Here is a 133,202-nt window from a genome sequence, read left to right as displayed (position 1 = left end):
GGCTAAACTTGAGTCGCTACACCCGTCGCCTCGATCATAAGAACCTTCCGAGAGAAAAACAGGTACAGTAGATCAGACTGCTCTCTACTGTAACCTTTGAGTGCAGTACACTGTGCTGTTACAACACATACATGTACTGTAGCTGTTGCACTATACTACTGTAATACAGTTTTTCTCGATTGTTTACACACATTTTCTGAAAGCATGCCTCATATTCTCAGAACTCTACACACAAATCCAAAAACACACACACAATGGGCAAAACCCCTCAATTCTCCTGCAAAATGAAACTTTACATTCAAAACAATGTTATTTCTTCTCAAAACGGTATTTTGTTTTCAAATGACACACACAAACCATCATATGAATAGACATTTATAAGAACCAGTTGAACACTGATGTGCTCAATGTAAAACACTATGATGAATGCAAAACACTTCTTCTCCATTCATCATAATGATTTAGGCCTTTTTTTTTGTTCAGTGTTACACTTTCTACAGACAGTACATACATAAGTGTGTTGTAAAATATCTGAGAATATTGCTTTTATACTCAGAACACACAAATACACGGTAACGAATATATTTTATTTTTCCCACAAAAACAATGTACACAGTGTACATCCCAACCATCACAAAGTACATACAGTGGTCTACATACAAAACAACAGAAGAATTTACTGTATACAGTTACAGTAATAAAAAAAAAAAAAAAATTTGGCATCCATTGCCCCATTGAAGAGCTCACCTGTTGCCCTTTTATGCTAAAGCTCTGATTGCTAATTGTAAAACTGTGTGACGGGTGTTTGCCCATGTGAAGAGTCAGTGTGCATATTTGAATGGCAGTGTGTTGCTTGTGAAAACAAGAGATTTTCTGCATGAAAATTGTGCCAAAAGCAGAGAATTGTGTGTAGTGTTTTGAAAAAAGTGTGTTTTAGAACTGCAATTTGAGTGTAAAGCAGGAATTGTGCTTGTAGTTTAGCAGAATTGGCTCAGGGGGTTGGTGAATGAGTTACATGTTGTGGTCATTGTGTCTCAAGTACCAGAAAATGTGTGTAAACAATCGAGAAAAACTGTAAAAAGAAATGCATCAAATTGCCTCACATACAGATAGAGTTTTCTGAATGCCAGATATAGAGTTTTCTGAATGCTTCCATTTTGTAAAAAGGATGTGTTATAGTTACAGTAATCAGTACTTCTATTTTTCTAGGACACAGAGACGATGAAATGGAAGAAGCCTGCCAGATATTTCAGTTGATGCGTGCCAGCGGGGAACAGGTCAGCAAGGGGATTTTTCCCCTTTCTGCAGAAAACAGTGATGTCATCGTCCAGCTCAGTTCAGTTCTCATACAACAGCGTCAGTTCAGGCAGATCAATGACATGTTGAATATTAAGTGTTCTCAACTAAGCAAGCCAGAGGCGACAGGAACCCAAACTCCATCAGGACAGAATGGAGAAAAACCCTTGGGAGAAACCAGGCTCAGTCGGGCCAGTTCTCCTCTGGGTATGTGTATATATATACTCATCTTCCCTTGCTGCGACATCTCTTCTGTGAGGCCGGGACAACCTGTCACTCACAAATCTATTGGTGGTAGACATGGTCCAGTTTTTAATTATATGCTTCTTCCTCGTGTAAACAATGCATTTTACATTAATAAAAGTTGCACTATACTGTTGCACTATACTATATATAAAACTATATAAAACTGCACTTTTTATACTGTAAAAAGAAATGCATCAAATTGCCTCACATACAGATAGAGTTTTCTGAATGCTTCCATTTTGTAAAAAGGATGTGTTTTACTTACAGTAATCAGATTCCCCAGACCAAAGACGGTAAAAAGACGGTAAAAACCTAAGAAAGTAAAGGGTAATATAAGGTTTAGGGTTAGTAGTTATTACCCAGTTATTGTATTTACTATAATAGATACATATGTACATGGTGAACTGGACTGTACAATAAAGTTCTACCATTTTTTTATTTAGTTTTTCAGGCTGTGCATTACAATGATCTTACCATGCTTCAAGAAAGAGCCAATAATATGGTTTGTTGATTGTGATTTTCTTTCCTGGACTTCCAGGAAAACACTTTAGAAATAGGAAGATACATTTCTATATTTCAATGGTCCACTTTAGACCTTCTACTAACTATAAGTAACTTTGCAAGTACATGTCAACTCTCATTAGAGTATTAGTAGTATCTAAGGTAGCAGGTCTGCTAACATTTTATTTTGATACTCCTCTACAGATATGATTACCTAACAGTCTACTAATACTCTAAATGAGGGTTAGTTGACAAGTTACTTATTGTTAGTAGAATGTCTAAAAAGTCATTGCTGTATATAAAATTACATTTTGGTCACCACTGAATCGGGTAATACATTGACTTAGGCTGTAGACATAGTCAACATTGAAATAAATATAGATAAGTTTAGTAATTTGTGTGTGGTTTTATATTGTCTTGTAGAAACGCAATGTCATACAGTATTTGCTGATGTGTTTTTTGTGGGTATGTGCTACCTTTCCACATTAGTCTGGTCTTGTGCTGACATCTTTTGGCCGACGACAGAACTACAGGACAGAACAACATTTACACCAAGGACTTGTTTTAACCAGCACATCCAGAGGCCAGTTGCGTAAGAACTAGTAATCAGTCTAACTTTTCGGTATCAGATTAGACCAATCTAAGTTTTTATGTAACTGACTTAAAAAAGTTATGAACAGTCTTATGAAGGAAAAAAAAATGATGACTAACTTGTAAGACTAGTCTTAGTAACGGCCCCTGCTGGTTTCAGTTACTGAGACAATGAGATAGTATGCATCAAGTGTAGTATGCATCAAGTCTAACTAGTAAACTGATTCATCAAACTGGACGAGTCTCTTATGTGGACTTAATTACCGAATACAGAATACAGACTGCTGATTCATGAACCAATTATTTATTACAAAAATGCAAGACAGAACTCTTAAACTATAATCTAATGGCAAACACAATACAAAAACATACATCTTTTATATAAGATGTAGGTCTGCTGCATTGAGAGATGAAATAGCTACAGCAATTGAAAACAAAGAAAATGACAAACATAAATCAAACCGTGAGGAGTGTGGACAGGAGAGCGGATGAAACCTTATATTATTGGAAAGAATTGAAAACAAATGGCAAGAACAAAGGAAATATATTAAAACTACCAACAACTACAGAGAGTACCAAGAGCGTTTTCTTTTTCTTTCTTTTTTTTTGATAACATCATTCCGGGTGCAACAGTGTCATCGTCTGTGCTTCACACGCGCATCTCAAAGTCTCATTTTTCAACACCATAAATGGGTTAGTAATTGCTAATCAATTTCAATTCAGACAGTAAATGGTGAGTGAAAGTCCAGACGCGTATGATCATCGAACAGGAGACCGATAAAACTTTGATGAGCTGAACCGCACGTCTTCTGTTGTGCATCGGAGAGCTTTGGTCTTACAAAGAGTAGCTGAGGGCACTTGATCGATTTTTTAAAAATGCATGGAAGATATTTCCGTGCCTCGCTCATTTAAGGTCTTGACCGGGAGATCCAAAGTCGCGTTCCAATTTCCTAAATATGTAGTGCTTCTGTCTATAAATACAATAGTGCAATGCTTGTTAAAATATGAAATCCCTTGGCTATTCCATAACTTATGAAGATACAGAAAAATAAATCAGATAGAACATCTTTTTTTTTTTTTTTTTGCAACTGCAACTTTTTACACATATACAGCAGAAGTAAAAAGCACACACTTTTGCGAGTATATTCTTTTCTCGTATTCATCAAGTGCACACAAATCTATATGAACAACATTTTAAGTGCATCTGTACATGTCCATGTCCAATAAGCATAAAATGCACCCTCTCCATGGACACAATGGATTTCATATTTTGACAAATGAACATCGAACAAGGAAAGAAGTACCAAAGACAACATGTTGAGGAAGCTAGTCAAATCCAAGAGAGTCAAACCTAGAACAATCCAACCACCCCAAAACACTCCCGTTTGCTCTCATCCTGCAGTTTTGAATTAAACTGTATACACGTCTAATAATATCCCATAAAACCAAACAGCAAAACCTGTTTTTGTGTGTCCAGACTTCAAGTGAGAAAATTTGTTGGTCTAAGAAATTAGGTCTCATAAATATAATTACAGGGGACATAATTGATTCAAACCGCACACTTAGTGGAACAACGTTCAAGTAAATTGCATATAAAATTTACTTCTTGCATACAAAACTTGCCTTTGCGCCTTCTACTCCAACGCGCACCTCAATAAGTACTTTATTTTGGGTTCACAGGTTCAGTGCAAGCACGAAAAATAAATAACACCTGCATTGCCAATGCCATCTGCTTTTCTCTGTTGTTTCTCTTGTGGACGCCTAAAAAAAGGGGACATAAATTAATTACACAATTTGGCTTGCAAAGAATTACCTTCCCAGTAAACTGAACGAACAAAAGAAAAGGGAATGTCAATCTAAACAAACAAAAATAAAATGTCATTAACAAAAATTGCTACTATATCCCCAATAATGTGGCCGAAAAGGGCAATGATAATTACAAGACTATTAGAAAGAAGCCACACAGGCAGGGATGCCGTGAAATAAGAATGAGGGGTAAACCAAAAAAAAAAAAAAAACAGCAAAAACACAACAACACTTCCCCCCCCACCCATCTGTGGAGCCTCAACAGTTCCAGAACATCTCAATCCTTCTCAGTCCGACTCGTATTCCAGCGGGGCCACCTCGTCGATGACCAGCTCCTCTTCGCACTTAATGTCTTCCAGTGTCGGCGACAGCTTCATTCCCGCGTGGACCTTCTTATGGCGCGAGAAGCTGGAGGAGTGAACGAAAGTTTTCCCACACTGCGGGCATTCGTAGAGCTTTCCCGACGCGTGCGTTTGCTGGTGCTGCTTGAGGTTGGACAGGCGGATGAAGGTCTTCTTGCACACGTTGCAGGTGTAGCACTTGTCGCTGGCGTGCGTGTGCTCGTGTCGGGACAGGCTGGTGGTGTGGCTGAAGCGCTTGTCGCACATGCGGCAGGGGTACGGCCGCTCTTCGTTCGGCAGGCACAACCTCTTCTTGCCTCCTTTACTGTGCTTGTTCTTCTTGCACAGGGTGTAGTAGTTGGGCTTGTCGCGGGAGCACAGCTTCAGGCGGATCTTGAGGTCCGAGGACTTGTCGAGCGAGTCTTTGCCGTGCGTGTACGAGTTGAGGAGCTGGCGCACGTGAGCCACCTGGTGTTTGGAGAGGCCGGCGGAGTGGCTGAAGACCCTGTCGCACTGAGCGCACTGGTATTGCTTCTCTCGCTCGCCCGACGAGACCGGCATTCGTTTATTCGTGCCGTGGTTGGATTGGAAACTGTGCTGGGTCATGATGGGCGCCGGGGTCGGCGCTGGGTACAACGGCCTAACGGTTTTATCCAAGCCTTTTTTGTGGATTAACCGATGCCGCGACAGACTGGAGCTGTGATTGAACGTTTTGCCACAGGTGTTGCACGTGTGCAGTCTCTTGGTTTTGTGGCATTTCTTGTGAATGGCCAAAAGCCGCTTGCCGTTGCACCTGACCCCGCACAGATTGCACTGGAGAGACTTTTTGCTGTCGCCTAACTTGCTGAACCCCTTCGAGGAAGCGAGGGCCGATCTATCCGAGTGAACGTGCAGATGGCGAGCAAGACTGGAGGAATGGCTGTAGATCTTGCCACAGAAGTGGCACTTATAGGTTCTAGTGGGAGACACCTCCTTCTCCCAGGAAATATCAGAAACGTCCTCGGCTTCGCACAGCTGGCTATTCTCCGGTTCCGTGTTGTCGTCCGAGTCGGATTCGCTTCCCACCTCCTCCTCGTGCGTCGGGATCAAATTCGGATCTACTTCCTCGCATTCTGGGTACACCGATTCGTAAGGGACGAAGAACGTCTCATCCGGCTCCACTTTCACTATCTGATCGGAGGTGAAGCAACCAGCCTCGTCCAAATCCTTTTTGACGCAGGCTATAGTGAATTTTGAGCCCACCTCGGCCCACTTGACCACGTATTCGATGGGTTGGGTGTCGAGCTCGACCGTGATGAAGTCTGCTCCTAAAGCGTCCTGCTCGGAGCAGGTCAGCTCTGTTTCTATCTCTTCCATTAGGGCTGATTTTCACGGCCCTTCTGTCGCTTTCTCACTGGGGAGCAGTGCCTATTCCAGCCTTAATTTACACCTCAGCAAACCCTAGTAGGAAACAGAAACAAAAAGCGTTTGAGTTCGATTAAACAGTACGAGCAATAATAACATACATCAACCAATATTTGGCTATTTTGGGATTATTGGCTGATAATTTGTCAGCCTGACAGATTATTATCCCCTCCCTCTTGTGTAAATTCTAACAGCTTTGTCAATATGTTTATTGTACAATGAAACTATTTCTGTAGTAGTTAATTTTGAGTTGATATTGACAACCCTCTACAATGCGAGTAAATCACAAGCATATGTGATCAAATTTCACGCTGAGCGACTAAAAAATGACTTTAATTAGCCAATGGCTAGTAAATTGTACGATCTCAGTCGACTGTGATTGAGTTAGAGGAAGAAAGTTTGGCGCTGAGCTTTACACACCGTCACTTGGCTCTCACACATGAGAGAAAGAGAGGCTTACACAGGCCACGTAAAGAGAATTGATGCTGTCGCGATCAGGCCAGTGCTACATCGTCATTAAAGTTTATCATTTGCATGTGTTTTTAAGCCTTGCCAATTTAAACATTGAAGTAGTGTTGACAAAAGTAAAATTTGGTCGCATATGCGAGTGATTTACTTGCATTGTAGAGGGTAGAGTTGTCATAAAGTACCGACTTCGGTACTGAAATTTTAAAAACGTGAAGATTTGAGCGCTGTTGAGCGGAATCGTAAATACCTCTGATTGGCCATTGTGTTCACGCGCTCATCGGATATGTCTGTGATTGGCTACAATTCAGCACAACAGCGCTCAAAGTTTCACATTTTAAAAATTTCAAATTACATAACTTTTTGACAACACTACATTGAAGCGGAAGAAGATGTGAAAATAACTCGCACATCCGAAGCACATGCCAAGAAAGAGTACGTAACAGTACGAACGTAAACAGTCGAGAAAGAAAACGCATGTGTAACAGTATCAGTATATTGGATCCTTGCATTCGGTCTTAAAGTGACAGCAGCCTAATATTCCTGCTGCGGTCTGTTTTTAACATTAATCAAACAAAAGACTCACTGCTTTCGACTCAATAATTGTATAACTTTAATAAGGATTCATCTATATTTAATTTATACAGTAAAGACTATTCAGTGTTGTTTTACATTTGATTATTCAATTTCTGTACCTAATCTGTATAACTACTGTTAGATTTACCTGAAAGGCACTGTTTATTTTATTTGTATCTTTCTTCTATTTTGATTATTTGTGCTTTTGCTTGTAGTCTGATTATTTGTGCTTATTTTATTACAGACTGTTTACACTGGTCTTTAATAATGTTTGAAATTTATATTTTGTTTTATATTTATGTAGATTTTTCTTTTTAAATTTGCATTGTTCATATACAAAGTCTCTCAAGTAAGCCAATGGCAACTCGAGCTTCAGTGAGTCTGTAGAAGGTTGAGTAAAATACAGTAGTCAGCATTTGAAATGGATCAAAAAAGTTCATCAAAGTTGTCCTGAGACAAGAACAGGTATTGGTCAAAATCCATGTATAACTTTGATGAAAGGTTTTGATCCACTTCAAATGTTGACTACTGTAGATGTTTTTTTTTTTTATGGTCATGATATAACATTACACTACATGTATATCAGCATTATATCACTCTTAGCCACTGAAGAACCATGCAAGTCGACTGCTAGAGAAAAAAAGAAAAAAAGTATAGGCTGCATGGAGACTCCTGATCTATGCAAGATATTGTACTTCCTCTTAGATGGTTTTTAAGGTCTGCACCATTAACAACAGCCAAGCAGACTATTCCTCGACTGTCATTTGAGAGATCCAGAACGATAACGTACATTCGGAGAAAGTTCTACACTGACATTTTACAGCATGTTCTGAAGAATCATTCTGACATTTACAGAACACTCTAAAGAATCACTCTGACATTTAAAATAACGTAATTCTGATATTTAAGAGAACATTCCATGGAATCATTCTGACATTTAAAGAACGTTTAGAACCATGATTTTGACAGAACGTTCTGGAGAATCATTCTGACATTTAGAATCGCTCTGATGTCCTGGAGAATCGTTCTGCAGTTCGTGCGAAACCTGTCAAATCCGTCGGAACGCGTTAACATGTCGATGATCTGTAAAATGAAAGCGGAGGTTCGCGCCAGGGTATTTCCTCATCAGCGGGATGCCGCGAAGCCGCCGCCGATCTCGCGTTTTCGCGTGTTTACGCGAGGCTTATTTATTTATAAACTCACCTTCTCTGATCAGTCGTGGTAAAAGACATGCAAAACAATGTCTTTAAACCAGCGACAAAAAAAAAGAAAAGCAGGCAAACAAAAGCGTTACAACGGTAAACAGGAAACACAACTGTGCATCGACACGGTGCATTGTGGGAAGGGATTAAATGGGGCTGCAACCGAGTGTCCAACTATATTTTTTATTTTAAGAGCATTTTAATGTCGCACGGGTCGTGTTCAAGTTGTACACGTCAAGAACGTTTTAAGGTCTCGACACTAAAATGTAGACAAGAACTGTGCCATGATTCACTCTGACCTTGTAATGGCACGGAAGAGGCGTTCGGCAAAGCCTTACTGTACACATATTATAATAATGCCAGGATTCATTCGGCCCGCCATAAAATCGCACATATATTCAGCATTACAGACAGACGATGTAAGCGTATATCTCACACCGAGGCCCAGATACACACTGAAACTGAATACGATGTGTACAAGCTGTACTTTCTGTACTACTGCCAGCTTGTGCTGAAATAACTCGCACTTACGGTTGATCAAGAATAAATATTATAATCACTGACCATTACGATCTTCACATGAGAGAACACAGATAATCCGTGAGCCCATTCGGTGCTTAAAATACGTTTTGATCGGCTATTCGTAAGAAACGGAAGCTTCAATAAGAGAAATAACAATACAACACGCTTCAGAAAGAGCCAAAGGTATTATAAAGACTCGGAGAATAGTGACATATGGCCGGTGTGACTGTATGATCTGTTGTATTTAAATTCCTCAATACAGTCACTAAGAACCACTGTAATATTATCACAGCGCGTCTTCCTGTCCCCATGACTGCACTTCATTGTGATTAAATAACCAGAAGCATCCACTGCTCAAACATTTTGCAATCAGCTAAGTCAGTTAAAAATGTATTTTTAAAGTAATTACCAAGCATTTAATGTGCAGTTTGGTCGATGGAAATCGGTTCGGTTCTGCCGCACCTCTGTCAGATCATCCCGATGTCGTCACGGATGTCATCTTTTTTCTCTCAGCCTCGACGCGTCACCGCTGATGTATAAAACACGTGGATCGACTTCCGCATTCCACTGTGAACATCATATACAGCATTAAATACACAGAGATTGTGATATGCTCCAAATAATTAAAAGGGACTGCCTGGAAATGACTGAAATTGTTTTTTTTATTACGGAATAATATTTCCCTAGTAACAGAAAAAACTGGAGGGAACATTTTTATGTATATTTAATGAATCACTGTAAAATGTATGTATAAGCCTACTTTTTTGTGTACAATGACAATTGTATCATCACTACATCACTTCCCAAAGCTGTAAAATTATATTTACTTTCCTCTTTATGACTATTTATAAATGCTAGGGATATTTACCAAGCAAAATAAATGAAAAGGCATTCCTTGAATTACTAACTACTATCACGAATAATAGGCAATTTAAGGTAATGATCCAATAACGTGTTCATATTCACACAGAGAGAGAGAGAAAGAGAGCATTGTTTTATATTAAATTTTATCATTTTAGTTATTAATATACAATTTATCAGCTGTTCCAAATCGCTTTAGTTTCAGTTGTTGATCTGGCCAGAAATCGTTTGCTGTCGCAAAAACCGTCGTGAGTGTGCTTCGATAAGCTTTGCAAGTATCCATTTCATTTCCACAGTTTATCCCCATCACCACACCAACTGTGCTTTTTTATATTATTACATAGTAAAAATGTTTATCGTATGTGTTTGAAGGATGCGAACTGTTTGTTATGGTAGTTAAATGACCGTCCACAGTTTACTTTACGGCAAACAAGGGGAGCGTCAGGTTGAACATTCGCATGCAGTTGAGGCACGAGTTACTGAACACTGGATAATTGAACTATTTGATTGTGTTCTGGGGGTAAAAATGACCGATTGCAAATGTAACTTGTCCAAATGAATGTAAGTTAGACTGAGTCCTTCTCTGACCTTATTACTGCCTTCTAAGTTAAAGCTCATCAAGGACCAGATTACATTGGCTAACAGTAGTTGCGCAAAGCTATTTCTATAAATTAAGTTGTTGTTCATATGTTTAGTTGAGGTGTACGAACCTCTTAACCTAAAGATGGATAAGGATGCATCAGGATCATCTAGCACTGGCTCCAGAAGTCCAGGAGGCTTCGGGCTGTTTGGATCTGGTGGCCCGCAGTATTCAAACACAGAGCTCTCTGGAGTCCCATGTAAGTCTTGCATAACTATTAATAATCCATATTCAGCATTTTACTAAAGGTTGATTCTCTGAACAGTGACAGGCATGAGTCCAATCTCTCCATACCTGAACGTGGACCCCAAGTATCTCTTACAGGTGAGATCTGGCCATAAGCTGCCTTTGTGTTTACATGTAATATATGAGATGTAATGAATGGCTGTCATTGTCATGTTCCCACACAGGACACGGATGAGTTCATTTTACCCACTGGAGCGAATAAAACCAGAGGACGCTTCGAGCTGGCCTTTTTTACTATAGGAGGATGCTGTATCACAGGTATCTTCATCTCTCCTTCCTCACATGTCAGTTCTTCTGCATGATAATACAGTCATATAGAGACACTTCTGAGTTCACTAGTCAAAATGCTTCCGTTTATGTTGTCTGATATAATAAAACATGTTTCATTACAAATTAAATTACCAGAATAAACTGAAAAATATGACAGGATGTCTTGGTATTTGCTTTTGATAAGTATTGGTTATTATTTTCGATTCATATTTTTTAAATGATTTGCATTACGATGTGTGTATTGGGATACAGGTGCAGTGTTTGGGGCTGTGAATGGTCTGAGAATGGGCCTGTCTGACACCAGAAACCTGGCTTGGTCCAAACCTCGCAATGTACAGTGAGTACTGCAGCAACACCGTACGTACACAGGGACATGTCAGTCAGTTCAGTTTACAACAAAAAAAGTATATGCGGTAAAAGACTGCATCTTAATAAGTAAATCATAATTATGATGTAAAAAGTCAAAGTCAGCTTTTTATCTCCATAATTCTGATTTAATACCAATTTCAACCTTTTGGCTTTGGTTTAGTATTTCATCATTTTGATTAAGTCAATTATTAGTTAACTTAATTATGAGATCAAAGCGGACAAACTTCAACTTTTTGTCATAATTTCTTCCTATATCAATTTCGACCTTTTGATGGCTATTATAGCATTTCATAATTTTGACATTGATATTTTATTAGTTAATAATTAATTATGAGAAAAAAGTTTCGAATTATGAGATACAAAGTCAGAGTCTAATTTCTCATAATTATGACTTTATCTCACTAATTATGACTTAGTGTGTCATAATTGTAACTTTTTATCTCTTAATTACGATTTACTATCAGTTTCGTCTCGACCTTGTCCATAATTTGAAATCAATTATTAGTGAAATAAATTTTGAGATTCAAATTCTTCAACTTTTTGTTATAAATAAAAATATTCCTTTTTTTTGTCATATTGACTTTTGATCTCAAAATTATGATTTACCATCCATTTTGACCTTTTGTCTCATGATTAACAGTCAATTATTAGTTTATAATTATTAATTATAAGATAAAAGGTCGAAATTATGAGATACAAAGTAATACGATGAATTTCTATATCAGTTTTGATGTATCTCATAATTATGACTTACCCCCAGTTTCACAGACTGGGCTTAGATTAAGCCAGGATTAGGTCTTAGTTTAAGTAGCTTTTATAAACATGACTTATAAAGAAAAAAACACATTACTGATGTGCATCTTGGGACAAAACAAAGGCACTGGCGTATTTTAACATATATCAGTGCAAGTTGCTTTCAGTTAAAACCGCTTAAACATGCATTTTAGTCTGGGACTAGACTTAAACCTTGTCTGTGAAACTGTGCAAGTGTGTCATAATTTTTTATAATCTCTGAGTTTTGATTTAGTTTCTCATATAAATTGTTGTGTCAAATTATGATTTACTAAAGATTTGTGTGGTGGAAAATGGCTTCCATAGCATTTTAAAGACTCTTAAGGATAGGTTAAACAGGACATCTGCAGCATTAATAGTTTGCATTGCTTGAATTCAGTCTATCAGCACAATAGCCAGCAGAGGGCAGTGTTATCCACAGTATTCACTGGTTATACGAACCCAATGGCAGAAGTGTATTTCCTGGTAAAGGTTCAAACGAAGTGACTAAGATCCTTTGTGAAAAATGTTTCATATCCCCAGTCAAATCTTTATGAAATTAAGAGGTGTCAATCTTTTCCTTAGATGTGATTATGACCTTAAAAAACTTCCTGTTAAGTTATCAGTGTTTCATCAACAGGTTTTACTTTACTGGAAAATGATTCATAATGAAGCATAATTTCAGTCCTCACGACATCCCTTTCTGGAATTGTAGATATGTGGTATTTAGGAATAATTCTTTATTTTACGAAAATTGGTGTGAGAAAGGAATATGGTCTGTGATGCATATATTAGAGTCATTATGTCTTTTGAGACTTTCTGTTCAATATTGAACTTATTCGACAGAAAACAGTATGATAACATTATCAAAGCAATCCCACAATCTATCATTCAGATGTATTTTAACTTATCTCAAAGTAATGTTATCCCTGTCTTCCTAAGCTTTTGGGGAATGGAGTTTCTCTCACTAACCTCAGTTTAGCCAACAATTCGGAAATCCTTTAAGGAATTTTATCCTTTTTCTTCAAATAAAAATTCAATCTTTCAGTATTTTTGCAGTGTTGAAGTTAACATTTTAAGAACAAAACATCTTAAATGTCCGGTTTCACCAAAAGCAAAGGAAGTTAATGGAGTGTAATCCATCCATCCAATCCAGTAATCCATTTGCATTACTGGTTATTTCCTAAATGTGAAGATTTACCTGTATTAACAAAGGAAAATGGAATATTTGGTATGTTTATGAAAGATGAAACACATAACTTTGCAGTTAACACATTTATTATTCATGGGAAATAAATTTTACACAAGAATAGATTTCCTGAAAACACTTCCACACGTGTACGTTTTTCATAAGGAACTGTGTCATCACTTCTGACAAAAAACGAATGCCTTAATCTTATTTAATTATTCTTTTCTTGTTATTCTTTACATTAATGTATTTTTGTTTTACTTTTTTAAATTTATATCTTCTTTATCTTATGCTACGATGCTTGTCTGTTGTCTGATTAAGACATTACATGTTTTGTGCCAGGCCATTTATGGTTGTTTAAGTTCTTGAAAAAAGATTTCCTGGTAAAGGTGAGGTCAGGTGTTCATGATGTCAGAGGAGCACATGATCAACCACACTGAGCTCTGCAGTGTCGAGTTTCCTTCGGTCTGCGGTGATGCACTGCATTCCACTATAACCACTATAACCAGAGTCACGTGCACTTTTCCTTTCAATTAAACTTGTGGTGCGGGAAGTTGGGGAGATTCATAGACACGCTGGGTGTGATGTCACATAATGGAAAAGAAAACCAATAACAATACGCCCCAGAGAAATCTTCTGATTTATAAAAACAGCTTTTCTTCTATAGCAAATCCAACTGAAAAAATGAAGACGGCGGATTGAGGCGCACGTTTAATCCTGATATTACAACAGTCTGCGTATACACTACCAGTCAAACGGTTTTCATCACTAAGATGCTTTATGTTTTTAATAGAAGTCTCTTCTGCTCACCAAGGCTGTTTATTTGATAAAAAACATTTCTCATTATCAATATTATCAATGTTGAAAACAGTTATTTACATTTTTATTTCAGGATTCTTTGATGAATAGAAAGCATTTATCTGAAATCTAAAGCTTTTGTAACATTAAACACTACCGTTCAGAAGTTTGGGGTCAGTACGAATTTTTATATCGATTTTTTTTTGGGGGGGAAATAAATAAAATAAATCAATACTTTTATTCATCAAGGATTAATTAAATTGATCAAAAGTTACAGTAAAGACATTTATAATGTTACAAAAGATTCTATTTCAAATAAATGCTTTTGAACTTTTTATTCATCAAATAATCCTGACATTTTTTCAACATTGATAATAATAATGAATGTTTTTTTGAGCAGCAAATCAGCATATTAGAATGATTTCTGAAGGATCATGTGACACTGAAGACTGCAGTAATGATGCTAAAAATTCAGCTTTGATCACAGGAATAAATTACATTTTTAAATTAAAATAGTAATATTGTTAAATATTATGACAATTTAAAATATATATATATATATTTTTTTTTATCAAATAAATGCAGCCATGGTGAGCAGAAGAGACGTTTAAAAAAAAAAAAAACATTATAAATCTTACTGATCCAAAACTTTTGACTGGTAGTGTATGTTTGTGTTTTTGCCGCTGTTATCAGGCCTGGATAAATTAATTACATTTAAAAAAGATTTTTCTTTCAAAGTACTAAATGCAATCATACAGTGATGCGCTGCTAGACATTGACTTTTTTAAATACGTTATCAATAACGGCGGCTACACAGCTGTTTTAAATCAATGTGTGTACACAGCTGTGCGGCCCAGAGCATCATGTGGTCAAACGCTGTTCACATGCAGATCTGTGCAGGGCGTTCAAGAACAGCGGCTCAAAGTCTGTTACGTGCGAGACTTCACCCCTGTCAGCAGATTCACCCGAACATCATGTATTCTCTTAAAGACTCACACAGGTCAAGGAAGTTGTTAGTGAGCAATTCAACCTGAATCACCAGTTACTGATTCATGTGTAATGGACCAAAAATATGTTTATTTGTAGAGGGAAAAGCTATAGAAAGAACAGCCTTTTTGTTCATATGATATTTTGGAGACTCTGAAGCCGTTTCCCAAGACCTACTTATTTTAATTGTGTTGTGCACAGTCGATCTTCTGTGTATGGCAATGGTGTTTTAGAACCAAAGTCACTCTTAATCTCTATCCTTCTCTCCGACTCAGAATCCTGAATATGGTGACCCGCCAAGGTGCCACATGGGCGAACACTTTGGGTTCAGTGGGTGAGTGACCCGATTTCAGCCTCCTTCACCCTCAGAACCTTTGTAGTCGACTCATTTCAAACAGAAATAACTTCAATTTTCACTTAGAAGTCATATATTAATGCTGTGTTGCTTACATGATGTATATATGTATGTATGTATGTGTTTAGCTCTGCTGTACAGTGCATTTGGGGTGATCATAGAGAAAGCCAGAGGGGCAGAGGACGACCTCAACACCATTGTTGCGGGGACCATGACTGGTGTCCTCTATAAATCTCCAGGTAGATCACATTTAGGGCTTTTCTCACTGCGCTCAGTCCTGGGTTATCGTCATTCTAAACTCCGACTTTAACCCCGGGTAAAGGAACGGTTCACAAAACGTGTCTATTGGAGAGAAGAAGAGTCCATTCAGGATAAACTTGATAGTACATTTGCCGGCAATATATAATTGTGAGGATGTCCAGTGTTAGAGCCTTAATAGGACTTTTCATACTTGAAATACACTGCCCGGCCTAAGAAAAAAAGTTGCTGTTCGGATTCAAATGTGCAAATTGACTGAAAGTGTTTGGGATGTGCTGGAGGAGACTTTACAGAGTGCTGGACTCTTGCATTGACAATACAAGATCCTGACCAAACATTGATGCACCTCTTGATGGAAATAAAGGTTGTGATGTAATTTCCATCAAGAGGTGCATCAGTGTTTGCACAGTCCAGCACTCTGTAAAGCCTCCTCCAGCACATCCCAAACACTTTCAGTCAATTTAAGCTCTGGACTCAGAGGAGAAAATTATTCTTCTTGCTCCTCACAACCGTTCTCTCACAGTTTAAACCCGATGACCATCAGATGTCATCCTGGAATATGGCCATGATGTTTCTTCATACATGAATGTTTAAGAAATTAAAAGCTACACAATCCATCAATTAGGGTTAGAAGAACTGTTGCCAAACATATAACATGCTAGAAACATAATAATCACTGCAATAATGATCCAATCATAGACTCTTAAGCAATTGCACATTTAAATTCAAACAGATTTTTTTTTTTTTTTTGGGCCAGGCCATGTATTATTCACTGTTATACACTGGCTCATTCCTAACCCTGGGTTATCTTGCTTCACGTGTCACACTGCTCATAATTTAGCCTGGGTTAACAGTCAATCCTGGGTAATCATACGCAGATGTTTCACACTGTACCTTCCTAAACCCTGGGTTAACGTCCTTATGTGCATATTTGTGTTGTCGGGATCGTTGATTGGACGAACACCGGGTGCTATAGTGTGATTACATAAAGGCATTGCAGGGTTAGTTGAAGTGTGAAAGCCCTATAGTGTTGTCTTCAAGAAGCAGAAAAGAAACCGTTTCATCAGCGGACTGAAGAGGAAGGCAACGCAAGGTTGTGTACTTCCTGTTCTGTGGAAGAGTTGTTTGTGGAGAAAAGGGAAATTTGTCTGATGACAACAAAGTCATTGTAGGCTAAGATCATTACCTTTTATAAAACTCATTAATAACAGTTACAGATGTCACTGCATTATATAATCACAACAATCACATTATATATAACAGATTAGCTGATGTAAACTCACATTACAGCTTGAAGTTTTGATTCATATATTTTCACATGCACCGCCCCCAAACGTATTTGGACACTTAAACCATTAAGGATTTTACTCGACGGTGTAGTTTCATGTTTATGAAAGGGGGAACGGGATGGAAAAGTGCCACGAGTGAACCAAACCGACCAACTCCCGTATGGATCAAAAACATTGGAATCTGATTTGAAGCACAAAAAATACATAATTCAGAAAAAAAGGGCAAGTTCGTGTTCTTCAGCATCTTTGATGAGAGAATGAACTACAATACCATAAAGCACTGAGAATTACATATTTATAAACACTGCAGAATATGTAAATATTGCTTATGTTTTATATGAATTTATTATTATTTATATATAAGACATGATTTGTAGAACTGAACTATAAACACAATAATTGTCAAATGTGTTGCATAATATTCACATAGATTCAAATACACTTTCTAAAATTTGAATAATTTCATTTATCAAGGATACATAAAATTCATCAAAAGTGACAGTAAAGACATTTATAATGTAAGATTTCTATTTCAAATAAATGCAAATCTATTCATCAAATACATGAAAAACATTAAGCAGGACAACTGTTTTCAACACAATATAATAATAATAATGATCACGTGACACTGAAGACTGGAGTAATGATGCTGAAAATTCAGATTTGATAAATGACATGTATAAATGACAGGAATAAATGTCATTTTAAAACATATTCAGCTGTTTTGGAAGACTCTTATTTAGGTCATTGAAGGCCATTCGGTGGTTGTAAACACAAAAAGTCATTGTTTCCAAAAGGAAGTACCTTGCCGAATTACCCTTCAGGTGTTTTCCTAAAGCTGTGACTGAGAATAAAGAAGATTTGTTGTAAAGACAATAGGGGAAAATGCTCGGCTAGAATGCCACACAATAATTCCCCATCATGCTTTGCTGCAGTTGACGCAGCACATTTCCTCCTCGGCTGAAAAGGCAGGGTTTAGTGTTGGCCGTGAATGCAGTTTGTGTTCAGTGTGTCCCAAGCCTTTCAGACCGTCGCAACTTTTGTCATCTCACATTTCACAGTCATGTGTCACACAGGATATATTCAAACATATTTTCTTTTTAAGTGCACAGGAAGTGTTGATGGATCATAATGCTGCTGTAAAATCATTTAGTTACAGTATTTTTTTTTACTGCCATGTTTTGGCATTGTGTGTAGTTCTGCATATCTGTGGCATTTCTGTGTAATATTAACAGAAAACAGGATTGCAGACGTGTGGCAGTTGTGGGTGGGCTCTCGTCCGCTAGTTCACTCAGCGGTTATCAAGCCTGGACTCGTGGTGGGTGTGGATCCTCACACTCCTCAAAGCTTTATCGCTCTTCTCCATGTCCTCCAATGATGAAGCTCAGTGACTTGATCTGGCCGTATAATGTGGGATTAAAAAGCTTTCGTATTTGAGCCAAAAATGTTGTTATAATTTGCTAGAGTGAAAGTCATTACACTTAGTTCGGCCTCTACTATATCCATCATATATAGCCGTTTTCTATGAACATGCTAAACTATTTGCGCTACAAACCAGTGTTTTATAATTACGACAATACATGAAATAATATGGTAAGCAGCATAACAAGCCAGCTGAAAATAACGAAGCGAATGACGCTGGAAGCCAGACACGTTCAATTTACAAATGGCTGTGCCGCTCTTATGTTGAACATGAGCAGGATAGGACTGTAATGTTTGGATGCTAGTAGTTTTAGTAGAAGCTGCTTGAAAAAACATTGACCGTTATTGTGCAATTTAGTGAACTTACAGAGGAGAAGTGGAGCAAGTTCATCTAGAGAGGCATTTAGATGAAGCACTGCTGATTCTTGTCTTTCAGTTGTGTGTGTGTGTGTGTGTGTGTTGCAGGAGGTTTGCGGGGGGCAGCGCGGGGTGGCCTGGTTGGGCTGACGCTCTCTGGACTCTATGCTCTCTACAGTAACTGGGACCGTCTGAAGGGAAGCTCTCCTACACGCTACTGAGGCTTCTGTGTACATACTCTACAAATCAGCCCAAAAATCAGCAATCTTTCAAAATACCAAGAATTGGTATTGCTTTCTTTGCAAATGCAACTTTCCAGCTAAGATGAGGTGGTCAAGAAACCACACTCGGAGGCTTCAAATTCATGACAATCTCCTAAAGTTTCATAATTTATGATTCGAGGAATGTTTGCAGCTAGTTGTTAAAAAATGATTCAGACATTATTTCATTGTTTAATGAAGCAAAAGCTAAACTATTGTCTATAAAAGAGAGTGTGTGTATAAATATATCATTCCAGAAAAGCCAAAGTTAAATAAGTCGCTTGTTTTCAATGTTTGTTTGCGATACATTCAGCAGTCTAACACTGGACCAACTGTTATTAATTTTTCAAAACATATGACAATGTTAAGAACAAAATTAAACATTGCACTAGAACTGGATAATGAGTGTTTACTAAAAAAATCAGTAACATTTGGTAATTATGAATGTATGTTATTACATGAAGTGATATTTGGGCACATTGCCATATTCCATTAGCACTGTTAACGGACACCTGAATGTATTCGTGTAACGAGGTAAATGTCGCTAAAAGACTTCACGTTTGTGTGTTTCGCTGAACTGTAGAGATGCTGTTGAAATGAGGTTTGTTTGGCCTCAGATGAGTCTCATGTACTAATATTCTTGACATTAAAGAATAGCATTCACATCTCTCTCGTGGTTGTTGTATTATCAGCAGATTCTTATGAGGGATGTAATGAAGCCCATATGAAGAATAAACTTAGAAAACAGTTTAGTTTCCTTTCTGTTAGCGTGACCTGGAGTTTTCTGTGTCAGGAAACAGAAACATGAAATGAGTCACGGTACAACAGGAAACGTTTGTCTTTTTATTTATTCAGTTGACAAGGGATCAAAGCATAAGAGATTATGTAAGCAATATTTAGATAAATCTACATATAAGTGTACATGTGTAATTCTGTAGCCCAAACACTGGCACATGCCGGTTTTTTAGCATTGTTAAGTGTATGTACCAAGTCCTTGGTCCATCACTGAATGATAGATTGGTACATGGGATGAAATTAAACTTAATTCTTGCACCAGCTTTAAATTCACCTGTAGTCTTTGCTCCGTATGTGCAAAGCGTAATTCGTGCTTTACATGTCGACAGTGTTTCACAGCATAGACGAAGCATTATCAGTGGTTATTTTATGATGGATTCAATTTAAAAAGAGCTATAGTTATTCTATGGTAAATATTCACCACAGGTTGAGCTTGAAGACCACAGAACAAACGCTGGCGGCTGCACAGACGGCAAACTACAATGAGATGGACAGCACTGCTACACATTCGATGTCAGGCACAAGTTATCAGAGTTGTTTTGAGGTTACAATAACGGAAATCTTGCTATGTTCATCTGGCATACGAGTTTTGTGTGCCACAGAGGTGTATAATATAATCATGACAAATAAAAAAGTAATATGAACAGCAAGGGGATGCTCATTCCATACTTGAGAAAAATAGTAAAATTCTTTATAAATATATATTCAAAAGAAGTGATGAAGGAAATCATTCTGGCTTTCCTCCAAATGTGCTGAGATTTAAAACAAGAATTAAAAAAAGCTGTAACTAAATGATTAAAATTAATATGGATTTATTTTGTACTTCAGCTCTTCCCAAGACCCCCCCCCCCCCCCCCCCCCCTCCCCCTCCCACTATACCCTAATGGGGGAAAAATAAAAAAAATGTATTTGTTTGTATGCACCAATCTGGTCCATTTCCTCGTGATTTTTAAATCACATTACTGATTTATAATAAACACATTGGTCTCAACTAGATCTCTGGAATTTACCTGTATTAAGCCAATTTAAAATAAAAAAGGCCAAAATGCAGTAATTCCCCAGCATAAACACTCCCTCAAGTGATGGTGAACCAAAATCTTTCCGTCTCTAGAAGATATGAGAGAGCGCGAATCCCTAAAGAGCATGGAAGAAAAATATTGTGCAATAATCAGCGGTTAAATGGTGCTAGAGAGTAAATCTCAAAAAGCCACTGGATGTTGCCTTCATATCTGAAAAAGAGAAAAGAAAATGGTTTTACTTCCTCTGAAAAGCTTTACTTTAAAAAAATAAATAAAAGCGCTCATATTTACATCATCATTTCTCACCTGTGTAGCGGTGTGCTGAAGCCACTTTTCTTTGTCCCCACTGAGCTTCATACAGGAAAACAGGTCACATACTATGGGCAGGCCAAGCCGTTCCTGGACAAACACAGGGAAACATGGTAAGGAATGAATGCATGAATATCACCAAATTTTAGAGTGACATTCTCAAAGCCTGATACTATGGATGGAAATTGTAAGATGGTTCTTTAAAGAGATAGTACACGCAAAAATTTTAAATTCTGTCATCAATTCATGTTGTTCCAAACCAAGCGTGCCGCACAAGCCCTCAAAAGTGAAGCCAAAACGTCTCGATCGCCCCCCGGTGACTGGTCCTAGTATAGGTTATAAGTCCCGCCTCCCCGTGTTATTCAACGGGACGTGAGACCAACTAAACAATTAAATTACACTTCAAATATCTTTTTTCCAAAGGTGGTTTATTTCATTTGCTGTCATTTTTATCACGCTGATGTAAGTTCAAGTGTCCGTTTCAAAAATAAGTTGGCTTTTAGTTAGTTACGTGATGCGGTGGTGTAACGTCATGATTGACAGCTGTGATTGACAGGTCCTCTGAGCGAAGTAGTCACTGAAGCACCAACGGACATTTTTTCGGAGAGGAGATTGTATTTACTATATTTTAACAAGCCTCTTGTCTAACTGCAATCAATTTGTAAAAAAGTGTGCAGAATCCACTCTCCCTGCGTGCGTTCTTCGAGAGTGAGGGCGGAGCGTTGATCTCGCGGCTTTACTTCCTGCTCACTACTGCGCAGGTCTGGTCCCGAGATCGCTACTGCGCAGACTCAAGTTCCAATATGTCAGCGCCATATCAGGACTCTGGCGGCTTCAGTTCTCATCAATGGAAGAGAGCGAAGGGGCGTCGTCCATATTTTTTTACAGTCTATGTTCCAAACCTGTAATACTTTCGTTCATCTTTAATGAAACCCGAGTGTTTTCTGTCCCTCCATTGAAAGCTTATTCCACCAAAACTTTGACTCTTCAAACAGTTCATAGACGATAATCCAATCACACGTCAAGCAACTGCGGTTGAGCTTTCATTCACCGTATCTGACGTGCTCTTTTTGTATGCGTTAATGCTTATGTGCGAATAAAATCCTAAATTAAATCTGTTTATCAAATTAAGTGATCGTGTCTCTTCAGAAGACTTGATTCTACTCGATTCATGAGGACTACTTTTACAATTTTTATCAAAGTTTTGATTGCGTAGACTTTCAGAAATCATTAAAAATCTGTTCATTTGTGTTTCGAAGATGAACAAAAAAGTCTTATGGGTTTGGAATGACATGAGGGTGAGAAAATGACCATTTTCATTTTTGCGTGAACTATCCCTTTAATACATTTGTGTTGTTGCATTATTTTCCTGTCATCACTGTAAAGCTGCTTTGAAACGATCTGTTCTGTAAAAGCGCTACATGAATAACTTGGGCAGCACAGATCTCAGCCTCACCTGTGCACTGGCCCGCTTTCGTAGAAGCCACTTATCCTCCTCGAGGTCTTTTGTGTTCTCGCTCTCTGGCTTGTTTGGCGTCTCAGTGGTACAGCTAATGGACTTCATCGCTGGCAGAAGCCAGTTCTCCGTCTGCAACGGCTTCTGGATGAAGCTCTCAGAGTCTGAGGGTTTGATGCGCGGGGTCACCCAGGCAGAGAGGGGCGACAGGGCCGGGGACTTGGGACTGTTGCTCGGGTGTAGCCAGGCCTCTAGGATGGCCTGGACTTTCTGCTGCTGCTCCTGCTGGTGGCTGGAGGCTTTGCTTGAGGCGTTCTTACTGACGGGAACCCCGTTCTTATCCCGACCCTCTTTCTTGAGGAGCCAAGAACTAAGAGCCTCTTTCCCACAGTTTTCATCACAGACACATTGAGCGTAGCTGGCACAGGTCTCATTGGCTTTGCAGGTGGTCTCGAGAGGGATGGTCTTGTGAAGCCACATCTCGATGGTATCCGGGTTGGTGTTGGGAGTGCTGGCAGCGGACGAAGGTGGAGTCTTTAGGCACTTGAGCTTTCCGAGGTTCTCGATTTCCACGGCCGTGGTGCGTGTGGCACAGCAAGAGCCGCAGTCAGACTTTGGTAGCCAATCGCTGTAGGAGAAGCTCTCGTAGAAGGGTTTGATGATCAGATTGAAGCGGTCATCATCTGACACTTGGCTGGTCTTCTCTTGCTTGATTGGGCTCGGACTGGCAAGCCAATTGCTGAGTTCTTCCTCCTCAAAGGTGTCGTCCACTTTTTCCAGCTGGTCTTCCAATTCCACCTCGTCCAGATTTAAGTCGCTTTCCTCAATCATCTCGATCGAGAAGGTTGAGCTGCCGCTGCTGGTTCGCTCACGAATAGGCAATGTCTCCTTTATGAGCCACGACTCCAGGTCATGAAGCTGACCCCAAGCTTTTTGGAAGTCAAAGGCAGGTAGTTGTTGTTCTTCCTGTATGGTGGAAATAAAATAAGAAAATCCTCAGTGTGCAATTTCCTAAACATCAGTTTGACAGAAGTAGCAGAAGTGGTTTGTCACCTGTTTTTAAAATCTAAGCCATGAAAAAGTAAAGGCTTTTAATATATATTTTTTAAACGAATTAAATTGAGTGCCTTGGATTGTTTTTCTTTTGACAAAAGTAGCACTTTAGCTAAAGTCAAGTTAATAATTCAGCGGTTCTTAACAAGTCGGTCCTAAGTCTCAGCTCACCTGAGATTCCTTGGAAACAAGCAGCCAGTCCTGGGGGTTTGAGCTAAAGTGGTCTCTAACAGGAGCGCTGCTCACGGCACGGTTCCCTAGAAGCCACTCAGCCAGAGGTGTGGCCCGTTCAGGATCTACTTTCTAAGTAAACAAGATGGATATTTAACATTGTATGCACATACGAGCAGAAAGTTAGATTAGCCAAGTATAATATCAAAAACAAACCTGTTTCTTGCAAGAAATTGGGCAGTCCTGAAGAAGCCACGGTCTCTCAAAAGGGCGCGAGGTCTCCATTTGCTGCAGCAGAGAAGGGTTATGAATGCAGGTGCTTTGTGGAAGGGTGCACAAGTCTATTTATAGCAATGGTATGAGCACATTATTTACACTATTTACACTGTCAACGGTAAGTGGACTTTCAATCATATGTTAATAACTGGACCATATGTTCTATTAGAAAATGTTCACTTGAGTCTCACGTCGCAAAAGCTTCAGGCTGTCTACACTGAACTGTATTAAAATAAAATAATATGTGTAGATAAATATTTCTGTTTTTGTGCATATGAATGAAAGTGATTAAACATCATGCTTCATGTTTTCGTCTAGTGAAAAAAGTGATATTGGGGGTTCTGAATTTCTCGCCATTTATAGCTATTAATCTATATCAACCACAAGCCTTGGTGTCCACAATGTGCATATCAGCAATTCCACAAACCTGGTTGGAGATGGTCCCAAAGGATGTGATAGCCTGGCGCAAGGTGCGTGCATCTGCTTGGAAACTCATCTCGGGGGTTTCTTCAGGAGTCAGATTGAGCGAAGATAACCTGAAACGACAAAAGATGAGCCACGTTTATCATCTACTTAGGCATTCCTCAGAGATTCACATTGATTGTGGGAGATTTAATCCACTACAGTGTCTCTGTTGACTAGCTTGACATGTGGTGGTAGCAGTATTTGAGTTTATTGCCAATATCAGCATCACCGGCAATTACATGGCAGATATACATTAAACATTTAACAACATGTAATATTATAAGTATAACATGATTAAAACATACTTAGACAAACAAAAACAATAATTCTATACAAGATTCTAGCTTGACATGTAAACAGCATTTTAGCACACTACAGCAGATTTACAACAATCGGTGTCTTACTTCTCCAAGCAGTTGGTGAGCTGGGTAGCAAGATTGTTACTACTGGAATACTCCAGCTGATGAACGAGGATGTCAAACTGGCCTTTGAGCTGTGAGAAACCATGAGAGAACAAATGTCATTTCAGCTTTAAAGTAACTCAACTAGAGCAGAACAGCTTCATTTCTCCTTTTTTAAATGTCAGTTTCAGTATCCAGAGTCAACATTTAGATTTAATTTCTCAGAAATGTTGCTTCATGATAGAGATCTAAATCTAAAAACACCTTCACTTCAGTACCAAGTCAATACTAAAATAAAAATAAAAATACCAATACCAGTCTTTCCACAATGACTCAATATGCCAGACTGACAGATGGCTGCCCACACAAATGTGACCCTGGACCACAAAACCAGTCACATGGGTCAATTTTTTTTTTATTGAGATTTATACATCTAAAAGCTGAATAAATAAGCTTTCCATTGATGCGTGGTTTGTTAGGATAGGACAATATTTGGCCGAGATACAACTACTGAAAATCTGGAATCGGAGGGTGCAAAAAAAATCTAAACTTTGAGAAAATGGCATTTAAAGTTGTCCATTTATGTTCGCGATTGTGCTGCATTCACTCACAAAAATAAATGTTTTATATATTTACAGTAGGAAATTAACTAAATATCTTCATGGAACATGATCTTTACTCAATATCCGAATGATTTTTGGCATAAAAGAAAAATCTATAATTTTGACCCATACAATGTAATATACCCGTGCGACATGTGACTGGTTTTGTGATCCAGGGTCACAAATGATCAAACTATAGATGTAAAACTCACCAAATGAAGCTGCTGTAGCTGCTGATGTAAAGTTTCTCCTTTGAGCTGCTCCACCAGATCGATCTGCTCCAGCAGCCAGACCTCACGAGAGCGAAGGATCTCCAGATGTCTACTGATACAGCTGTGCAGCTGAGACTTCACCTGCGAAGAATTCACACTTGTGTGAATGCGAGTCTTGACAGGTCCGCCTTTGATTTGAAAGCGCTCAGATACCGAGCACCTTTTAAAACGACCGAGGATAAAACGACCCCACCTCCTAAACGCTGAAGGACAGCCTGCAATGATCTGAGGTCTACAATAATGGAAACAAGTCCAAACTAGAAACAGTATTATATTACACTCTGAGTCTGAACCATGCAGCTGTTTTGAGAGATTATGGGGAAGCCCGATGAGGTTTCTCAACAGAGCTTAGGTGAACGAGCGTAAATCCTACAAACTATTTTTGAGACAATTTCTCAACTGTTGATATACTTCTGAACTTGTTTAGCTGTGGCCTAGTAAGCCCTACTCCTTTTAGACTACCTGCATCCAAGTAGTAATTATTAACTCTGTCTGAGGTGACACATTATTATGTCATATGCATGGATGTTTTCTTATGTTTACAAGAAAATAATATCTTATTGTGCACTGAGCTTAAAGCGCATTATAAAGCCACGGTGTTCAGAAAAGTCAGTGTTCACACCCACTCATGGGACACTGAGCCTTTAATAACACAAGCATGATTTAAGTATATAAATAAAAGATTCAAAATAAGTACTTCATCTCTAATCCTACATGACACTAAAAACACACAGGGCTAAACAGCGTGCGTGTCTCACCTCTCTGGAGTTGCTCTTGAGCTGAACTTCAGCTTTGATGACCGCAGCGATGGCCTCGTCCAGCTGGGCCCGGGCCTGAACACACTGCCTGAGGGCAGCCGTCTCTCTCTGCCCCACGGCTGACATGCTGCGCACAAGACAAACACGACAGATCACATAAACCACATTCTTTTTCCATTTCCAAATCACTGGTTAAAGGGACGGTTCACTCGAAAATGAAATTGCTATTTTCATGGTGAGATAAAAAAAATCTCTTTATAAGTAAATATAACCAAATAACTTTGATAAACATTTCTTCCAAAGTGTTAACTGGTAAAATATTAGACAAACATATTTAAAAAATATCTTTAGTCTAGTCAAACAGGTTTGGAACAACAAAATATGCATTTTTGGGTGAATTATGCCTTTTATCTGACCATAAGAAGGTAAAATATGGCATAACAGCATTTCAGTTTTTAGTCTTCAATTTGTTTAAATCGTATATGGTGATAATATTTGCGACAACAACAAAAACACCCCCTTGAGAAACAATTACAGTTCCATATTGATTTACTTAGAAACACTGATGATCAGTCTGATAAACCTTATTTCATTCAATGTCCATTTATTTTGTACACGTTTCATTTGCTACAAATCAAAAGTGTGACTGATTTTGTTTCTCATGACATTAAAAACTTGTGAGCCCGAGGCTTATGCTTACATACTTCAACTGTTTGTGCAGCTACATAGCCTCACATTTCACCTATGTATGAATTTCTTAAATTTCAACAGATGAGGTAAAAAGGGATAGAAAAATATTATGCTTAGGCTATAGCATTAAAAACAAAACATCCCACAATGCACCTCATGAAGTATGACTTCACAGTTATTGTAATTTATTTGGAAAAAGCTCATTAGGAATGAGTAGGATGGTGCAAACCTTTAACTAATAGTATATTAAAAACTAGGGGTGGGCGATATGACAAAATCTTTTTTCATGGTATGAGAAATTTTATTTCACGATAACTATATACATCTCGATAAAGCTATTTTTATTTTTCTTATTAAAAATAAGAGCAAAGCAACAATTACAAACCGCAGAGATACAAATTAATTAAACCATGGAGAGTTGAGATGCAAAAGCCTCTGAGTGCCATCTGGAATTTTCTTCTAGAATGATCATTTTTTATAAAGCTTGTATATTTAAGTTCAGTAATTCCACTTAAATGACAATTAATAGGTCATTGTCATTGCCATTTAGGTGAAATTACTGAACTTAAATAAGCGAGCTTGATAAAAATGATCATTCGAGAAGAAAATTTCAGATTGAATAACCAAGTGTATAACTAAAACACTGCATAGTTTTCACTGTATGAATCAAATATGATCTGACTCTTATTAAAGATAAAAGATATAAAGTGATTCAGTCAAGAGCTGTGAGAGATTTTCTCTATCTTTTGTTGTTTGAGTAACATTAATGAGACAGAGAGCAGTTTATTATGCCGCTGTCCCTTTAAGACCGAATGCAAGGATTCAGTTTACTGACACACATCCATAACCGACTATGTTTATATGAAAACTCCACACGACAGGCATTTTGACATTATTGTGCATCTATCTGACCGTTCAAGTGCAATAAGAAGAGAAAGAGAACTGAATTCACGATCGCATGCTGTCTGAGAGGCGGCTTTCTGTACACGTGCTTTCGGGAATGGTATTGCACTTATATTTATATATTTACATACCGTGAAATAAACAATAAAGTGCGATAAACACTTTATACCGTGGTGACGATATGTACCCTCATACTGCCCAGCCCTATTAAAACCCCATATCAGTCGACTTCAGCTGTGGCCTTTTTCCTGTGAGCTCAAAGCCTCTGTGACATCCTGCAAATATCTGTGTGTCAAGAGGAATGATAAGCGCCTGCCAAAGTTAGAGCAACACGTGACATGTCAAATAATGTTCAGCTGACAGTGTCTGAAGGGCAAGATGCTATGATTCCTGGAGCATTCGTGGCGGGGGTACAGTTTATACCCCCATAACAATAACAGGAAGTGTAAATCCCCAGACGCATTTCTTATTTTGCAAAAAAAATATTAAATCTAATGTGCAACAGTATAAACATTTGATGTAATAAAAGCCAATAACAGAATTCAGAAAACAAACATCTTTCTTTGACTAGCATTAAAACAGCAACATCTGCACAGCATGAAGTGGCCAGAACAAAAGCCCAGTGTCCACAGATCTAGAGCTTTCCATTCTGACAGCATGCGTGGATCAGAAACCAGAGGAAAGGGAAACAAGGCCATATCTGGACATCTTAATTAAAACAACTTCATTTAGCTAATGCACTTTTTGCAGGATCTTACATTACATACACACTTAACACTCTCTGGTTTCAATACAACACAATAACGTGCCCTTATAGGAGTACTACTGGCACTACCAAAGTGTATTCAGTGTTAGCAGTGGATGGTAATATATCATGGTACTGAAATTAGCATATTCACGTACAGTACCATGGTATTTAAGAGAATAACATGGTACTACCATAACACGTCAAAACACAAAGTACTTTATTTTTGGCTAGTGTAAGTAGCCTAATGCTTATTATTAGTAATACTAATACTTACTTAACCATTCGGATCCTTTATAAATTGATATTTTGCAATTATTAATACTAATATGGTTATGAACACCGGCGTTCACGAGACGTCCTTTACGTTTACAATCTGAAATAGATCATTTAAAATGTCATGTCAAAGTTCCGATTCGGTTCATACCTCTTCTTGTCAATCAAGCGATATACAACGGACGTCAATTTGATCCGAATGTGTAGCTTAGTTTGCGTATTATTGTCAATTGATGAAAGTCCAATTGTTCTCACGGTTTATCTAAGAGAGCCCCTTCCTCGGCCCACAGAACGTCATCGCACACGTCATCAGCGCGGCCTCCACACGAGCCGAATGATTCTGCACGTACACGGGGCCCACTCTCGGGGGCGCGCGACTGACGGCTCGAACAGTGACCAGAAACGACCCCAAAACACACAAATCTGAAAAAACATGGTGCAACTTCTGTCTTAAGAGGAACGAAAAAGTGCAAGGAGGAACTGATACTTCAGTTATAAAGATTAAATGCTGACATGTCTTTTAAAAATAATACTGCTGCAAAAATGCTGATATCAGAGCTTACAATATGACCTTTGCACTTCATCTAAGAGCTGACTGATAAACAAACTTCACTGGTATCACAGTTCAGAGTGTGGAAAATCTCAATGAAAATAACAGGTATATTTAATACACCACTTCTTATCTTATGCGTATCTGTTATTAAACTATAGATTATGTAATCTTGAAAATGACATTAACATCTAGTGCTCTCTGTACACAAATAAAGCATGAGTGTCAGTCCAAATTAAGATGAGCAAAAACAGCAAAGCAACATCTGTACGCCACCAAATAAAAACAATCAAACCAAAACTGAAGCAATGAAGCATTATGTAGGTGAAAGTTTCCTAACTGAATCTGGTAACACTATTTTCCAGTGTTCTTGTTGCACGGTGTATGTATTTATAATAGAAATAGCAGTAAATTATGCATAATAACATGCAACTGGACCCTAAATCAAATACTAATTCAATAGTAAGTACAAGTAGTCAATTTATATAATGTACCTAAATGTACAATTACACCGTATCAAGACCTTAAAATAAAGTGTAACCCCAAATGCTTTATGCTGCTCAACTTAATTGCATGCAAATGTGATGATTCATTTATTGCACTTGTACACTATCTTTCACTAACCAGATACTATTTGCAATGACGGAATCCAGAGAATATTACGCAACATCCAAGTGTATACTTTATCAAGACATGTGATGTCAAATCACTTAAAAGAGCAAAATAAAACAATGACTGAACATCTGAAGCGGACGCTGCAAATATACCCTACAGACCTGCCCGTCTGTAGCCCCTTAATAACTCACATTTATCGAGGACACGCTCAACTCAATCCGTAATTCGTAGAAACATACATTTTTAAAGTAACTTTATGTCATTAAAACGATTATCATATTACGTATACACTTGTAAAGATCTTAAACACATCACCAAAACCACAAAAGAAGAAAGTCTGAATGGTTACAAAATATGGTGAGCTCGTGCACTCTCCCCCTCTTTAGCCCAGATTAACATTCCGACGCCGTATTAGCTAACAGTTCAACTATTTTTAAAACACAAAATGTTATTACATACCTGCACTACCTGGTACCCTTTTATTGAAAATGAAATGTTATTAATATAACAAAGCCTTCGGGAGAAAGCAGCGTCGCGTCCTCTCATGCGTTGGCTATCCAGTATCCGCAAAGCTAATGTCAAACCAGGATCGGATAATGACGCGAGAGAGCAAGACCTCGCGATATTACGATTGCGTTCTCGAATGTGATGCCATTGCTGCCATCTAGTGGCCATAACCTACACTTTGAGTGTTTTACAGTGCCCCCTTCAGAAAATTGTACATTTACTAATCATTTTTAACTTCTTTATATGCGAGTTTAGCATTTAAAGGACGATACATCATCCAATATATTACCTATATATATATATAAAGTGAAACATATTGTGATGTAGTAAGATGCACTAGTTGTGACATGCATGAATAGACGTTTAAGTAAAAAGCTAAACAAAATTTTAAGTAAAACAGTGCCTCATAAGTCGTTTGATTTATGTTTTTGTTTATTTTTATATTGTCTAAATTAGTGCCATATTTATTTTATAAATTGTTTACAATTTTGCTTAGCTTAATCCGATCTCTTCACATGATTGTGATATAGTGAAATAAAATAAAAAACTTTTGGAATCAATGGTCTCTTGTATAATAATAATGATGATGATAACAATAATATTGTTTCATTTGTTTTAATGTTCAAAGCAACCTAGAAGTGAGGTTCAACAAAAAAAAAAAAAACTATTTTCAACTGAAAATAACACTGTACAGGTCACACGACTTTTATTTTGACATGACGTACTGGTACCAGTCTATGACTACTGACGTACTGCCCGATATTGACATTAAACGGCGAAGTTTTCTGCTGTTGAACGTATGTAAAAAAAAATCATGTGGTTAAATACGAGTTTTTATGAGGTTTAAATACACGTCTTTACCTCTTTACTTCTTTATCTGTAAATGAAAACGTGCCTAATAATTATGCATACCTGAATACTAGGCGTTTTTCATTTCCAGCCTTCATGAACAATATATCACTTATAAATGATTCAATACAAAATGAATAGTAGTTATTAAGATTAATGTGGTTTGGAACTGGTAAAATGTTCCTGGAGAAAATAAATATGATCAGAAAATCAACGTGCCTAATTATTATGGGCCGTCTTTTTTTTTTTACTCATGTGACTTGAGGCCGAGCTCTAATTGGTTTGTTTCAGATTGGCCTTGTGCCAGAGCCTCCCACTTTTGATTTCAGCGAATCAAAGTTGTTTTTTAATATTTTGGCCTTGTGTGATTGGACCGTTCTCGACTTTCAAGGTAAAGCCGCAATATCTCTTTCAAGATGAATTTAAAATCGGTTTTATCTTTACAAAATCCTTTCTCATGGCGTTCAAACGAAGAAAAAATAAGGATGATGGAGCTTGGACGGAGCTGGCTAGCTTTTATTGTTTTAGCTGTTTCAAGTCCTGTCACGTAAGCGTTGTGGGCAATGACACAGAAGGTAAATGAAACAATGCAGTTTAACTTGAGGCGATCGTCGGTGTTCAAGCACAATGGCTTGTGTTGATGATATTTAGTTATACAATGGACATGTCTCTTTTCAAATAAAATATGAGTTTTTAAGTGTCTCTTTATGGAAGTATTAATATATGTACTATATAAAAGTAGACAGTTAATATAGTGCCTCTTCTTCAATTGGACATCAATTCTGTCATGTCTGCAACTTGACAAATATGTTGTCAATATTATAATTTTTTTTGTTTTAAATCATGGTCTGTAAGTTTTTGCAAACTCATTATTGAGCTTTATTCAACTTTATGAAACTATAATCAATTGATATGCTATTTTGACAACAAGTTAATGAACAATTTTCATAGTTTTTTAACTTGCTATTCTGTGGCTCCCTCTGGTGGACAACATTAGAATTCGTCTCTGAATCGCATTGACATAAATGTCATAATACTTTTTTGAACGATTACAATATATATATATATATATATATTACTGATATATATTACTTTATATTACTGAAATATTATATATTACTACTATATATATTTATTACTGATAATATACACTAATCAGACTCAAATTCACTGATTCGTGAAACTCAAATTCACTGATTCGTGGTACCTTATTTCATGCTTTAAGTTAACATATTACATTTTTAGCTAAGCAGTTATGATACATTATTATATCACTTGTTAAATGGTTATTTAACAATAACATTCAGTGATTCAGTTTGTTTCCAGATGCGATGTGCGCTCACGCGCTCTGCTCACGCGCGACTTCAGCCATTTCGAATAATGCTGTAACTGTAATGCCTCGAATTTTTGTTGCTAAAACATATACATTATTGTTATGTTATGAATTCATTATAGCAACGCGTGTTATGAATTCGTGTTATGAATTCTGTCTGCAAATATCAACAGGCTAAATCGCTTTCTGCTTGTTGAGACGAGGCGATTCAGAGACTTGCTGAATATTTTCTGTGCTGATCTTGCGATTTTGAAGCTGTTTGGAGGATTTCAGAGAAACTTTTATTCTAGAAGGAGATCCGGAGGATATAATCATTTACATAGTTTATTTATAGTTTTATCATATTATTTCTGTGGACACTTCTACTCGATTGTTCTTTTCTCATTTTAGAGGGAGTTTGGAGTTTTATTTAATTATTTGTTTTATTTTATTGGGAGGGGGTTTTCTGAGGAGAATTTTATTGTATTTTATTGTATTGAATTGTTTGTTATTACAGTTTGAAGGAGGATGCCAGGCCCGAGCCAGGCACAGAGCCAGGAGCTTATTCCTGGATATTTAACACCTCTGTCTTGTGAGTTTGTTTCTGTGTCCACAGGTCCGGCTCAGAGGAAGAGAGAGTTGCAGAGGCCAGATGATGGACGTCCGTCCACTTCATCCAAACACTCTCGCAGAGGTCAGAATAGGCTTTTATTAAAGTTCATAAATTATTTGTCATTGAATATAGAAAGTTGCATTTTTTTGGGTGTGACCACTGACATTGATTATTAATATTATTAGAAATGTTCCAAGACTGGACGTGTCCTCCACTGCCAGGTCAAGTTCCCGTCGAGCCAATGAAGACTTCAAACGTCCCGACTGCGCCAGGTGCCATGGAGGATGTGAACAAGAGCTCCACAGGTGAGACTGAAATAAGGCAGAATGATGACTGCAAAAAATAGAAAGTTGCATTTTTTGATTATTAATATTATTAAAAATGTCTGGAATATTTCAGCCTCAGGCAGATCCAGTGGAGCTGCTTCCACAGATTCTCCACCGGGCATCATGTCCACACCATCTTTGTCCCACTGTGTGAGGGATGTGGTGCGGCGGTTTTGTGGGTCGTCGTCGAGCTTGAGCAGCACAGGCTCGTACATCGTCGAGAAGAGGAGCAGTAGCAGATCTGAGAGCCAACATGAACAGGGCAGTGGCGGAAACAGAAGTTTGTCCAGATCCGACAGCTTCCAAGAGAGGACGTGTCCTCCACTGTCTGGTCAAGTTCCCGTCGAGACTTCGGATGTCCCGACTGCTCCGGGTGCCATGGAGGATGTGAACAAGAGCTCCACAGGTGAGACTGAAACAAGGCAGAATGGTGACTGCTTAAAATGTTTGACAAGTTAAGGTCTGGTCACATTTACTGTTTCTTAGCGAAATTTTTCTGAAATATTTTAGTTGGACAAAACGTTCTTTAAATATATTTTTGTTAAGCCAATTAGCCATGAACTCACTTGCGCTGTCTGACACACACCCGAAAACAAATAAAATGAAATGATTATTACTTAATATTGTGAAAAAATGTTGGTCACCGCTAAGGGACATTTATGCAGGCATTAAGCAGAAACAGGGCGTCGTCAGGCGGATAGCTTGGAAATATTTGCATTACTTTGGATTTGTGACATTAAAGATAAGAATTTAACAGTAAAATGGAAGTTATATCATTGTTAAATGTGAGGTCAGAGATGTTTCTAATTATTTTTTTTTATTTTTTTCAGAGAAACCTACAAAACATAAGAAGATGGAAAGAATGTGTCGGTTCATCAGGAACTTGTGGATGAGTCTGTCCCGCTGCTGTTCTGGCAGTAAAGCTGTGGATGTTGTGGAGCCTTTCGTTCCTCCACTAGATCTGGACTCAGAGCCAGATTCTGATCCAGATCACTCCGGCGTCGAGCCAGATCATGGTAAATCTGCAGTCATTATTGTTTTAAACAGTATTATCGTCTTGTTTCCCACTAAAGATATCTTGAGGCTTGTTTTCAGAGAATATTAATATTATTTTTTCGACCTGCACTGATATTTTTACTATAAAACAAAGGATCTAGCAAGCTCATATATTTCTCATATTTTCCTGTTTGTTTTTCAGACTCCTTTGAGTCTCTATAACGCGGGAGAGATGATTGGATCTGGAGGATTCGGAAGAGTGTTCGAGGGAACACGCAAATTTGATGGCAAAAAGGTAAAGCAGTCTTGTTGAATTGTATAAACATTTTGCTCTTGCACGCATCAAAACATATTTAATACAGATGATTTAATACTTAGATGCTCAAATCGTAAATGTTATGTGTAAGGTCAGGCGCTTGAATGCTGTTACTGTTATTGAATAGTGTGTTTCTTTTTTCATTTTTGCAGGTTGCCATCAAGCGGATGCGGAAGACTTGCAACGATGTTTATCTTGCTATTGTAAGTTGGCCAAAAGCTGAATGTGTATTTAGTTGTTTAAGTGCTGATTACTGTAGTCAATACACCTGTAGGAAGCATTAGGTGTAAATGTAATGGACAAATAAGCCTGGAAAGGCTCTGTTGATCGGATCTACAAAGATCACAGAAAAGTACCTTTAAAAATACCTTCTTTTCTTTTCTCTAGCCTGGGCGTCCCGAACCTCTCATTACAGAAGTGGCTCTGCTGCTAATGATGAGGCAAGAACCCATAAGCCCCTACGTCATAGAACTACACGATTGGTTTGAGCACCCTCGAAAATTCACCCTGGTGATGGAGTATCCCGAACCCTGCGAGAGCGTGCTGGACTTTATCATTCGTAATCCTCAACTGGACGAAACGACCGCACGGGTCATCATGCGACAGGCTGTGCTGGCAGTGCAACACTGCATTGATCATGACGTTTTTCACAATGATGTTCATGCACACAATTTCCTGTTGAAGAAAGACACGTTAGAGCTCAAGCTGATAGACTTTGGCTGTGGTCAGCTGCTTAGTAGTGATGGCTACGACAGCCACATTTACATTGGTGAGCATTTTGGGAGTGTGTGGAAACCTGGATGTAATGACTTGCTGATTATTTGACACTTTGAAAAAATTGCTCAACAATGCACAAATGTCTTGCTTACAGGAGTACTGGATTACTGCCCACCTGAAGTCTTCACAGGACCTCGATTTCACGCCGTCCCAGCAAATGTCTGGGCTCTTGGAGTGTTGCTGTACGAGATGGTGAACGCATGTCCTCCTTTTCACAATCCAACGGAAACCAAAGGAGCCAAACTTACATTTCAGAACACCAGCTTATCCAACGGTGAATGAATGATATTAATAACATTGATGAACACACACATAAAGCAAAAGGCTCAGTACAGACACAGTTAAAGCTGAAGTGTGTAAAATTTTTGATATATAGTTAAATACTATAAGAAATGTAGCTTTAGTCACAGAAGTGAAAGCCAAAATTCACTGCATTTCTACTTTCGGAGATTAAACAGGTCATGAACTCGTCAAAGTGAACAGATCAAAAGACAAATGTTCATAAAGACAAATGCAACACAGCTAAAAGTATTCCTAATATGTTGGACCTGAAACATGCCTTCACAAGTACCAGTAAGAGCTGCGTTTGTGATGTTTGAGTTGGGGATGACGTGATGACGTAGGTTTTTTAAAATATGCTTTATTTTGTAATTTCGCAACGTGCCACTAGTGCAGAAGACAATACATACTTCACCTTTAAAGCAAAGATAAAGAACACTTTACCTTATATTAATCATGTTTCAGATGCTGTTTTCATAGATGCCAACATTAGTGTCACATGGTCATGACTAACCAGCTCTCTCCTTGATAAAATGTGTACAGAATGCAGTGATCTGATTAGCCAGTGCCTAACCCTGGATCCAACTAAACGCCCGACGTTACAGCAGATCTTACAACATAAGTGGATTAGAAATGATCTACTGTAGGATGGAGAACTTCAGGAGATTCACTCGATCAGAGATTTCAGGTGTGAGGAAGAGTAACAGACAGAGTAGATTATTAGCATTTGTCTTCAATTCTGGATTATTTGTAGTGAGGTTTTCAAATTTTTGTTCATTGTAATGTTCTTTTTATAGTCAAGTCAAGTTTATATATATATTAGTATATTTTTTTCACCAATTGTGTCACTTGATGTTTTTTTTTTTTTAATTCAGTAGTTTCTGACTCTAAACACGCTGAAGAAGAGAAGGCTGAGTTCAGAAGGAAGCTCCAGACCTGGTTTCCTGGCATTGAAGGTAAGAAATTCAGCCAGCGCCACAACAACAAAAGATACTGTTTTCTTTTAGATTATTAATATATTATTTCCACCAATTGTATCTTAATTATTATTTTTCATTCCTCCAGTATCTGAATCTAAACCAAGTGGAGAAGAGAAGGCTGCCGTTTTATAATACTCGAAGGCGAGAGGCTTTCTAAGCGAAACCCCATTCGTCGTCACAGCGTAACGTCTCCTACTCAGGGAACGAGGGTTACATACATAACCCAGACGATTTCTCTTAAACATTTAGGATACTCGTTAATTTGTTTTTTCCCCAGAAATAAATTCTTGAACATAAAAGTTGTTCTCTAATATTGATTATTTCCATCAATTGTGTCTTAATGATTTTTTATTCCTCCAGTATCTGACTCTAAACCAAGTGAAGAAGAGAAAGCTGAATTGAAGAGAAAACACAAGACTTGGTTTCCTGACCTCCAAGGTAAAAACTTCAGCTAAGGCTGCAACCACCATAGACATTGAGAGGGACCCACATTTCCCCCAGATATTCAGGGTAATTGTCGAAAATCATCTCTTATTATGATAAATTATTTTCAGATTTATTAAAAACAAACAAACACGGTCTTCAACTAAGCTACTTTGTTTGTTATCCTCAATTTAGAATACTTTGTATATTTCAGTCAAATTCATAGACCCCTCATGGTGAAACAAGTTATATGTCTTTTTTACCTCCTTCCAGCTTATTAAACCTGATTATGTCTATTTCCTGTCACAGTTGGTAGATCCGCTGTCTCATTCTGGTCTTGTGTGTGTGTGTGTGTGTGTGTGTGTGGGTCTCCTTTGCGCTGATTGTTTCTTGTGGGCGTTACCGCTTATTATCATCATCAGCGGCAGCTGCAGACCATCTAGCCAGCTTACTTAATAACAATATTTAATACTTAATACTTAATGCCCTGTCTTTCGTCTTGTGTTTGTCAGATCGTTGTTGAAGCTTCCCGTGTTCGTGCCTGTTTCCTGTATTCCTCGTGTTTCCCGTCTCACTGGATACCGGATTGCTTCACTCCCGTTCTCACCTCTGGATTATCTTCTCTGCTTCACTCACCCCTGGATCGCCCATCTCAGTCCCTGCGTCACCGCTCTCCTGCAGTCTGTGTTCCTGGTCTGACTTTCGGCATCAAGCGATCATCTGCCTGTTCTGAGTTTTCCTGTGTAAACATCTGTTCAATAAATCATCATTTTACTTGCTATTGCTTCCGTCTTACTTATCATTACATTTCCTCAAAAGGAAAATGTAGGTGCAAGTCAGCGAAGTCCATGTAAAAAGCGGAGCGTGCCTAAGGATACCAGCGAATGAACAAGGGAACGAAGCATCACCAACATTTGTACTTTGTAAAATGAACTGAATAAAAAAATTAAACTTTATTTATTAGGACGATACACATGAATTAACAATGGTGTTTACATTTAAAGCCAAAATAGCTCATTTTCATGTATAAATATACTATATTCTCTGTATTATAAATATGCATAAAGTGAAGATAATCATAGTATGCACATGTGGCCTGAACAACATATTAAAGTCACCATGAAATGGACAATTGGACAATTCTTGTTTTTATTGAATATTGCAATAAAGAAATAATTTATTATAAATGATTTATCCATGCACATCATATATATATACATATACAGAGAAAACTGCATTGTATATGCACACATAGGACCACTCCCACCATCACAATGCAATGGACATTGTGCAGGGATGATTTTTGTCCAAATTAATCAAGGCTAGAAATTATGAGAAAAAAGTCAGAATTGCGGGATATAAGGAGTTTAGAAATGTGAATTGTGAGATAAAAAGGTGCAATTACCTTTTATTCTGTGGCGGAAACAAGCTTCTATACATCACTGAATTAAAACAGCTGAAGAAACTAAGAGGTGGATCCTGTAAAATCTTTTATTAGCTTTATTATAATATCATCATCAACAACATCATATTCTGAGAGTATAAAACCAGCTACAATCTCAGAGTCTTGCTCACATGAGGCTTTCTTAAAAATCAATTAGTGGTAAAAAAACATTAAAATCAGACAATCTCAAAATCTGTCTCTTAAATCGCAATGTCCCTCAACCTGTGACAGACCGGCTTATTGTTTTATAAATGAGCTACCATGCAATGCATTTGGCCTATTTCTAAACACAGCTGACTGTTTTATTGCATCCTAATACAAATGGAAAAAAACACAGTTCACTATGTTTATCAAACTAAACTTAAAAGTGGAGCACCGGTGAATATGTATATGTATGAAGAGTTCAGATGCAAAAGCCTCTAAGTGCCATCTGAAATTTTCTTCTAGAATGATCATTTTTATCAAGCTTGCGTATTTAAGTTCAAAAATATAAATTTATTAGAAATGTTTATTTAAAACAGTACTACTCTTCTTTTTAATATTTTAATTCAATGTAATCTTTTTGCGTTGTGATCATATAGTGAGTACAATTTTGCAGATTGACAATTATAATTCATTTTCAGTGAATTAAATCACAAATCAACTCAATTAAAATGCTGAACAACTCAATTAAACTATATGTGAAGGGAAACATCCCCACCTAGTGGTGAATATGCACAATACTACATGAATAAAACAATCAATCCATTAAACACATTAAGTAACAACATATTTTATACATATTACATGCACAATGGAGATATAAAACGTGGAAATAGGGGTTTCACTTCATTGAGAATGAATCAGATCTACATAAAACACAAGACAATGCACAAATTAATCACGGTTGTGCCTGGTAATACAAAGTCAAAATAACTCGATATAAAATAACACACTCGACGCCAAAAAATTTTTTTTTTTTTTTTTTTTTTTTAATTATTTTTTTTTTTATCTATTTAATTTTTAATTATTATTATTATTAGAATTTTATCTTATATTGCTTAAATTGTTAATATTTTTAGTGTTTTTATAACATTGCACTATCTTGGAGTTCACCCTATTTACATTTCACTACTGGTTGTATATTCTGTATATAACTGTGTATGTGACAAATAAAATCTTGAATCTTGAAAAACACATGTCAAAAGTAGCCTAACAAGTTCATTGCAGAATAAATCCACAATAGAGCAGTTATTTATGTGTTTTAGACACTTGTTTTAACTGATAATTCTCCGACTGCTCAAAACGTATAACTATAGCCAAAGAGCTTCTATACTCTTTGCTATAGCTACTTCATGTCTCGTTATCTCTGCTGTGGGCGGGGCCTATTCCAGACACTAAATGCCATCACGCATTAGACAGATGGCACATTTTACACTCCGTTACCATTATATTTTTGTTAGCAAGGAAGTGCAATAAGCCATGAACTCAGGACACTCGCACTGTCTGACACACACCTGAAACCAGGGTTCTCAAGTCTCACGCATTGGCCGTGAGACACACGCAATTCAACCAGTTCACACGCTCACACGCCACACCATGTATTTCTCACGCTGAAAAGGCAATGCCAACCAAGTTGTCCTGCAAGCTTTATATATAACGTTGTGTACGAGGCGCACGCACACGCACCATACGTTCGTTAGTAGGTAACCAACAACATCGCGCGAACGCGCTGGGTTTGTGCTGGTGTAATGCATTGGCAGGGTTCTCAAGTTTTATCAAAAGCTTGGAGTGAGATCACATGCGGTTAGGGGAGGAGCCCTAATGGAGCCCCGCCCCCGCCTGTCCCCGCCCCCCAATTTTACCCATTGTTCATAATTAACCAGCACAAATTGAAATTATAACAATTGGTAAATCTGATAAATGACAGAGCAATTCATCACATCAAATATACTATTTAATGTTATATTTCAAATTACAAATATACAAAAATATAACAAATTGCTCCAAACAGTTTGGAAAAACAAATCTTTTTGCATTTTGAATGTGTCTAGTCGAAATGGTATAATGATTTATTGTGTGGTGGGACATTGTGAACAAATGACATATTAGAGTATTAAGGTGTGTGTTTGTGTTTGTGTGTGTGTGTACACAAGAGCAGGGCTGGACTGGGACAAAAAATCGGCCCTGGCATTTTGGCCCAGACTGGCCCACTATATGATCATAAACACCACCCATCTTTGCACGCCCTTAAATATATGCATACCATCTCCTATTCCTTAAAACCACTAATGCCATGTAATGAGTGAGTATAGGAACGAGTGAGAGTTAACAGATGAAATAAGTAAAAATTTGACATTTATTAATACAGTTGAACTATACTCCACAGTGATGAATCCTAAAACAAGCTATAAGCTGCATTGGCATAGCAATACCCGTGTTTCTTACAGGATTTTTGGTAAAATTGTGGTGGGTGGACCTCTGTCCTTCTAGGGGGGGTTGGGGGCATGCCGCCATATTCAGTGTGCAAATTAAACAAAGAAAAATGTAAACCTCTTTTAGTTCCAGTGTCTATTTACATTACACTACATAATAATGTTATAATATTAATCCAATGACAGTAATAGTCATATTTTGTAAAAACAAATGCACTAAAAAATAAAGGAAACTTTCATAATTAGATTTGTACCTATTTCTATACTTGAAAGAGATAAGCACATGATCTTTTATTTTGACGCAAACTGCATCAAGCTTTTATTTTGGCGGAAAACATGGTTTACAAACGCCTCTCATTAAATTTCTAGTGAATTGCAGTAATCGTCAACTATGCAGATGTGGAAATAATCTGTAACTGGGTTATGGGTTCCTACACTCATGACATAGCCTAAGTGTTTTGAAAGTAGTTCTGCTTACCGCGGACTCTACACTTTCTCATCTCTCTCCTGATCCAGATCCTCCTCACTATCATCATCATCACAGGAGCTGATGAAGGGCAGAAAACATACTGTATATTTTGACACAGTTTACAGCGTCTGCTTTAAGGGCCTGTTTCTATTGTTTCGCGATATTTCTCTGCACATTCCTTGCGTTTCTTCTCCATCTAGCTGACTATTTTGACAGATACACACTGACACTGCTGCACGCTCGCTCACTCGTTTAAAGTTGTGATTGGGCCAGTCCAGTGTCAATCAAGGAAAGAACCAATGGGCCGCTGATCTACGTGTTTCATGGGCTGGTCTGTCAGAAAAAAAAAAACTAACGCTGACTTTTTTTGACCAATGCATTACACCAGCACAAACCCAGCGCGTTCGCGCGATGTTGTTGGTTACCTAGTAACGAACGTATGGTGCGTGTGCGTGCGCCTCGTACACAACGTTATATATAAAGCTTGCAGGACAACTTGGTTGGCGTTGCCTTTTCAGCGTGAGAAATACATGGTGTGGCGTGTGAGCGTGTGAACTGGTTGAATTGCGTGTGTCTCACGGCCAATGCGTGAGACTTGAGAACCCTGCATTGGTCAAAAAAAGTCAGCGTTAGTTTTTTTTTTCTGACAGACCAGCCCATGAAACACGTAGATCAGCGGCCCATTGGCTCTTTTCTTGATTGACACTGGGCTGGCCCAATCACAACTTTAAACGAGTGAGCGAGCGTGCAGCAGTGTCAGTGTGTATCTGTCAAAATAGTCAGCGAGATGGAGAAGAAACGCAAGGAATGTGCAGAGAAATATCGCGAAACAATAGAAACAGGCCCTTAAAGCAGACGCTGTAAACTGTGTCAGAATATACAGTATGTTTTCTGCCCTTCATCAGCTCCTGTGATGATGATGATAGTGAGGAGGATCTGGATCAGGAGAGAGATGAGAAAGTGTAGAGTCCGCGGTAAGCAGAACTACTTTCAAAACACTTAGGATATGTCATGAGTGTAGGAACCCATAACCCAGTTACAGATTATTTCCACATCTGCATAGTTGACGATTACTGCAATTCACTAGAAATTTAATGAGAGGCGTTTGTAAACCATGTTTTCAGCCAAAATAAAAGCTTGATGCAGTTTCCGTCAAAATAAAAGATCATGTGCTTATCTCTTTCAAGTATAGAAATAGGTACAAATCTAATTATGAAAGTTTCCTTTATTTTTTAGTGCATTTGTTTTTACAAAATATGGCTATTACTGTCATTGGATTAATATTATAACATTATTATGTAGTGTAATGTAAATAGACACTGGAACTAAAAGAGTTTTACATTTTTCCTTGTTTAATTGGCACACTGAATATGGTTTGGAGCTTTTAATTTTGAACTCTCAGAAGGACAGAGGTCCACCCACCACAATTTTACCAAAAATCCTGTAAGAAACACGGGTATTGCTATGCCAATGCAGCTTATAGCTTGTTTTAGGATTCATCACTGTGGAGTATAGTTCAACTGTATTAATAAATGTCAAATTTTTACTTATTTCATCTGTTAACTCTCACTCGTTCCTATACTCACTCATTACATGGCATTAGTGGTTTTAAGGAATAGGAGATGGTATGCAATTAAGGGCGTGCAAAGATGGGTGGTGTTTATATAGTGGGCCAGTCTGGGCCAAAATGCCAGGGCCGATTTTTTTGTCCCAGTCCAGCCCTGCTCTTGTGTACACACACACACAAACACAAACACACACCTTAATACTCTAATATGTCATTTGTTCACAATGTCCCACCACACAATAAATCATTATACCATTACGACTAGACACATTCAAAATGCAAAAAGATTTGTTTTTCCAAACTGTTTGGAGCAATTTGTTATATTTTTGTATATTTGTAATTTGAAATATAACATTAAATAGTATATTTGATGTGATGAATTGCTCTGTCATTTATCAGATTTACCAATTGTTATAATTTCAATTTGTGCTGGTTAATGATGAACAATGGGTTAAATTGGGGGGCGGGGACAGGCAGGGGCGGGGCCCCATCAAGGTTTTTTGATTGTAGTGTCTGAACAATTATAGACAAGTTTGAAAACATTTCACACATGTTTTAGAGCTTTAGTAGTCTACACAATGAGTCTATACAGTTAGCATGATGTTAGCTCTTAACTGCTGGATCATGCTAGTTTTTCAAACTTGTGGGTCTGGGGTGATTTGTGCCAAAGGGCCTGGGTTAAGTTGTGCCAGATCCAGACCACCTAGACCTACATACTCACAGGGGATAATCTTGAGAAGTGAGGAGATGGGCATGCCTCATCATTGTTTAACTTAGACCTGCCTGCTATTTGTTTAATTTAGCTAACACTGATTTCAGTTTTGAGTTTGCACTATGTTATTAAAGAGAAGTTTTATTCCGTTTTTAAGTGGCCTATGTCACAATAGGATGTTTAGAAATTAGCCTAGTCACTTTATTCTTATATGTTACATAATTGACAGCGCTATGTCAACAGGCATCTATTGCCAAAGCCTTTTTGCCTGAAATGATTTACAAATATCATATGTGTTGCTATGGTGCTCTAAATGGTTGCTAGGGCATAGCTTGATAGCTTCACAATGATCCTGAGAGACTGATTGGTCGTCTGAGTAAAATGAGCCCGCCCCCTTGTCTCTATGACACTGTGATCCAGAGTTATGTTCAATACAAAATCCCTATGCAATTGACCATAGTAGGAAAAACGCATGCTATGGTATTCCAGGGTGACAATATCTAAATAAACCTTAAATGAGTAATTGTGTATTGAATTTATCTTGCTTTTCATATAGCATTACGGTTCATAACATTGAAATGACCACTTTCTTCCCAAGAGCTATATTTCTGAAACAATTTATTTCAGATCCAAAGTTATTGTTCTCAGGGATGCACCGCATCCTGAAATATATGTACATCCTTAAGTTGAAGGCATTACTGCCATGGCCTCACTTTAAAGTCACTTTGAGTAAAAACTGGCACAACTCACCCCACTCTCCCCATAAACAGGAAAATAACTAACAGAATTCAGTTCGGCTAAAGAAGCTCTAAAAGAGACAATTATGAGTTCACATGTTCATAAAATCTTTGTATTGGATATGAAATAACATATTTGGCTTGCTGGAGTCCAGCCCAAAGCTTGGGATGTAATAGACTGTCAGAGTTAAGAATTATTTTGCTTTTCTTCTCCAGGGTTGGACACACACCATCCAGTCTACAAAAAAACACACTGGATTAAACACAGGATTGGATGGATATCATCCTGACGGGAAACTCAAACCTGTCCACGTCTGAGCAAGAACATGAGAGACTGAAAACTGGAAAGAAGTCCTCAAGTCATCACAGACACAGTTGCTTTGTTTTCAAAGTCAAGTCAAGTTATTTCTATAGCGCTTTATACAATTCAGAATGTTCAAAGCAGCTTTACAGTGATAAACAGGAGGATAATGATCAATGACTCAAACAGAATTCAGTCGTGCTGTAAAGCAGCTCTAAGACAGTAGTGCCATTATTCAGCTGAAGACCAGTTCAAAAACTGTGTAAAGTTCATCATATGATTATGAAATGACCTGCCAATGGCCATTTTTTTAAGCCATAATGACCTGCCAATGGCCAAAAATTTACCTGCCATAAAAAAGTTTTACCGGCCATGAAACTTTTTTTGCAAAAACAGACAGTTTGACAGGCATGACACCAAAATTTAGATACTTGTGAAAATTCATAATTTTCAATTTAATAAATTAATCAAATGTAAAATAACACTGCATTATTTACTAAATTAAACAGATTAATCTTCATTAAAGTTACAAAAGTTATTCAGTGTGTGAGTGATTTTTTTTTCTTTTTCTTTTCGTGGTCCTTTGTTGTTTGAGGATTATTAGGCTGCTGTCACTTTAAGACCTAATGCACTGATCCAATATAGCCTACTTATACTGTACATGTGTGTTTTCTTTCTCAGCTGTTTAACTGACTATGATGACCTGACCTGATGTACTCGTAACATCATGAGAAGAATGGCATCTCTGCTAATGTTAGTCTGTTTATTCTGAGTCAGCCAGATCCGGGCCGTATCCAGATCAGATGGTGGACCTGCGCCTAGACACGACCACAACGCCTTCCTCAAGGGTCAGCCTCATCAGCCCTGTGAAGGCCTCATCGACACGACAGCCATCGGCACCGATCCTCAACAAACTCGTCTCCATATTGGCGTGACTCCGATCTTCAACCAGATGGAACTGGAAAATATTCCCAATGTTCTGATCCAATCTGACTTCTGACCAGTAATGCTGCCTGAATCATAATCATACACTGTTCGTTCATTGGCCAGAGAAGAACAGTATTCGCGCGCTGTCTGAGTCACAGCTTTCTGGGCACGCGCTTTTGCGCACAGAAACTTCCCACACCACTTGCGAATAACAAATTGAGGTCAAACTTTTGCTTCTTGCGCTTGCATGTTTAAATTGGCACGCCTTAAACTTTCGATGCAGCGCTGGTCCATCAATCCGAGCGTCGGTCATGTTGGCTCTCATGTTCTCACAACATTGCATTGTTAGAAATCATAAAAATATTACTGGCCAACTGGTGATTGACACCGTTTCATATACTTGCCAACGCTGATTTTTACTTGTGTTAATTTAGTGTTAATTTTAGGCTGTATTAATCATTCAGCTTAATAAAACTTGAACATTATAAGTGGATCTTAGTGGGCTTATAAAAAATTATGACATGGTCCCTTTAAATAAATGCTTATTTAATATAATCTTTGTGGTTATGTAAAAAAAAAAACCCTGCATGCAGAGTCAGTCTCTTTTCTTGTTTCCATTCTTGTATTATTGCAAAGATTCAGGGAAATCTTGAAACTTGAAGGAACAGTTACCCAAAAACAAATTCAATAATCTAAAACATTCTGTCATCATTATTTACTCACCCTCAAGTTGGGTATTGGGGTATTTAAAAATACGATGTGACCCCTTTAAATAAATGCTTTCAAAGAATAGAAAAGAATAAATGCTTTTAAACATTCCTGATCTATGACAAAACTTAGAAGTGAAAATGCAAGGGTCTACTTGTAAAGTTCAAGGAAGACGAGGATGAAGGTATACAAGGTTTATTAGATAAATATTTCAAGGATAATAGCCAACTTGCCATACATAACAATACAGGAGCAAGAACTGAACTCAAGCACGAACTTAAATACACAAAGATAATTAACTAAAAGAGAACAAAGGAACACATGTGACGAGAGAAAACCAAAACAAACTAAACATTACGTTGACACTATGTCAGGGACCAAGCAGTTAAGCAAGAGGAGTCACAAGGGAAGTTCAAAAGTAAGGATTTTTATTTCCCAACAATCATGGCAACAAAATAAAGCTAAAGTTTTGGGCCCCAAAAAAAGGTCAAATAAACAGACGGTAACTAAAGCTCTGAACATAAAAGACTCAAAAATACATCTGACTTCCTACAAAAGAAACAACGGGTACTTATATATTGGCTGATCAGACCAATTTTGACACACAGGGGAAGACTAACAACAACACTACTACATAAGCTACAAATAACAGCAACCATTAATGACTGTGTTGTAAATGATCTGTTTTATATGCTGATTTTGTACATTTTACATTCCTGGACATATGTATTGTGATGATTTATGTGGTGTATATGTAATATTGTATGTTATTTTATTTGTTTACCTGCCCAGGGACAGCAGATGAAAACTAGCTATTAGCTAACTCTGGTGCAATTACTTTTAATTGTGCATTGTCCCTGTAAAAATAAACAATAAAATGAAATGAAAATGAAAAAAACTTATTCCAAAAGGAATGTACTTTTACTTAACCTTAACTCAACAAAAGTACTCAATATAATATAAATCTAAACCCCAAAATATCTAAGGAGAGAATGAGCTCCACAGGATGTCGTTCCTCCTTAGGTCCCTGTAGAAGCTCCGCCCCCACACCCCTCTCAGAGGCATCAGTCTGTAATATAAACAGTTTCTCAAAGTAAGATGAGTTTTGGTCGATCGGATCACAAGTGGACGACGCTAAATACAGGTGTAAACGGGGTCTAAACTTTTTGAGCTTGTCCACTTTTAAAGCAACACTAAGGAACTTTTCCTCTTCGGTCGCCCTACAGGTTGGAAGCGGAATTGTCCATTACCGCTGTCGTAAGTAAGTTCGCCGTCCGCAGCCTACTGTCGCACGCACGCTCGCTGTTTATCTAGCACCGGCTTTGGAATGAACAATGTCCAAGGACAAGGTAGAGTATGATGCATGATTTCATGAAAGTATGATGTATTGCGACATCAGAAACGAAGAAAAACGGAATAATGACTATTGTAACGCTTGACGTAAAGCAAGTCAAACTTGTAGTTTTCCTATGTCTCATTCGGACTACAGAAACGCGACCCGGTTTGGCAAACTTGCATAGTGTGGTTATAGCAGATATAGGACTGCAAAGCGAATCCAGAAGTGCCTTTCACCCTGTTACGACTTGATGAGCCACTGATACGATTTTGGAAACATTATTTTAAGGTAAATAATTTTCCCTAGTGTTGCTTTAACCACTTCCAGAGGAAGAAAACACATTCAACCAGATTGTTTTCGTAGTGTAAACGCTCGTGTGATCAAATGTGTTCAAACAGCCACAAAAGACCGTCTACTCTGCGCCTACTGACCTAATGCGTGAACATTATGGGAAGCGCACTAGCCAGACGGGATTCAAACTTTGTCGGCTGAAGACCCAAGTTTGGTTTGAAGATGAAAAATTTATTAAGCACAATGTTCTCTCACCATCATCGTTATTTGTTCATAAATATATGGGAATATACGGCAAATTATAATGCGCTATATTACATAACGTTATGAATTCTCTTGAATAAAGACCCTGACCGTGGTCCAAATCTTTCAGCAGATCAGCCTGCTATGTTGCAACACAGCCATTGAGCGCAAGGCATCACCAGCCAGACCATCAACATAAGCGTAGTTTGCTCGAACAAACAAAACAGTCCCTGAAGACGAAAAGAGGATCACATGTTCTCTAGGCGCCCCTTTTATACTTCCGGGTTGGACTAGTAGTGACGTCATAGGCTGTCGCCGGTCAATAACGATTGCCGTGATTGGATAAGCTTTCAGACACCGGTTCACGTGGAGGAGGGTGTTCCCCATAGCGTCATCGACACAGTGCGAGTTCCCTTTTGAAAGGGAACTACAGGGTTCAACATTAACGCTCGTCTAGGACAAGTGGAATTTTACTCGGCCGACCGGATAAGTAGCCTGATTAAAACTTCAGTGACAAATCATAACTAGGGAGGCATCGAAACGTGAGAATGATTCTGATTTTATTACATTCAGTGTAAACAAAGATTGATAATGGATCGTGTAGGCTATCTCCGGTAACAAGGTGGCGCTGTTGAGGCTCGCTGAGACACTGCTTTCCAATATGCATATAACAAACATGCATATAATTTGCGGCCGTCAGAGAGCCTCTATCAATATGCAGGAGACTCCCGGACCTGAAAGATGTCCTGAAACCTCTCGTTGTAGTCCCTGGTTGAGTCCGAAATCGCTCCCTATACCCTCAAATAGGGCGTTATTTGAGAGGACAGACATTTGTAGTGTCCGAAACCATAGTGGACATTATTGAGTGCACTTATTCAATCCCACATTGCACTGCAACAACGAGTGTAAAACCGATGTACTATCAATGGCTGTCCAATATACTCCGTTATGAGCTTTGATCGACAGTTTGACCCTGTCCCAAATGGCGCACTTCATGTGGACTTTCGGTCTCGTGGACTTAAATTGCGCGTGCTCGCTGAGGCTACGAGTCCGTAGGCCGTCCCATTCAGCATTTTAACGCTCTGAAGTGTGCTCAGCAGCGCCCCCTTTGTACCCTTGAAGCGGTCTTCCGCGAAGCCCGCATAGATGCAGGCTCCGCACACTTTAGGTGTGTTCGACATCGGCTGCGGCTGGATGCAACCGATCGGCGAGAGTAGCCGTGTGCAGGCGGGGAGGAGCTGCAAACGGAGACGTGAAGTCGGACACTTTCTGGTTCCCGTAGTGACCGCTCACGTGGTGTTTGCATACTTTACCACAGCTGCAGTGAAATAAATGCAATATTTGCCAAATAATACACAGATGTTTCAGAGACATTTTCATTCAATACTTTAAATGTACTGCTTCATACAGCGTCTGTTTGAACAAGAATAAAGTTCAACTATCAATGAAGTGGAGTCTACGTTTTTTAAGCAGTTTTAATTTGATAAACATGACACAATATAACATGACAACGACATAAAAAGAGTGTTTACTGTTATAATAAACTGATATGAGAGCTTTAGAGGAACTAAAGGTGTTCGAATAAACACGAAACACACGTGATCGTTGTCATGCGGTGAATCCGGCCAATCGTGGAACAGCTGTGTCGTCATCAGCCCACATGCAGCCCAGTGCAGCCGCTCTTGAGAAGCTGCGCTGGCTGAGTTCTCCGGCTACTCTCGAATTGCTCTCGTGGTACTTTGATGGCATACGTCACAGTCACGTGGCGTCGGCGCTGTATCAAGTCGGACAAAATTTCTAACCGGCATGCACTGCTTTAAGTCAGCCGCCGATCGGTCTGCGCAGAGCTGCATGAAGTCGAACAAGCCTTTTAACTACCCAGGAATCCTTGCGAAAGGCCAATCAGACAACGGATGGGAGGAGATTTCACTCACGGACAATTGTTGACATGGCTGAGAAGAAAATATTATGTTTTTTATGACCTAGATGAACATTTTACCAGTTGTTACCTACAGTTTATACAAACATTATGGTCATCGACCAGTGGTTGATGTCTCAAACATAATAATAGTGCGTTGAATAATACGATCGCATTATGATTCATTAAATAAATAGAACTGAATGGCAGGGCTTTACTGAGTCATATGTAAACATAGTATGAATATTGAAACCTGTAAATTCATCTGAAACTCATGCACATTTTCATTATGTGTTAAAATTGTAATCTTAGTTCAAATCTTTACCTCTCTCTTATTTTTGTGGCTTATTTTATCTGTAAAAGAAAACTTGCCTAATAATCATGCATACCTGAATACAAGGCGTTTTTTATTTCCAGCTTTCATGAAAAATTATATATCACTTATAAATGATTCAATACAAAATGAATAGTAGTTATTGAGATTAATGTGGTTTGGAACTGGTCAAATGTGCCTGAAAAAAAAATATATATATGATCAGAAAATCAACGTGCCTAATTATTCTTAAACTCTAATTGGTTTGTTTCAGATTGGCCTTGTGCCAGACCCTCCCACTTTTGATTTCAGCGAATCAAAGTTGTTTTTTTTTATATTTTGGCCTTGTGTGATTGGACCGTTCTCGACTTTCAAGGTAAAGCCAGCCGCAATATCTCTTTCAAGATGAATTTAAAATCGGTTTTATCTTTACAAAATCCTTTCTCATGGCGTTCAAACGAAGAAAAAATAAGGATGATGGAGTTTGGACTGAGCTGGCTAGCTGGATGCGATGTAAGTCATCATGCTTTTTATTGTTTTAGCTGTTTCAAGTCCTGTCACGTAAGCGTTGTGGGCAATGACACAGAAGGTAAATGAAACAATGCAGTTTAACTTGAGGCGATCGTCGGTGTTCAAGCACAATGGCTTGTGTTGATGATATTTAGTTATACAATGGACATGTCTCTTTTCAAATAAAATATGAGTTTTTAAGTGTCTCTTTATGGAAGTATTAATATATGTACTATATAAAAGTAGACAGTTAATATAGTGCCTCTTCTTCAATTGGACATCAATTCTGTCATGTCTGCAACTTGACAAATATGTTGTCAATATCATAAAAAAAATAAAAAAAATCATGGTCTGTAAGTTTTTGCAAACTCATTATTGGGCTTTATTCAACTTTATGAAACTATAATGAATTGATATGCTATTTTAACTACAAGTTAATGAACAATTTTCATAGTTTTCTAACTTGCCATTCTGTGGTTCCCTCTGGTGGACAACATTAGTATTCGTCTCTGAATCGCATTGACATAAATGTCATAATACTTTTTTGAACGATTACAATTTTTATATATATATATATTTATTAGGCCTACTGATATATATTACTTTATATTACTGATATATTATATATTACTACTATATATATTTATTACTGATAATATACACTAATCAGACTCAAATTCACTGATTCGTGGTATCTTATTTCATGCTTTAAGTTAACATATTACATTTTTAGCTAAGCAGTTATGATACATTATTATATCACTTGTTAAATGGTTATTTAACAATAACATTCAGTCCTGATTCAGTTTGTTTCCAGATGCGATGTGCGCTCACGCGCTCTGCTCACGCGCGACTTCAGGCATTTCGAATAATGCTGTAACTGTAATGCTTCGAATTTTTGTTGCTAAAGCACATTATTGTTATGTTATGAATTCGTTCGTGTTATGAATTCTGTCTGCAAATATCAACAGGCTAAATCGCTTTCTGCTTGTTGAGACGAGGCGATTCAGAGACTTGCTGAATATTTTCTGTGCTGATCTTGCGATTTTGAAGCTGTTTGGAGGATTTCAGAGAGACTTTTATTCTAGAAGGAGATCGGAGGATATAATCATTTACATAGTTTATTTATAGTTTTATCATATTATTTCTGTGGACACTTCTACTCGATTGTTCTTTTCTCATTTTAGAGGGAGTTTGGAGTTTTATTTAATTATTTGTTTTATTTTATTGGGAGGGGGTTTTCTGAGGAGAATTTTATTGTATTTTATTGTTTTTATTACAGTTTGAAGGAGGATGCCAGGCCCGAGCCAGGCACAGAGCCAGGAGCTTATTCCTGGATATTTAACACCTCTGTCTTGTGAGTTTGTTTCTGTGTCCACAGGTCCGGCTCAGAGGAAGAGAGAGTTGCAGAGGCCAGATGATGGACGTCCGTCCACTTCATCCAAACGCTCTCGCAGAGGTCAGAATAGGCTTTTATTAAAGTTCATAAATTATTTGTCATTGAATATAGAAAGTTGCATTTTTTTTGGGTGTGACCACTGACATTGATTATTAATATTATTAGAAATGTTCCAAGACTGGACGTGTCCTCCACTGCCAGGTCAAGTTCCCGTCGAGCCAATGAAGACTTCAAACGTCCCGACTGCGCCAGGTGCCATGGAGGATGTGAACAAGAGCTCCACAGGTGAGACTGAAATAAGGCAGAATGATGACTGCTAAAAATAGAAAGTTGCATTTTTTGATTATTAATATTATTAAAAATGTCTGGAATATTCCAGCCTCAGGCAGATCCAGTGGAGCTGCTTCCACAGATTCTCCACCGGGCATCATGTCCACACCATCTTTGTCCCACTGTGTGAGGGATGTGGTGCGGCGGTTTTGTGGGTCGTCGTCGAGCTTGAGCAGCACAGGCTCGTACATCGTCGAGAAGAGGAGCAGTAACAACAGATCTGAGAGCCAACATGAACAGGGCAGTGGCGGAAACAGAAGTTTGTCCAGATCCAACAGCTTCCAAGAGAGGACGTGTCCTCCACTGCCTGGCCAAGTTCCCGTCGAGACTTCAGATGTCCCGACTGCTCCGGGTGCCATGGAGGATGTGAACAAGAGCTCCACAGGTGAGACTGAAATAAGGCAGAATGGTGACTGCTTAAGATGTTTGACAAGTTAAGGTCTGGTCACATTTACTGTTTCTTAGCGAAATTTTTCTGAAATATTTTAGTTGGACAAAACGTTCTTTAAATATATTTTTGTTAAGCCAATTAGCCATGAACTCACTTGCGCTGTCTGACACACACCCGAAAACAAATAAAATGAAATGATTATTACTTAATATTGTGAAAAAATGTTAAGGGACATTTATGCAGGTATTAAGCAGAAACAGAGCGTCGTCAGGCGGATAGCTTGGAAATATTTGCATTACTTTGGATTTGTGACATTAAAGATAAGAATTTAACAGTAAAATGGAAGTTATATCATTGTTAAATGTGAGGTCAGAGATGTTTCTAATTATTTTTTTTTATTTTTTTTCAGAGAAACCTACAAAACATAAGAGGATGGAAAGAATGTGTCGGTTCATCAGGAACTTGTGGACGAGTCTGTCCTGCTGCTGTTCTGGCAGTAAAGCTGTGGATGTTGTGGAGCCTTTCGTTCCTCCACTAGATCTGGACTGAGAGCCAGATTCTGATCCAGATCACTCCGGCGTCGAGCCAGATCATGGTAAATCTGCAGTCATTATTGTTTTAAACAGTATTATCGTCTTGTTTTCCACTAAAGATATCTTGAGGCTTGTTTTCAGAGAATATTAATATTATTTTTTTGATCTGCACTGATATTTTTACTATAAAACAAAGGATCTAGCAAGCTCATATATTTCTCATATTTTCCTGTTTGTTTTTCAGACTCCTTTGAGTCTCTATAACGCGGGAGAGATGATTGGATCTGGAGGATTTGGAAGAGTGTTCGAGGGAACACGCAAATTTGATGGCAAAAAGGTAAAGCAGTCTTGTTGAATTGTATAAACATTTTGCTCTTGCACGCATCAAAACATATTTAATACAGATGATTTAATACTTAGATGCCATACTTAGATGTAAATGTTATGTGTAAGGTCAGGCGCTTGAATGCTGTTACTGTTATTGAATAGTGTGTTTCTTTTTTCATTTTTGCAGGTTGCCATCAAGCGGATGCGCAAGACTTGCAACGATGTTTATCTTGCTATTGTAAGTTGGCCAAAAGCTGAATGTGTATTTAGTTGTTTAAGTGCTGATTACTGTAGTCAATACACCTGTAGGAAGCATTAGGTGTAAATGTAATGGACAAATAAGCCTGGAAAGGCTCTGTTGATCGGATCTACAAAGATCACAGAAAAGTACCTTTAAAAATACCTTCTTTTCTTTTCTCTAGCCTGGGCGTCCCGAACCTCTCATTACAGAAGTGGCTCTGCTGCTAATGATGAGGCAAGAACCCATAAGCCCCTACGTCATAGAACTACACGATTGGTTTGAGCACCCTCGAAAATTCACCCTGGTGATGGAGTATCCCGAACCCTGCGAGAGCGTGCTGGACTTTATCATTCGTAATCCTCAACTGGACGAAACGACCGCACGGGTCATCATGCGACAGGCTGTGCTGGCAGTGCAACACTGCATTGATCATGACGTTTTTCACAATGATGTTCATGCACACAATTTCCTGTTGAAGAAAGACACGTTAGAGCTCAAGCAGACTTTGGCTGTGGTCAGCTGCTTAGTAGTGATGGCTACGACAGCCACATTTACATTGGTGAGCATTTTGGGAGTGTGTGGAAACCTGGATGTAATGACTTGCTGATTATTTGACACTTTGAAAAAATTGCTCAACAATGCACAAATGTCTTGCTTACAGGAGTACTGGATTACTGCCCACCTGAAGTCTTCACAGGACCTCGATTTTGAGGGAATGATATTAATAACATTGATGAACACACACATAAAGCAAAAGGCTCAGTACAGACACAGTTAAAGGTGAAGTGTGTAAAATTTTTGATATATAGTTAAATACTATAAGAAATGTAGCTTTAGTCACAGAAGTGAAAGCCAAAATTCACTGCATTTCTACTTTCGGAGATTAAACAGGTCATGAACTCGTCAAAGTGAACAGATCAAAAGACAAATGTTCATAAAGACAAATGCAACACAGCTAAAAGTATTCCTAATATGTTGGACCTGAAACATGCCTTCACAAGTACCAGTAAGAGCTGCGTTTGTGATGTTTGAGTTGGGGATGACGTGATGACGTAGGTTTTTTAAAATATGCTTTATTTTGTAATTTCGCAACGTGCCACTAGTGCAGAAGACAATACATACTTCACCTTTAAAGCAAAGATAAAGAACACTTTACCTTATATTAATCATGTTTCAGATGCTGTTTTCATAGATGCCAACATTAGTGTCACATGGTCATGACTAACCAGCTCTCTCCTTGATAAAATGTGTACAGAATGCAGTGATCTGATTAGCCAGTGCCTAACCCTGGATCCAACTAAACGCCCGACGTTACAGCAGATCTTACAACATAAGTGGATTAGAAATGATCTACTGTAGGATGGAGAACTTCAGGAGATTCACTCGATCAGAGATTTCAGGTGTGAGGAAGAGTAACAGACAGAGTAGATTATTAGCATTTGTCTTCAATTCTGGATTATTTGTAGTGAGGTTTTCACATTTTTGTTCATTGTAATGTTCTTTTTATAGTCAAGTCAAGTTTATATATATATTAGTATATTTTTTTCACCAATTGTGTCACTTAATGATGTTTTTTTTTTTTTAATTCAGTAGTTTCTGACTCTAAACACGCTGAAGAAGAGAAGGCTGAGTTCAGAAGGAAGCTCCAGACCTGGTTTCCTGGCATTGAAGGTAAGAAATTCAGCCAGCGCCACAACAACAAAAGATACTGTTTTCTTTTAGATTATTAATATATTATTTCCACCAATTGTATCTTAATTATTATTTTTCATTTCACCAGTATCTGAATCTAAACCAAGTGGAGAAGAGAAGGCTGCCGTTTTATAATACTCGAAGGCGAGAGGCTTTCTAAGCGAAACCCCATTCGTCGTCACAGCGTAACGTCTCCTACTCAGGGAACGAGGGTTACATACATAACCCAGACGATTTCTCTTGAACATTTAGGATACTCGTTAATTTGTTTTTTTCCCCCAGAAATAAATTCTTGAACATAAAAGTTGTTCTCTAATATTGATTATTTCCATCAATTGTGTCTTAATGGTTTTTTATTCCTCCAGTATCTGACTCTAAACCAAGTGAAGAAGAGAAAGCTGAATTGAAGAGAAAACACAAGACTCGGTTTCCTGACCTCCAAGGTGAAAACTTCAGCTAAGGCTGCAACCACCATAGACATTGAGAGGGACCCACATTTCCCCCAGATATTCAGGGTAATTGTCGAAAATCATCTCTTATTATGATAAATTATTTTCAGATTTATTAAAAACAAACAAGCACGGTCTTCAACTAAGCTACTTTGTTTGTTATCCTCAATTTAGAATACTTTGTATATTTCAGTAAAATTCATAGACCCCTCATGGTAAAACAAGTTAAGTGATATGTCTTTTTTACCTCCTTCCAGCTTATTAAACCTGATTATGTCTATTTCCTGTCACGGTTGGTAGATCCGCTGTCTCATTCTGGTCTTGTGTGTGTGTGTGTGTGTGTGTGTGTGTGTGTGTGGGTCTCGTTTGCGCTGATTGTTTCTTGTGGGCGTTACCGCTTATTATCATCATCAGCGAGAGCTGCAGACTATCTATCCATCTTACTTAATAACAATATTTAATACTTAATACTTAATGCCCTGTCTTTCGTCTTGTGTTTGTCAGATCGTTGTTGAAGCTTCCCGTGTTCGTGCCTGTTTCCTGTATTCCTCGTGTTTCCCGTCTCACTGGATACCGGATTGCTTCACTCCCGTTCTCACCTCTGGATTATCTTCTCTGCTTCACTCACCCCTGGATCGCCCATCTCAGTCCCTGCGTCACCGCTCTCCTGCAGTCTGTGTTCCTGGTCTGACTTTCGGCATCAAGCGATCATCTGCCTGTTCTGAGTTTTCCTGTGTGAACATCTGTTCAATAAATCATCATTTTACTTGCTATTGCTTCCGTCTTACTTATCATTACATTTCCTCAAAAGGAAAATGTAGGTGCAAGTCAGCGAAGTCCATGTAAAAAGCGGAGCGTGCCTAAAGATACCAGCGAATGAACAAGGGAACGAAGCATCACCAACATTTGTACTTTGTAAAATGAACTGAATAAAAAAATGAAACTTTATTTATTAGGACGATACACATGAATTAACAATGGTGTTTACATTTAAAGCCAAAATAGCTCATTTTCATGTATAAATATACTATATTCTCTGTATTATAAATATACATTAAAGATAAACAGAGAATGCATGTATTTCCTGATTTGGTTTTATTTGATTTATATCATATTTTGTTTAATTATAAATATGCATAAAGTGAAGATAATCATAGTATGCACGTGTTGCCTGAACAACATATTAAAGTCACCATGAAATGGACAATTGGACAATTCTTGTTTTTATTGAATATTGCAATAAAGAAATAATTTATTAGAAATGATTTATCCATGCACATCATATATATATATACATAAACAGAGAAAACTGCATTGTATATGCACACATAGGACCACTCCCACCATCACAATGCAATGGACATTGTGCAGGGATGATTTTTGTCCAAATTAATCAAGGCTAGAAATTATGAGAAAAAAGTCAGAATTGCAGGATATAAGGAGTTTAGAAATGTGAATTGTGAGATAAAAAGGCGCAATTACCTTTTATTCTGTGGCGGAAACAAGCTTCTATACATCACTGAATTAAAACAGCTGAAGAAACTAAGAGGTGGATCCTGTAAAATCTTTTATTAGCTTTATTATAATATCATCATCAGCATCATATTCTGAGAGTAGAAAACCAGCTACAATCTCAGAGTCTTGCTCACATGAGGCTTTCTTAAAAATCAATTAGTGGTAAAAAAAACATTCAAATCAAACAATCTCAAAATCTGCCTCTTAAATCGCAATGTCCCTCAACCTGTGACAGACCGGCTTATTGTTTTATAAATGAGCTACCATGCAAAACATTTGGCCTATTTCTAAACACAGCTGACTGTTTTATTGCATCCTAATACAAATGGAAAGAAACACAGTTCACTGTTTATCAAACTAAACTTAAAAGTGGAGCACCGGTGTATATGTATATGTATGAAGAGTTCAGATGCAAAAGCCTCTAAGTGCCATCTGAAATTTTCTTCTAGAATGATTTTTATCAAGCTTGCATATTTAAGTTCAAAAATATAAATTTATTAGAAATGTTTATTTAAAACAGTACTACTCTTCTTTTTAATATTTTAATTCAATGTAATCTTTTTGCGTTGTGATCATATAGTGAGTACAATTTTGCAGATTGACAATTATAATTCATTTTCAGTGAATTAAATCACAAATCAACTCAATGAAATGCTGAACAACTCAATTAAACTAAATGTGAAGGGAAACATCCCCACCTAGTGGTGAATATGCACAATACTACATGAATAAAACAATTAATCCATTAAACACATTAAATAACAACATATTTTATACATATTACATGCACAATGGAGATATAAAACGTGGAAATAGGGGTTTCACTTCATAGAGAATGAATCAGCTCTACATAAAACACAAGACAATGCACAAATTAATCACGGTTGTGCCTGGTAATACAAAGTCAAAATAACTCGATATAAAATAACACACTCGACGCCAAACACATGTCAAAAGTTGCCTAACAAGTTCACTGCAGGATAAATCCACAATAGAGCAGTTATTTATGTGTTTTAGACACTTGTTTTAACTGATAATTCTCCGACTGCTCAAAACGTATAACTATAGCTACTTCATGTCTCGTTATCTCTGCTGTGGGCGGGGCCTATTCCAGACACTAAATGCCATCACGCATTAGACAGATGGTGCTGTCCCCATTAATGCAGTAATTTAACATTTTACACTCCGTTACCATTATATTTTTGTTAGCAAGGAAGTGCAATAAGCCATGAACTCACTCGCACTGTCTGACACACACCTGAAACACACGCGCACAGAAAGCTCAGACTGTATACGATCCTGAATAGAGTTCAGTTTCAAGACTTATTGCTTGAATAGTCAAATACACACAAAATTATGTCAAAATGGCTGTTGTGGCCAGAGTTCATTTTAATGTTCTTGTTATAGTCGAGTCACCTTCATATAGTGCTTTATACAATACTTGTTTCAAAGCAGCTTCACAGACAGTAATAAACGGGAAAATAACAGAATAATTAAGTAAAACAGAATTCATTTCGGCTAAAAAAGCTCTAAAAGAGACAATTATGAGTTCACATGTTCATAAAATCTTTGTATTGGATATGAAATCACAGATTTGGCTTGCTGAAGTCCAGCCCAAAGCCTGGGATGTAATAGACTGTCAGAGTTAAGAATTCTTTTGCTTTTCTTCTCCAGGGTTGGACACACACCATCCAGTCTACAAAAAACACACTGGATTAAACACAGGATTGGATGGATATCATCCTGACGGGAAACTCAAACCTGTCCACGTCTGAGCAAGAACATGAGAGACTGAAAACTGGAAAGAAGTCCTCAAGTCATCACAGACACAGTTGCTTTGTTTTCAAAGTCAAGTCAAGTTATTTCTATAGCGCTTTATACAATTCAGATTGTTCAAAGCAGCTTTACAGTGATAAACAGGAGGATAATGATCAATGACTCAAACAGAATTCAGTCGTGCTGTAAAGCAGCTCTAAGACAGTAGTGCCATTATTCAACTGAAGACAGTTTAATGTTGATTCAGTCCAGTTCAAAAACTGTGTAAAGTTCATCATATGATTATGAAATGACCTGCCAATGGCCGGTGGCTTAAGAAAATTTACCGGTCATGAAACTTTTTTTGCAAAAACAGACAGTGTGACAGGTATAACACCAAAATGTAGAAAATTCACTATTTTCAATTTAATAAATTATTCAAATGTAAAATAACACTGCATTAATTACTAAATTAAACAGATTAATCTTCATTAAAGTTACAAAAGTTATTCAGTCAAGAGCAGTGAGTGATTTTTTTTTTTTTTTTTTTCGTGGTCCTTTGTTGTTTGAGGATTATTAGGCTGCTGTCACTTTAAGACCTAATGCACTGATCCAATATAGCCTACTTATACTGTACATGTGTGTTTTCTTTCTCAGCTGTTTAACTGACTATGATGACCTGACCTGATGTACTCGTAACATCATGAGAAGAATGGCATCTACGCTAATGTTAGTCTTTCTGTTTATTCCGAGGTTTACTGCAGTCAGCCAGATCCGGGCCGTATCCAGATCAGATGGTGGACCTGCGCCTAGACACGACCACAACGCCTTCCTCAAGGGTCAGCCTCATCAGCCCTGTGAAGGCCTCATCGACACGACATCCATCGGCACCGATCCTCAACAAACTCGTCTCCATATTGGCGTGACTCCGATCTTCAACCAGATGGAACTGGAAAAATATTCCCAATGTTCTGATCCAATCTGACTTCTGACCAGTAATGCTGCCTGAATCATAATCATACACTGTTCGTTCATTGGCCAGAGAAGAACAGTATTCGCGCGCTGTCTGAGTCACAGCTTTCTGGGCGCGCGCTTTTGCGCACAGAAACTTCCCACACCACTTGCGAATAACAAATTGAGTTCAAACTTTTGCTTCTTGCGCTTGCATGTTTAAATTGGCACGCCTTAAACTTTCGATGCAGCGCTGGTCCATCAATCCGAGCGTCGGTCATGTTTGCTCTCATGTTCTCACAACATTGCATTGTTAGAAATCATAAAAATGTTACTGGCCAACTGGTGACTGACACCGTTTCATATACTTGCCAACGCTGATTTTTACTTGTGTTAATTTAGTGTTAATTTTAGGCTGTATTAATCATTCAGCTTAATAAAAAAAAATAAAAAAAAAATGTCTTGAACATTATAAGTGGATCTTAGTGGGCTTATAAAAAATGATGACATGGTCCCTTTAAATAAATGCTTATTTAATATAATCTTTGTGGTTATGTAAAAAAAAGAAAGAAAAAAAACGTGCATGCAGAGTCAGTCTCTTTTCTCATCTCCTTTCTTTCAGGGTTTCAGGGATTCAGGGAAATCTTGAAACTTGAAGGAACAGTTACCCAAAAACAAATTCAATAATCAAAAATTCAATCATCATTATTTACTCACTCTCAAGTTGGGTATTGGGGTATTTAAAAATACGATGTGACCCCTTTAAATAAATGCTTTCAAAGAATAGAAAAGAATAAATGCTTTCAAACATTCCTGATCTATGACAAACCTTAGAAGTGAAAATGCAAGGGCCTACTTGTAAAGTTCAAGGAAGACGAGGATGAAGGTATACAAGGTTTATTAGATAAATATTTCAAGGATAATAGCCAACTTGCCATACATAACAATACAGGAGCAAGAACTGAACTCAAGCATGAACTTAAATACACAAAGATAATTAACTAAAAGAGAACAAAGGAACACATGTGACGAGAGAAAACCAAAACAAACTAAACATGACGGTGACACTATGTCAGGGACCAAGCAGTTAAGCAAGAGGAGTCACAAGGGAAGTTCAAAAGTAAGGATTTTTATTTCCCAACAATCATGGCAACAAAATAAAGCTAAAGTTTTGGGCCCAAAAAAAAGGTCAAATAAACAGACGGTAACTAAAGCTCTGAACATAAAAGACTCAAAAATACAACTGACTTCCTACAAAAGAAACAACGGGTACTTATATATTGGCTGATCAGACCAATTTTGACACACAGGGGAAGACTAACAACAACACTACTACATAAGCTACAAATAACAGCAACCATTAATGACTGTGTTGTAAATGATCTGTTTTATATGCTGATTTTGTACATTTTACATTCCTGGACATATGTATTGTGATGATTTATGTGGTGTATATGTAATATTGTATGTTATTTTATTTGTTTACCTGCCCAGGGACAGCAGATGAAAACTAGCTATTAGCTAACTCTGGTGCAATTACTTTTAATTGTGCATTGTCCCTGTAAAAATAAACAATAAAATGAAATGAAAATGAAAAAAACTTATTCCAAAAGGAATGTACTTTTACTTAACCTTAACTCAACAAAAGTACTCAATATAATATAAATCTAAACCCCAAAATATCTAAGGAGAGAATGAGCTCCACAGGATGTCGTTCCTCCTTAGGTCCCTGTAGAAGCACCGCCCCCACACCCCTCTCAGAGGCATCGGTCTGTAATATAAACAGTTTCTCAAAGTAAGATGAGTTTTGGTCGATCGGATCACAAGTGCACGACGCTAAATACAGGTGTAAACGGGGTCTAAAATATTTGAGCTTGTCCACTTTTAAAGCAACACTAAGGAACTTTTCCTCTTCGGTCGCCCTACAGGTTGGAAGGGGAATTGTCCATTACCGCTGTCGTAAGTAAGTTCGCCGTCCGCAGCCTACTGTCGCACGCACACTCGCTGTTTATCTAGCACCGGCTTTGGAATGAACAATGTCCACAGACAAGGTAGAGTATGATGCATGATTTCATGAAAGTATGATGTATTGCGACATCAGAAACGGAGAAAAACGGAATAATGACTATTGTAACGCTTGACGTAAAGCAAGTCAAACTTGTAGTTTTCCTATGTCTCATTCGGACTACAGAAACGCGACCCGGTTTGGCAAACTTTCATAGTGTGGTTATAGCAGATATAGGACTGCAAAGCGAATCCAGAAGTGCCTTTCACCCTGTTACGACTTGATGAGCCACTGATACGATTTTGGAAACATTATTTTAAGGTAAAAAAAATTCCCTAGTGTTGCTTTAACCACTTCCAGAGGAAGAAAACACATTCAACCAGATTGTTTTCGTAGTGTAAACGCTCGTGTGATCAAATGTGTTCAAACAGCCACAAAAGACCGTCTACTCTGCGCCTACTGACCTAATGCGTGAACATTATGGGAAGCGCACTAGCCAGACGGGATTCAAACTTTGTCGGCTGAAGACCCAAGTTTGGTTTGAAGATGAAAAATTTATTAAGCACAATGTTCTCTCACCATCATCGTTATTTGTTCATAAATATATGGGAATATACAGCAAATTATAATGCGCTATATTACATAACGTTCTGAATTCTCTTGAATAAAGACCCTGACCTTGGTCCAAATCTTTCAGCAGATCAGCCTGCTATGTTGCAACACAGCCATTGAGCGCAAGGCATCACCAGCCACACTGTTAGACTTTTCAAGGGTTTTTTACAGTAACTTACTGGCAACACTGTTGCCAGTAAGTTACTGTATTTGAGATTTACAGTACTGAACCGCATTTTAGTTTTACAGTTTTACAGTGTGTTACTGTAATCATGTAATTGATTGTACAGTACCATTACTGTAAAAAACAACTTGGTTAACAGTACACTAATCCTAATCAATAATTAATTCTTACTAAATTAAAATTACACTTTTATAATTTTTATCCTACACAAGTCCTGACATTTAGTCCAAAGAGACACAATTATTACAAAATATGAAATTCTTTATTTAAAACATTGCAAATTAAACTTGAACATGTAAATGTGAGAAAAAAGTTCACTTTAAAACTCAATTCATATATTATTTTCAGAATAACTTATATACATATACATATAAATAACTTAATATAAATATACAATATACAAAATAGAGCATGAATTTACATGTATAAAAGCAATTAGAGTGCATTCAATGTAACTTATTTTAAAAACACTGCAGAAAATAGTTTTATAACAAAGTATCTGGACGCTGCACATAACACATAACAAACCCATTAACAAAGCAATACATTTAAGAATTGACAAAATAACATAGTATTGAATTAACAAAGTGCATTTAAGTATTAAAATTCATAGGAAATTACATTAGAAATAACAGTAAATGTCTAAAGCCAATGAATTCTGAAAGTAAACAAGTACTCAAGTTTCTCAATAAACCTGGCACATTTGATGACTTGACACAACCAGGAATACGCTCCATTATGGCATGGCATCTGTCAGAAGTCCCTCTAGGAAAGAATGACATAAAGTTAGTCATACATTTTGAGTATACACAAACATTTACACAGATGGAATTGAATAAAAAATCCTAAAAATGAAGCCCATTACATTTCATCATATGGTAAAACAGTATTTTATACACTTGGTTAACACTTTGAGGTACACCTAGCTAAACAAATGCTGTTTAATCCAGTCCTGCAATGCCTTCATAAAGATGTGAAATGAAATGTTTAGTTTTTGTTGAAACTCTTTTAGGGAGATGGTGATTGAACGGAATGAACGCTATGAATATTTTGAAGAAGGTACTTTGTAGTGATGCTGAACCTGATTGCATATTACTGAGAGGCGATTCTATTAATTAGCTTAACAGAATTGATATGGAGTAAAAAAAAAAAAAAAAAAAAAAAAAAAAAAAAAAAAGAGAACTGTCAGTACATAATAGTAGCAGAACAAACTACATCCTCCAAAATTATCATATTACTGAAACACCTCAAAACAATTTCATCAAAAACAACATTGTAACCTTTATTGCAGGATTAATTAAAAGTATACTGCATTAGTATCCTCAAAATGAAAAGTGTCTTGTTTACGGTACATTCCCTATTAAGAAGCATCTCACCTAGTCCAAGTTTTTCCACTCGAACTCCATTAGGTGGCGAAGGAAGGATGACACTCTGTTATTGATTACTGTTGCCTTCCTCTTGACAACTTCTCCTGTCTTCCGACTCACTCCGGTTTTGGCGGTGCATTTTGTTCCCTCCTCTGGGTTTATCCTCACAAAAAATCTTTAAGCAAGAGAAAATGTATGTAAGAAAAAAAACATCACAATATATTTAAATACAATAAAATTCTTAAATAATATCAATACAATTTTAAGAAAAGTGAATTTTACTATACAATTGAAATACAAAAGAATCTTAAAAACAGGCTTAAATATGTTTTGAGTCTGTGTGCTGTATTTCTTAAGCTATGAGTGGAAAAAGGCATTTTAGATTTCTTTGCTTTAAATGTTTTTGGTAACACTTTAGGATAATGGTCCTTTGTTAAAAGGAAAGTTTTAGGATACATTTCTGTCATCATTTATTTTGTTTTGGGGCACAATTCACCTTTTTCCCTCTTCTATTGAAGTGAATGGTGCCTCAAAACTGTTTGGTTAAAAACATTATTAAAAATATATTATTTTGCATTCAGCAGAACAAATAAATTGATACAGGTTTAGAACAACTTGAAGGCTAGTAAATGACAGAATTTTTATTTTTATTGAGTGAACTGTGCCTTTTCTAGGTAACTATGCAGGAAGTAAAGCAGGACAAATGAGTAGTTCTACAGTATCACTACAGCTACTAACTATAACTAACATGGAAAAAAGAATAACTAATCAGTACGTAATCGTAAATGTAGGACTGAGATATTTTTTATTAGATAATCAATAATTACTGAATGAGATTGGCCTCATTAAGAACTAATAATTATTATATTTTTATGAAATACTTTTCTACTAAATTAATTACTAATCACAACATTAACCTGTGTCTGAGACAAAACCACTTTCACACTTTCATATTCAATGTAAAAAAAGACAAGTGATTATGTCTCAGATTTAATAAAAAAATATTCATAAAATTGTCATAATTATTAGTTCTTAATGAGGCAAATCTCATTCAGTAATTATTTATTACCTAATAAAAAATATATCAGTCCTTCATTTACTATTACTTACTGCTTAGAAAATCTTGTTTCCATATTAGTTATTAATCCTGCATAGTTACGTAAAATGACGGACCATTATTCAAAAGTGTTTTCATATATTTATCTGCCAAAACAATCCAAAAATTGTGTTTGACCAGGACTGCTCAAATTCCACAAGATAATTTTATCTTCTAGAATTTAAGCAGCCCTGGTCAAACACAATTTTTTGGATTATTTTGGCAGATGAAATATAATAGTACATGGCTAGTTACAGCAACAAGGAAGTGAAAAACTATATAATTTTGTGATTTATTTAAACAGACAACTAAACATTTTTAACTTTGAATTAACAGAACAAAACAATATGTGGAGAATCAAAGAGGTACTTACCGTTGTATGAGTTCCAGTGTTGCACAGGCATTCTCCTGGTATTCGATGTTGAAAACGTAGAAGCAGCTGAAGAATACAGATAAGGCATCTGCAAATCCCAGGTGCTCATCCAAAACATAGGCCACCTTTCCCTCAATGCTTACCATCCACTTTGTGGAAGAGAGAAATGTGTTCCCTAAAAAATATATATATATATATATATATATATATATATTACAAGCTTTAAAAGGCAAACACCAGATGAAGTACACTAACATTCCTCAAAATCTTCTCTTACCAAGCATTATGAGTCTTGGTGTGGCTGGAAGGCTCAAGTCTTTCTCGATGGATGCCTTTGTTGCAGTTGTCTTTAAAACACAAAAATACCTATTATTACTACATGTTTAAAATGCAGCTTAAAATAACATTTCATGTAATTCACAATACTATTGCCCACTTACATCAGCCAAAATGAAGATGGAATCCTCTTTTTCAAGGAAGTGCTTCATCAAAAGAAGCACTGTTGCTATGCTGGTCCGGCTATGCTGCATGGTCGCGGTGTCGCTTTCAATGTCCCGGAGAAGACACTGAATGTCTCTGTTCTGAGTCTGTCTTTGGAAGAAATCTATGATCCTCTTCCCCTTGGTGTGAAGAGCCTGTCCTACTCGATCACAGATATCAATATCTGTGAGAGTTTTGAAATGGGCACAGAGTCCTCTTTTTGTAAAGAGGAAAGGCCACTGTTCTTCAATTTCATTTGTACTAGGGGGAGGGCAACTGTTTATCATGTGACGCTGATAGATGTATGTCAGTCTCATTGAATTGTCAATATCTGGATTGTCCACAACTCTGGGGCCAGCAGACTGAAATATGGTGACCATATTTTTTCTTCTGTCTTCTAAGGAGTCAACTGACTCTCCTTCTGGGAGACTTTTTGGCTGCCAATTTGTGCAGCCATACCTGTCTACTTTGCACCGTACTGTTTTGGTGGTAGTGCCAAGTTCTGTCGTTGTTCTTGTTCTCCGTATTCTATCAGTTACATTGTTGCGGTTAACATGCTCAACTCTTGTTTTAAGTTGATTAACAAGAGAATAGTAACCTATCCCCAACTGTTCACCTTCCGCATTTGTGTCTGCAAAGGTCAAAGGATATTTTGACACAATCAGTTTCGCTATCTCCACGCAGGCAGCCCTGTTGGGATTTGGACAGTGTTTCTGCATGGCAGCCACCACAGTTCTCACCATTGCTCGTCTCTCTGCAGGGTTAGCCCTGTGCCCTCTTAATATTCCCTGTGAGAGTGAAGCAGGCATCTTGTCCCAAGGAATCTCAAACTGGCTGACCCATGAGTTCTGTGTGTTTGTAAAAGATAATCCATTAGAGTGGGGTCGTGTATGAGGAGGTGTAAATTGGGAATGTCCATCTGTCGGCTTTGGGTCCAAGGATGAAAAAGGCACTGTTTTTTCATTTTGCACACAGTTGACATCAGTGTCAGCTTTACCATTCAGTTCTAGTAGAGAAGAAATACATTAACAGATATTTACAAGTACATTTTATTTACAGTATGAACATTTTACAGATAAGATAACTTAAAATTGTTTTATTAGTGATTCTCAAATCTGCTTTACTTTTTTAAACAATATTTTTAAACAATAACATCTATGGTTATTTTTCAGGCTGTTGTGCCCAAACAACTAACAATTTGTTTCCCCTTTCTCTTCTGTCATTTAGAGATTACGTTTATCCAGTAGTTTAACCCAGTGTTTCTCAACTCCAGTCCTGGGGACCCACATCGCAGAATGTTTTAGATTAGTCCAACTAATAAAGACACCCGATTCAGCTCATCTGCTTCTTAGAATGTTGAACTGGGAGACATCTAAAACATGCTGGGAGGTGGATCCCCAGGGCTGAAGTTTAGTGTCTCAAGCTTTATCTAGAAAGATGCCACATACAATATCTTTAATATTTTACATTGCTTTTGATGTGCATTTTCTCACCTCTTTTTTTGAAGGCTTGGATGACTTTACGACACTGTATTGGTGTTAAATGATGCTGGAAGTCATCCTTCTCAATAAAGGCAAGGTCTTCTTTATTTGTGACTCCAACAGCTGATGACAGGTGTTCAATGAGACCCATCAATCTCTCATAGTCTAATTCAGGTAGCACTCTCTGAATTTCCTGAATGCATTCAGCATCCATACCTAGAATGAAGAACACACTGAGTGATGCAAGCAAACAGTAGGGAGGTCCAAGATGTTGTACACTGGCAGTGGATAATAATCTTGCAACCTATCTGCATTAATATATGCATATTCATTTTCTGAATTGCATAGGTGATAGATTCCAAGATCAACTAACAGTAAAGATTGATGTACCAAAACAACAAAGTGCACCTGTTTCTCATCAGTAAGTATGAGGGATATTTTCCCAAAGACCAAGTTGTCACCAGTGTGCTTTAAAACAACAACAAGGCCTTTGGTGTACTTGGTCCCTTTGTAAATTACTGATGAAACTTCAGAGGTTTTGTTTTTATCAATATCAACTGTCTTTAACAGCATCTGTATATCCCCATTGTATGTCTGTTCATCAATTTCATTTGCTTCACCAGCAACCTGAATGGAAGGTGGGAATAACTGACCACAACCTAGATATGACTGAAGAAGCTGGTGTCTTTCTGCCAGTGTCTTACTTAAGTGTAAAAAATTGTGAAGCTTTCTGGCACACTCCTTGAAATAGGTGTGTTTGCTTTCAAACCTTAGTGTCCACAAGCGTATCAGTGGCCCAAATTTAAGGATTAGGTCAGGATAATGCAACAAATAGTGATGCTTTGGTTTGAGAGGGTGGTCAGGGAACATGCTGTTCCGTAAATATACATATTCCTCGAGCAAAACTTTCAGATATGCGACTTCATTTTGGTGAATTTTTGGAGCACAGATGAATTCAGATATTTCCTTTAGCTTAAGGCACAACTGCCAAAGCTCACTTTCCACAGGATTTTTGATCCATCTACCAACATAAACTGGTAATAATCGTAAAAGACACCAATTCTGTGTGGCTGAACCACTGAGCTTTTTAGCATTTTCCTTAATCTCACATGGTTTGTTGTGTGAGTCACTACCCAAAAGTTTTGTCTGTGAGATGGCCCGATTTATCTGGTCATAGGTGAAATGTTTTTCAGAATTTACCAAATGTTCAATATAGAGGGCCAAATCATTTGCCACTACTCCCTCAAAAACATCATGTCCAAGACATGGAGGAAGACCGCTACAGACATGAAAAGACTTAAGTGAGTTGAAACAGGAATTAAATTTGATTCCATCTATTAAATCATGGTCAGAGGTCAGGTGTTGTACACTGTCGTTATAATTTGTAGGTGTTCGTGGAGGGCCAAAAACCAGTGGCGATTTGGCAAATGTTTCTCTGTTAATCAAACAGTACCTACAAAAGTTTTTGCTACTGCTGAAATTTTCTGTGAATCCACCAACAGAGTGGGAACCGAGATTATCGCCACATATAGCAATCAGTGATGCCTTAAGGTACCTCCCATCTTCCAGCTGAAAGCCTGAATCCTCCAAGTCTTTTAGGTCAGCAATAAGACGGGAAAATATCTTGTCCTGACCAAAAAATTTAAAATCCTGCTCCCTGCATAACAAAACAAGTTGTGCTGGGTCAACAGTGGATCGATTATGTGGTAATATTTCCCCAAGTGTCATGTACATGGCCATGATTTTGTGTTTCTTTTTTCCAGAGCCTAGGGGGTTTGTCACCTCAAAGGCATCCAAGTACAGTATAACTGACACAGATGATAAATCCTGTAAAATGGCATTTTGCTTAAAGTTTTTGCCATCATTAACATCAGTTAAAACCATATCACTGTGCACATGAAGTTTAGAATGTGCATACTGGTCTTTCACAGTTGACTGCTTAAACAAGGTAGCAAGTGTATCCTTTACAGGAACATACTGACAAAAGCGTTCCTTACCATTGGTATCTGTTCCTAGGTAAATCTGAGCAGGTGCAACATAATCAAAATGTTCTTTGAAATATGTTTTCCTGGTTTTGTCTGATCTCAAGACACCTTCATTGTAAATAGTTAAAAGATCCTCTTGTTCAAGTTCCCTAATTATTTCCTGTATTTCTTCCTTTGTTATGTTTAGCCCTGTCAGTTTTTCCTCTACTTTTTTAAGTACTTGCTTCATTCCACTGCTATGGACCTCCTGAAATTCCTCAACAATGTTCTGTACTGTTGTGGCTGGCAAAAGCAGTTTGGACTGTAGTTTTAAATAAAACAATGCCAGATTCTTTAGAAAGGTCGCAGGGTTCAAATCTGGGTTTGTTCCATGACTATCAAGAAATGGATAAACAGTCTCATCATGGACTTGGATGTCTTGGACATCAGTATCTTGTTGTGGTTGTGGCTCTGCTACAAATGATTGCTTGTGTTTCCTAGATATGTGTGTAGCAAAGGATGACCTCACTCTAAAATATTTTGAGCATCCCTCAAAAGGACAAGTGACTTTTTTGCCATTCCATATGTGTAATCTTAAATGAATGCACAACAATTTAACATTATCGGCCACATAATCACATCCTTGAATACTGCATTTGCAGTTACCACTCTGCTGATACATGCCTTGTCTCTGTGACACAGTGACAGCAGGTGGGTGATTTCTGTGCATGTGGGACTTTAATGCAGAAAACGTCCTGAAATTACCAGGACAATATTCTATGCCACATGAAAATCTGTTGTTTGCCAAGTTTCTATGACTTTTTGCATGGGCATAGAAGGTTTTCAAACAGCCAGTGTCGTGGCTACAAACTTTACAGCTAAACATATTGCTATAAGTCTTGTAACTGGAAATTCTGATGCCGAACTATTATATCAATGGATTTTGGACTCTAATGGCTCTCTTTCTTGTTTCTGAAAGTAGGCTACATATAATCCCCCATCCCTTCTTTTTTTTTTTTCTTTACCTTGCTTTATAGCAGGTCTTTATTCTTTTTCTGAAAAATCTTAGCAAAGTGTCTCCACACAGATCCTACGTTCAGCTCCTGAGCTCCTCCCTCTGGCAAAATCTGCGATGATGGTTCCTTATCTGAAATGTTAAATAAATCATATCAATCCAAATGTAAAATTTGAAAGGTGAAAATACAGAGAATATCACATTAGCTTACTTCATGTTAATGTACGGTAAACTTTGCTCGTTAAAAACTATTTTGGTTTAATTCGATAATTCAATAAATGCACACAAATCACACAAAAGCTCCCTCTTCAGACAAAACTTGCGACTCCACAGCTAACGTTACTTTCTAATCTAAATACGATTCAAATGTCAAAAAATGAGAAAAAGAAAAAAAACGGCATGTGTTTAAATATAAAAACGACGTTATTTTCGCAGCTATAGTGGCCACTGTTAACCTAACGTCGTCTTAATGTAATAATCTTAACTTCGCTCGATAAAAAAATAAAAAATAAAAAAAACTTGCTTTTAATCGGTAATTCAATAAACTCACAGAGACTTATTTATAATAAAACGTTAGTTTTACCTTAGTTTTTAGCCCCAATGCTGACAGGAAAACGTTAACCGTCCGAGACGAGAGCTCTGGCCTCGGGCAAAATTTATGACTGCACTGTAGTTCCTAAACTAATTCGTAAAGCACCCTGTCGACCCAAATGTCAAAAATGAGAAAAAGAAAAAAACGACACTGTGTTAAAAAAAAAAAAAAAAAGATGCTATTTCTCAACTAATTTAGAGGCCAACGTTAATTTATTAACCATAACTCTGTCTTAATGTAAGTTAACTAGGCTATTATAGATATTAAAAATAATAATCTTGATTTTAAACGGTAATTCAGTAAACTCACAGAGCCATTTTAAAAATAAAACGTTAGTTTTACCTCAGTTTTTAGCCCCAATGCTGACAGGAAAACGTTAACCGTCTCCAGAGCTCTGGCCTCGGGCAAAACGTGCGACTCCACTGCTAGTTCCTAATCTAAAACGTAAAATAAAACCTGTCGAACCAAAATTTTAAAAATGAGAAAAACACATGGTGTGTAAATGAAATGTAAAAACGACGTTAGACTAAGTTAGAGGCCAACGTTAATTTATAACTAACTTCGTCTTAATGCAAGCTTAAGGCACACACACATTATTTACACATTCTTTACACACACACACACACACACACACACACACACACACACATTATTTACCTTGCTTGTTTGCTGTTCTTCCTTATTCTTCCATATTCACGGGGATGAAACAATCTTTTTACGACTGGACCTCGACGATCCAAATAGCGTCAAATGTCGTTGTGGTAAATACAGTAGCATACTTTATTTTAAAAAAATACAGCAAATCACTGTATTTGGTGTTTTACGTCACAGAAAATTCCCATGATGCAAAGGGAATTACAGTTCTGAACTGTAAAGAGAATTTACAGTAGTATACTGGTTGATTTATAGTAAATAACTGTAGAAATTACAGAAAAGTCTAACAGACCATCAACATAAGCGTAGTTTGCTCAAACAAACAAAACAGTCCCTGAAGACGAAAAGAGGATCACATGTTCTCTAGGCGCCCCTTTTATACTTCCGGGTTGGACTAGTAGTGACGTCATAGGCTGTCGCCGGTCAATAACGATTGCCGTGATTGGATAAGCTTTCAGACACCGGTTCACGTGGAGGAGGGTGTTCCCCATAGCGTCATCGACACAGTGCGAGTTCCCTTTTGAAAGGGAACTACAGGGTTCAACATTAACGCTCGTCTAGGACAAGTGGAATTTTACTCGGCCGACCGGATAAGTAGCCTGATTAAAACTTCAGTGACAAATCATAACTAGGGAGGCATCGAAACGCGAGAATGATTCTGATTTTATTACATTCAGTGTAAACAAAGATTGATAATGGATCGTGTAGGCTATCTCCGGTAACAAGGTGGCGCTGTTGAGGCTCGCTGAGACACTGCTTTCCAATAATGTATAACAAACATGCATATAATTTGCGGCCGTCAGAGAGCCTCTATCAATATGCAGGAGACTCCCGGACCTGAAAGATGTCCTGAAACCTCTCGTTGTAGTCCCTGGTTGAGTCCGAAATCGCTCCCTATACCCTCAAATAGGGCGTTATTTGAGAGGACAGACATTTGTAGTGTCCGAAACCATAGTGGACATTATTGAGTGCACTTATTCAATCCCACATTGCACTGCAACAACGAGTGTAAAACCGATGTACTATCAATGGCTGTCCAATATACTCCGTTATGAGCTTTGATCGACAGTTTGACCCTGTCCCAAATGGCGCACTTCATGTGGACTTTCGGTCTCGTGGACTTAAATTGCGCGTGCTCGCTGAGGCTACGAGTCCGTAGGCCGTCCCATTCAGCATTTTAACGCTCTGAAGTGTGCTCAGCAGCGCCCCCTTTGTACCCTTGAAGCGGTCTTCCGCGAAGCCCGCATAGATGCAGGCTCCGCACACTTTAACTACCCAGGAATCCTTGCGAAAGGCCAATCAGACAACGGATGGGAGGAGATTTCACTCACGGACAATTGTTGACATGGCTGAGAAGAAAATATTATGTTTTTTATGACCTAGATGAACATTTTACCAGTTGTTACCTACAGTTTATACAAACATTATGGTCATCGACCAGTGGTTGATGTCTCAAACATAATAATAGTGCGTTGAATAATACGATCGCATTATGATTCATTAAATAAATAGAAATGAATGGCAGGGCTTTACTGAGTCATATGTAAACATAGTATGAATATTGAAACCTGTAAATTCATCTGAAACTCATGCACATTTTCATTATGTGTTAAAATTGTAATCTTAGTTCAAATCTTTACCTCTCTCTTATTTTTGTGGCTTATTTTATCTGTAAAAGAAAACTTGCCTAATAATTATGCACACCTGAATACAAGGCGTTTTTTATTTCCAGCTTTCATGAAAAATTATATATCACTTATAAATTATTCAATACAAAATGAATAGTAGTTATTGAGATTAATGTGGTTTGGAACTGGTCAAATGTGCCTGAAAAAAAAATATATATGATCAGAAAATCAACGTGCCTAATTATTCTTAAGCTGTAATTGGTTTGTTTCAGATTGGCCTTGTGCCAGACCCTCCCACTTTTGATTTCAGCGAATCAAAGTTGTTTTTTTTATATTTTGGCCTTGTGTGATTGGACCGTTCTCGACTTTCAAGGTAAAGCCAGCCGCAATATCTCTTTCAAGATGAATTTAAAATCGGTTTTATCTTTACAAAATCCTTTCTCATGGCGTTCAAACGAAGAAAAAATAAGGATGATGGAGATTGGACTGAGCTGGCTAGCTGGATGCGATGTAAGTCATCATGCCTTTTATTGTTTTAGCTGATTCAAGTCCTGTCACGTAAGCGTTGTGGGCAATGACACAGAAGGTAAATGAAACAATGCAGTTTAACTTGAGGCGATCGTCGGTGTTCAAGCACAATGGCTTGTGTTGATGATATTTAGTTATACAATGGACATGTCTCTTTTCAAATAAAATATGAGTTTTTAAGTGTCTCTTTATGGAAGTATTAATATATGTACTATATAAAAGTAGACAGTTAATATAGTGCCTCTTCTTCAATTGGACATCAATTCTGTCATGTCTGCAACTTGACAAATATGTTGTCAATATCATAAAAAAAAAAAAAAAAATCATGGTCTGTAAGTTTTTGCAAACTCATTATTGGGCTTTATTCAACTTTATGAAACTATAATGAATTGATATGCTATTTTAACTACAAGTTAATGAACAATTTTCATAGTTTTTTAACTTGCTATTCTGTGGTTCCCTCTGGTGGACAACATTAGTATTCGTCTCTGAATCGCATTGACATAAATGTCATACTACTTTTTTGAACGATTACAATTTTTATATATATATATATATATATATTACTTTATATTACTGATATATTATATATTACTACTATATATATTTATTACTGATAATATACACTAATCAGACTCAAATTCACTGATTCGTGGTATCTTATTTCATGCTTTAAGTTAACATATTACATTTTTAGCTAAGCAGTTATGATACATTATTATATCACTTGTTAAATGGTTATTTAACAATAACATTCAGTCCTGATTCAGTTTGTTTCCAGATGCGATGTGCGCTCACGCGCTCTGCTCACGCGCGACTTCAGCCATTTCGAATAATGCTGTAACTGTAATGCTTCGAATTTTTGTTGCTAAAGCACATTATTGTTATGTTATGAATTCGTTCGTGTTATGAATTCTGTCTGCAAATATCAACAGGCTAAATCGCTTTCTGCTTGTTGAGACGAGGCGATTCAGAGACTTGCTGAATATTTTCTGTGCTGATCTTGCGCTTTTGAAGCTGTTTGGAGGATTTCAGAGAGACTTTTATTCTAGAAGGAGATCGGAGGATATAATCATTTACATAGTTTATTTATAGTTTTATCATATTATTTCTGTGGACACTTCTACTCGATTGTTCTTTTCTCATTTTAGAGGGAGTTTGGAGTTTTATTTAATTATTTGTTTTATTTTATTGGGAGGGGGTTTTCTGAGGAGAATTTTATTGTATTGTATTGTTTTTATTACAGTTTGAAGGAGGATGCCAGGCCCGAGCCAGGCACAGAGCCAGGAGCTTATTCCTGGATATTTAACACCTCTGTCTTGTGAGTTTGTTTCTGTGTCCACAGGTCCGGCTCAGAGGAAGAGAGAGTTGCAGAGGCCAGATGATGGACGTCCGTCCACTTCATCCAAACACTCTCGCAGAGGTCAGAATAGGCTTTTATTAAAGTTCATAAATTATTTGTCATTGAATATAGAAAGTTGCATTTTTTGGGGTGTAACCACTGACATTGATTATTAATATTATTAGAAATGTTCCAAGACTGGAAGTGTCCTCCACTGCCAGGTCAAGTTCCCGTCGAGCCAATGAAGACTTCAAACGTCCCGACTGCGCCAGGTGCCATGGAGGATGTGGACAAGAGCTCCACAGGTGAGACTGAAATAAGGCAGAATGATGACTGCTAAAAATAGAAAGTTGCATTTTTTGATTATTAATATTATTAAAAATGTCTGGAATATTCCAGCCTCAGGCAGATCCAGTGGAGCTGCTTCCACAGATTCTCCACCGGGCATCATGTCCACACCATCTTTGTCCCACTGTGTGAGGGATGTGGTGCGGCGGTTTTGTGGGTCGTCGTCGAGCTTGAGCAGCACAGGCTCGTACATCGTCAGGAAGAGGAGCAGTAACAGATCTGAGAGCCAACATGAACAGGGCAGTGGCGGAAACAGAAGTTTGTCCAGATCCGACAGCTTCCAAGACTGGACGTGTCCTCCACTGCCTGGTCAAGTTCCCGTCGAGACTTCAGATGTCCCGACTGCTCCGGGTGCCATGGAGGATGTGAACAAGAGCTCCACAGGTGAGACTGAAACAAGGCAGAATGGTGACTGCTTAAAATGTTTGACAAGTTAAGGTCTGGTCACATTTACTGTTTCTTAGCGAAATTTTTCTGAAATATTTTAGTTGGACAAAACGTTCTTTAAATATATTTTTGTTAAGCCAATTAGCCATGAACTCACTTGCGCTGTCTGACACACACCCGAAAACAAATAAAATGAAATGATTATTACTTAATATTGTGAAAAAATGTTGGTCACCGCTAAGGGACATTTATGCAGGTATTAAGCAGAAACAGAGCGTCGTCAGGCGGATAGCTTGGAAATATTTGCATTACTTTGGATTTGTGACATTAAAGATAAGAATTTAACAGTAAAATGGAAGTTATATCATTGTTAAATGTGAGGTCAGAGATGTTTCTAATTATTTTTTTTATTTTTTTCAGAGAAACCTACAAAACATAAGAAGATGGAAAGAATGTGTCGGTTCATCAGGAACTTGTGGACGAGTCTGTCCCGCTGCTGTTCTGGCAGTAAAGCTGTGGATGTTGTGGAGCCTTTCGTTCCTCCACTAGATCTGGACTCAGAGCCAGATTCTGATCCAGATCACTCCGGCGTCGAGCCAGATCATGGTAAATCTGCAGTCATTATTGTTTTAAACAGTATTATCGTCTTGTTTTCCACTAAAGATATCTTGAGGCTTGTTTTCAGAGAATATTAATATTATTTTTTCGACCTGCACTGATATTTTTACTATAAAACAAAGGATCTAGCAAGCTCATATATTTCTCATATTTTCCTGTTTGTTTTTCAGACTCCTTTGAGTCTCTATAACGCGGGAGAGATGATTGGATCCGGAGGATTTGGAAGAGTGTTCGAGGGAACACGCAAATTTGATGGCAAAAAGGTAAAGCAGTCTTGTTGAATTGTATAAACATTTTGCTCTTGCACGCATCAAAACATATTTAATACAGATGATTTAATACTTAGATGCTCAAATCGTAAATGTTATGTGTAAGGTCAGGCGCTTGAATGCTGTTACTGTTATTGAATAGTGTGTTTCTTTTTTCATTTTTGCAGGTTGCCATCAAGCGGATGCGGAAGACTTGCAACGATCTTTATCTTTCTATTGTAAGTTGGCCAAAAGCTGAATGTGTATTTAGTTGTTTAAGTGCTGATTACTGTAGTCAATACACCTGTAGGAAGCATTAGGTGTAAATGTAATGGACAAATAAGCCTGGAAAGGCTCTGTTGATCGGATCTACAAAGATCACAGAAAAGTACCTTTAAAAATACCTTCTTTTCTTTTCTCTAGCCTGGGCGTCCCGAACCTCTCATTACAGAAGTGGCTCTGCTGCTAATGATGAGGCAAGAACCCATAAGCCCCTACGTCATAGAACTACACGATTGGTTTGAGCACCCTCGAAAATTCACCCTGGTGATGGAGTATCCCGAACCCTGCGAGAGCGTGCTGGACTTTATCATTCGTAATCCTCAACTGGACGAAACGACCGCACGGGTCATCATGCGACAGGCTGTGCTGGCAGTGCAACACTGCATTGATCATGACGTTTTTCACAATGATGTTCATGCACACAATTTCCTGTTGAAGAAAGACACGTTAGAGCTCAAGCTGATAGACTTTGGCTGTGGTCAGCTGCTTAGTAGTGATGGCTACGACAGCCACATTTACATTGGTGAGCATTTTGGGAGTGTGTGGAAACCTGGATGTAATGACTTGCTGATTATTTGACACTTTGAAAAAATTGCTCAACAATGCACAAATGTCTTGCTTACAGGAGTACTGGATTACTGCCCTCCTGAAGTCTTCACAGGACCTCGATTTCACGCCGTCCCAGCAAATGTCTGGGCTCTAGGAGTGTTGCTGTACGAGATGGTGAACGCATGTCCTCCTTTTCACAATCCAACGGAAACCAAAGAAGCCAAACTTACATTTCAGAACACCAGCTTATCCAACGGTGAGGGAATGATATTAATAACATTGATGAACACACACATAAAGCAAAAGGCTCAGTACAGACACAGTTAAAGCTGAAGTGTGTAAAATTTTTGATATATAGTTAAATACTATAAGAAATGTAGTTTTAGTCACAGAAGTGAAAGCCAAAATTCACTGCATTTCTACTTTCGGAGATTAAACAGGTCATGAACTCGTCAAAGTGAACAGATCAAAAGACAAATGTTCATAAAGACAAATGCAACACAGCTAAAAGTATTCCTAATATGTTGGACCTGAAACATGCCTTCACAAGTACCAGTAAGAGCTGCGTTTGTGATGTTTGAGTTGGGGACGACGTGATGATGTAGGTTTTTTAAAATATGCTTTATTTTGTAATTTCGCAACGTGCCACTAGTGCAGAAGACAATACATACTTCACCTTTAAAGTAAAGATAAAGAACACTTTACCTTATATTAATCATGTTTCAGATGCTGTTTTCATAGATGCCAACATTAGTGTCACATGGTCATGACTAACCAGCTCTCTCCTTGATAAAATGTGTACAGAATGCAGTGATCTGATTAGCCAGTGCCTAACCCTGGATCCAACTAAACGCCCGACGTTAGAGCAGATCTTACAACATAAGTGGATTAGAAATGATCTACTGTAGGATGGAGAACTTCAGGAGATTCACTCGATCAGAGATTTCAGGTGTGAGGAAGAGTAACAGACAGAGTAGATTATTAGCATTTGTCTTCAATTCTGGATTATTTGTAGTGAGGTTTTCAAAATTTTTGTTCATTGTAATGTTCTTTTTATAGTCAAGTCAAGTTTATATATATATATTAGTATATTATTTTCACCAATTGTGCCACTTAATGATGTTTTTTTTTTTTTTTTCAGTAGTTTCTGACTCTAAACACACTGAAGAAGAGAAGGCTGAGTTCAGAAGGAAGCTCCAGACCTGGTTTCCTGGCATTGAAGGTAAGAAATTCAGCCAGCGCCACAACAACAAAAGATACTGTTTTCTTTTAGATTATTAATATATTATTTCCACCAATTGTATCTTAATTATTATTTTTCATTCCTCCAGTATCTGAATCTAAACCAAGTGGAGAAGAGAAGGCTGCCATTTTATAATACTCGAAGGCGAGAGGCTTTCTAAGCGAAACCCCATTCGTCGTCACAGCGTAACGTCTCGTACTCAGGGAACGAGGGTTACATACATAACCGAGACGATTTCTCTTAAACATTTAGGATACTCGTTAATTTGTTTTTTCCCCAGAAATAAATTCTTGAACATAAAAGTTGTTCTCTAATATTGATTATTTCCATCAATTGTGTCTTAATGATTTTTTATTCCTCCAGTATCTGACTCTAAACCAAGTGAAGAAGAGAAAGCTGAATTGAAGAGAAAACACAAGACTTGGTTTCCTGACCTCCAAGGTGAAAACTTCAGCTAAGGCTGCAACCACCATAGACATTGAGAGGGACCCACATTTCCCCCAGATATTCAGGGTAATTGTCGAAAATCATCTCTTATTATGATAAATTATTTTCAGATTTATTAAAAACAAACAAACACGGTCTTCAACTAAGCTACTTTGTTTGTTATCCTCAACTTAGAATACTTTGTATATTTCAGTAAAATTCATAGACCCCTCATGGTAAAACAAGTTATATGTCTTTTTTACCTCCTTCCAGCTTATTAAACCTGATTATGTCTATTTCCTGTCACAGTTGGTAGATCCGCTGTCTCATTCTGGTCTTGTGTGTGTGTGTGTGTGTGTGTGTGTGTGTGTGTGTGTGTGTGTGTGTGGGTCTCCTTTGCGCTGATTGTTTCTTGTGGGCGTTACCGCTTATTATCATCATCAGCGGCAGCTGCAGACTATCTAGCCAGCTTACTTAATAACAATATTTAATACTTAATACTTAATGCCCTGTCTTTCGTCTTGTGTTTGTCAGATCGTTGTTGAAGCTTCCCGTGTTCGTGCCTGTTTCCTGTATTCCTCGTGTTTCCCGTCTCACTGGATACCGGATTGCTTCACTCCCGTTCTCACCTCTGGATTATCTTCTCTGCTTCACTCACCCCTGGATCGCCCATCTCAGTCCCTGCGTCACCGCTCTCCTGCAGTCTGTGTTCCTGGTCTGACTTTCGGCATCAAGCGATCATCTGCCTGTTCTGAGTTTTCCTGTGTGAACATCTGTTCAATAAATCATCATTTTACTTGCTATTGCTTCCGTCTTACTTATCATTACATTTCCTCAAAAGGAAAATGTAGGTGCAAGTCAGCGAAGTCCATGTAAAAAGCGGAGCGTGCCTAAAGATACCAGCGAATGAACAAGGGAACGAAGCATCACCAACATTTGTACTTTGTAAAATGAACTGAATAAAAAAATGAAACTTTATTTATTAGGACGATACACATGAATTAACAATGGTGTTTACATTTAAAGCCAAAATAGCTCATTTTCATGTATAAATATACTATATTCTCTGTATTATAAATATACATTAAAGATAAACAGAGAATGCATGTATTTCCTGATTTGGTTTTATTTGATTTATATCATATTTTGTTTAATTATAAATATGCATAAAGTGAAGATAATCATAGTATGCACGTGTTGCCTGAACAACATATTAAAGTCACCATGAAATGGACAATTGGACAATTCTTGTTTTTATTGAATATTGCAATAAAGAAATAATTTATTAGAAATGATTTATCCATGCACATCATATATATATATACATAAACAGAGAAAACTGCATTGTATATGCACACATAGGACCACTCCCACCATCACAATGCAATGGACATTGTGCAGGGATGATTTTTGTCCAAATTAATCAAGGCTAGAAATTATGAGAAAAAAGTCAGAATTGCAGGATATAAGGAGTTTAGAAATGTGAATTGTGAGATAAAAAGGCGCAATTACCTTTTATTCTGTGGCGGAAACAAGCTTCTATACATCACTGAATTAAAACAGCTGAAGAAACTAAGAGGTGGATCCTGTAAAATCTTTTATTAGCTTTATTATAATATCATCATCAGCATCATATTCTGAGAGTAGAAAACCAGCTACAATCTCAGAGTCTTGCTCACATGAGGCTTTCTTAAAAATCAATTAGTGGTAAAAAAAACATTCAAATCAAACAATCTCAAAATCTGTCTCTTAAATCGCAATGTCCCTCAACCTGTGACAGACCGGCTTATTGTTTTATAAATGAGCTACCATGCAAAACATTTGGCCTATTTCTAAACACAGCTGACTGTTTTATTGCATCCTAATACAAATGGAAAGAAACACAGTTCACTGTTTATCAAACTAAACTTAAAAGTGGAGCACCGGTGTATATGTATATGTATGAAGAGTTCAGATGCAAAAGCCTCTAAGTGCCATCTGAAATTTTCTTCTAGAATGATTTTTATCAAGCTTGCATATTTAAGTTCAAAAATATAAATTTATTAGAAATGTTTATTTAAAACAGTACTACTCTTCTTTTTAATATTTTAATTCAATGTAATCTTTTTGCGTTGTGATCATATAGTGAGTACAATTTTGCAGATTGACAATTATAATTCATTTTCAGTGAATTAAATCACAAATCAACTCAATGAAATGCTGAACAACTCAATTAAACTAAATGTGAAGGGAAACATCCCCACCTAGTGGTGAATATGCACAATACTACATGAATAAAACAATTAATCCATTAAACACATTAAATAACAACATATTTTATACATATTACATGCACAATGGAGATATAAAACGTGGAAATAGGGGTTTCACTTCATAGAGAATGAATCAGCTCTACATAAAACACAAGACAATGCACAAATTAATCACGGTTGTGCCTGGTAATACAAAGTCAAAATAACTCGATATAAAATAACACACTCGACGCCAAACACATGTCAAAAGTTGCCTAACAAGTTCACTGCAGGATAAATCCACAATAGAGCAGTTATTTATGTGTTTTAGACACTTGTTTTAACTGATAATTCTCCGACTGCTCAAAACGTATAACTATAGCTACTTCATGTCTCGTTATCTCTGCTGTGGGCGGGGCCTATTCCAGACACTAAATGCCATCACGCATTAGACAGATGGTGCTGTCCCCATTAATGCAGTAATTTAACATTTTACACTCCGTTACCATTATATTTTTGTTAGCAAGGAAGTGCAATAAGCCATGAACTCACTCGCACTGTCTGACACACACCTGAAACACACGCGCACAGAAAGCTCAGACTGTATACGATCCTGAATAGAGTTCAGTTTCAAGACTTATTGCTTGAATAGTCAAATACACACAAAATTATGTCAAAATGGCTGTTGTGGCCAGAGTTCATTTTAATGTTCTTGTTATAGTCGAGTCACCTTCATATAGTGCTTTATACAATACTTGTTTCAAAGCAGCTTCACAGACAGTAATAAACGGGAAAATAACAGAATAATTAAGTAAAACAGAATTCATTTCGGCTAAAAAAGCTCTAAAAGAGACAATTATGAGTTCACATGTTCATAAAATCTTTGTATTGGATATGAAATCACAGATTTGGCTTGCTGAAGTCCAGCCCAAAGCCTGGGATGTAATAGACTGTCAGAGTTAAGAATTCTTTTGCTTTTCTTCTCCAGGGTTGGACACACACCATCCAGTCTACAAAAAACACACTGGATTAAACACAGGATTGGATGGATATCATCCTGACGGGAAACTCAAACCTGTCCACGTCTGAGCAAGAACATGAGAGACTGAAAACTGGAAAGAAGTCCTCAGTCATCACAGACACAGTTGCTTTGTTTTCAAAGTCAAGTCAAGTTATTTCTATAGCGCTTTATACAATTCAGATTGTTCAAAGCAGCTTTACAGTGATAAACAGGAGGATAATGATCAATGACTCAAACAGAATTCAGTCGTGCTGTAAAGCAGCTCTAAGACAGTAGTGCCATTATTCAACTGAAGACAGTTTAATGTTGATTCAGTCCAGTTCAAAAACTGTGTAAAGTTCATCATATGATTATGAAATGACCTGCCAATGGCCGGTGGCTTAAGAAAATTTACCGGTCATGAAACTTTTTTTGCAAAAACAGACAGTGTGACAGGTATAACACCAAAATGTAGAAAATTCACTATTTTCAATTTAATAAATTATTCAAATGTAAAATAACACTGCATTAATTACTAAATTAAACAGATTAATCTTCATTAAAGTTACAAAAGTTATTCAGTCAAGAGCAGTGAGTGATTTTTTTTTTTTTTTTTTTTGTGGTCCTTTGTTGTTTGAGGATTATTAGGCTGCTGTCACTTTAAGACCTAATGCACTGATCCAATATAGCCTACTTATACTGTACATGTGTGTTTTCTTTCTCAGCTGTTTAACTGACTATGATGACCTGACCTGATGTACTCGTAACATCATGAGAAGAATGGCATCTACGCTAATGTTAGTCTTTCTGTTTATTCCGAGGTTTACTGCAGTCAGCCAGATCCGGGCCGTATCCAGATCAGATGGTGGACCTAGACACGACCACAACGCCTTCCTCAAGGGTCAGCCTCAATCAGCCCTGTGAAGGCCTCATCGACACGACATCCATCGGCACCGATCCTCAACAAACTCGTCTCCATATTGGCGTGACTCCGATCTTCAACCAGATGGAACTGGAAAAATATTCCCAATGTTCTGATCCAATCTGACTTCTGACCAGTAATGCTGCCTGAATCATAATCATACACTGTTCGTTCATTGGCCAGAGAAGAACAGTATTCGCGCGCTGTCTGAGTCACAGCGTTCTGTGCACGCGCTTTTGCGCACAGAAACTTCCCACACCACTTGCGAATAACAAATTGAGTTCAAACTTTTGCTTCTTGCGCTTGCATGTTTAAATTGGCACGCCTTAAACTTTCGATGCAGCGCTGGTCCATCAATCCGAGCGTCGGTCATGTTTGCTCTCATGTTCTCACAACATTGCATTGTTAGAAATCATAAAAATGTTACTGGCCAACTGGTGACTGACACCGTTTCATATACTTGCCAACGCTGATTTTTACTTGTGTTAATTTAGTGTTAATTTTAGGCTGTATTAATCATTCAGCTTAATAAAAAAAAAATAATAAAAAATGTCTTGAACATTATAAGTGGATCTTAGTGGGCTTATAAAAAATGATGACATGGTCCCTTTAAATAAATGCTTATTTAATATCATCTTTGTGGTTATGTAAAAAAAAGAAAGAAAAAAAACGTGCATGCAGAGTCAGTCTCTTTTCTCATCTCCTTTCTTTCAGGGTTTCAGGGATTCAGGGAAATCTTGAAACTTGAAGGAACAGTTACCCAAAAACAAATTCAATAATCAAAAATTCAATCATCATTATTTACTCACCCTCAAGTTGGGTATTGGGGTATTTAAAAATACGATGTGACCCCTTTAAATAAATGCTTTCAAAGAATAGAAAAGAATAAATGCTTTCAAACATTCCTGATCTATGACAAACCTTAGAAGTGAAAATGCAAGGGCCTACTTGTAAAGTTAAAGGAAGACGAGGATGAAGGTATACAAGGTTTATTAGATAAATATTTCAAGGATAATAGCCAACTTGCCATACATAACAATACAGGAGCAAGAACTGAACTCAAGCATGAACTTAAATACACAAAGATAATTAACTAAAAGAGAACAAAGGAACACATGTGACGAGAGAAAACCAAAACAAACTAAACATGACGGTGACACTATGTCAGGGACCAAGCAGTTAAGCAAGAGGAGTCACAAGGGAAGTTCAAAAGTAAGGATTTTTATTTCCCAACAATCATGGCAACAAAATAAAGCTAAAGTTTTGGGCCCAAAAAAAAGGTCAAATAAACAGACGGTAACTAAAGCTCTGAACATAAAAGACTCAAAAATACAACTGACTTCCTACAAAAGAAACAACGGGTACTTATATATTGGCTGATCAGACCAATTTTGACACACAGGGGAAGACTAACAACAACACTACTACATAAGCTACAAATAACAGCAACCATTAATGACTGTGTTGTAAATTATCTGTTTTATATGCTGATTTTGTACATTTTACATTCCTGGACATATGTATTGTGATGATTTATGTGGTGTATATGTAATATTGTATGTTATTTTATTTGTTTACCTGCCCAGGGACAGCAGATGAAAACTAGCTATTAGCTAACTCTGGTGCAATTACTTTTAATTGTGCATTGTCCCTGTAAAAATAAACAATAAAATGAAATGAAAATGAAAAAAACTTATTCCAAAAGGAATGTACTTTTACTTAACCTTAACTCAACAAAAGTACTCAATATAATATAAATCTAAACCCCAAAATATCTAAGGAGAGAATGAGCTCCACAGGATGTCGTTCCTCCTTAGGTCCCTGTAGAAGCACCGCCCCCACACCCCTCTCAGAGGCATCGGTCTGTAATATAAACAGTTTCTCAAAGTAAGATGAGTTTTGGTCGATCGGATCACAAGTGGACGACGCTAAATACAGGTGTAAACGGGGTCTAAAATATTTGAGCTTGTCCACTTTTAAAGCAACACTAAGGAACTTTTCCTCTTCGGTCGCCCTACAGGTTGGAAGGGGAATTGTCCATTACCGCTGTCGTAAGTAAGTTCGCCGTCCGCAGCCTACTGTCGCACGCACACTCGCTGTTTATCTAGCACCGGCTTTGGAATGAACAATGTCCACAGACAAGGTAGAGTATGATGCATGATTTCATGAAAGTATGATGTATTGCGACATCAGAAACGGAGAAAAACGGAATAATGACTATTGTAACGCTTGACGTAAAGCAAGTCAAACTTGTAGTTTTCCTATGTCTCATTCGGACTACAGAAACGCGACCCGGTTTGGCAAACTTGCATAGTGTGGTTATAGCAGATATAGGACTGCAAAGCGAATCCAGAAGTGCCTTTCACCCTGTTACGACTTGATGAGCCACTGATACGATTTTGGAAACATTATTTTAAGGTAAAAAAATGTCCCTAGTGTTGCTTTAACCACTTCCAGAGGAAGAAAACACATTCAACCAGATTGTTTTCGTAGTGTAAACGCTCGTGTGATCAAATGTGTTCAAACAGCCACAAAAGACCGTCTACTCTGCGCCTACTGACCTAATGCGTGAACATTATGGGAAGCGCACTAGCCAGACGGGATTCAAACTTTGTCGGCTGAAGACCCAAGTTTGGTTTGAAGATGAAAAATTTATTAAGCACAATGTTCTCTCACCATCATCGTTATTTGTTCATAAATATATGGGAATATACAGCAAATTATAATGCGCTATATTACATAACGTTATGAATTCTCTTGAATAAAGACCCTAACCTTGGTCCAAATCTTTCAGCAGATCAGCCTGATATGTTGCAACACAGCCATTGAGCGCAAGGCATCACCAGCCAGACCATCAACATAAGCGTAGTTTGCTCAAACAAACAAAACAGTCCCTGAAGACGAAAAGAGGATCACATGTTCTCTAGGCGCCCCTTTTATACTTCCGGGTTGGACTAGTAGTGACGTCATAGGCTGTCGCCGGTCAATAACGATTGCCGTGATTGGATAAGCTTTCAGACACCGGTTCACGTGGAGGAGGGTGTTCCCCATAGCGTCATCGACACAGTGCGAGTTCCCTTTTGAAAGGGAACTACAGGGTTCAACATTAACGCTCGTCTAGGACAAGTGGAATTTTACTCGGCCGACCGGATAAGTAGCCTGATTAAAACTTCAGTGACAAATCATAACTAGGGAGGCATCGAAACGCGAGAATGATTCTGATTTTATTACATTCAGTGTAAACAAAGATTGATAATGGATCGTGTAGGCTATCTCCGGTAACAAGGTGGCGCTGTTGAGGCTCGCTGAGACACTGCTTTCCAATAATGTATAACAAACATGCATATAATTTGCGGCCGTCAGAGAGCCTCTATCAATATGCAGGAGACTCCCGGACCTGAAAGATGTCCTGAAACCTCTCGTTGTAGTCCCTGGTTGAGTCCGAAATCGCTCCCTATACCCTCAAATAGGGCGTTATTTGAGAGGACAGACATTTGTAGTGTCCGAAACCATAGTGGACATTATTGAGTGCACTTATTCAATCCCACATTGCACTGCAACAACGAGTGTAAAACCGATGTACTATCAATGGCTGTCCGATATCCTCCGTTATGAGCTTTGATCGACAGTTTGACCCTGTCCCAAATGGCGCACTTCATGTGGACTTTCGGTCTCGTGGACTTAAATTGCGCGTGCTCGCTGAGGCTACGAGTCGGTAGGCCGTCCCATTCAGCATTTTAACGCTCTGAAGTGTGCTCAGCAGCGCCCCCTTTGTACCCTTGAAGCGGTCTTCCGCGAAGCCCGCATAGATGCAGGCTCCGCACACTTTAACTACCCAGGAATCCTTGCGAAAGGCCAATCAGACAACGGATGGGAGGAGATTTCACTCACGGACAATTGTTGACATGGCTGAGAAGAAAATATTATGTTTTTTATGACCTAGATGAACATTTTACCAGTTGTTACCTACAGTTTATACAAACATTATGGTCATCGACCAGTGGTTGATGTCTCAAACATAATAATAGTGCGTTGAATAATACGATCGCATTATGATTCATTAAATAAATAGAAATGAATGGCAGGGCTTTACTGAGTCATATGTAAACATAGTATGAATATTGAAACCTGTAAATTCATCTGAAACTCATGCACATTTTCATTATGTGTTAAAATTGTAATCTTAGTTCAAATCTTTACCTCTCTCTTATTTTTGTGGCTTATTTTATCTGTAAAAGAAAACTTGCCTAATAATTATGCACACCTGAATACAAGGCGTTTTTTATTTCCAGCTTTCATGAAAAATTATATATCACTTATAAATTATTCAATACAAAATGAATAGTAGTTATTGAGATTAATGTGGTTTGGAACTGGTCAAATGTGCCTGAAAAAATATATATATGATCAGAAAATCAACGTGCCTAATTATTCTTAAGCTGTAATTGGTTTGTTTCAGATTGGCCTTGTGCCAGACCCTCCCACTTTTGATTTCAGCGAATCAAAGTTGTTGTTTTTATATTTTGGCCTTGTGTGATTGGACCGTTCTCGACTTTCAAGGTAAAGCCAGCCGCAATATCTCTTTCAAGATGAATTTAAAATCGGTTTTATCTTTACAAAATCCTTTCTCATGGCGTTCAAACGAAGAAAAAATAAGGATGATGGAGTTTGGACTGAGCTGGCTAGCTGGATGCGATGTAAGTCATCATGCCTTTTATTGTTTTAGCTGTTTCAAGTCCTGTCACGTAAGCGTTGTGGGCAATGACACAGAAGGTAAATGAAACAATGCAGTTTAACTTGAGGCGATCGTCGGTGTTCAAGCACAATGGCTTGTGTTGATGATATTTAGTTATACAATGGACATGTCTCTTTTCAAATAAAATATGAGTTTTTAAGTGTCTCTTTATGGAAGTATTAATATATGTACTATATAAAAGTAGACAGTTAATATAGTGCCTCTTCTTCAATTGGACATCAATTCTGTCATGTCTGCAACTTGACAAATATGTTGTCAATATCATAAAAAAAAATAAAAAAATCATGGTCTGTAAGTTTTTGCAAACTCATTATTGGGCTTTATTCAACTTTATGAAACTATAATGAATTGATATGCTATTTTAACTACAAGTTAATGAACAATTTTCATAGTTTTTTAACTTGCTATTCTGTGGTTCCCTCTGGTGGACAACATTAGTATTCGTCTCTGAATCGCATTGACATAAATGTCATAATACTTTTTTGAACGATTACAATTTTTATATATATATATATATATATATATATTTATTAGGCCTACTGATATATATTACTTTATATTACTGATATATTATATATTACTACTATATATATTTATTACTGATAATATACACTAATCAGACTCAAATTCACTGATTCGTGGTATCTTATTTCATGCTTTAAGTTAACATATTACATTTTTAGCTAAGCAGTTATGATACATTATTATATCACTTGTTAAATGGTTATTTAACAATAACATTCAGTCCTGATTCAGTTTGTTTCCAGATGCGATGTGCGCTCACGCGCTCTGCTCACGCGCGACTTCAGCCATTTCGAATAATGCTGTAACTGTAATGCTTCGAATTTTTGTTGCTAAAGCACATTATTGTTATGTTATGAATTCGTTCGTGTTATGAATTCTGTCTGCAAATATCAACAGGCTAAATCGCTTTCTGCTTGTTGAGACGAGGCGATTCAGAGACTTGCTGAATATTTTCTGTGCTGATCTTGCGATTTTGAAGCTGTTTGGAGGATTTCAGAGAGACTTTTATTCTAGAAGGAGATCGGAGGATATAATCATTTACATAGTTTATTTATAGTTTTATCATATTATTTCTGTGGACACTTCTACTCGATTGTTCTTTTCTCATTTTAGAGGGAGTTTGGAGTTTTATTTAATTATTTGTTTTATTTTATTGGGAGGGGGTTTTCTGAGGAGAATTTTATTGTATTTTATTGTTTTTATTACAGTTTGAAGGAGGATGCCAGGCCCGAGCCAGGCACAGAGCCAGGAGCTTATTCCTGGATATTTAACACCTCTGTCTTGTGAGTTTGTTTCTGTGTCCACAGGTCCGGCTCAGAGGAAGAGAGAGTTGCAGAGGCCAGATGATGGACGTCCGTCCACTTCATCCAAACACTCTCGCAGAGGTCAGAATAGGCTTTTAATAAAGTTCATAAATTATTTGTCATTGAATATAGAAAGTTGCATTTTTTGGGGTGTAACCACTGACATTGATTATTAATATTATTAGAAATGTTCCAAGACTGGACGTGTCCTCCACTGCCAGGTCAAGTTCCCGTCGAGCCAATGAAGACTTCAAACGTCCCGACTGCGCCAGGTGCCATGGAGGATGTGAACAAGAGCTCCACAGGTGAGACTGAAATAAGGCAGAATGATGACTGCTAAAAATAGAAAGTTGCATTTTTTGATTATTAATATTATTAAAAATGTCTGGAATATTCCAGCCTCAGGCAGATCCAGTGGAGCTGCTTCCACAGATTCTCCACCGGGCATCATGTCCACACCATCTTTGTCCCACTGTGTGAGGGATGTGGTGCGGCGGTTTTGTGGGTCGTCGTCGAGCTTGAGCAGCACAGGCTCGTACATCGTCAGGAAGAGGAGCAGTAACAGATCTGAGAGCCAACATGAACAGGGCAGTGGCGGAAACAGAAGTTTGTCCAGATCCGACAGCTTCCAAGAGAGGACGTGTCCTCCACTGCCTGGTCAAGTTCCCGTCGAGACTTCAGATGTCCCGACTGCTCCGGGTGCCATGGAGGATGTGAACAAGAGCTCCACAGGTGAGACTGAAATAAGGCAGAATGGTGACTGCTTAAGATGTTTGACAAGTTAAGGTCTGGTCACATTTACTGTTTCTTAGCGAAATTTTTCTGAAATATTTTAGTTGGACAAAACGTTCTTTAAATATATTTTTGTTAAGCCAATTAGCCATGAACTCACTTGCGCTGTCTGACACACACCCGAAAACAAATAAAATGAAATGATTATTACTTAATATTGTGAAAAAATGTTGGTCACCGCTAAGGGACATTTATGCAGGCATTAAGCAGAAACAGGGCGTCGTCAGGCGGATAGCTTGGAAATATTTGCATTACTTTGGATTTGTGACATTAAAGATAAGAATTTAACAGTAAAATGGAAGTTATATCATTGTTAAATGTGAGGTCAGAGATGTTTCTAATTATTTTTTTTATTTTTTTCAGAGAAACCTACAAAACATAAGAAGATGGAAAGAATGTGTCGGTTCATCAGGAACTTGTGGACGAGTCTGTCCTGCTGCTGTTCTGGCAGTAAAGCTGTGGATGTTGTGGAGCCTTTCGTTCCTCCACTAGATCTGGACTCAGAGCCAGATTCTGATCCAGATCACTCCGGCGTCGAGCCAGATCATGGTAAATCTGCAGTCATTATTGTTTTAAACAGTATTATCGTCTTGTTTTCCACTAAAGATATCTTGAGGCTTGTTTTCAGAGAATATTAATATTATTTTTTCGACCTGCACTGATATTTTTACTATAAAACAAAGGATCTAGCAAGCTCATATATTTCTCATATTTTCCTGTTTGTTTTTCAGACTCCTTTGAGTCTCTATAACGCGGGAGAGATGATTGGATCCGGAGGATTCGGAAGAGTGTTCGAGGGAACACGCAAATTTGATGGCAAAAAGGTAAAGCAGTCTTGTTGAATTGTATAAACATTTTGCTCTTGCACGCATCAAAACATATTTAATACAGATGATTTAATACTTAGATGCTCAAATCGTAAATGTTATGTGTAAGGTCAGGCGCTTGAATGCTGTTACTGTTATTGAATAGTGTGTTTCTTTTTTCATTTTTGCAGGTTGCCATCAAGCGGATGCGGAAGACTTGCAACGATCTTTATCTTTCTATTGTAAGTTGGCCAAAAGCTGAATGTGTATTTAGTTGTTTAAGTGCTGATTACTGTAGTCAATACACCTGTAGGAAGCATTAGGTGTAAATGTAATGGACAAATAAGCCTGGAAAGGCTCTGTTGATCGGATCTACAAAGATCAAAGAAAAGTACCTTTAAAAATACCTTCTTTTCTTTTCTCTAGCCTGGGCGTCCCGAACCTCTCATTACAGAAGTGGCTCTGCTGCTAATGATGAGGCAAGAACCCATAAGCCCCTACGTCATAGAACTACACGATTGGTTTGAGCACCCTCGAAAATTCACCCTGGTGATGGAGTATCCCGAACCCTGCGAGAGCGTGCTGGACTTTATCATTCGTAATCCTCAACTGGACGAAACGACCGCACGGGTCATCATGCGACAGGCTGTGCTGGCAGTGCAACACTGCATTGATCATGACGTTTTTCACAATGATGTTCATGCACACAATTTCCTGTTGAAGAAAGACACGTTAGAGCTCAAGCTGATAGACTTTGGCTCTGGTCAGCTGCTTAGTAGTGATGGCTACGACAGCCACATTTACATTGGTGAGCATTTTGGGAGTGTGTGGAAACCTGGATGTAATGACTTGCTGATTATTTGACACTTTGAAAAAATTGCTCAACAATGCACAAATGTCTTGCTTACAGGAGTACTGGATTACTGCCCACCTGAAATCTTCACAGGACCTCGATTTCACGCCGTCCCAGCAAATGTCTGGGCTCTAGGAGTGTTGCTGTACGAGATGGTGAACGCATGTCCTCCTTTTCACAATCCAACGGAAACCAAAGGAGCCAAACTTACATTTCAGAACACCAGCTTATCCAACGGTGAGGGAATGATATTAATAACATTGATGAACACACACATAAAGCAAAAGGCTCAGTACAGACACAGTTAAAGGTGAAGTGTGTAAAATTTTTGATATATAGTTAAATACTATAAGAAATGTAGCTTTAGTCACAGAAGTGAAAGCCAAAATTCACTGCATTTCTACTTTCGGAGATTAAACAGGTCATGAACTCGTCAAAGTGAACAGATCAAAAGACAAATGTTCATAAAGACAAATGCAACACAGCTAAAAGTATTCCTAATATGTTGGACCTGAAACATGCCTTCACAAGTACCAGTAAGAGCTGCGTTTGTGATGTTTGAGTTGGGGATGACGTGATGATGTAGGTTTTTTAAAATATGCTTTATTTTGTAATTTCGCAACGTGCCACTAGTGCAGAAGACAATACATACTTCACCTTTAAAGCAAAGATAAAGAACACTTTACCTTATATTAATCATGTTTCAGATGCTGTTTTCATAGATGCCAACATTAGTGTCACATGGTCATGACTAACCAGCTCTCTCCTTGATAAAATGTGTACAGAATGCAGTGATCTGATTAGCCAGTGCCTAACCCTGGATCCAACTAAACGCCCGACGTTACAGCAGATCTTACAACATAAGTGGATTAGAAATGATCTACTGTAGGATGGAGAACTTCAGGAGATTCACTCGATCAGAGATTTCAGGTGTGAGGAAGAGTAACAGACAGAGTAGATTATTAGCATTTGTCTTCAATTCTGGATTATTTGTAGTGAGGTTTTCAAATTTTTGTTCATTGTAATGTTCTTTTTATAGTCAAGTCAAGTTTATATATATATTAGTATATTATTTTCACCAATTGTGTCACTTAATGATGTTTTTTTTATTTTATTCAGTAGTTTCTGACTCTAAACACGCTGAAGAAGAGAAGGCTGAGTTCAGAAGGAAGCTCCAGACCTGGTTTCCTGGCATTGAAGGTAAGAAATTCAGCCAGCGCCACAACAACAAAAGATACTGTTTTCTTTTAGATTATTAATATATTATTTCCACCAATTGTATCTTAATTATTATTTTTCATTCCTCCAGTATCTGAATCTAAACCAAGTGGAGAAGAGAAGGCTGCCGTTTTATAATACTCGAAGGCGAGAGGCTTTCTAAGCGAAACCCCATTCGTCGTCACAGCGTAACGTCTCCTACTCAGGGAACGAGGGTTACATACATAACCGAGACGATTTCTCTTAAACATTTAGGATACTCGTTAATTAGTTTTTTTCCCCCAGAAATAAATTCTTGAACATAAAAATTTGTTCTCTAATATTGATTTTTTCCATCAATTGTGTCTTAATGATTTTTTATTCCTCCAGTATCTGACTCTAAAGTGAAGAAGAGAAAGCTGAATTCAAGAGAAAACACAAGACTCGGTTTCCTGACCTCCAAGGTAAAAACTTCAGCTAAGGCTGCAACCACCATAGACATTGAGAGGGACCCACATTTCCCCCAGATATTCAGGGTAATTGTCGAAAATCATCTCTTATTATGATAAATTATTTTCAGATTTATTAAAAACAAACAAGCACGGTCTTCAACTAAGCTACTTTGTTTGTTATCCTCAATTTAGAATACTTTGTATATTTCAGTAAAATTCATAGACCCCTCATGGTAAAACAAGTTAAGTGATATGTCTTTTTTACCTCCTTCCAGCTTATTAAACCTGATTATGTCTATTTCCTGTCACGGTTGGTAGATCCGCTGTCTCATTCTGGTCTTGTGTGTGTGTGTGTGTGTGTGTGTGTGTGTGTGTGTGTGTGTGTGTGTGGGTCTCCTGATTGTTTCTTGTGGGCGTTACCGCTTATTATCATCATCAGCGGCAGCTGCAGACTATCTAGCCAGCTTACTTAATAACAATATTTAATACTTAATACTTAATGCCCTGTCTTTCGTCTTGTGTTTGTCAGATCGTTGTTGAAGCTTCCCGTGTTCGTGCCTGTTTCCTGTATTCCTCGTGTTTCCCGTCTCACTGGATACCGGATTGCTTCACTCCCGTTCTCACCTCTGGATTATCTTCTCTGCTTCACTCACCCCTGGATCGCCCATCTCAGTCCCTGCGTCACCGCTCTCCTGCAGTCTGTGTTCCTGGTCTGACTTTCGTCATCAAGCGATCATCTGCCTGTTCTGAGTTTTCCTGTGTGAACATCTGTTCAATAAATCATCATTTTACTTGCTATTGCTTCCGTCTTACTTATCATTACATTTCCTCAAAAGGAAAATGTAGGTGCAAGTCAGCGAAGTCCATGTAAAAAGCGGAGCGTGCCTAAGGATACCAGCGAATGAACAAGGGAACGAAGCATCACCAACATTTGTACTTTGTAAAATGAACTGAATAAAAAAATTTAACTTTATTTATTAGGACGATACACATGAATTAACAACGGTGTTTACATTTAAAGCCAAAATAGCTAATTTTCATGTATAAATATACTATATTCTCTGTATTATAAATATACATTAAAGATAAACAGAGTATGCTTGTATTTCCCGATTTGGTTTTATTTGATTTATATCATATTTTGTTTCATTATAAATATGCATAAAGTGAAGATAATCATAGTATGCACGTGTTGCCTGAACAACATATTAAAGTCACCATGAAATGGACAATTGGACAATTCTTGTTTTTATTGAATATTGCAATAAAGAAATAATTTATTAGAAATGATTTATCCATGCACATCATATATATATACATATACAGAGAAAACTGCATTGTATATGCACACATAGGACCACTCCCACCATCACAATGCAATGGACATTGTGCAGGGATGATTTTTGTCCAAATTAATCAAGGCTGGAAATCATGAGAAAAAAGTCAGAATTGCAGGATATAAGGAGTTTAGAAATGTGAATTGTGAGATAAAAAGGCGCAATTACCTTTTATTCTGTGGCGCAAACAAGCTTCTATACATCACTGAATTAAAACAGCTGAAGAAACTAAGAGGTGGATCCTGTAAAATCTTTTATTAGCTTTATTATAATATCATCATCAACATCATATTCTGAGAGTAGAAAACCAGCTACAATCTCAGAGTCTTGCTCACATGAGGCTTTCTTAAAAATCAATTAGTAAAAAAACCATTCAAATCAGACAATCTCAACATCTGTCTCTTAAATCGCAATGTCCCTCAACCTGTGACAGACCGGCTTATTGTTTTATAAATGAGCTACCATGCAAAACATTTGGCCTATTTCTAAACACAGCTTACTGTTTTATTGCATCCTAATACAGATGGAAAGAAACACAGTTCACTGTTTATCAAACTAAACTTAAAAGTGGAGCACCGGTGTATATGTATATGTATGAAGAGTTCAGATGCAAAAGCCTCTAAGTGGCATCTGAAATTTTCTTCTAGAATGATCATTTTTATCAAGCTTGCATATTTAAGTTAAAAAAAATACATTTATTAGAAATGTTTATTTAAAACAGTACTACTCTTCTTTTTAACATTTTAAATCAATGTAATCTTTTTGCGTTGTGATCATAGTGAGTACAATTTTGCAGATTGACAATTATAATTCATTTTCAGTGAATTAAATCACAAATCAACTCAATGAAATGCTGAACAACTCAATTAAACTAAATGTGAAGGGAAACATCCCCACCTAATGGTGAATATGCACAATACTACATGAATAAAACAATCAATCCATTAAACACATTAAATAACAACATATTTTATACATATTACATGCACAATGGAAATATAAAACGTGGAAATAGGGGTTTCACTTCATAGAGAATGAATCAGATCTACATAAAACACAAGACAATGCACAAATTAATCACGGTTGTGCCTGGCAATACAAAGTCAAAGTAACTCGATATAAAATAACACACTCGACGCCAAACACATGTCAAAAGTTGCCTAACAAGTTCATTGCAGAATAAATCCACAATAGAGCAGTTATTTATGTGTTTTAGACACTTGTTTTAACTGATAATTCTCCGACTGCTCAAAACGTATAACTAAAGCTACTTCATGTCTCGTTATCTCTGCTGTGGGCGGGGCCTATTCCAGACACTAAATGCCATCACGCATTAGACAGAGGTTCTGTCCCCATTTATGCAGTAATTTAACATTTTACACTCCGTTCTGTTTCATTCCTACTGACCGCCAGAGGCAGTGCAAAGCACTAGTGGATAATCGCTGCGCCAGCTAGATAGATCGAGAAGAATATAACAACAAAGTCACGTCATGACGCAAACCGAGACGCGAGGATATAACCCACAGCGACTCGGTGCCCAGCCTCTTTCGCTTTCTCGCTTTGATAGGTCGTTTGTTTTCACGCTGTCCCGTGCAGCTTACCTGAGTTGCGAGGATTCGCCCTCCCAAGCTGTGACAGCGCGTTCTACACTATCTTGGATTATTTTTTCTTAATTAGGTGAGTGCATACGATTATTTGTGGTTGCGTCGGCGAAACTCTGTGCTTCACGGTACTATCCGGTGGCTGGTTTCGACCGCGCTTAGGTTGCGTTCACCGCAAACCTAACATTATATGTGTTTTATATAATATATATTTATATTATCATCGCATAAGTTACTCGCCGTAGTGCTAGTCATTGAATGCCTCGCGGTTCTATCCGAAGGCAGATTTGACTTTTACGTTTCTTGTGAGAGCGTTTCATGTTATAGAATTTTCGGTTCTATCCGAAGATTTTTTCGAACTGCTCAGTGGGTGCTATTACAGTTTTAAGTGCCTACGGTGCTAACCGAGGACGTGTTATTTACGGAGTCATGGATCATAGCTCTCTCATCTCCGTTTCAAGTTGCAAATTGTGTCCGAATACGCTTCTTCCCGACGACGGACACGATCGATGCCCATCATGTTTAGGCGCTCAACATCTGAAGGAGGCCTTGACTGATCCGTGTTTGCATTGTAGTATGCTACCGATGTCAGAGAGACAGCTTCGCCTTGCTGAGTTAGACATTAACTCGCCTGTTACCCTCGCACAACAGCCGCGACGCGCTCAAAAGCGTCGCGCATCAGCAGCTGCTGGCGCTCCGCCTAGCAAGAAGAAATCTGTACCACACAAAGACAGTTCAGAACACTTGTTATCGAAGACTGTAGCTTCTCTCTCTTCAGAAATGATTGAGATGAAACGTCTTCTTCAGTCTCTACAACCCCCAGTGTCGGCCCCACATACTGAGAACACACCAGTGGATGAGAGTGATTTCCAACCCCCACATGATATAGATTTTGACGCTCTCTCCATGAGCGCGTCTAATTCTCATTTTCTCGATGAAGAATCGGTGGAACCTGCCATACAACCCACCCTCCCAAACGATGTTTTTTCTAACCTATATGCTACAGGTGGTTCAAGCGGTGGGTCTGTACATTCATCAGGTGCAGGCCCATCTGCTCCAGACGATGTGTTATAGGTTCTGCAGATGGCGGTGGCTCGTTTGGGTCTTGACAAATCACCTGTCCAACCCATTCAAACCAATGTGTTCTTCAGACAAGCTGCTGATAGTAATGTGTTCGCAATGCCACCGTGTAAGGATTTTGTGACAGAATTCTCCAGTGCACTTACCAGTCCCAATGTGCCTAGGAGGAGGTCAAAGACAGCCCGCACTCTTGCAGCAATGGCTGAGGCTGACTCCATTGGGGTAGGACGGGCGCCTGAAATTGAACAGCCGGTTGCAGCTTTGGTGGTATCACCAGATGAGGCTCTAAGAGGCAATGTACGCTGCCCGAGTGCGCAATGTGGACGTACTGACACTTTCTTGAAGAAAGCATATGAGTCGGTAGCCTATATAACTCGAGCTGAGAATACTATCTGCCAGCTGCTTCTTGCCTGCAAAAACACATTAGAGTCAGCGAGCGTTGACGCTTCTGCATCTCAGTTCTTACAGACTGCTCTGTTGACTATGGGTCATGTGACTCGGGAACTTGGGACACTTTCAGCGACCCTTCTAACAGCTCGGCGTCAGGTATGGCTTGCTCAGGCAAGGTTACCTGAAGATTGTAAGAAGACACTGAGAGAACTGCCAATTGTACCAGGACATCTTTTTGGCCCCAATGTTTCTGAGGTATTGGAAAAGAGAATGAAGTTGTCAGAAGCCACACGACAACTGACTCAGGTTCCACGAACACCACCTTTTAGAATGCCTCTGACTCCGGCTCACCCACGCTATCCGAGCTCGGAGCATCGAGTGCGACAGCAGAACGTTTCTCAGCTTCAGGCTCCACAGCGGCAGAGAGGGGCTGAGGAGGCCCAGGGACGCCGCCCTTTTTACCGTCACCAGCAGGGGAGACCACGTCAGCGCCCCCCCACAGGTCCTAAAGGCAGAGGCCAAAAACCCTGAAGTTATGGGGCCGGCGGTCGGTCGTTTCACTGTGCAGCATCTACATTACTGGGAAAATTCAGTGTCCGACCCCTGGGTTCTGGCGACTTTGAGCAGGGGGTACACTCTGCAATTCCGACGCCGGCCTCCCAAGTTTTCAGGAATCTTTCCGACAGTTGTCAAAGACGTAACCAGTTCAATGGCCCTTTCCTTAGAAATTCATTCACTGTTACTGAAAGGAGCCATAGAGAAAGTTCTTCCCATCAATCAGAGGGACGGGTTTTACTCCACGTACTTCCTTGTGCCAAAGAAAGATGGCAGTTTTCGTCCAGTTCTGGACCTGAGGCGCCTAAACGTGTTCTTAAAGTCTCTTCCTTTCCGAATGTTACGCACAGTCGACGTTCTTCGATCTGTGACGAAAGGAGACTGGTTCGTGAGTGTGGACTTGAAGGACGCTTACTTCCATGTTCCCGTTGCTCCCCACCACAGGAAGTTTCTAAGATTCAGCTTTCAGAATCAAGCCTATCAGTTCAGAGTTCTACCATTCGGTCTATCTCTGGCTCCTCGTGTTTTCACAAGATGCATGAGTGCGGCCCTGACTCCACTTTGGTCCAAGGGCATGGGGATTCTGCCCTACTTAGACGATTGGCTGCTCTGTGCCCCAACAAGACGACATGCGTTACACAACACCAGGATTGTGTTGGAACATATCCAGAAGTTGGGCCTTACTGTAAACGACACAAAGAGTCATCTGGTCCCAGAACAGACCATAACCTTCATAGGAATAACACTCAATTCAATCACAATGTCTGCCACATTGTCTCACGCACGAACAGACAATATTTGTCAGCTACTTACTCGTTTCGGTCAGGGGACAAAACTTCCTTATGGGGTCCTTCTGCAACTAATGGGGATGTTAGCTGCTGCAACATCCGTGATCCCCTTGGGCTTGCTTCACCTCAGGCCTCTTCAGAGGTGGAGCAACAGCTTAGGGCTAGATTCAGCGAGACATCGCCATTGCATGATTGTCGTTTCGCCTGCCTGTGTCCGTGCATTGAAACCCTGGAAAAAGGTAACATTTCTGAAAGCCGGTGTGCCTCTAGGGGTGGTGTCCTCCCGTCGGGAAGTGATCACGACCGATGCTTCACTAACAGGATGGGGGGCAACGTGGAACCAGAGGGGAATTGGTGGTCACTGGTCACCCAGGGAGGCCTTAGAACACATCAACGTCCTGGAGTTGAAGGCAGTGTACTTAGCTCTACAACACTTCTTACCAAACCTGATGGGTCGTCATGTGCTTGTCCGGTCCGACAACACGTCGACGGTCTTTCATTTGAATCATCAGGGCGGCACCAGGTCTCTTGCATCTTTACTGCTAACTCGCAAGATCCTCACATGGTCTCAGGGCCGGCTGGCCTCAATAAGGGCAGTTCATCTCCCGGGATTGGACAATCAAGTGGCGGATGCTCTGTCCAGGGATCTGCTGCTCCCGGGGGAATGGAGACTTCACCCGGATGTAGTACAGATGATTTGGCAACGGTTTGGCAAGGCAGAGGTCGACCTGTTTGCATCGGAAATGACCACTCATTGCCGCTGGTGGTTCGCGAGAGCCGAAACGTCCAGCCCATTGGGACAGGATGCATTAGCCCACGAGTGGCCGAGTTGCCTGTTGTATGCGTTCCCTCCATTTCCACTTCTGTGGGAAACATTTCATCGTGTATTCCTATACAAGCACAGGGTGCTTTTAGTGGCACCTCGATGGCCATCCAGGCCATGGTTTCCTCTCCTTCTGAGTCTGTTACAAGGCGAACCATGGCAGCTTCCCACCAGACGGGACCTTCTTTCTCAGATGCACGGCCGTGTTTGGCACCCAGATCCAACTCGTCTTCAGCTCTGGGTTTGGCCCTTGGGTCCAGATCACAGTTAATGGATTGTGAACCGGCAGTAGTGAACACTATCGGCAACGCTAGGGCTCCTTCGACACGACAGCTTTATGCTGCTCGTTGGAGGATATTTTCTTCTTGGTGCGGAGATCAAGGAATTGACCCAGTTCACTGTACTGTGCCGACAGTTTTGAGTTTCTTGCAGCATCTATTTGATGACAACAGGGCGGCCTCCACTTTAAAAGTTTATGTTGCTGCCATATCTGCTTATCATGACCCGGTTGCTGGTGCTTCCCTTGGGTCTCATAACCTTGTTTGTAGTTTTCTGAAGGGAGCGAGGCGTTTAAAGCCTGTTCGTTCTACTCCTTTTCCTGTGTGGGACTTACCGCTTGTTCTAGAGTCCCTTTGTACACCACCATTTGAGCCATTAGATGTTGCAGATATTAAGTGGTTGTCCTTAAAAGTGTCTTTTTTGTTGGCCGTTGCTTCCACTAGACGTGTTGGTGAACTTCATGCCTTGTCAGTGAGTGAGTTGTGTTTACGCTGGTTACCAGAGGATTCTGGGGTCATTCTTCGGCCTAATCCAGCCTTTCTCCCTAAGGTTTTGTTACCACAATTTGTGAATCAGTCTATTCATCTGGCTGCTTTTCAGCCGCCTTTCAATCACTCAGATACAGATGGGGGGAGGTCTCATCTTCTGTGTCCTGTACGAGCTTTAAAGTGCTATGTTAAGTCTACCGCTTCTTTCAGACAGACAGATCAGTTATTTGTTTGTTATGGTGAGGTACGCAAGGGTGCATCTTTGTCCAAACAGAGACTATCACGCTGGATTGTCGAGACGATAAAGTTGGCGTATAATAGATCTCATCAACCCTTACCAGTGGGTGTTACTTGTCACTCCACTAGGGCCGTGTCTTCGTCTTGGGCCACTTTACGGGGAGTTTCCTTGGCGGATGTCTGCGAAGCTGCTACCTGGTCTTCTCCATGTACCTTTGCGCGGTTCTACAAGGTTAACGTGGCTGCTTCCCATGATGTGAGCTCTGCAGTCCTTCTGGAGCAATCCTGATATTGGCAGGTGGGTGGCATTCCTCATGACTGTGTTGATATGCGTCATCCACTAGTGCTTTGCACTGCCTCTGGCGGTCAGTAGGAATGAAACAGAACGCTAGTTACGTATGTAACTGTGGTTCTGTGAATTCCGGATGACCGCCAGAGTCCCTCGTCACTCGGAATGCGCGAGAAAGCATTCTGAGGCTGGGCACCGAGTCGCTGTGGGTTATATCCTCGCGTCTCGGTCTGCGTCATGACGTGACTTTGTTGTTATATTCTTCTCGATCTATCTAGCTGGCGCAGCGATTATCCACTAGTGCTTTGCACTGCCTCTGGCGGTCATCCGGAATTCACAGAACCACAGTTACATACGTAACTAGCGTTACCATTATATTTTTGTTAGCAAGGAATTGCAATAAGCCATGAACTCACTCGCACTGTCTGACACACACACCTGAAACACACACGCGCACAGAAAGCTCAGACTGTATACGATCCTGAATAGAGTTCAGTTTCAAGTCTTATTGCTTGAATAGTCAAATACACACAAAATTATGTCAAAATGGCTGTTGTGGCCAGAGTTCATTTGAATGTTCTTGTTATAGTCGAGTCACCTTCATTTATATAGTGCTTTATACAATACTTGTTTCAAAGCAGCTTCACGGTATAAACAGGAAAATAACAGAATAATTAAGTAAAACAGAATTCATTTCGGCTAAAGAGGCTCTAAAAGAGACAATTATGAGTTCACATGTTCATAAAATCTTTGTATTGGATATGAAATCACAGATTTGGCTTGCTGAAGTCCAGCCCAAAGCCTGGGATGTAATAGACTGTCAGAGTTAAGAATTCTTTTGCTTTTCTTCTCCAGGGTTGGACACACACCATCCAGACTACAAAAACACACTGGATTAAACACAGGATTGGATGGATATCATCCTGACGGGAAACTCAAACCTGTCCACGTCTGAGCAAGAACATGAGAGACTGAAAACTGGAAAAAAAGTCCTCAAGTCATCACAGACACAGTTGCTTTGTTTTCAAAGTCAAGTAAAGTTATTTCTATAGCGCTTCATACAATTCAGAATGTTCAAAGCAGCTTTACAGTGATAAACAGGAGGATAATGATCAATGACTCAAACAGAATTCAGTCGTGCTGTAAAGCAGCTCTAAGACAGTAGTGCCATTATTCAGCTGAAGACAGTTTAATGTTGATTCAGTCCAGTTCAAAAACTGTGTAAAGGTCATCATATGATTATGAAATGACCTGCCAATGGCCGGTGGCTTAAGAAAATTTACCGGTCATGAAACTTTTTTTTGCAAAAACAGACAGTGTGACAGGTATGACACCAAAATTGAGAAAATTCACTATTTTCAATTTAATAAATTATTCAAATGTATAATAACACTGCATTAATTACTAAATTAAACAGATTAATCTTCATTAAAGTTACAAAAGTTATTCAGTCAAGAGCAGTGAGTGATTTTATTTTTATTTTTTATGTCCTTTGTTGTTTGAGGATTATTAGGCTGCTGTCACTTTAAGACCTAATGCACTGATCCAATATAGCCTACTTATACTGTACATGTGTGTTTTCTTTCTCAGCTGTTTAACTGACTATGATGACCTGACCTGATGTACTCGTAACATCATGAGAAGAATGGCATCTACGCTAATGTTAGTCTATCTGTTTATTCTGAGGTTTACTGCAGTCAGCCAGATCCGGGCCGTATCCAGATCAGATGGTGGACCTGCGCCTAGACACGACCACAACGCCTTCCTCAAGGGTCAGCCTCATCACCCCTGTGAAGGCCTCATCGACACGACAGCCATCGGCACCGATCCTCAACAAACTCGTCTCCATATTGGCGTGACTCCGATCTTCAACCAGATGGAACTGGAAAATGATTCCCAATGTTCTGATCCAATCTGACTTCTGACCAGTAATGCTGCCTGAATCATAATCATACACTGTTCGTTCATTGGCCAGAGAAGAACAGTATTCGCGCGCTGTCTGAGTCACAGCTTTCAGGGCACGCGCTTTTGCGCACAGAAACTTCCCACACCACTTGCGAATAACAAATTGAGTTCAAACTTTTGCTTCTTGCGCTTGCATGTTTAAATTGGCACGCCTTAAACTTTCGATGCAGCGCTGGTCCATCAATCCGAGCGTCGGTCATGTTTGCTCTCATGTTCTCACAACATTGCATTGTTAGAAATCATAAAAATGTTACTGGCCAACTGGTGATTGACACCGTTTCATATACTTGCCAACGCTGATTTTTACTTGTGTTAATTTAGTGTTAATTTTAGGCTGTATTAATCATTCAGCTTAATAAAAACATTTTTTTTAAATGTCTTGAACATTATAAGTGGATCTTAGTGGGCTTATAAAAAATGATGACATGGTCCCTTTAAATAAATGCTTATTTAATATAATCTTTGTGGTTATGTAAAAAAAAGAAAGAAAAAAAACGTGCATGCAGAGTCAGTCTCTTTTCTTGTTTCCATTCTTGAATTATTGCAAAGATTCAGGGAAATCTTGAAACTTGAAGGAACAGTTACCCAAAAACAAATTCAATAATCTAAAACATTCTGTCATCATTATTTACTCACTCTCAAGTTGGGTATTGGGGTATTTAAAAATACGATGTGACCCCTTTAAATAAATGCTTTCAAAGAATAGAAAAGAATAAACGCTTTTAAACATTCCTGATCTATGACAAAACTTAGAAGTGAAAATGCAAGGGCCTACTTGTAAAGTTCAAGGAAGACGAGGATGAAGGTATACAAGGTTTATTAGATAAATATTTCAAGGATAATAGCCAACTTGCCATACATAACAATACAGGAGCAAGAACTGAACTCAAGCACGAACTTAAATACACAAAGATAATTAACTAAAAGAGAACAAAGGAACACATGTGACGAGAGAAAACCAAAACAAACTAAACATGACGGTGACACTATGTCAGGGACCAAGCAGTTAAGCAAGAGGAGTCACAAGGGAAGTTCAAAAGTAAGGATTTTTATTTCCCAACAATCATGGCAACAAAATAAAGCTAAAGTTTTGGGCCCAAAAAAAAGGTCAAATAAACAGACGGTAACTAAAGCTCTGAACATAAAAGACTCAAAAATACAACTGACTTCCTACAAAAGAAACAACGGGTACTTATATATTGGCTGATCAGACCAATTTTGACACACAGGGGAAGACTAACAACAACACTACTACATAAGCTACAAATAACAGCAACCATTAATGACTGTGTTGTAAATTATCTGTTTTATATGCTGATTTTGTACATTTTACATTCCTGGACATATGTATTGTGATGATTTATGTGGTGTATATGTAATATTGTATGTTATTTTATTTGTTTACCTGCCCAGGGACAGCAGATGAAAACTAGCTATTAGCTAACTCTGGTGCAATTACTTTTAATTGTGCATTGTCCCTGTAAAAATAAACAATAAAATGAAATGAAAATGAAAAAAACTTATTCCAAAAGGAATGTACTTTTACTTAACCTTAACTCAACAAAAGTACTCAATATAATATAAATCTAAACCCCAAAATATCTAAGGAGAGAATGAGCTCCACAGGATGTCGTTCCTCCTTAGGTCCCTGTAGAAGCACCGCCCCCACACCCCTCTCAGAGGCATCAGTCTGTAATATAAACAGTTTCTCAAAGTAAGATGAGTTTTGGTCGATCGGATCACAAGTGGACGACGCTAAATACAGGTGTAAACGGAGTCTAAAATTTTTGAGCTTGTCCACTTTTAAAGCAACACTAAGGAACTTTTCCTCTTCGGTCGCCCTACAGGTTGGAAGGGGAATTGTCCATTACCGCTGTCGTAAGTAATTACCTTTTAAAAAAGGTAGAGTATGATGCATGATTTCATGAAAGTATGATGTATTGCGACATCAGAAACGGAGAAAAACGGAATAATGACTATTGTAACGCTTGACGTAAAGCAAGTCAAACTTGTAGTTTTCCTATGTCTCATTCGGACTACAGAAACACGACCCGGTTTGGCAAACTTGCATAGTGTGGTTATAGCAGATATAGGACTGCAAAGCGAATCCAGAAGTGCCTTTCACCCTGTTACGACTTGATGAGCCACTGATACGATTTTGGAAACATTATTTTAAGGTAAAAAATTTTCCCTAGTGTTGCTTTAACCACTTCCAGAGGAAGAAAACACATTCAACCAGATTGTTTTCGTAGTGTAAACGCTCGTGTGATCAAATGTGTTCAAACAGCCACAAAAGACCGTCTACTCTGCGCCTACTGACCTAATGCGTGAACATTATGGGAAGCGCACTAGCCAGACGGGATTCAAACTTTGTCGGCTGAAGACCCAAGTTTGGTTTGAAGATGAAAAATGTATCAAGCACAATGTTCTCTCACCATCATCGTTATTTGTTCATAAATATATGGGAATATACGGCAAATTATAACGCGCTATATTACATAACGTTATGAATTCTTTTTTTCTTTTTTTCTTTTTTTTTTTATATAGCGCTTTTAACAATGTAGATTGTCTCAAAGCAGCTTTACAGAGATAAATGTATAGTTTAACGTAAGATTGTTTGGCTTTATAGCGGTTCTTTAATAAAGTTATTTTCCAGCTAAAGTTAGTTTTGATTGATTCGCTTCTGTCGCAACGATCATTTGTTTTTAAATTAGGGCCGCCAAGACGACACCATTCTCTCTACACAGACTTTAAACGCGAACCTGTGAGAAACGCTGATGGCGTTCAGATGCGCATTAAGAACGGGTTCCATAGTTATGTGCGTTTGAATATATGTGTGCAGGTTTGGAATTCCCTACAAACCAAGCCTAAACAAATTACTGGTGTTTCCTTATAGTTTTGATTCAGAATTTTATTTTATTTTATCAATTCGGGGTAGATACGCAAATTGAGTTTTCCCGACGACTCTTTATCTGTAGAGTGGGAAAGGGATCCTCCATAGGGAGAGACTAGTTGGCACTTCAGCACTGCGTTGACATCGGGTCCAGGCGAAGGTCCTTCATCAGATCTGGAAACGGCCTGGATCCGGCAGGCTGCGGGAAAACCTTGGGATAAACAAAGACACTAAAATTAGCGTAGATGCCATTCTTCTCATGATGTAACAAGTACATCAGGATTTATGGGAAGTGTTCCCGGTTCCAGCTGACCTAATCTATGCAGCCTAATATTGAATTATAGAAGTCTATAATGTATTATGTCAAAGAGATGTGTCTTTAATCTAGATTTGAACTGACAGAGTGTGTCTGCTTCCCGGACAATGGTAGGAAGGCTGTTCCAAAGTTTTGGTGCTAAATAGGAAAAGGATCTACCGCCAGCAGTTGATTTTGATATTCTAGGTATTATCAACTGGCCAGAATTTTGAGATCGCAATAGACGAATAAAGACCCTAACCTTGGTCCAAATCTTTCAGCAGATCAGCCTGATATGTTGCAACACAGCCATTGAGCGCAAGGCATCACCAGCCAGACCATCAACATAAGCGTAGTTTGCTCGAACAAACAAAACAGTCCCTGAAGACGAAAAGAGGATCACATGTTCTCTAGGCGCCCCTTTTATACTTCCGGGTTGGACTAGTAGTGACGTCATAGGCTGTCGCCGGTCAATAACGATTGCCGTGATTGGATAAGCTTTCAGACACCGGTTCACGTGGAGGAGGGTGTGCCCCATAGCGTCATCGACACAGTGCGAGTTCCCTTTTGAAAGGGAACTACAGGGTTCAACATTAACGCTCGTCTAGGACAAGTGGAATTTTACTCGGCCGACCGGATAAGTAGCCTGATTAAAACTTCAGTGACAAATCATAACTAGGGAGGCATCGAAACGCGAGAATGATTCTGATTTTATTACATTCAGTGTAAACAAAGATTGATAATGGATCGTGTAGGCTATCTCCGGTAACAAGGTGGCGCTGTTGAGGCTCGCTGAGACACTGCTTTCCAATAATGTATAACAAACATGCATATAATTTGCGGCCGTCAGAGAGCCTCTATCAATATGCAGGAGACTCCCGGACCTGAAAGATGTCCTGAAACCTCTCATTGTAGTCCCTGGTTGAGTCCGAAATCGCTCCCTATACCCTCAAATAGGGCGTTATTTGAGAGGACAGACATTTGTAGTGTCCGAAACCATAGTGGACATTATTGAGTGCACTTATTCAATCCCACATTGCACTGCAACAACGAGTGTAAAACCGATGTACTATCAATGGCTGTCCAATATACTCCGTTATGAGCTTTGATCGACAGTTTGACCCTGTCCCAAATGGCGCACTTCATGTGGACTTTCGGTCTCGTGGACTTAAATTGCGCGTGCTCGCTGAGGCTACGAGTCCGTAGGCCGTCCCATTCAGCATTTTAACGCTCTGAAGTGTGCTCAGCAGCGCCCCCTTTGTACCCTTGAAGCGGTCTTCCGCGAAGCCCGCATAGATGCAGGCTCCGCACACTTTAACTACCCAGGAATCCTTGCGAAAGGCCAATCAGACAACGGATGGGAGGAGATTTCACTCACGGACAATTGTTGACATGGCTGAGAAGAAAATATTATGTTTTTTATGACCTAGATGAACATTTTACCAGTTGTTACCTACAGTTTATACAAACATTATGGTCATCGACCAGTGGTTGATGTCTCAAACATAATAATAGTGCGTTGAATAATACGATCGCATTATGATTCATTAAATAAATAGAAATGAATGGCAGGGCTTTACTGAGTCATATGTAAACATAGTATGAATATTGAAACCTGTAAATTCATCTGAAACTCATGCACATTTTCATTATGTGTTAAAATTGTAATCTTAGTTCAAATCTTTACCTCTCTCTTATTTTTGTGGCTTATTTTATCTGTAAAAGAAAACTTGCCTAATAATTATGCACACCTGAATACAAGGCGTTTTTTATTTCCAGCTTTCATGAAAAATTATATATCACTTATAAATTATTCAATACAAAATGAATAGTAGTTATTGAGATTAATGTGGTTTGGAACTGGTCAAATGTGCCTGAAAAAAATATATATATATGATCAGAAAATCAACGTGCCTAATTATTCTTAAGCTGTAATTGGTTTGTTTCAGATTGGCCTTGTGCCAGACCCTCCCACTTTTGATTTCAGCGAATCAAAGTTGTTTTTTTTATATTTTGGCCTTGTGTGATTGGACCGTTCTCGACTTTCAAGGTAAAGCCAGCCGCAATATCTCTTTCAAGATGAATTTAAAATCGGTTTTATCTTTACAAAATCCTTTCTCATGGCGTTCAAACGAAGAAAAAATAAGGATGATGGAGTTTGGACTGAGCTGGCTAGCTGGATGCGATGTAAGTCATCATGCCTTTTATTGTTTTAGCTGTTTCAAGTCCTGTCACGTAAGCGTTGTGGGCAATGACACAGAAGGTAAATGAAACAATGCAGTTTAACTTGAGGCGATCGTCGGTGTTCAAGCACAATGGCTTGTGTTGATGATATTTAGTTATACAATGGACATGTCTCTTTTCAAATAAAATATGAGTTTTTAAGTGTCTCTTTATGGAAGTATTAATATATGTACTATATAAAAGTAGACAGTTAATATAGTGCCTCTTCTTCAATTGGACATCAATTCTGTCATGTCTGCAACTTGACAAATATGTTGTCAATATCATAAAATAAAATAAAAAAATCATGGTCTGTAAGTTTTTGCAAACTCATTATTGGGCTTTATTCAACTTGATGAAACTATAATGAATTGATATGCTATTTTAACTACAAGTTAATGAACAATTTTCATAGTTTTTTAACTTGCTATTCTGTGGTTCCCTCTGGTGGACAACATTAGTATTCGTCTCTGAATCGCATTGACATAAATGTCATACTACTTTTTTGAACGATTACAATTTATATATATATATATATATATATATATATATATTTATTAGGCCTACTGATATATATTACTTTATATTACTGATATATTATATATTACTACTATATATATTTATTACTGATAATATACACTAATCAGACTCAAATTCACTGATTCGTGGTATCTTATTTCATGCTTTAAGTTAACATATTACATTTTTAGCTAAGCAGTTATGATACATTATTATATCACTTGTTAAATGGTTATTTAACAATAACATTCAGTCCTGATTCAGTTTGTTTCCAGATGCGATGTGCGCTCACGCGCTCTGCTCACGCGCGACTTCAGCCATTTCGAATAATGCTGTAACTGTAATGCTTCGAATTTTTGTTGCTAAAGCACATTATTGTTATGTTATGAATTCGTTCGTGTTATGAATTCTGTCTGCAAATATCAACAGGCTAAATCGCTTTCTGCTTGTTGAGACGAGGCGATTCAGAGACTTGCTGAATATTTTCTGTGCTGATCTTGCGCTTTTGAAGCTGTTTGGAGGATTTCAGAGAGACTTTTATTCTAGAAGGAGATCGGAGGATATAATCATTTACATAGTTTATTTATAGTTTTATCATATTATTTCTGTGGACACTTCTACTCGATTGTTCTTTTCTCATTTTAGAGGGAGTTTGGAGTTTTATTTAATTATTTGTTTTATTTTATTGGGAGGGGGTTTTCTGAGGAGAATTTTATTGTATTGTATTGTTTTTATTACAGTTTGAAGGAGGATGCCAGGCCCGAGCCAGGCACAGAGCCAGGAGCTTATTCCTGGATATTTAACACCTCTGTCTTGTGAGTTTGTTTCTGTGTCCACAGGTCCGGCTCAGAGGAAGAGAGAGTTGCAGAGGCCAGATGATGGACGTCCGTCCACTTCATCCAAACACTCTCGCAGAGGTCAGAATAGGCTTTTATTAAAGTTCATAAATTATTTGTCATTGAATATAGAAAGTTGCATTTTTTGGGGTGTAACCACTGACATTGATTATTAATATTATTAGAAATGTTCCAAGACTGGACGTGTCCTCCACTGCCAGGTCAAGTTCCCGTCGAGCCAATGAAGACTTCAAACGTCCCGACTGCGCCAGGTGCCATGGAGGATGTGAACAAGAGCTCCACAGGTGAGACTGAAATAAGGCAGAATGATGACTGCTAAAAATAGAAAGTTGCATTTTTTGATTATTAATATTATTAAAAATGTCTGGAATATTCCAGCCTCAGGCAGATCCAGTGGAGCTGCTTCCACAGATTCTCCACCGGGCATCATGTCCACACCATCTTTGTCCCACTGTGTGAGGGATGTGGTGCGGCGGTTTTGTGGGTCGTCGTCGAGCTTGAGCAGCACAGGCTCGTACATCGTCAGGAAGAGGAGCAGTAACAGATCTGAGAGCCAACATGAACAGGGCAGTGGCGGAAACAGAAGTTTGTCCAGATCCGACAGCTTCCAAGAGAGGACGTGTCCTCCACTGCCTGGTCAAGTTCCCGTCGAGACTTCAGATGTCCCGACTGCTCCGGGTGCCATGGAGGATGTGAACAAGAGCTCCACAGGTGAGACTGAAACAAGGCAGAATGGTGACTGCTTAAAATGTTTGACAAGTTAAGGTCTGGTCACATTTACTGTTTCTTAGCGAAATTTTTCTGAAATATTTTAGTTGGACAAAACGTTCTTTAAATATATTTTTGTTAAGCCAATTAGCCATGAACTCACTTGCGCTGTCTGACACACACCCGAAAACAAATAAAATGAAATGATTATTACTTAATATTGTGAAAAAATGTTGGTCACCGCTAAGGGACATTTATGCAGGCATTAAGCAGAAACAGAGCGTCGTCAGGCGGATAGCTTGGAAATATTTGCATTACTTTGGATTTGTGACATTAAAGATAAGAATTTAACAGTAAAATGGAAGTTATATCATTGTTAAATGTGAGGTCAGAGATGTTTCTAATTATTTTTTTTATTTTTTTCAGAGAAACCTACAAAACATAAGAAGATGGAAAGAATGTGTCGGTTCATCAGGAACTTGTGGACGAGTCTGTCCTGCTGCTGTTCTGGCAGTAAAGCTGTGGATGTTGTGGAGCCTTTCGTTCCTCCACTAGATCTGGACTGAGAGCCAGATTCTGATCCAGATCACTCCGGCGTCGAGCCAGATCATGGTAAATCTGCAGTCATTATTGTTTTAAACAGTATTATCGTCTTGTTAAAAAAGCTGAATGTGTATTTAGTTGTTTAAGTGCTGATTACTGTAGTCAATACACCTGTAGGAAGCATTAGGTGTAAATGTAATGGACAAATAAGCCTGGAAAGGCTCTGTTGATCGGATCTACAAAGATCAAAGAAAAGTACCTTTAAAAATGAAGTTTTCTTCAGATTTTTACCCAGCTAATCTTCTGTCTTCTTTTCTTTTCTCTAGCCTGGGCGTCCCGAACCTCTCATTACAGAAGTGGCTCTGCTGCTAATGATGAGGCAAGAACCCATAAGCCCCTACGTCATCGATCTACACGATTGGTTTGAGCACCCTCGAAAATTCACCCTGGTGATGGAGTATCCCGAACCCTGCGAGAGCGTGCTGGACTTTATCATTCGTAATCCTCAACTGGACGAAACGACCGCACGGGTCATCATGCGACAGGCTGTGCTGGCAGTGCAACACTGCATTGATCATGACGTTTTTCACAATGATGTTCATGCACACAATTTCCTGTTGAAGAAAGACACGTTAGAGCTCAAGCTGATAGACTTTGGCTGTGGTCAGCTGCTTAGTAGTGATGGCTACGACAGCCACATTTACATTGGTGAGCATTTTGGGAGTGTGTGGAAACCTGGATGTAATGACTTGCTGATTATTTGACACTTTGAAAAAATTGCTCAACAATGCACAAATGTCTTGCTTACAGGAGTACTGGATTACTGCCCACCTGAAGTCTTCACAGGACCTCGATTTCACGCCGTCCCAGCAAATGTCTGGGCTCTTGGAGTGTTGCTGTACGAGATGGTGAACGCATGTCCTCCTTTTCACAATCCAACGGAAACCAAAGAAGCCAAACTTACATTTCAGAACACCAGCTTATCCAACGGTGAGGGAATGATATTAATAACATTGATGAACACACACATAAAGCAAAAGGCTCAGTACAGACACAGTTAAAGTTGAAGTGTGTACAATTTTTGATATATAGTTAAATACTATAAGAAATGTAGCTTTAGTCACAGAAGTGAAAGCCAAAATTCACTGCATTTCTACTTTCGGAGATTAAACAGGTCATGAACTCGTCAAAGTGAACAGATCAAAAGACAAATGTTCATAAAGACAAATGCAACACAGCTAAAAGTATTCCTAATATGTTGGACCTGAAACATGCCTTCACAAGTACCAGTAAGAGCTGTGTTTGTGATGTTTGAGTTGGGGATGACGTGATGACGTAGGTTTTTTAAAATATGCTTTATTTTGTAATTTCACAACGTGCCACTAGTGCAGAAGACAATACATACTTCACCTTTAAAGTAAAGATAAAGAACACTTTACCTTATATTAATCATGTTTCAGATGCTGTTTTCATAGATGCCAACATTAGTGTCACATGGTCATGACTAACCAGCTCTCTCCTTGATAAAATGTGTACAGAATGCAGTGATCTGATTAGCCAGTGCCTAACCCTGGATCCAACTAAACGCCCGACGTTACAGCAGATCTTACAACATAAGTGGATTAGAAATGATCTACTGTAGGATGGAGAACTTCAGGAGATTCACTCGATCAGAGATTTCAGGTGTGAGGAAGAGTAACAGACAGAGTAGATTATTAGCATTTGTCTTCAATTCTGGATTATTTGTAGTGAGGTTTTCACATTTTTGTTCATTGTAATGTTCTTTTTATAGTCAAGTCAAGTTTATATATATATTAGTATATTATTTTCACCAATTGTGTCACTTAATGATGTTTTTTTTATTCAGTAGTTTCTGACTCTAAACACGCTGAAGAAGAGAAGGCTGAGTTCAGAAGGAAGCTCCAGACCTGGTTTCCTGGCATTGAAGGTAAGAAATTCAGCCAGCGCCACAACAACAAAAGATACTGTTTTCTTTTAGATTATTAATATATTATTTCCACCAATTGTATCTTAATTATTATTTTTCATTCCTCCAGTATCTGAATCTAAACCAAGTGGAGAAGAGAAGGCTGCCGTTTTATAATACTCGAAGGCGAGAGGCTTTCTGAGCGAAACCCCATTCGTCGTCACAGCGTAACGTCTCCTACTCAGGGAACGAGGGTTACATACATAACCCAGACGATTTCTCTTAAACATTTAGGATACTCGTTAATTTGTTTTTTTTTTCCCAGAAATAAATTCTTGAACATAAAAATTTGTTCTCTAATATTGATTATTTCCATCAATTGTGTCTTAATGATTTTTTATTCCTCCAGTATCTGACTCTAAACCAAGTGAAGAAGAGAAAGCTGAATTCAAGAGAAAACACAAGACTCGGTTTCCTGACCTCCAAGGTGAAAACTTCAGCTAAGGCTGCAACCACCATAGACATTGAGAGGGACCCACATTTCCCCCAGATATTCAGGGTAATTGTCGAAAATCATCTCTTATGATAAATTATTTTCAGATTTATTAAAAACAAACAAGCACGGTCTTCAACTAAGCTACTTTGTTTGTTATCCTCAACTTAGAATACTTTGTATATTTCAGTAAAATTCATAGACCCCTCATGGTAAAACAAGTTAAGTGATATGTCTTTTTTACCTCCTTCCAGCTTATTAAACCTGATTATGTCTATTTCCTGTCACGGTTGGTAGATCCGCTGTCTCATTCTGGTCTTGTGTGTGTGTGTGTGTGTGGGTCTCGTTTGCGCTGATTGTTTCTTGTGGGCGTTACCGCTTATTATCATCATCAGCGAGAGCTGCAGACTATCTATCCATCTTACTTAATAACAATATTTAATACTTAATACTTAATGCCCTGTCTTTCGTCTTGTGTTTGTCAGATCGTTGTTGAAGCTTCCCGTGTTCGTGCCTGTTTCCTGTATTCCTCGTGTTTCCCGTCTCACTGGATACCGGATTGCTTCACTCCCGTTCTCACCTCTGGATTATCTTCTCTGCTTCACTCACCCCTGGATCGCCCATCTCAGTCCCTGCGTCACCGCTCTCCTGCAGTCTGTGTTCCTGGTCTGACTTTCGGCATCAAGCGATCATCTGCCTGTTCTGAGTTTTCCTGTGTGAACATCTGTTCAATAAATCATCATTTTACTTGCTATTGCTTCCGTCTTACTTATCATTACATTTCCTCAAAAGGAAAATGTAGGTGCAAGTCGTCCATGTAAAAAGCGGAGCGTGCCTAAGGATACCAGCGAATGAACAAGGGAACGAAGCATCACCAACATTTGTACTTTGTAAAATGAACTGAATAAAAAAATGAAACTTTATTTATTAGGACGATACACATGAATTAACAATGGTGTTTACATTTAAAGCCAAAATAGCTCATTTTCATGTATAAATATACTATATTCTCTGTATTATAAATATACATTGAAGATAAACAGAGAATGCATGTATTTCCTGATTTGGTTTTATTTGATTTATATCATATTTTGTTTAATTATAAATATGCATAAAGTGAAGATAATCATAGTATGCACGTGTTGCCTGAACAACATATTAAAGTCACCATGAAATGGACAATTGGACAATTCTTGTTTTTATTGAATATTGCAATAAAGAAATAATTTATTAGAAATGATTTATCCATGCACATCATATATATATATACATAAACAGAGAAAACTGCATTGTATATGCACACATAGGACCACTCCCACCATCACAATGCAATGGACATTGTGCAGGGATGATTTTTGTCCAAATTAATCAAGGCTAGAAATTATGAGAAAAAAGTCAGAATTGCAGGATATAAGGAGTTTAGAAATGTGAATTGTGAGATAAAAAGGCGCAATTACCTTTTATTCTGTGGCGGAAACAAGCTTCTATACATCACTGAATTAAAACAGCTGAAGAAACTAAGAGGTGGATCCTGTAAAATCTTTTATTAGCTTTATTATAATATCATCATCAGCATCATATTCTGAGAGTAGAAAACCAGCTACAATCTCAGAGTCTTGCTCACATGAGGCTTTCTTAAAAATCAATTAGTGGTAAAAAAAACATTCAAATCAGACAATCTCAAAATCTGTCTCTTAAATCGCAATGTCCCTCAACCTGTGACAGACCGGCTTATTGTTTTATAAATGAGCTACCATGCAAAACATTTGGCCTATTTCTAAACACAGCTGACTGTTTTATTGCATCCTAATACAAATGGAAAGAAACACAGTTCACTGTTTATCAAACTAAACTTAAAAGTGGAGCACCGGTGTATATGTATATGTATGAAGAGTTCAGATGCAAAAGCCTCTAAGTGCCATCTGAAATTTTCTTCTAGAATGATTTTTATCAAGCTTGCATATTTAAGTTCAAAAATATAAATTTATTAGAAATGTTTATTTAAAACAGTACTACTCTTCTTTTTAATATTTTAATTCAATGTAATCTTTTTGCGTTGTGATCATATAGTGAGTACAATTTTGCAGATTGACAATTATAATTCATTTTCAGTGAATTAAATCACAAATCAACTCAATGAAACATCCCCACCTAGTGGTGAATATGCACAATACTACATGAATAAAACAATTAATCCATTAAACACATTAAATAACAACATATTTTATACATATTACATGCACAATGGAGATATAAAACGTGGAAATAGGGGTTTCACTTCATAGAGAATGAATCAGCTCTACATAAAACACAAGACAATGCACAAATTAATCACGGTTGTGCCTGGTAATACAAAGTCAAAATAACTCGATATAAAATAACACACTCGACGCCAAACACATGTCAAAAGTTGCCTAACAAGTTCACTGCAGGATAAATCCACAATAGAGCAGTTATTTATGTGTTTTAGACACTTGTTTTAACTGATAATTCTCCGACTGCTCAAAACGTATAACTATAGCTACTTCATGTCTCGTTATCTCTGCTGTGGGCGGGGCCTATTCCAGACACTAAATGCCATCACGCATTAGACAGATGGTGCTGTCCCCATTAATGCAGTAATTTAACATTTTACACTCCGTTACCATTATATTTTTGTTAGCAAGGAAGTGCAATAAGCCATGAACTCACTCGCACTGTCTGACACACACCTGAAACACACGCGCACAGAAAGCTCGGACTGTATACGATCCTGAATAGAGTTCAGTTTCAAGACTTATTGCTTGAATAGTCAAATACACACAAAATTATGTCAAAATGGCTGTTGTGGCCAGAGTTCATTTTAATGTTCTTGTTATAGTCGAGTCACCTTCATATAGTGCTTTATACAATACTTGTTTCAAAGCAGCTTCACAGACAGTAATAAACGGGAAAATAACAGAATAATTAAGTAAAACAGAATTCATTTCGGCTAAAAAAGCTCTAAAAGAGACAATTATGAGTTCACATGTTCATAAAATCTTTGTATTGGATATGAAATCACAGATTTGGCTTGCTGAAGTCCAGCCCAAAGCCTGGGATGTAATAGACTGTCAGAGTTAAGAATTCTTTTGCTTTTCTTCTCCAGGGTTGGACACACACCATCCAGTCTACAAAAAACACACTGGATTAAACACAGGATTGGATGGATATCATCCTGACGGGAAACTCAAACCTGTCCACGTCTGAGCAAGAACATGAGAGACTGAAAACTGGAAAGAAGTCCTCAAGTCATCACAGACACAGTTGCTTTGTTTTCAAAGTCAAGTCAAGTTATTTCTATAGCGCTTTATACAATTCAGATTGTTCAAAGCAGCTTTACAGTGATAAACAGGAGGATAATGATCAATGACTCAAACAGAATTCAGTCGTGCTGTAAAGCAGCTCTAAGACAGTAGTGCCATTATTCAACTGAAGACAGTTTAATGTTGATTCAGTCCAGTTCAAAAACTGTGTAAAGTTCATCATATGATTATGAAATGACCTGCCAATGGCCGGTGGCTTAAGAAAATTTACCGGTCATGAAACTTTTTTTGCAAAAACAGACAGTGTGACAGGTATAACACCAAAATGTAGAAAATTCACTATTTTCAATTTAATAAATTATTCAAATGTAAAATAACACTGCATTAATTACTAAATTAAACAGATTAATCTTCATTAAAGTTACAAAAGTTATTCAGTCAAGAGCAGTGAGTGATTTTTTTTTTTTTTTTTTTCGTGGTCCTTTGTTGTTTGAGGATTATTAGGCTGCTGTCACTTTAAGACCTAATGCACTGATCCAATATAGCCTACTTATACTGTACATGTGTGTTTTCTTTCTCAGCTGTTTAACTGACTATGATGACCTGACCTGATGTACTCGTAACATCATGAGAAGAATGGCATCTACGCTAATGTTAGTCTTTCTGTTTATTCCGAGGTTTACTGCAGTCAGCCAGATCCGGGCCGTATCCAGATCAGATGGTGGACCTGCGCCTAGACATGACCACAACGCCTTCCTCAAGGGTCAGCCTCATCAGCCCTGTGAAGGCCTCATCGACACGACATCCATCGGCACCGATCCTCAACAAACTCGTCTCCATATTGGCGTGACTCCGATCTTCAACCAGATGGAACTGGAAAAATATTCCCAATGTTCTGATCCAATCTGACTTCTGACCAGTAATGCTGCCTGAATCATAATCATACACTGTTCGTTCATTGGCCAGAGAAGAACAGTATTCGCGCGCTGTCTGAGTCACAGCTTTCTGGGCGCGCGCTTTTGCGCACAGAAACTTCCCACACCACTTGCGAATAACAAATTGAGTTCAAACTTTTGCTTCTTGCGCTTGCATGTTTAAATTGGCACGCCTTAAACTTTCGATGCAGCGCTGGTCCATCAATCCGAGCGTCGGTCATGTTTGCTCTCATGTTCTCACAACATTGCATTGTTAGAAATCATAAAAATGTTACTGGCCAACTGGTGACTGACACCGTTTCATATACTTGCCAACGCTGATTTTTACTTGTGTTAATTTAGTGTTAATTTTAGGCTGTATTAATCATTCAGCTTAATAAAAAAAAAAAAAAAAAAAAAAAATTTTCTTGAACATTATAAGTGGATCTTAGTGGGCTTATAAAAAATGATGACATGGTCCCTTTAAATAAATGCTTATTTAATATAATCTTTGTGGTTATGTAAAAAAAAGAAAGAAAAAAAACGTGCATGCAGAGTCAGTCTCTTTTCTCATCTCCTTTCTTTCAGGGTTTCAGGGATTCAGGGAAATCTTGAAACTTGAAGGAACAGTTACCCAAAAACAAATTCAATAATCAAAAATTCAATCATCATTATTTACTCACCCTCAAGTTGGGTATTGGGGTATTTAAAAATACGATGTGACCCCTTTAAATAAATGCTTTCAAAGAATAGAAAAGAATAAATGCTTTCAAACATTCCTGATCTATGACAAACCTTAGAAGTGAAAATGCAAGGGCCTACTTGTAAAGTTCAAGGAAGACGAGGATGAAGGTATACAAGGTTTATTAGATAAATATTTCAAGGATAATAGCCAACTTGCCATACATAACAATACAGGAGCAAGAACTGAACTCAAGCATGAACTTAAATACACAAAGATAATTAACTAAAAGAGAACAAAGGAACACATGTGACGAGAGAAAACCAAAACAAACTAAACATGACGGTGACACTATGTCAGGGACCAAGCAGTTAAGCAAGAGGAGTCACAAGGGAAGTTCAAAAGTAAGGATTTTTATTTCCCAACAATCATGGCAACAAAATAAAGCTAAAGTTTTGGGCCCAAAAAAAAGGTCAAATAAACAGACGGTAACTAAAGCTCTGAACATAAAAGACTCAAAAATACAACTGACTTCCTACAAAAGAAACAACGGGTACTTATATATTGGCTGATCAGACCAATTTTGACACACAGGGGAAGACTAACAACAACACTACTACATAAGCTACAAATAACAGCAACCATTAATGACTGTGTTGTAAATTATCTGTTTTATATGCTGATTTTGTACATTTTACATTCCTGGACATATGTATTGTGATGATTTATGTGGTGTATATGTAATATTGTATGTTATTTTATTTGTTTACCTGCCCAGGGACAGCAGATGAAAACTAGCTATTAGCTAACTCTGGTGCAATTACTTTTAATTGTGCATTGTCCCTGTAAAAATAAACAATAAAATGAAATGAAAATGAAAAAAACTTATTCCAAAAGGAATGTACTTTTACTTAACCTTAACTCAACAAAAGTACTCAATATAATATAAATCTAAACCCCAAAATATCTAAGGAGAGAATGAGCTCCACAGGATGTCGTTCCTCCTTAGGTCCCTGTAGAAGCACCGCCCCCACACCCCTCTCAGAGGCATCAGTCTGTAATATAAACAGTTTCTCAAAGTAAGATGAGTTTTGGTCGATCGGATCACAAGTGCACGACGCTAAATACAGGTGTAAACGGGGTCTAAAATATTTGAGCTTGTCCACTTTTAAAGCAACACTAAGGAACTTTTCCTCTTCGGTCGCCCTACAGGTTGGAAGGGGAATTGTCCATTACCGCTGTCGTAAGTAAGTTCGCCGTCCGCAGCCTACTGTCGCACGCACACTCGCTGTTTATCTAGCACCGGCTTTGGAATGAACAATGTCCACAGACAAGGTAGAGTATGATGCATGATTTCATGAAAGTATGATGTATTGCGACATCAGAAACGGAGAAAAACGGAATAATGACTATTGTAACGCTTGACGTAAAGCAAGTCAAACTTGTAGTTTTCCTATGTCTCATTCGGACTACAGAAACGCGACCCGGTTTGGCAAACTTTCATAGTGTGGTTATAGCAGATATAGGACTGCAAAGCGAATCCAGAAGTGCCTTTCACCCTGTTACGACTTGATGAGCCACTGATACGATTTTGGAAACATTATTTTAAGGTAAAAAAATGTCCCTAGTGTTGCTTTAACCACTTCCAGAGGAAGAAAACACATTCAACCAGATTGTTTTCGTAGTGTAAACGCTCGTGTGATCAAATGTGTTCAAACAGCCACAAAAGACCGTCTACTCTGCGCCTACTGACCTAATGCGTGAACATTATGGGAAGCGCACTAGCCAGACGGGATTCAAACTTTGTCGGCTGAAGACCCAAGTTTGGTTTGAAGATGAAAAATTTATTAAGCACAATGTTCTCTCACCATCATCGTTATTTGTTCATAAATATATGGGAATATACAGCAAATTATAATGCGCTATATTACATAACGTTATGAATTCTCTTGAATAAAGACCCTGACCTTGGTCCAAATCTTTCAGCAGATCAGCCTGATATGTTGCAACACAGCCATTGAGCGCAAGGCATCACCAGCCAGACCATCAACATAAGCGTAGTTTGCTCAAACAAACAAAACAGTCCCTGAAGACGAAAAGAGGATCACATGTTCTCTAGGCGCCCCTTTTATACTTCCGGGTTGGACTAGTAGTGACGTCATAGGCTGTCGCCGGTCAATAACGATTGCCGTGATTGGATAAGCTTTCAGACACCGGTTCACGTGGAGGAGGGTGTTCCCCATAGCGTCATCGACACAGTGCGAGTTCCCTTTTGAAAGGGAACTACAGGGTTCAACATTAACGCTCGTCTAGGACAAGTGGAATTTTACTCGGCCGACCGGATAAGTAGCCTGATTAAAACTTCAGTGACAAATCATAACTAGGGAGGCATCGAAACGCGAGAATGATTCTGATTTTATTACATTCAGTGTAAACAAAGATTGATAATGGATCGTGTAGGCTATCTCCGGTAACAAGGTGGCGCTGTTGAGGCTCGCTGAGACACTGCTTTCCAATAATGTATAACAAACATGCATATAATTTGCGGCCGTCAGAGAGCCTCTATCAATATGCAGGAGACTCCCGGACCTGAAAGATGTCCTGAAACCTCTCGTTGTAGTCCCTGGTTGAGTCCGAAATCGCTCCCTATACCCTCAAATAGGGCGTTATTTGAGAGGACAGACATTTGTAGTGTCCGAAACCATAGTGGACATTATTGAGTGCACTTATTCAATCCCACATTGCACTGCAACAACGAGTGTAAAACCGATGTACTATCAATGGCTGTCCAATATACTCCGTTATGAGCTTTGATCGACAGTTTGACCCTGTCCCAAATGGCGCACTTCATGTGGACTTTCGGTCTCGTGGACTTAAATTGCGCGTGCTCGCTGAGGCTACGAGTCCGTAGGCCGTCCCATTCAGCATTTTAACGCTCTGAAGTGTGCTCAGCAGCGCCCCCTTTGTACCCTTGAAGCGGTCTTCCGCGAAGCCCGCATAGATGCAGGCTCCGCACACTTTAACTACCCAGGAATCCTTGCGAAAGGCCAATCAGACAACGGATGGGAGGAGATTTCACTCACGGACAATTGTTGACATGGCTGAGAAGAAAATATTATGTTTTTTATGACCTAGATGAACATTTTACCAGTTGTTACCTACAGTTTATACAAACATTATGGTCATCGACCAGTGGTTGATGTCTCAAACATAATAATAGTGCGTTGAATAATACGATCGCATTATGATTCATTAAATAAATAGAAATGAATGGCAGGGCTTTACTGAGTCATATGTAAACATAGTATGAATATTGAAACCTGTAAATTCATCTGAAACTCATGCACATTTTCATTATGTGTTAAAATTGTAATCTTAGTTCAAATCTTTACCTCTCTCTTATTTTTGTGGCTTATTTTATCTGTAAAAGAAAACTTGCCTAATAATTATGCACACCTGAATACAAGGCGTTTTTTATTTCCAGCTTTCATGAAAATTATATATCACTTATAAATTATTCAATACAAAATGAATAGTAGTTATTGAGATTAATGTGGTTTGGAACTGGTCAAATGTGCCTGAAAAAAAAATATATATGATCAGAAAATCAACGTGCCTAATTATTCTTAAGCTGTAATTGGTTTGTTTCAGATTGGCCTTGTGCCAGACCCTCCCACTTTTGATTTCAGCGAATCAAAGTTGTTTTTTTTATATTTTGGCCTTGTGTGATTGGACCGTTCTCGACTTTCAAGGTAAAGCCAGCCGCAATATCTCTTTCAAGATGAATTTAAAATCGGTTTTATCTTTACAAAATCCTTTCTCATGGCGTTCAAACGAAGAAAAAATAAGGATGATGGAGTTTGGACTGAGCTGGCTAGCTGGATGCGATGTAAGTCATCATGCCTTTTATTGTTTTAGCTGTTTCAAGTCCTGTCACGTAAGCGTTGTGGGCAATGACACAGAAGGTAAATGAAACAATGCAGTTTAACTTGAGGCGATCGTCGGTGTTCAAGCACAATGGCTTGTGTTGATGATATTTAGTTATACAATGGACATGTCTCTTTTCAAATAAAATATGAGTTTTTAAGTGTCTCTTTATGGAAGTATTAATATATGTACTATATAAAAGTAGACAGTTAATATAGTGCCTCTTCTTCAATTGGACATCAATTCTGTCATGTCTGCAACTTGACAAATATGTTGTCAATATCATAAAATAAAATAAAAAAATCATGGTCTGTAAGTTTTTGCAAACTCATTATTGGGCTTTATTCAACTTGATGAAACTATAATGAATTGATATGCTATTTTAACTACAAGTTAATGAACAATTTTCATAGTTTTTTAACTTGCTATTCTGTGGTTCCCTCTGGTGGACAACATTAGTATTCGTCTCTGAATCGCATTGACATAAATGTCATACTACTTTTTTGAACGATTACAATTTATATATATATATATATATATATATATATATATATATATATATATATATATATATATTTATTAGGCCTACTGATATATATTACTTTATATTACTGATATATTATATATTACTACTATATATATTTATTACTGATAATATACACTAATCAGACTCAAATTCACTGATTCGTGGTATCTTATTTCATGCTTTAAGTTAACATATTACATTTTTAGCTGAGCAGTTATGATACATTATTATATCACTTGTTAAATGGTTATTTAACAATAACATTCAGTCCTGATTCAGTTTGTTTCCAGATGCGATGTGCGCTCACGCGCCTTGCTCACGCGCGACTTCAGCCATTTCGAATAATGCTGTAACTGTAATGCTTCGAATTTTTGTTGCTAAAGCACATTATTGTTATGTTATGAATTCGTTCGTGTTATGAATTCTGTCTGCAAATATCAACAGGCTAAATCGCTTTCTGCTTGTTGAGACGAGGCGATTCAGAGACTTGCTGAATATTTTCTGTGCTGATCTTGCGCTTTTGAAGCTGTTTGGAGGATTTCAGAGAGACTTTTATTCTAGAAGGAGATCGGAGGATATAATCATTTACATAGTTTATTTATAGTTTTATCATATTATTTCTGTGGACACTTCTACTCGATTGTTCTTTTCTCATTTTAGAGGGAGTTTGGAGTTTTATTTAATTATTTGTTTTATTTTATTGGGAGGGGGTTTTCTGAGGAGAATTTTATTGTATTTTATTGTATTGTATTGTTTTTATTACAGTTTGAAGGAGGATGCCAGGCCCGAGCCAGGCACAGAGCCAGGAGCTTATTCCTGGATATTTAACACCTCTGTCTTGTGAGTTTGTTTCTGTGTCCACAGGTCCGGCTCAGAGGAAGAGAGAGTTGCAGAGGCCAGATGATGGACGTCCGTCCACTTCATCCAAACACTCTCGCAGAGGTCAGAATAGGCTTTTATTAAAGTTCATAAATTATTTGTCATTGAATATAGAAAGTTGCATTTTTTGGGGTGTAACCACTGACATTGATTATTAATATTATTAGAAATGTTCCAAGACTGGACGTGTCCTCCACTGCCAGGTCAAGTTCCCGTCGAGCCAATGAAGACTTCAAACGTCCCGACTGCGCCAGGTGCCATGGAGGATGTGGACAAGAGCTCCACAGGTGAGACTGAAATAAGGCAGAATGATGACTGCTAAAAATAGAAAGTTGCATTTTTTGATTATTAATATTATTAAAAATGTCTGGAATATTCCAGCCTCAGGCAGATCCAGTGGAGCTGCTTCCACAGATTCTCCACCGGGCATCATGTCCACACCATCTTTGTCCCACTGTGTGAGGGATGTGGTGCGGCGGTTTTGTGGGTCGTCGTCGAGCTTGAGCAGCACAGGCTCGTACATCGTCGAGAAGAGGAGCAGTAACAGATCTGAGAGCCAACATGAACAGGGCAGTGGCGGAAACAGAAGTTTGTCCAGATCCGACAGCTTCCAAGAGAGGACGTGTCCTCCACTGCCTGGTCAAGTTCCCGTCAAGACTTCAGATGTCCCGACTGCTCCGGGTGCCATGGAGGATGTGAACAAGAGCTCCACAGGTGAGACTGAAACAAGGCAGAATGGTGACTGCTTAAAATGTTTGACAAGTTAAGGTCTGGTCACATTTACTGTTTCTTAGCGAAATTTTTCTGAAATATTTTAGTTGGACAAAACGTTCTTTAAATATATTTTTGTTAAGCCAATTAGCCATGAACTCACTTGCGCTGTCTGACACACACCCGAAAACAAATAAAATGAAATGATTATTACTTAATATTGTGAAAAAATGTTGGTCACCGCTAAGGGACATTTATGCAGGCATTAAGCAGAAACAGAGCGTCGTCAGGCGGATAGCTTGGAAATATTTGCATTACTTTGGATTTGTGACATTAAAGATAAGAATTTAACAGTAAAATGGAAGTTATATCATTGTTAAATGTGAGGTCAGAGATGTTTCTAATTATTTTTTTTAATTTTTTTCAGAGAAACCTACAAAACATAAGAAGATGGAAAGAATGTGTCGGTTCATCAGGAACTTGTGGACGAGTCTGTCCTGCTGCTGTTCTGGCAGTAAAGCTGTGGATGTTGTGGAGCCTTTCGTTCCTCCACTAGATCTGGACTGAGAGCCAGATTCTGATCCAGATCACTCCGGCGTCGAGCCAGATCATGGTAAATCTGCAGTCATTATTGTTTTAAACAGTATTATCGTCTTGTTTTCCACTAAAGATATCTTGAGGCTTGTTTTCAGAGAATATTAATATTATTTTTTCGACCTGCACTGATATTTTTACTATAAAACAAAGGATCTAGCAAGCTCATATATTTCTCATATTTTCCTGTTTGTTTTTCAGACTCCTTTGAGTCTCTATAACGCGGGAGAGATGATTGGATCCGGAGGATTTGGAAGAGTGTTCGAGGGAACACGCAAATTTGATGGCAAAAAGGTAAAGCAGTCTTGTTGAATTGTATAAACATTTTGCTCTTGCACGCATCAAAACATATTTAATACAGATGATTTAATACTTAGATGCTCAAATCGTAAATGTTATGTGTAAGGTCAGGCGCTTGAATGCTGTTACTGTTATTGAATAGTGTGTTTCTTTTTTCATTTTTGCAGGTTGCCATCAAGCGGATGCGGAAGACTTGCAACGATCTTTATCTTTCTATTGTAAGTTGGCCAAAAGCTGAATGTGTATTTAGTTGTTTAAGTGCTGATTACTGTAGTCAATACACCTGTAGGAAGCATTAGGTGTAAATGTAATGGACAAATAAGCCTGGAAAGGCTCTGTTGATCGGATCTACAAAGATCACAGAAAAGTACCTTTAAAAATACCTTCTTTTCTTTTCTCTAGCCTGGGCGTCCCGAACCTCTCATTACAGAAGTGGCTCTGCTGCTAATGATGAGGCAAGAACCCATAAGCCCCTACGTCATAGAACTACACGATTGGTTTGAGCACCCTCGAAAATTCACCCTGGTGATGGAGTATCCCGAACCCTGCGAGAGCGTGCTGGACTTTATCATTCGTAATCCTCAACTGGACGAAACGACCGCACGGGTCATCATGCGACAGGCTGTGCTGGCAGTGCAACACTGCATTGATCATGACGTTTTTCACAATGATGTTCATGCACACAATTTCCTGTTGAAGAAAGACACGTTAGAGCTCAAGCTGATAGACTTTGGCTGTGGTCAGCTGCTTAGTAGTGATGGCTACGACAGCCACATTTACATTGGTGAGCATTTTGGGAGTGTGTGGAAACCTGGATGTAATGACTTGCTGATTATTTGACACTTTGAAAAAATTGCTCAACAATGCACAAATGTCTTGCTTACAGGAGTACTGGATTACTGCCCACCTGAAGTCTTCACAGGACCTCGATTTCACGCCGTCCCAGCAAATGTCTGGGCTCTAGGAGTGTTGCTGTACGAGATGGTGAACGCATGTCCTCCTTTTCACAATCCAACGGAAACCAAAGAAGCCATTTCAGAACACCAGCTTATCCAACGGTGAGGGAATGATATTAATAACATTGATGAACACACACATAAAGCAAAAGGCTCAGTACAGACACAGTTAAAGGTGAAGTGTGTAAAATTTTTGATATATAGTTAAATACTATAAGAAATGTAGCTTTAGTCACAGAAGTCAAGTGAAAGCCAATTCACTGCATTTCTACTTTCGGAGATTAAACAGGTCATGAACTCGTCAAAGTGACCAGATCAAAAGACAAATGTTCATAAAGACAAATGCAACACAGCTAAAAGTATTCCTAATATGTTGGACCTGAAACATGCCTTCACAAGTACCAGTAAGAGCTGCGTTTGTGATGTTTGAGTTGGGGATGACGTGATGACGTAGGTTTTTTAAAACATGCTTTATTTTGTAATTTCGCAACGTGCCACTAGTGCAGAAGACAATACATACTTCACCTTTAAAGCAAAGATAAAGAACACTTTACCTTATATTAATCATGTTTCAGATGCTGTTTTCATAGATGCCAACATTAGTGTCACATGGTCATGACTAACCAGCTCTCTCCTTGATAAAATGTGTACAGAATGCAGTGATCTGATTAGCCAGTGCCTAACCCTGGATCCAACTAAACGCCCGACGTTACAGCAGATCTTACAACATAAGTGGATTAGAAATGATCTACTGTAGGATGGAGAACTTCAGGAGATTCACTCGATCAGAGATTTCAGGTGTGAGGAAGAGTAACAGACAGAGTAGATTATTAGCATTTGTCTTCAATTCTGGATTATTTGTAGTGAGGTTTTCACATTTTTGTTCATTGTAATGTTCTTTTTATAGTCAAGTCAAGTTTATATATATATTAGTATATTTTTTTCACCAATTGTGTCACTTGATGTTTTTTTTTTTTTAATTCAGTAGTTTCTGACTCTAAACACGCTGAAGAAGAGAAGGCTGAGTTCAGAAGGAAGCTCCAGACCTGGTTTCCTGGCATTGAAGGTAAGAAATTCAGCCAGCGCCACAACAACAAAAGATACTGTTTTCTTTTAGATTATTAATATATTATTTCCACCAATTGTATCTTAATTATTATTTTTCATTTCACCAGTATCTGAATCTAAACCAAGTGGAGAAGAGAAGGCTGCCGTTTTATAATACTCGAAGGCGAGAGGCTTTCTAAGCGAAACCCCATTCGTCGTCACAGCGTAACGTCTCCTACTCAGGGAACGAGGGTTACATACATAACCCAGACGATTTCTCTTAAACATTTAGGATACTCGTTAATTTGTTTTTTTCCCCCAGAAATAAATTCTTGAACATAAAAATTTGTTCTCTAATATTGATTATTTCCATCAATTGTGTCTTAATGATTTTTTATTCCTCCAGTATCTGACTCTAAACCAAGTGAAGAAGAGAAAGCTGAATTGAAGAGAAAACACAAGACTTGGTTTCCTGACCTCCAAGGTGAAAACTTCAGCTAAGGCTGCAACCACCATAGACATTGAGAGGGACCCACATTTCCCCCAGATATTCAGGGTAATTGTCGAAAATCATCTCTTATGATAAATTATTTTCAGATTTATTAAAAACAAACAAGCACGGTCTTCAACTAAGCTACTTTGTTTGTTATCCTCAACTTAGAATACTTTGTATATTTCAGTAAAATTCATAGACCCCTCATGGTAAAACAAGTTAAGTGATATGTCTTTTTTACCTCCTTCCAGCTTATTAAACCTGATTATGTCTATTTCCTGTCACGGTTGGTAGATCCGCTGTCTCATTCTGGTCTTGTGTGTGTGTGTGTGTGGGTCTCGTTTGCGCTGATTGTTTCTTGTGGGCGTTACCGCTTATTATCATCATCAGCGAGAGCTGCAGACTATCTATCCATCTTACTTAATAACAATATTTAATACTTAATACTTAATGCCCTGTCTTTCGTCTTGTGTTTGTCAGATCGTTGTTGAAGCTTCCCGTGTTCGTGCCTGTTTCCTGTATTCCTCGTGTTTCCCGTCTCACTGGATACCGGATTGCTTCACTCCCGTTCTCACCTCTGGATTATCTTCTCTGCTTCACTCACCCCTGGATCGCCCATCTCAGTCCCTGCGTCACCGCTCTCCTGCAGTCTGTGTTCCTGGTCTGACTTTCGGCATCAAGCGATCATCTGCCTGTTCTGAGTTTTCCTGTGTGAACATCTGTTCAATAAATCATCATTTTCCTTGCTATTGCTTCCGTCTTACTTCATTACATTTCCTCAAAAGGAAAATGTAGGTGCAAGTCGTCCATGTAAAAAGCGGAGCGTGCCTAAGGATACCAGCGAATGAACAAGGGAACGAAGCATCACCAACATTTGTACTTTGTAAAATGAACTGAATAAAAAAATGAAACTTTATTTATTAGGACGATACACATGAATTAACAATGGTGTTTACATTTAAAGCCAAAATAGCTCATTTTCATGTATAAATATACTATATTCTCTGTATTATAAATATACATTAAAGATAAACAGAGAATGCATGTATTTCCTGATTTGGTTTTATTTGATTTATATCATATTTTGTTTAATTATAAATATGCATAAAGTGAAGATAATCATAGTATGCACGTGTTGCCTGAACAACATATTAAAGTCACCATGAAATGGACAATTGGACAATTCTTGTTTTTATTGAATATTGCAATAAAGAAATAATTTATTAGAAATGATTTATCCATGCACATCATATATATATATACATAAACAGAGAAAACTGCATTGTATATGCACACATAGGACCACTCCCACCATCACAATGCAATGGACATTGTGCAGGGATGATTTTTGTCCAAATTAATCAAGGCTAGAAATCATGAGAAAAAAGTCAGAATTGCAGGATATAAGGAGTTTAGAAATGTGAATTGTGAGATAAAAAGGCGCAATTACCTTTTATTCTGTGGCGGAAACAAGCTTCTATACATCACTGAATTAAAACAGCTGAAGAAACTAAGAGGTGGATCCTGTAAAATCTTTTATTAGCTTTATTATAATATCATCATCAACATCATATTCTGAGAGTAGAAAACCAGCTACAATCTCAGAGTCTTGCTCACATGAGGCTTTCTTAAAAATCAATTAGTGGTAAAAAAAACATTCAAATCAAACAATCTCAAAATCTGTCTCTTAAATCGCAATGTCCCTCAACCTGTGACAGACCAGCTTATTGTTTTATAAATGAGCTACCATGCAAAACATTTGGCCTATTTCTAAACACAGCTGACTGTTTTATTGCATCCTAATACAAATGGAAAGAAACACAGTTCACTGTTTATCAAACTAAACTTAAAAGTGGAGCACCGGTGTATATGTATATGTATGAAGAGTTCAGATGCAAAAGCCTCTAAGTGCCATCTGAAATTTTCTTCTAGAATGATTTTTATCAAGCTTGCATATTTAAGTTCAAAAATATAAATTTATTAGAAATGTTTATTTAAAACAGTACTACTCTTCTTTTTAATATTTTAATTCAATGTAATCTTTTTGCGTTGTGATCATATAGTGAGTACAATTTTGCAGATTGACAATTATAATTCATTTTCAGTGAATTAAATCACAAATCAACTCAATGAAATGCTGAACAACTCAATTAAACTAAATGTGAAGGGAAACATCCCCACCTAGTGGTGAATATGCACAATACTACATGAATAAAACAATTAATCCATTAAACACATTAAATAACAACATATTTTATACATATTACATGCACAATGGAGATATAAAACGTGGAAATAGGGGTTTCACTTCATAGAGAATGAATCAGCTCTACATAAAACACAAGACAATGCACAAATTAATCACGGTTGTGCCTGGTAATACAAAGTCAAAATAACTCGATATAAAATAACACACTCGACGCCAAACACATGTCAAAAGTTGCCTAACAAGTTCACTGCAGGATAAATCCACAATAGAGCAGTTATTTATGTGTTTTAGACACTTGTTTTAACTGATAATTCTCCGACTGCTCAAAACGTATAACTATTGCTACTTCATGTCTCGTTATCTCTGCTGTGGGCGGGGCCTATTCCAGACACTAAATGTCATCACGCATTAGACAGATGGTGCTGTCCCCATTAATGCAGTAATTTAACATTTTACACTCCGTTACCATTATATTTTTGTTAGCAAGGAAGTGCAATAAGCCATGAACTCACTCGCACTGTCTGACACACACCTGAAACACACGCGCACAGAAAGCTCAGACTGTATACGATCCTGAATAGAGTTCAGTTTCAAGACTTATTGCTTGAATAGTCAAATACACACAAAATTATGTCAAAATGGCTGTTGTGGCCAGAGTTCATTTTAATGTTCTTGTTATAGTCGAGTCACCTTCATATAGTGCTTTATACAATACTTGTTTCAAAGCAGCTTCACAGACAGTAATAAACGGGAAAATAACAGAATAATTAAGTAAAACAGAATTCATTTCGGCTAAAAAAGCTCTAAAAGAGACAATTATGAGTTCACATGTTCATAAAATCTTTGTATTGGATATGAAATCACAGATTTGGCTTGCTGAAGTCCAGCCCAAAGCCTGGGATGTAATAGACTGTCAGAGTTAAGAATTCTTTTGCTTTTCTTCTCCAGGGTTGGACACACACCATCCAGTCTACAAAAAACACACTGGATTAAACACAGGATTGGATGGATATCATCCTGACGGGAAACTCAAACCTGTCCACGTCTGAGCAAGAACATGAGAGACTGAAAACTGGAAAGAAGTCCTCAAGTCATCACAGACACAGTTGCTTTGTTTTCAAAGTCAAGTCAAGTTATTTCTATAGCGCTTTATACAATTCAGATTGTTCAAAGCAGCTTTACAGTGATAAACAGGAGGATAATGATCAATGACTCAAACAGAATTCAGTCGTGCTGTAAAGCAGCTCTAAGACAGTAGTGCCATTATTCAACTGAAGACAGTTTAATGTTGATTCAGTCCAGTTCAAAAACTGTGTAAAGTTCATCATATGATTATGAAATGACCTGCCAATGGCCGGTGGCTTAAGAAAATTTACCGGTCATGAAACTTTTTTTGCAAAAA

The 133,202-nt window shown here is 38.2% G+C and overlaps 11 protein-coding genes and 1 long non-coding RNA gene across 29 annotated transcripts; 10 read left to right on the top strand and 2 right to left on the bottom strand.

Annotated features, from left to right (window-relative positions):
• Nucleotides 1-2,922: 2,922 nt before the first annotated feature.
• LOC311279967 (uncharacterized protein) lies at nt 2,923-9,461 on the bottom strand. 3 transcript variants are annotated; one of them, XM_084391809.1, is made up of 2 exons: nt 9,360-9,461; nt 2,923-6,221 (listed from the first exon to the last, which is right to left on the bottom strand). In XM_084391809.1, exon 2 carries the CDS (start codon nt 6,135-6,137, stop codon nt 4,728-4,730), a length of 1,410 nt encoding a protein of 469 aa, XP_084247935.1. In that variant the 5' UTR covers nt 6,138-6,221; nt 9,360-9,461; the 3' UTR covers nt 2,923-4,727. The 3 variants fall into 3 exon arrangements, with proteins under 3 accessions (XP_084247935.1, XP_084247937.1, XP_084247936.1); XM_084391811.1 differs by having other exon boundaries at nt 8,993-9,405; XM_084391810.1 differs by lacking the exon at nt 9,360-9,461 and adding an exon at nt 8,430-8,571.
• A 586-nt stretch (nt 9,462-10,047) lies between these two features.
• Nucleotides 10,048-19,691, top strand: timm23b (translocase of inner mitochondrial membrane 23 homolog b (yeast)). Of its 2 annotated transcripts, none has more exons than XM_084391426.1 (8): nt 10,048-10,082; nt 10,507-10,650; nt 10,717-10,775; nt 10,862-10,955; nt 11,220-11,304; nt 15,357-15,415; nt 15,565-15,675; nt 18,871-19,691. In XM_084391426.1, the coding sequence occupies exons 2-8, from the start codon at nt 10,536-10,538 to the stop codon at nt 18,981-18,983; spliced, it is 636 nt and encodes a 211-aa protein (XP_084247552.1). In that variant the 5' UTR covers nt 10,048-10,082; nt 10,507-10,535; the 3' UTR covers nt 18,984-19,691. The 2 variants fall into 2 exon arrangements, with proteins under 2 accessions (XP_084247552.1, XP_084247551.1); XM_084391425.1 differs by having other exon boundaries at nt 10,057-10,372.
• A 161-nt stretch (nt 19,692-19,852) lies between these two features.
• On the bottom strand, nt 19,853-30,973 carry ncoa4 (nuclear receptor coactivator 4). Of its 3 annotated transcripts, none has more exons than XM_084391408.1 (10): nt 30,838-30,973; nt 26,600-26,726; nt 25,782-25,922; nt 24,971-25,059; nt 24,529-24,637; nt 24,042-24,113; nt 23,826-23,957; nt 22,602-23,567; nt 21,143-21,235; nt 19,853-21,046 (listed from the first exon to the last, which is right to left on the bottom strand). In XM_084391408.1, the coding sequence occupies exons 2-10, from the start codon at nt 26,723-26,725 to the stop codon at nt 21,041-21,043; spliced, it is 1,734 nt and encodes a 577-aa protein (XP_084247534.1). In that variant the 5' UTR covers nt 26,726; nt 30,838-30,973; the 3' UTR covers nt 19,853-21,040. The 3 variants fall into 3 exon arrangements, with proteins under 3 accessions (XP_084247534.1, XP_084247535.1, XP_084247533.1); XM_084391409.1 differs by lacking the exon at nt 30,838-30,973 and adding an exon at nt 29,365-29,795; XM_084391407.1 differs by lacking the exon at nt 30,838-30,973 and adding an exon at nt 29,215-29,355.
• A 2,594-nt stretch (nt 30,974-33,567) lies between these two features.
• Nucleotides 33,568-34,944, top strand: LOC311279637 (uncharacterized protein; the record flags this gene model as incomplete). Its single annotated transcript, XM_084391264.1, has 4 exons — nt 33,568-33,740; nt 33,845-33,964; nt 34,059-34,391; nt 34,904-34,944. Exons 1-4 carry the CDS (start codon nt 33,575-33,577, stop codon nt 34,942-34,944), a joined length of 660 nt encoding a protein of 219 aa, XP_084247390.1. The 5' UTR covers nt 33,568-33,574.
• On the top strand, nt 34,347-38,812 carry LOC311280230 (serine/threonine-protein kinase pim-2-like). Its single transcript, XM_084392206.1, has 11 exons — nt 34,347-34,391; nt 34,816-35,001; nt 35,184-35,276; nt 35,450-35,500; nt 35,685-36,066; nt 36,169-36,348; nt 36,897-37,041; nt 37,229-37,309; nt 37,419-37,515; nt 37,694-37,771; nt 38,269-38,812. The coding sequence occupies exons 2-7, from the start codon at nt 34,999-35,001 to the stop codon at nt 36,998-37,000; spliced, it is 813 nt and encodes a 270-aa protein (XP_084248332.1). The 5' UTR covers nt 34,347-34,391; nt 34,816-34,998; the 3' UTR covers nt 37,001-37,041; nt 37,229-37,309; nt 37,419-37,515; nt 37,694-37,771; nt 38,269-38,812.
• A 13,720-nt stretch (nt 38,813-52,532) lies between these two features.
• On the top strand, nt 52,533-55,360 carry LOC311279821 (uncharacterized protein). 2 transcript variants are annotated; one of them, XM_084391569.1, is made up of 7 exons: nt 52,533-53,105; nt 53,211-53,330; nt 53,425-53,760; nt 54,176-54,361; nt 54,544-54,636; nt 54,814-54,864; nt 55,049-55,360. In XM_084391569.1, exons 1-4 carry the CDS (start codon nt 52,940-52,942, stop codon nt 54,313-54,315), a joined length of 762 nt encoding a protein of 253 aa, XP_084247695.1. In that variant the 5' UTR covers nt 52,533-52,939; the 3' UTR covers nt 54,316-54,361; nt 54,544-54,636; nt 54,814-54,864; nt 55,049-55,360. The 2 variants fall into 2 exon arrangements, with proteins under 2 accessions (XP_084247695.1, XP_084247694.1); XM_084391568.1 differs by having other exon boundaries at nt 54,176-54,636.
• Nucleotides 55,361-56,127: 767 nt separating this feature from the next.
• Nucleotides 56,128-58,154, top strand: LOC311279823. Of its 2 annotated transcripts, none has more exons than XR_014625587.1 (5): nt 56,128-56,267; nt 56,461-56,538; nt 56,648-56,744; nt 56,925-57,074; nt 57,513-58,154. It is a non-coding gene; the product is annotated as an uncharacterized lncRNA (long non-coding RNA). The 2 variants fall into 2 exon arrangements; XR_014625588.1 differs by having other exon boundaries at nt 56,458-56,538.
• Nucleotides 58,155-75,908: 17,754 nt separating this feature from the next.
• LOC311279820 (serine/threonine-protein kinase pim-2-like) lies at nt 75,909-81,827 on the top strand. 6 transcript variants are annotated; one of them, XM_084391565.1, is made up of 13 exons: nt 75,909-76,631; nt 76,736-76,855; nt 76,950-77,282; nt 77,706-77,891; nt 78,074-78,166; nt 78,340-78,390; nt 78,575-78,956; nt 79,059-79,238; nt 79,787-79,931; nt 80,127-80,204; nt 80,314-80,369; nt 80,589-80,738; nt 81,186-81,827. In XM_084391565.1, exons 1-5 carry the CDS (start codon nt 76,466-76,468, stop codon nt 78,091-78,093), a joined length of 825 nt encoding a protein of 274 aa, XP_084247691.1. In that variant the 5' UTR covers nt 75,909-76,465; the 3' UTR covers nt 78,094-78,166; nt 78,340-78,390; nt 78,575-78,956; nt 79,059-79,238; nt 79,787-79,931; nt 80,127-80,204; nt 80,314-80,369; nt 80,589-80,738; nt 81,186-81,827. The 6 variants fall into 6 exon arrangements, with proteins under 6 accessions (XP_084247691.1, XP_084247690.1, XP_084247689.1 ...); XM_084391564.1 differs by lacking the exon at nt 79,787-79,931 and having other exon boundaries at nt 80,124-80,204; nt 80,589-80,666; XM_084391563.1 differs by lacking the exon at nt 79,787-79,931 and having other exon boundaries at nt 80,124-80,204.
• Nucleotides 81,828-90,319: 8,492 nt separating this feature from the next.
• Nucleotides 90,320-96,077, top strand: LOC311280129 (serine/threonine-protein kinase pim-2-like). 3 transcript variants are annotated; one of them, XM_084392047.1, is made up of 10 exons: nt 91,912-92,229; nt 92,412-92,504; nt 92,678-92,728; nt 92,913-93,294; nt 93,397-93,576; nt 94,125-94,269; nt 94,462-94,539; nt 94,649-94,745; nt 94,927-95,072; nt 95,518-96,077. In XM_084392047.1, the coding sequence occupies exons 1-6, from the start codon at nt 92,227-92,229 to the stop codon at nt 94,226-94,228; spliced, it is 813 nt and encodes a 270-aa protein (XP_084248173.1). In that variant the 5' UTR covers nt 91,912-92,226; the 3' UTR covers nt 94,229-94,269; nt 94,462-94,539; nt 94,649-94,745; nt 94,927-95,072; nt 95,518-96,077. The 3 variants fall into 3 exon arrangements, with proteins under 3 accessions (XP_084248171.1, XP_084248173.1, XP_084248172.1); XM_084392046.1 differs by having other exon boundaries at nt 94,459-94,539; XM_084392045.1 differs by lacking the exons at nt 92,913-93,294; nt 93,397-93,576; nt 94,125-94,269; ... (2 more) ...; nt 94,927-95,072; nt 95,518-96,077 and adding exons at nt 90,320-90,969; nt 91,074-91,193; nt 91,288-91,620 and having other exon boundaries at nt 92,044-92,229.
• A 14,867-nt stretch (nt 96,078-110,944) lies between these two features.
• Nucleotides 110,945-112,914, top strand: LOC311280229 (uncharacterized protein). The gene is made up of 4 exons (XM_084392205.1): nt 110,945-111,667; nt 111,772-111,891; nt 111,986-112,318; nt 112,742-112,914. Exons 1-4 carry the CDS (start codon nt 111,502-111,504, stop codon nt 112,879-112,881), a joined length of 759 nt encoding a protein of 252 aa, XP_084248331.1. The 5' UTR covers nt 110,945-111,501; the 3' UTR covers nt 112,882-112,914.
• Nucleotides 112,915-113,201: 287 nt separating this feature from the next.
• LOC311280184 (serine/threonine-protein kinase pim-3-like) lies at nt 113,202-116,418 on the top strand. 3 transcript variants are annotated; one of them, XM_084392158.1, is made up of 7 exons: nt 113,202-113,566; nt 113,669-113,848; nt 114,397-114,541; nt 114,729-114,806; nt 114,916-114,971; nt 115,195-115,344; nt 115,764-116,418. In XM_084392158.1, the coding sequence occupies exons 1-3, from the start codon at nt 113,230-113,232 to the stop codon at nt 114,498-114,500; spliced, it is 621 nt and encodes a 206-aa protein (XP_084248284.1). In that variant the 5' UTR covers nt 113,202-113,229; the 3' UTR covers nt 114,501-114,541; nt 114,729-114,806; nt 114,916-114,971; nt 115,195-115,344; nt 115,764-116,418. The 3 variants fall into 3 exon arrangements, with proteins under 3 accessions (XP_084248284.1, XP_084248283.1, XP_084248282.1); XM_084392157.1 differs by having other exon boundaries at nt 114,726-114,806; XM_084392156.1 differs by lacking the exon at nt 114,397-114,541 and having other exon boundaries at nt 114,726-114,806; nt 114,916-115,012.
• A 9,456-nt stretch (nt 116,419-125,874) lies between these two features.
• On the top strand, nt 125,875-130,373 carry LOC311279292 (serine/threonine-protein kinase pim-2-like). 2 transcript variants are annotated; one of them, XM_084390666.1, is made up of 11 exons: nt 125,875-126,204; nt 126,629-126,814; nt 126,997-127,089; nt 127,263-127,313; nt 127,498-127,879; nt 127,982-128,153; nt 128,705-128,849; nt 129,037-129,117; nt 129,227-129,323; nt 129,505-129,654; nt 130,072-130,373. In XM_084390666.1, the coding sequence occupies exons 2-7, from the start codon at nt 126,812-126,814 to the stop codon at nt 128,712-128,714; spliced, it is 711 nt and encodes a 236-aa protein (XP_084246792.1). In that variant the 5' UTR covers nt 125,875-126,204; nt 126,629-126,811; the 3' UTR covers nt 128,715-128,849; nt 129,037-129,117; nt 129,227-129,323; nt 129,505-129,654; nt 130,072-130,373. The 2 variants fall into 2 exon arrangements, with proteins under 2 accessions (XP_084246792.1, XP_084246791.1); XM_084390665.1 differs by having other exon boundaries at nt 129,227-129,654.
• The last annotated feature ends 2,829 nt before the right edge of the window (nt 130,374-133,202 follow it).

Source organism: Rutilus rutilus (genome assembly GCF_951802725.1).
Source record: "Rutilus rutilus genome assembly, chromosome: 20".
Classification (NCBI taxonomy): Eukaryota; Metazoa; Chordata; class Actinopteri; order Cypriniformes; family Leuciscidae; genus Rutilus; species Rutilus rutilus.
This window is presented reverse-complemented; position numbering and strand designations above follow the sequence as displayed.

What these genes read in the sequence shown, in the direction of transcription:
- LOC311279967 (XM_084391809.1), bottom strand. Translation starts at nt 6,137, where the DNA reads ATGGAAGAGATAGAAACAGAGCTGACCTGCTCCGAGCAGGACGCTTTA.
- timm23b (XM_084391426.1), top strand. Translation starts at nt 10,536, where the DNA reads ATGGATAAGGATGCATCAGGATCATCTAGCACTGGCTCCAGAAGTCCA. An exon ending in ACCCCAAGTATCTCTTACAG is followed by an intron (nt 10,776 to 10,861) that starts GTGAGATCTGGC and finishes GTTCCCACACAG; the next exon opens with GACACGGATGAGTTCATTTT. An exon ending in TGTCCTCTATAAATCTCCAG is followed by an intron (nt 15,676 to 18,870) that starts GTAGATCACATT and finishes TGTGTGTTGCAG; the next exon opens with GAGGTTTGCGGGGGGCAGCG.
- ncoa4 (XM_084391407.1), bottom strand. An exon ending in CAATTTCTTGCAAGAAACAG is followed by an intron (nt 23,958 to 24,041) that starts GTTTGTTTTTGA and finishes TTGTTTACTTAG; the next exon opens with AAAGTAGATCCTGAACGGGC. An exon ending in TTGTTTCCAAGGAATCTCAG is followed by an intron (nt 23,568 to 23,825) that starts GTGAGCTGAGAC and finishes TCCACCATACAG; the next exon opens with GAAGAACAACAACTACCTGC.
- LOC311280230 (XM_084392206.1), top strand. An exon ending in CGACAGCCACATTTACATTG is followed by an intron (nt 36,067 to 36,168) that starts GTGAGCATTTTG and finishes TCTTGCTTACAG; the next exon opens with GAGTACTGGATTACTGCCCA. An exon ending in GAACACCAGCTTATCCAACG is followed by an intron (nt 36,349 to 36,896) that starts GTGAATGAATGA and finishes AAATGTGTACAG; the next exon opens with AATGCAGTGATCTGATTAGC.
- LOC311279821 (XM_084391569.1), top strand. Translation starts at nt 52,940, where the DNA reads ATGCCAGGCCCGAGCCAGGCACAGAGCCAGGAGCTTATTCCTGGATAT. An exon ending in ATCCAAACGCTCTCGCAGAG is followed by an intron (nt 53,106 to 53,210) that starts GTCAGAATAGGC and finishes TAATATTATTAG; the next exon opens with AAATGTTCCAAGACTGGACG. An exon ending in TGTGAACAAGAGCTCCACAG is followed by an intron (nt 53,761 to 54,175) that starts GTGAGACTGAAA and finishes ATTTTTTTTCAG; the next exon opens with AGAAACCTACAAAACATAAG.
- LOC311279820 (XM_084391564.1), top strand. An exon ending in GCAAATTTGATGGCAAAAAG is followed by an intron (nt 78,167 to 78,339) that starts GTAAAGCAGTCT and finishes TCATTTTTGCAG; the next exon opens with GTTGCCATCAAGCGGATGCG. An exon ending in ACGATCTTTATCTTTCTATT is followed by an intron (nt 78,391 to 78,574) that starts GTAAGTTGGCCA and finishes TCTTTTCTCTAG; the next exon opens with CCTGGGCGTCCCGAACCTCT.
- LOC311280129 (XM_084392045.1), top strand. Translation starts at nt 90,804, where the DNA reads ATGCCAGGCCCGAGCCAGGCACAGAGCCAGGAGCTTATTCCTGGATAT. An exon ending in TGTGAACAAGAGCTCCACAG is followed by an intron (nt 91,194 to 91,287) that starts GTGAGACTGAAA and finishes GGAATATTCCAG; the next exon opens with CCTCAGGCAGATCCAGTGGA. An exon ending in TGTGAACAAGAGCTCCACAG is followed by an intron (nt 91,621 to 92,043) that starts GTGAGACTGAAA and finishes TATTTTTTTCAG; the next exon opens with AGAAACCTACAAAACATAAG.
- LOC311280229 (XM_084392205.1), top strand. Translation starts at nt 111,502, where the DNA reads ATGCCAGGCCCGAGCCAGGCACAGAGCCAGGAGCTTATTCCTGGATAT. An exon ending in TGTGAACAAGAGCTCCACAG is followed by an intron (nt 111,892 to 111,985) that starts GTGAGACTGAAA and finishes GGAATATTCCAG; the next exon opens with CCTCAGGCAGATCCAGTGGA. An exon ending in TGTGAACAAGAGCTCCACAG is followed by an intron (nt 112,319 to 112,741) that starts GTGAGACTGAAA and finishes TATTTTTTTCAG; the next exon opens with AGAAACCTACAAAACATAAG.
- LOC311280184 (XM_084392156.1), top strand. Translation starts at nt 113,230, where the DNA reads ATGATGAGGCAAGAACCCATAAGCCCCTACGTCATCGATCTACACGAT. An exon ending in CGACAGCCACATTTACATTG is followed by an intron (nt 113,567 to 113,668) that starts GTGAGCATTTTG and finishes TCTTGCTTACAG; the next exon opens with GAGTACTGGATTACTGCCCA. An exon ending in CTGGTTTCCTGGCATTGAAG is followed by an intron (nt 114,807 to 114,915) that starts GTAAGAAATTCA and finishes TCATTCCTCCAG; the next exon opens with TATCTGAATCTAAACCAAGT.
- LOC311279292 (XM_084390666.1), top strand. An exon ending in ACGATCTTTATCTTTCTATT is followed by an intron (nt 127,314 to 127,497) that starts GTAAGTTGGCCA and finishes TCTTTTCTCTAG; the next exon opens with CCTGGGCGTCCCGAACCTCT. An exon ending in CGACAGCCACATTTACATTG is followed by an intron (nt 127,880 to 127,981) that starts GTGAGCATTTTG and finishes TCTTGCTTACAG; the next exon opens with GAGTACTGGATTACTGCCCA.